Source organism: Stenella coeruleoalba (assembly GCF_951394435.1).
Source record: "Stenella coeruleoalba genome assembly, contig: scaffold_281, whole genome shotgun sequence".
Lineage (NCBI taxonomy): Eukaryota > Metazoa > Chordata > Mammalia > Artiodactyla > Delphinidae > Stenella > Stenella coeruleoalba.
Window position 1 is genome coordinate 134329 of NW_027646394.1, and position 144179 is coordinate 278507.

General features: G+C 43.7%; 1 long non-coding RNA gene across 2 annotated transcripts; it reads right to left on the bottom strand.

The window, feature by feature from the left end:
* Positions 1-6275: 6275 nt before the first annotated feature.
* LOC307181139 lies at positions 6276-99475 on the bottom strand. Of its 2 annotated transcripts, none has more exons than XR_013825997.1 (3): positions 99445-99475; positions 17330-17415; positions 6276-6356 (listed from the first exon to the last, which is right to left on the bottom strand). It is a non-coding gene; the product is annotated as an uncharacterized lncRNA (long non-coding RNA). The 2 variants fall into 2 exon arrangements; XR_013825998.1 differs by lacking the exon at positions 99445-99475 and adding an exon at positions 69435-69501.
* Positions 99476-144179: the final 44704 nt, after the last annotated feature.

The following is a 144179-nucleotide window of genomic DNA, read 5'->3' on the forward strand; positions in this document are numbered from 1 at the left end:
TTAGCAGCACAATGAGTGGATTCAGGTATGATGATTCTAACTGAAATAAGTCACACAAAAAAAGAAACATCATAAGATATCAGTAATACACGGAATGTAAACTTGGCTACACAGGAACTGAATTACAGAACAGAACAGGGTCTCAAATTTAGAAAACCAACTTATGCTTGCTTAAGGGGAAAGGTGAGTTGGGGTGCTGCATAAAACCAGAGATTGAAATGAGCACAGATAAAGTTCCTTAAGCCAAATATGGAATAGACAAGAGCTACTCCTTGCTCAACGAAATGGACTCAACACCCCATATTAAACGCCTAAGAATGTACCTGACTAGTAAGTATCTTAAAACCTATGGATTGCTATGTCTCCAAAAGAGAATCAAGCGTGTGTGCAGGGGCATAAACGCAGCAGTGATAGGATTGGAGAGGTTCGGTGAGCAAATGAAGACCCTTTGAAGTCATATTGCATGGTACCCATTCCACGGGTCTCAAATCTCCAGGTTTAAGGTATTCTTCCTTCAGCTAAAACATGCATGTGGAACCCAGAGTATGATCAACCATGTGAACGGGAGACGTGTTCAAATATGTCTCAGTTTTCCTCCCCTGGCACTCGGGTGCAACATTCCACATGCTTTACTAACACTCTCCCCACTTGGAGAGTCAGCACCTTTAACCTCCTGTTTGGCCCAGTTTGCAATTTCTGCGGAAGATGAACAGGAATAGGGAGAACCAATGAGAGACTAGCTGGAGGTGTCTGGACGGGCAAATATAACTCTCATTTCCCACCGGGAAGAGGAAATAACCAAAGGCTCAGCGTGCCGTGCCGGAACCAGATTAGGGCCTGAAGCCATCCTGCAGTGTTGCGGCCAGCTCAAAAGAAAGCGAGTTGAAGAAAGGAGCTCAGGGGCACTGTAATTCACAAAACTGCAGAGTTATAAATGACAGCTATCGTCCAAAAATATACTGAAGTAAGGCTGCCAAGAGGACTTGAAAGCGGGGCAGAATTGCAGGAAACCGATTTCAGGAGGTAGACTGGAATTGCATTGAAAGCATAGGAAAAGAGGCAGAACGTCCACAATGATGCACTTGGCCAAAAAGGGCGTATGCGTTTTTTCCTGAATATATTCAGGAAAAAACGCATACGCCCTTTTTGGCCAACCAAGCAAGCTTGCAAAGGAAATCTGCACTACAATGAAGTCTCACTTCTCCCCGGTCAAAAGGGCCATCTGAAAAAAGTGTAAAATCCAGAAAGGCAGGACAGGCCATGGAGAACTGGGAGCCTTGTTATGCTGATGGGCGGGATGTAAATTGCCAACAGACACTGGGGAGAAGTGTATGGTGTTTCCTGAAACATCTAAAAAACAAAGCAACAGAGCCTAGGGCACTTCCACTTATAGTCCTATAGCTTAGGGAAATTAAAATCAAAAAGACACAGCCACCCGAATGTTTGGGATGCCTCAGTTTACAAGAACCTCGTTTACCGTACAAGTTCAATATCACAGAAATTGAAAAATGGATAAAGAACTTGTGGTACTTACGTACAATGCAGTATCACTCAGCAATGAAATCTATGTCATCAGGCCCTTAGCAGCATAATGAGTAGATTCAGGTACGATGATTCTAACTGAAATAAGTCACACAGAAAAAGAAACATCATAAGATATCAGTAATACACGGAATGTAAACTTGGCTACACAGGAACTGAATTACAGAACAGAACAGGTTCTCAAATTTAGAAAACCAACTTATGCTTGCTTAAGGGGAAAGGTGAGTTGGGGTGCTGCATAAAACCAGAGATTGAAATGAGCACAGATAAAGTTCCTTAAGCCAAATATGGAATAGACAAGAGCTACTCCTTGCTCAATGAAATGGACTCAACACCGCATATTAAACGCCTAAGAATGTACCTGACTAGTAAGTATCTTAAAACCTATGGATTGCTATGTCTCCGAAAGAGAATCAAGCATGTGTACAGGGGCATAAACGCAGCAGTGATAGGATTGGAGATGTTCGGTGAGCAAATGAAGACCCTTTGAAGTCATATTGCATTGTACCCATTCCATGGGTTTCAACTACCCAGGTTTTAGGTATTCTTCCTTCAGCTAAAACATGCATGTGGAACCCAGAGTATGATCAACCATGTGATCGGGAGACGTGTTCAAATATGTCTCAGTTTTCGTACCCTGGTACTCGGGTGCAACATTCCAGACGCTTTACTAACACTCTCCCGACTTGGAGAGTCAGTCCCTTTAACCTCCTGTTTGGCCCAGTTTGCAATTTCTGTGGAAGATGAACAGGAATAGCGAGAACCAATGAGAGACTAGCTGGAGGTGTCTGGATGGGCAAATTTAACTCTCATTTCCCACCAGGAAGAGGAATTAACCAAAGGCTCAGCGTGCCGTGCCAGAACCAGATTAGGGCCTGAAGACATCCTGCGGTGTTGCGGCCAGCTCAAAAGAAAGCGAGTTGAAGAAAGGAGCTCAGGGGCACTGTAATTCACAAACCTGCAGAGTTATAAATGACAGCTATCGTCCAAAAATAGACTGAAGTAAGGCTGCCAAGAGGACTTGAAAGCGGGGCAGAATTACAGGAAACCGATTTCAGGAGGTAGACTGGAATTGCATTGAAAGCATAGGAAAAGAGGCAGAACGTCCACAATGATGCACTTGGCCAAAAAGGGCTTATGCGTTTTTTCCTGAATATATTCAGGAAAAAACGCATACGCCCTTTTTGGCCAACCAAGCAAGCTTGCAAAGGAAATCTGCACTACAATGAAGTCTCACTTCCCCCCGGTCAAAAGGGCCATCTGAAAAAAGTGTAAAATCCAGAAAGGCAGGACAGGCCATGGAGAACTGGGAGCCTTGTTATGCTGATGGGCGGGATGTAAATTGCCAACAGACACTCAGGAGAAGTGTATGGTGTTTCCTGAAACATCTAAAAAACAAAGCAACAGAGCCTAGGGCACTTCCACTTATGGTCCTATAGCTTAGGGAAATTAAAATCAAAAAGACACAGCCACCCCAAAGTTTGGAACGGCTCTGTTTACAAGAACCTCGTTTACAGTACAAGTTCAACATCGCAGAAAGTGAAAAATGGATAAAGAAGTTGTGGTATTCACTTACAATGCAGTATCACTCAGCAATGATATCTATGTCATCAGGCCCGTAGCAGCACAATGAGTGGATTCAGGTATGATGATTCTAACTGAAATAAGTCACACAGAAAAAGAAACATCATAAGATATCAGTAATACACGGAATGTAAACTTGGCTACACAGGAACTGAATTACAGAACAGAACAGGTTCTCAAATTTAGAAAACCAACTTATGCTTGCTTAAGGGGAAAGGTGAGTTGGGGTGCTGCATAAAACCAGAGACTGAAATGAGCACAGATAAAGTTCCTTAAGCCAAATATGGAATAGACAAGAGCTACTCCTTGCTCAACGAAAGGGACTCAAAACCCCATATTAAACGCCTAAGAATGTACCTGACTAGTAAGTATCTTAAAACCTATGGATTGCTATGTCTCCAAAAGAGAATCAAGCGTGTGTACAGGGGCATAAACGCAGCAGTGATAGGATTGGAGAGGTTCGGTGAGCAAATGAAGACCCTTTGAAGTCATATTGCATGGTACCCATTACACGGGTCTCAACTCTCCAGGTTTAAGGTATTCTTCCTTCAGCTAAAACATGCATGTGGAACCCAGAGTATGATCAACCATGTGAACGGGAGACGTGTTCAAATATGTCTCAGTTTTCGTACCCTGGTACTCGGGTGCAACATTCCAGACGCTTTACTAACACTCTCCCGACTTGGAGAGTCAGTCCCTTTAACCTCCTGTTTGGCCCAGTTTGCAATTTCTGCGGAAGATGAACAGGAACAGTGAGAACCAATGAGAGGCTAGCAGGAGGTGTCTGGACGGGCAAATTTAACTCTCATTTCCCACCAGGAAGAGGAATTAACCAAAGGCTCAGAATGCCGGGCCAGAACCAGATTAGGGCCTGAAGCCATCCTGCGGTGTTGCGGCCAGGTCACAAGAAAGCGAGTTGAAGAAAGGAGCTCAGGGGCACTGTAATTCACAAACCTGCAGAGTTATAAATGACAGCTATCATCCAAAAATAGACTGAAGTAAGGCTGCCAAGAGGACTTGAAAGTGGGGCAGAATTGCAGGAAACCGATTTCAGGAGGTAGACTGGAATTGCATTGAAAGCATAGGAAAAGAGGCAGAACGTCCACAATGATGCACTTGGCCAAAAAGGGCTTATGCGTTTTTTCCTGAATATATTCAGGAAAAAACGCATACGCCCTTTTTGGCCAACCAAGCAAGCTTGCAAAGGAAATCTGCACTACAATGAAGTCTCACTTCCCCCCGGTCAAAAGGGCCATCTGAAAAAAGTGTAAAATCCAGAAAGGCAGGACAGGCCATGGAGAACTGGGAGCCTTGTTATGCTGATGGGCGGGATGTAAATTGCCAACAGACACTCAGGAGAAGTGTATGGTGTTTCCTGAAACATCTAAAAAACAAAGCAACAGAGCCTAGGGCACTTCCACTTATGGTCCTATAGTTTAGGGAAATTAAAATCAAAAAGACACAGCCACCCCAAAGTTTGGAACGGCTCTGTTTACAAGAACCTCGTTTACAGTACAAGTTCAACATCGCAGAAAGTGAAAAATGGATAAAGAAGTTGTGGTATTCACTTACAAAGCAATATCACTCAGCAATGAAATCTATGTCATCAGGCCCTTAGCAGCACAATGAGTGGATTCAGGTACGATGATTCTAACTGAAATAAGTCACACAGAAAAAGAAACATCATAAGATATCACTAATACACGGAATGTAAACTTGGCTACACAGGAACTGCATTCCAAAACAGAACAGGGTCTCAAATTTAGAAAACCAACTTATGCTTGCTTAAGGGGAAAGGTGAGTTGGGGTGCTGCATAAAACCAGAGATTGAAATGAGCACAGATAAAGTTCCTTAAGCCAAATATGGAAGAGACAAGAGCTACTCCTTGCTCAACGAAATGGACTCAACACCGCATATTAAACGCCTAAGAATGTACCTGACTAGTAAGTATATTAAAACCTATGGATTGCTATGTCTCCGAAAGAGAATCAAGCATGTGTACAGGGGCATAAACGCAGCAGTGATAGGATTGGAGAGGTTCGGTGAGCAAATGAAGACCCTTTGAAGTCATATTGCATGGTACCCATTCCACGGGTTTCAACTACCCAGGTTTAAGGTATTCTTCCTTCAGCTAAAACATGCATGTGGAACCTAGAGTATGATCAACCATGTGATCGGGAGACATGTTCAAATATGTCTCAGTTTTCGTACCCTGGTACTCGGGTGCAATATTCCAGACGCTTTACTAACACTCTCCCGACTTGGAGAGTCAGTCCCTTTAACCTCCTGTTTGGCCCAGTTTGCAATTTCTGCGGAAGATGAACAGGAATAGCGAGAACCAATGAGAGACTAGCTGGAGGTGTCTGGACGGGCAAATTTAACTCTCATTTCCCACCAGGAAGAGGAATTAACCAAAGGCTCAGCGTGCCGTGCCGGAACCAGATTAGGGCCTGAAGCCATCATGCGGTGTTGCGGCCAGGTCACAAGAAAGCGAGTTGAAGAAAGGAGCTCAGGGGCACTGTAATTCACAAAGCTGCAGAGTTATAAATGACAGCTATCGTCCAAAAATAGACTGAAGTAAGGCTGCCAAGAGGACTTGAAAACGGGGCAGAATTGCAGGAAACCGATTTCAGGAGGTAGACTGGAATTGCATTGAAAGCATAGGAAAAGAGGCAGAACGTCCACAATGATGCACTTGGCCAAAAAGGGCGTATGCGTTTTTTCCTGAATATATTCAGGAAAAAACGCATACGCCCTTTTTGGCCATCCAAGCAAGCTTGCAAAGGAAATCTGCACTACAATGAAGTCTCACTTCCCCCCGGTCAAAAGGGCCATCTGAAAAAAGTGTAAAATCCAGAAAGGCAGGACAGGCCATGGAGAACTGGGAGCCTTGTTATGCTGATGGGCGGGATGTAAATTGCCAACAACCACTCGGGGGAAGTGTATGGTGTTTCCTGAAACATCTAAAAAACAAAGCAACAGAGCCTAGGGCACTTCCACTTATGGTCCTATAGCTTAGGGAATTTAAAATCAAAAAGACACAGCCACCCCAAAGTTTGGAACAGCTCTGTTTACAAGAACCTCGTTTACAGTACAAGTTCAACATCGCAGAAAGTGAAAAATGGATAAAGAAGTTGTGGTATTTACTTAAAAAGCAATATCACTCAGCAATGAAATCTGTGTCATCAGGCCCTTAGCAGCACAATGAGTGGATTCAGGTATGATGATTCTAACTGAAATAAGTCACACAGAAAAAGAAACATCATAAGATATCAGTAATACACGGAATGTAAACTTGGCTACACAGGAACTGAATTACAGAACAGAACAGGGTCTCAAATTTCGAAAACCAACTTATGCTTGCTTAAGGGGAAAGGTGAGTTGGGGTGCTGCATAAAACCAGAGATTGAAATGAGCACAGATAAAGTTCCTTAAGCCAAATATGGAATAGACAAGAGCTACTCCTTGCTCAACGAAATGGACTCAACACCGCATATTAAACGCCTAAGAATGTACCTGACTAGTAAGTATCTTAAAACCTATGGATTGCTATGTCTCCGAAAGAGAATCAAGCATGTGTACAGGGGCATAAACGCAGCAGTGATAGGATTGGAGAGGTTCGTTGAGCAAATGAAGACCCTTTGAAGTCATATTGCATGGTACCCATTCCACGGGTTTCAACTACCCAGGTTTTAGGTATTCTTCATTCAGCTAAAACATGCATGTGGAACCTAGAGTATGATCAACCATGTGATCGGGAGACATGTTCAAATATGTCTCAGTTTTCGTACCCTGGTACTCGGGTGCAATATTCCAGACGCTTTACTAACACTCTCCCGACTTGGAGAGTCAGTCCCTTTAACCTCCTGTTTGGCCCAGTTTGCAATTTCTGCGGAAGATGAACAGGAATAGCGAGAACCAATGATAGACTAGCTGGAGGTGTCTGGACGGGCAAATTTAACTCTCATTTCCCACCAGGAAGAGGAATTAACCAAAGGCTCAGCGTGCCGTGCCGGAACCAGATTAGGGCCTGAAGCCATCATGCGGTGTTGCGGCCAGGTCACAAGAAAGCGAATTGAAGAAAGGAGCTCAGGGGCACTGTAATTCACAAAGCTGCAGAGTTATAAATGACAGCTATCGTCCAAAAATAGACTGAAGTAAGGCTGCCAAGAGGACTTGAAAACGGGGCAGAATTGCAGGAAACCGATTTCAGGAGGTAGACTGGAATTGCATTGAAAGCATAGGAAAAGAGGCAGAACGTCCACAATGATGCACTTGGCCAAAAAGGGCGTATGCGTTTTTTCCTGAATATATTCAGGAAAAAACGCATACGCCCTTTTTGGCCATCCAAGCAAGCTTGCAAAGGAAATCTGCACTACAATGAAGTCTCACTTCCCCCCGGTCAAAAGGGCCATCTGAAAAAAGTGTAAAATCCAGAAAGGCAGGACAGGCCATGGAGAACTGGGAGCCTTGTTATGCTGATGGGCGGGATGTAAATTGCCAACAACCACTCGGGAGAAGTGTATGGTGTTTCCTGAAACATCTAAAAAACAAAGCAACAGAGCCTAGGGCACTTCCACTTATGGTCCTATAGCTTAGGGAATTTAAAATCAAAAAGACACAGCCACCCCAAAGTTTCGAACAGCTCTGTTTACAAGAACCTCGTTTACAGTACAAGTTCAACATCGCAGAAAGTGAAAAATGGATAAAGAAGTTGTGGTATTTACTTAAAAAGCAACATCACTCAGCAATGAAATCTGTGTCATCAGGCCCTTAGCAGCACAATGAGTGGATTCAGGTATGATGATTCTAACTGAAATAAGTCACACAGAAAAAGAAACATCATAAGATATCAGTAATACACAGAATGTAAACTTAGCTACACAGGAACTGAATTACAGAACAGAACAGGGTCTCAAATTTCGAAAACCAACTTATGCTTGCTTAAGGGGAAAGGTGAGTTGGGGTGCTGCATAAAACCAGAGATTGAAATGAGCACAGATAAAGTTCCTTAAGCCAAATATGGAATAGACAAGAGCTACTCCTTGCTCAACGAAATGGACTCAACACCGCATATTAAACGCCTAAGAATGTACCTGACTAGTAAGTATCTTAAAACCTATGGATTGCTATGTCTCCGAAAGAGAATCAAGCATGTGTACAGGGGCATAAACGCAGCAGTGATAGGATTGGAGAGGTTCGGTGAGCAAATGAAGACCCTTTGAAGTCATATTGCATGGTACCCATTCCACGGGTTTCAACTACCCAGGTTTTAGGTATTCTTCATTCAGCTAAAACATGCATGTGGAACCTAGAGTATGATCAACCATGTGAACGGGAGACGTGTTCAAATATGTCTCAGTTTTCCTCCCCTGGTACTCGGGTGCAACATTCCAGACGCTTTACTAACACTCTCCCCACTTGGAGAGTCAGCGCCTTTAACCTCCTGTTTGGCCCAGTTTGCAATTTCTGCGGAAGATGAACAGGAATAGCGAGAACCAATGAGAGGCTAGCTGGAGGTGTCTGGACGGGCAAATTTAACTCTCATTTCCCACCAGGAAGAGGAATTAACCAAAGGCTCAGCGTGCCGTGCCGGAACCAGATTAGGGCCTGAAGCCATCCTGCGGTGTTGCGGCCAGGTCACAAGAAAGCGAGTTGAAGAAAGGAGCTCAGGGGCACTGTAATTCACAAACCTGCAGAGTTATAAATGACAGCTATCGTCCAAAAATAGACTGAAGTAAGGCTGCCAAGAGGACTTGAAAGCGGGGCAGAATTGCAGGAAACCGATTTCAGGAGGTAGACTGGAATTGCATTGAAAGCATAGGAAAAGAGGCCGAACGTCCACAATGATGCACTTGGCCAAAAAGGGCGTATGCGTTTTTTCCTGAATATATTCAGGAAAAAACACATACGCCCTTTTTGGCCAACCAAGCAAGCTTGCAAAGGAAATCTGCACTACAATGAAGTCTCACTTCCCCCCGGTCAAAAGGGCCATCTGAAAAAAGTGTAAAATCCAGAAAGGCAGGACAGGCCATGGAGAACTGGGAACCTTGTTATGCTGATGGGCGGGATGTAAATTGCCAACAACCACTCGGGAGAAGTGTATGGTGTTTCCTGAAACATCTAAAATACAAAGCAACAGAACCTAGGGCACTTCCACTTATGGTCCTATAGCTTAGGGAAATTAAAATCAAAAAGACACAGCCACCCCAATGTTTGGAACGGCTCTGTTTACAAGAACATCGTTTACAGTACAAGTTCAACATCGCAGAAAGTGAAAAATGGATAAAGAATTTGTGGTATTTACTTACAAAGCAATATCACGCAGCAATGAAATCTGTGTCATCAGGCCCTTAGCAGCACAATGAGTGGATTCAGGTATGATGATTCTAACTGAAATAAGTCACACAGAAAAAGAAATATCATAAGATATCAGTAATACACGGAATGTAAACTTGGCTACACAGGAACTGAATTACAGAACAGAACAGGGTCTCAAATTTAGAAAACCAACTTATGCTTGCTTAAGGGGAAAGGTGAGTTGGGGTGCTGCATGAAACCAGAGATTGAAATGAGCACAGATAAAGTTCCTTAAGCCAAATATGGAATAGACAAGAGCTACTCCTTGCTCAACGAAATGGACTCAACACCGCATATTAAACGCCTAAGAATGTACCTGACCAGTAAGTATCTTAAAACCTATAGATTGCTATGTCTCCGAAAGAGAATCAAGCATGTGTACAGGGGCATAAATGCAGCAGTGATAGGATTGGAGAGGTTCAGTGAGCAAATGAAGACCCTTTGAAGTCATATTGCATGGTACCCATTCCACGGGTTTCAACTACCCAGATTTTAGGTATTCTTCCTTCAGCTAAAACATGCATGTGGAACCCAGAGTATGATCAACCATGTGATCGGGAGACGTGTTCAAATATGTCTCAGTTTTCCTCCCCTGGTACTCGGGTGCAACATTCCAGACGCTTTACTAACACTCTCCCCACTTGGAGAGTCAGCGCCTTTAAACTCCTGTTTGGCCCAGTTTGCAATTTCTGTGGAAGATGAACAGGAATAGCGAGAACAAATGAGAGGCTAGCTGGAAGTGTCTGGACGGGCAAATTTAACTCTCATTTCCCACCAGGAAGAGGAAATAACCAAAGGCTCTGCGTGCCGTACCGGAACCAGATTAGGGCCTGAAGCCATCCTGCGGTGTTGCGGCCAGCTCAAAAGAAAGCGAGTTGAAGAAAGGAGCTCAGGGGCACTGTAATTCACAAACCTGCAGAGTTATAAATGACAGCTATCGTCCAAAAATAGACTGAAGTAAGGCTGCCAAGAGGACTTGAAAGCGCGGCAGAATTGCAGGAAACCGATTTCAGGAGGTAGACTGGAATTGCATTGAAAGCATAGGAAAAGAGGCAGAACGTCCACAATGATGCACTTGGCCAAAAAGGGCATATGCGTTTTTTCCTGAATATATTCAGGAAAAAACGCATACGCCCTTTTTGGCCAACCAAGCAAGCTTGCAAAGGAAATCTGCACTACAATGAAGTCTCACTTCCCCCCGGTCAAAAGGGCCATCTGAAAAAAGTGTAAAATCCAGAAAGGCAGGACAGGCCATGGAGAACTGGGAGCCTTGTTATGCTGATGGGCGGGATGTCAATTGCCAACAACCACTCCGGAGAAGTGTATGGTGTTTCCTGAAACATCTAAAAAACAAAGCAACAGAGCCTAGGGCACTTCCACTTATGGTCCTATAGCTTAGGGAAATTAAAATCAAAAAGACACAGCCACCCCAAAGTTTGGAACGGCTCTGTTTACAAGAACCTCGTTTACAGTACAAGTTCAACATCGCAGAAAGTGAAAAATGGATAAAGAAGTTGTGGTATTCACTTACAAAGCAATATCACTCAGCAATGAAATCTATGTCATCAGGCCCTTAGCAGCACAATGAGTGGATTCAGGTATGATGATTCTAACTGAAATAAGTTAAACAGAAAAAGAAACATCATAAGATATCAGTAATACACGGAATGGAAACTTGGCTACACAGGAACTGAATTACAGAACAGAACAGGGTCTCAAATTTAGAAAACCAACTTATGCTTGCTTAAGGGGAAAGGTGAATTGGGGTGCTGCATAAAACCAGAGATTGAAATGAGCACAGATAAAGTTCCTTAAGCCAAATATGGAATAGACAAGAGCTACTCCTTGCTCAACGAAATGGACTCAACACCGCATATTAAACGCCTAAGAATGTACCTGACTAGTAAGTATCTTAAAACCTATGGATTGCCATGTCTCCGAAAGAGAATCAAGCATGTGTGCAGGTGCATAAAAGCAGCAGTGATAGGATTGGAGAGGTTCGGTGAGCAAATGAAGACCCTTTGAAATCATATTGCATGGTACCCTTTACACGGGTTTCAACTACCCAGGTTTTAGGTATTCTTCCTTCAACTAAAACATGCATGTGGAACCTAGAGTATGATCAACCATATGATCGGGAGACCTGTTCAAATATGTCTCAGTTTTCGTACCCTGGTACTCGGGTGCAACATTCCAGACGCTTTACTAACACTCTCCCCACTTGGAGAGTCAGCGCCTTTAACCTCCTGTTTGGCACAGTTTCCAATTTCTGCGGAAGATGAACAGGAATAGCGAGAACCAATGAGAGGCTAGCTGGAGATGTCTGGACGGGCAAATTTAACTCTCATTTCCCACCAGGAAGAGGAAATAACCAAAGGCTCAGCGTGCCGTACCGGAACCAGATTAGGGCCTGAAGCCATCCTGCGGTGTTGCGGCCAGCTCAAAAGAAAGCGAGTTGAAGAAAGGAGCTCAGGGGCACTGTAATTCACAAACCTGCAGAGTTATAAATGACAGCTATCGTCCAAAAATATACTGAAGTAAGGCTGCCAACAGGACTTGAAAGCGGGGCAGAATTGCAGGAAACTGATTTCAGGAGGTAGACTGGAATTGCATTGAAAGCATAGGAAAAGAGGCAGAACGTCCACAATGATGCACTTGGTCAAAAAGGGCGTATGCGTTTTTTCCTGAATATATTCAGGAAAAAACGCATACGGCCTTTTTGGCCAACCAAGCAAGCTTTCAAAGAAATCTGCACTATAATGAAGTCTCACTTCCCCCCGGTCAAAAGGGCCATCTGATAAAAGTGTAAAATCCAGAAAGGCAGGACAGGCCATGGAGAACTGGGAGCCTTGTTATGCTGATGGGCGGGATGTAAATTGCCAACAACCACTCGGGGGAAGTGTATGGTGTTTCCTGAAACATCTAAAAAACAAAGCAACAGAGCCTAGTGCACTTCCACTTATGGTCCTATAGCTTAGGGAAATTAAAATCAAAAAGACACAGCCACCCCAATGTTTGGAACGGCTCTGTTTACAAGAACCTCGTTTACAGTACAAGTTCAACATCGCAGAAAGTGAAAAATGGATAAAGAAGTTGTGGTATTCACTTACAAAGCAATATCACTCAGCAATGAAATCTATGTCATCAGGCCCTTAGCAGCACAATGAGTGGATTCAGGTATGATGATTCTAACTGAAATAAGTCACACAGAAAAAGAAACATCATAAGATATCAGTAATACACGGAATGGAAACTTGGCTACACAGGAACTGAATTACAGAACAGAACAGGGTCTCAAATTTAGAAAACGAACTTATGCTTGCTTAAGGGGAAAGGTGAGTTGGGGTGCTGCATAAAACCAGAGATTGAAATGAGCACAGATAAAGTTCCTTAAGCCAAATATGGAATAGACAAGAGCTACTCCTTGCTCAACGAAATGGACTCAAAACCGCATATTAAACGCCTAAGAATGTACCTGACTAGTAAGTATCTTAAAACCTATGGATTGCTATGTCTCCGAAAGAGAATCAAGCATGTGTGCAGGTGCATAAACGCAGCAGTGATAGGATTGGAGAGGTTCGGTGAGCAAATGAAAACCCTTTGAAATCATATTTCATGGTACCCATTCCACGGGTTTTAACTACCCAGGTTTTAGGTATTCTTCCTTCAGCTAAAACTTGCATGTGGAACCTAGAGTATGATCAACCATGTGATCGGGAGACCTGTTCAAATATGTCTCAGTTTTCGTACCCTGGTACTCGGGTGCAACATTCCAGACGCTTTACTAACACTCTCCCCACTTGGAGAGTCAGCGCCTTTAACCTCCTGTTTGGCCCAGTTTCCAATTTCTGCGGAAGATGAACAGGAATAGCGAGAACCAATGAGAGGCTAGCTGGAGATGTCTGCACGGGCAAATTTAACTCTCATTTCCCACCAGGAAGAGGAATTAACCAAAGGCTCAGCGTGCCGTGCCAGAACCAGATTAGGGCCTGAAGACATCCTGCGGTGTTGCGGCCAGGTCACAAGAAAGCGAGTTGAAGAAAGGAGCTCAGGGGCACTGTAATTCACAAACCTGCAGAGTTATAAATGACAGCTATCATCCAAAAATATACTGAAGTAAGGCTGCCAAGAGGACTTGAAAGCGGGGCAGAATTGCAGGAAACCGATTTCAGGAGGTAGACTGGAATTGCATTGAAAGCATAGGAAAAGAGGCAGAACGTCCACAATGATGCACTTGGCCAAAAAGGGCGTATGCGTTTTTTCCTGAATATATTCAGGAAAAAACGCATATGCCCTTTTTGGCCAACCAAGCAAACTTGCAAAGGAAATCTGCACTACAATGAAGTCTCACTTCCCCCCGGTCAAAAGGGCCATCTGAAAGAAGTGTAAAATCCAGAAAGGCTGGACAGGCCATGGAGAACTGGGAGCCTTGTTATGCTGATGGGCGGGATGTAAATTGCCAACAGACCCTCAGGAGAAGTGTATGCTGTTTCCTGAAACATCTAAAAAACAAAGCAACAGAGCCTAGGGCACTTGCGCTTATGGTCCTATAGCTTAGGGAAATTAAAATCAAAAAGACACAGCCACCCCAAAGTTTGGGACGCCTCCGTTTACAAGAACCTCGTTTACCGTACAAGTTCAATATCACAGAAAGTGAAAAATGGATAAAGAACTTGTGGTACTTACGTACAATGCAGTATCACTCAGCAATGAAATCTATGTCATCAGGCCCGTAGCAGCATAATGAGTGGATTCAGGTACGATGATTCTAACTGAAATAAGTCACACAGAAAAAGAAACATCATAAGATATCACTAATACACGGAATGTAAACTTGGCTACACAGGAACTGCATTCCAACACAGAACAGGGTCTCAAATTTAGAAAACCAACTTATGCTTGCTTAAGGTGAAAGGTGAGTTGGGGTGCTGCATAAAACCAGAGATTGAAATGAGTACAGATAAAGTTCCTTAAGCCAAATATGGAATAGACAAGAGCTACTCCTTGCTCAACGAAATGGACACAAAACCCCATATTAAACGCCTAAGAATGCACCTGACTAGTAAGTATCTTAAAACCTATGGATTGCTATGTCTCCGAAAGAGAATCAAGCATGTGTACAGGGGCATAAACGCAGCAGTGATAGGATTGGAGAGGTTCGTGAGCAAATGAAGACCCTTTGAAGTCATATTGCATGGTACCCATTCCACGGGTTTCAACTACCCAGGTTTAAGGTATTCTTCCTTCATCTAAAACATGCATGTGGAACCTAGAGTATGATCAACCATGTGATCGGGAGACGTGTTCAAATATGTCTCAGTTTTCGTACCCTGGTACTCGGGTGCAACATTCCAGACGCTTTACTAACACTCTCCCCACTTGGAGAGTCAGTCCCTTTAACTTCCTGTTTGGCCCAGTTTGCAATTTCTGTGGAAGATGAACAGGAATAGCGAGAACCAATGAAAGACTAGCTGGAGGTGTCTGGATGGGCAAATATAACTCTCATTTCCCACCAGGAAGAGGAATTAACCAAAGGCTCAGCGTGCCGTGCCAGAACCAGATTAGGGCCTGAAGCCATCATGCGGTGTTGCGGCCAGGTCACAAGAAAGCGAGTTGAAGAAAGGAGCTCAGGGACACTGTAATTCACAAACCTGCAGAGTTATAAATGACAGCTATCGTCCAAAAATAGACTGAAGTAAGGCTGCCAAGAGGACTTGAAAGCAGGGCAGAATTGCAGGAAACCGATTTCAGGAGGTAGACTGGAATTGCGTTGAAAGCATAGGAAAAGAGGCAGAAGGTCCACAATGATGCACTTGGCCAAAAAGGGCGTATGCGTTTTTTCCTGAATATATTCAGGAAAAAACGCATATGCCCTTTTTGGCCAACCAAGCAAGCTTGCAAAGGAAATCTGCACTACAATGAAGTCTCACTTCCCCCCGGTCAAAAGGGCCATCTGAAAAAAGTGTAAAATCCAGAAAGGCAGGACAGGCCATGGAGAACTGGGAGCCTTGTTATGTTGATGGGCGGGATGTAAATTGCCAACAACCACTCGGGAGAAGTGTATGGTGTTTCCTGAAACATCTAAAAAACAAAGCAACAGAGCCTAGGGCACTTCCACTTATGGTCCTATAGCTTAGGGAAATTAAAATCAAAAAGACACAGCCACCCCAAAGTTTTGATCGGCTCTGTTTACAAGAACCTCGTTTACAGTACAAGTTCAACATCGCAGAAAGTGAAAAATGGATAAAGAAGTTGTGGTATTTACTTACAAAGCAATATCACTCAGCAATGAAATCTGTGTCATCAGGCCCTTAGCAGCACAATGAGTGGATTCAGGTATGATGATTCTAACTGAAATAAGTCACACAGAAAAAGAAACATCATAAGATATCAGTAATACACGGAATGGAAACTTGGCTACACAGGAACTGAATTACAGAACAGAACAGGGTCTCAAATTTAGAAAACCAACTTATGCTTGCTTAAGGGGAAAGGTGAGTTGGGGTGCTGCATAAAACCAGAGATTGAAATGAGCACAGATAAAGTTCCTTAAGCAAAATATGGAATAGACAAGAGCTACTCCTTGCTCAACGAAATGGACTCAACACCCCATATTAAACGCCTAAGAATGTACCTGACTAGTAAGTATCTTAAAACCTATGGATTGCTATGTCTCCGAAAGAGAATCAAACATGTGTACAGGGGCATAAACGCAGCAGTGATAGGATTGGAGAGGTTCGGTGAGCATATGAAGACCCTTTGAAGTCATATTTCATGGTACCAATTCCACGGGTCTCAACTCTCCAGGTTTAAGGTATTCTTCCTTCAGCTAAAACATGCATGTGGAACCCAGAGTATGATCAACCATGTGAACGGGAGACGTGTTCAAATATGTCTCAGTTTTCCTCCCCTGGTACTCGGGTGCAACATTCCAGACGCTTTACTAACACTCTCCCGACTTGGAGAGTCAGTCCCTTTAACCTCCTGTTTGGCCCAGTTTGCAATTTCTGCGGAAGATGAACAGGAATAGCGAGAACCAATGAGAGGCTAGCTGGAGGTGTCTGGACGGGCAAATTTAACTCTCATTTCCCACCAGGAAGAGGAATTAACCAAAGGCTCAGCATGCCGGGCCGGAACCAGATTAGGGCCTGAAGCCATCCTGCGGTGTTGCGGCGAGGTCACAAGAAAGCGAGTTGAAGAAAGGAGCTCAGGGGCACTGTAATTCACAAACCTGCAGAGTTATAAATGACAGCTATCGTCCAAAAATAGACTGAAGTAAGGCTGCCAAGAGGACTTGAAAGCGGGGCAGAATTGCAGGAAACCGATTTCAGGAGGTAGACTGGAATTGCATTGAAAGCATAGGAAAAGAGGCAGAACGTCCACAATGATGCACTTGGCCAAAAAGGGCGTATGCGTTTTTTCCTGAATATATTCAGGAAAAAACGCATACGCCCTTTTTGGCCAACCAAGCAAGCTTCCAAAGGAAATCTGCACTACAATGAAGTCTCACTTCCCCCCGGTCAAAAGGCCATCTGAAAAAAGTGTAAAATCCAGAAAGGCAACAGGCCATTGAGAACTGGGAGCCTTGTTATGCTGATGGGCGGGATGTAATTTGCCAACCACCACTCGGGAGAAGTGTATGGTGTTTCCTGAAACATCTAAAAAACAAAGCAACAGAGCCTAGGGCACTTCCACTTATGGTCCTATAGCTTAGGGAATTTAAAATCAAAAAGACACAGCCACCCCAAAGTTTGGAACAGCTCTGTTTACAAGAACCTCGTTTACAGTACAAATTCAACATCGCAGAAAGTGAAAAATGGATAAAGAAGTTGTGGTATTTACTTAAAAAGCAATATCACTCAGCAATGAAATCTGTGTCATCAGGCCCTTAGCAGCACAATGAGTGGATTCAGGTATGATGATTCTAACTGAAATAAGTCACACAGAAAAAGAAACATCATAAGATATCAGTAATACACGGAATGTAAACTTGGCTACACAGGAACTGAATTACAGAACAGAACAGGGTCTCAAATTTCGAAAACCAACTTATGCTTGCTTAAGGGGAAAGGTGAGTTGGGGTGCTGCATAAAACCAGAGATTGAAATGAGCACAGATAAAGTTCCTTAAGCCAAATATGGAATAGACAAGAGCTACTCCTTGCTCAACGAAATGGACTCAACACCGCATATTAAACGCCTAAGAATGTACCTGACTAGTAAGTACCTTAAAACCTATGGATTGCTATGTCTCCGAAAGAGAATCAAGCATGTGTACAGGGGCATAAACGCAGCAGTGATAGGATTGGAGAGGTTCGGTGAGCAAATGAAGACCCTTTGAAGTCATATTGCATGGTACCCATTCCACGGGTTTCAACTACCCAGGTTTTAGGTATTCTTCATTCAGCTAAAACATGCATGTGGAACCCAAGTATTATCAACCATGTGAACGGGAGACGTGTTCAAATATGTCTCAGTTTTCCTCCCCTGGTACTCGGGTGCAACATTCCAGACGCTTTACTAACACTCTCCCCACTTGGAGAGTCAGCGCCTTTAACCTCTTGTTTGGCCCAGTTTGCAATTTCTGCGGAAGATGAACAGGAATAGCGAGAACCAATGAGAGGCTAGCTGGAGGTGTCTGGACGGGCAAATTCAACTCTCATTTCCCACCAGGAAGAGGAATTAACCAAAGGCTCAGCGTGCCGTGCCGGAACCAGATTAGGGCCTGAAGCCATCCTGCGGTGTTGCGGCCAGGTCACAAGAAAGCGAGTTGAAGAAAGGAGCTCAGGGGCACTGTAATTCACAAACCTGCAGAGTTATAAATGACAGCTATCGTCCAAAAATAGACTGAAGTAAGGCTGCCAAGAGGACTTGAAAGCAGGGCAGAATTGCAGGAAACCGATTTCAGGAGGTAGACTGGAATTGCATTGAAAGCATAGGAAAAGAGGCAGAACGTCCACAATGATGCACTTGGCCAAAAAGGGCGTATGCGTTTTTTCCTGAATATATTCAGGAAAAAACGCATACGCCCTTTTTGGCCAACCAAGCAAGCTTGCAAAGGAAATCTGCACTACAATGAAGTCTCACTTCCCCCCGGTCAAAAGGGCCATCTGAAAAAAGTGTAAAATCCAGAAAGGCAGGACAGGCCATGGAGAACTGGGAGCCTTGTTATGCTGATGGGCGGGATGTAAATTGTCAACAACCACTCGGGAGAAGTGTATGGTGTTTACTGAAACATCTAAAAAACAAAGCAACAGAGCCTAGGGCACTTCCACTTATGGTCCTATAGCTTAGGGAATTTAAAATCAAAAAGACACAGCCACCCCAAAGTTTGGAACGGCTCTCTTTACAAGAACCTCATTTACAGTACAAGTTCAACATCGCAGAAAGTGAAAAATGGATAAAGAAGTTGTGGTATTTACTTACAAAGCAATATCACTCAGCAATGAAATCTGTGTCATCAGGCCCTTAGCAGCACAATGAGTGGATTCAGGTATGATGATTCTAACTGAAATAAGTCACACAGAAAAAGAAACATCATAAGATATCAGTAATACACGGAATGTAAACTTGGCTACACAGGAACTGAATTACAGAACAGAACAGGGTCTCAAATTTAGAAAACCAACTTATGCTTGCTTAAGGGGAAAGGTGAGTTGGGGTGCTGCATAAAACCAGAGATTGAAATGAGCACAGATAAAGTTCCTTAAGCCAAATATGGAATAGACAAGAGCTACTCCTTGCTCAACGAAATGGACTCAACACCGCATATTAAACGCCTAAGAATGTACCTGACTAGTAAGTATCTTAAAACCTATGGATTGCTATGTCTCCAAAAGAGAATCAAGCATGTGTACAGGGGCATAAACGCAGCAGTGATAGGATTGGAGAGGTTCGGTGAGCAAATGAAGACCCTTTGAAGTCATATTGCATGGTACCCATTACACGGGTCTTAACTCTCCAGGTTTAAGGTATTCTTCCTTCAGCTTAAACATGCATGTGGAACCCAGAGTATGATCAACCATGTGAACGGGAGACGTGTTCAAATATGTCTCAGTTTTCCTCCCCTGGTACTCGGGTGCAACATTCCAGACGCTTTACTAACACTCTCCCGACTTGGAGAGTCAGTCCCTTTAACCTCCTGTTTGGCCCAGTTTGCAATTTCTGCGGAAGATGAACAGGAATAGCGAGAACATATGAGAGATTACCTGTAGGAGTCTGGACGGGCAAATTTAACTCTCATTTCCCACCAGGAAGAGGAATTAACCAAAGGCTCAGCGTGCCGTGCCAGAACCAGATTAGGGCCTGAAGCCATCCTGCGGTGTTGCGGCCAGGTCACAAGAAAGCGAGTTGAAGAAAGGAGCTCAGGGGCACTGTAATTCACAAACCTGCAGAGTTATAAATGACAGCTATCGTCCAAAAATAGACTGAAGTAAGGCTGCCAAGAGGACTTGAAAGCGGGGCAGAATTGCAGGAAACCGATTTCAGGAGGTAGACTGGAATTGCATTGAAAGCATAGGAAAAGAGGCAGAACGTCCACAATGATGCACTTGGCCAAAAAGGGCGTATGCGTTTTTTCCTGAATATATTCAGGAAAAAACGCATACGCACTTTTTGGCCAACCAAGCAAGCTTGCAAAGGAAATCTGCACTACAATGAAGTCTCACTTCCCCCCGGTCAAAAGGGCCATCTGAAAAAAGTGTAAAATCCAGAAAGGCAGGACAGGCCATGGAGAACTGGGAGCCTTGTTATGCTGATGGGCGGGATGTCAACTGCCAAGAACCACTTGGGAGAAGTGTATGGTGTTTCCTGAAACAACTAAAAAACACAGCAACAGAACCTAGGGCACTTCCACTTATGGTCCTATAGATTAGGGAAATTAAAATGAAAAAGAAACAGCCACCCCAAAGTTTCGAACGGCTCTGTTTACAAGAACCTCGTTTACAGTACAAGTTCAACATCGCAGAAAGTGAAAAATGGATAAAGAAGTTGTGGTATTTACTTACAAAGCAATATCACTCAGCAATGAAATCTGTGTCATCAGGCCCTTAGCAGCACAATGAGTGGATTCAGGTATGATGATTCTAACTGAAATAAGTCACACAGAAAAAGAAACATCATAAGATATCACTAATACACGGAATGTAAACTTGGCTACACAGGAACTGCATTCCAAAACAGAACAGGGTCTCAAATTTAGAAAACCAACTTATGCTTGCTTAAGGGGAAAGGTGAGTTGGGGTGCTGCATAAAACCAGAGATTGAAATGAGCACAGATAAAGTTCCTTAAGCCAAATATGGAATAGACAAGAGCTACTCCTTGCTCAACGAAATGGACTCAAAACCCCATATTAAACGCCTAAGAATGTACCTGACTAGTAAGTATCTTAAAACCTATGGATTGCTATGTCTCCAAAAGAGAATCAAGCGTGTGTACAGGGGCATAAACGCAGCAGTGATAGGATTGGAGAGGTTCGGTGAGCAAATGAAGACCCTTTGAAATCATATTGCATGGTACCCATTACACGGGTCTCAACTCTCCAGGTTTAAGGTATTCTTCCTTCAGCTAAAACATGCATGTGGAACCCAGAGTATGATCAACCATGTGAACGGGAGACGTGTTCAAATATGTCTCAGTTTTCCTCCCCTGGTACTCGGGTGCAACATTCCAGACGCTTTACTAACACTCTCCCGACTTGGAGAGTCAGTCCCTTTAACCTCCTGTTTGGCCCAGTTTGCAATTTCTGCGGAAGATGAACAGGAATAGCGAGAACCAATGAGAGGCTAGCTGGAGGTGTCTGGACGGGCAAATTCAACTCTCATATCCCACCAGGAAGAGGAATTAACCAAAGGCTCAGCATGCCGGGCCGGAACCAGATTAGGGCCTGAAGCCATCCTGCGGTGTTGCGGCCAGGTCACAAGAAAGCGAGTTGAAGAAAGAGCTCAGGGGCACTGTAATTCACAAACCTGCAGAGTTATAAATGACAGCTATCGTCCAAAAATATACTGAAGTAAGGCTGCCAAGAGGACTTGAAAGTGGGGCAGAATTGCAGGAAACCGATTTCAGGAGGTAGACTGGAATTGCATTGAAAGCATAGGAAAAGAGGCAGAACGTCCACAATGATGCACTTGGCCAAAAAGGGCGTATGCGTTTTTTCCTGAATATATTCAGGAATAAAACGCATACGCACTTTTTGGCCAACCAAGCAAACTTGCAAAGGAAATCTGCACTACAATGAAGTCTCACTTCTCCCCGGTCAAAAGGGCCATCTGAAAAAAGTGTAAAATCCAGAAAGGCAGGACAGGCCATGGAGAACTGGGAGCCTTGTTATGCTGATGGGCGGGATGTAAATTGCCAACAGACACTTGGGAGAAGTGTATGGTGTTTCCTGAAACATCTAAAAAACAAAGCAACAGAGCCTAGGGCACTTCCACTTATGGTCCTATAGCTTAGGGAAATTAAAATCAAAAAGACACAGCCACCCCAAAGTTTGGGACGCCTCTGTTTACAAGAACCTCGTTTACAGTACAAATTCAACATCGCAGAAAATGAAAAATGGATAAAGAAGCTGTGCTATTTACTTACAAAGCAATATCACTCAGCAATGAAATCTATGTCATCAGGCCCTTAGCAGCACAATGAGTGGATTCAGGTATGATGATTCTAACTGAAATAAGTCACACAGAAAAAGAAACATCATAAGATATCACTAATACACGGAATGGAAACTTGGCTACACAGGAACTGAATTACAGAACAGAACAGGGTCTCAAATTTAGAAAACCAACTTATGCTTGCTTAAGGGTAAAGGTGAGTTGGGGTGCTGCATAAAACCAGAGATTGAAATGAGCACAGATAAAGTTCCTTAAGCCAAATATGGAATAGACGAGCTACTCCTTGCTCAACGAAATGGACTCAACACCGCATATTAAACGCCTAAGAATGTACCTGACTAGTAAGTATCTTAAAACCTATGGATTGCTATGTCTCCGAAAGAGAATCAAGCATGTGTACAGGGGCATAAACGCAGCAGTGATAGGATTGGAGAGGTTCGGTGAGCAAATGAAGACCCTTTGAAGTCATATTGCATGGTACCCATTCCACGGGTCTCAACTACCCAGGTTTAAGGTATTCTTCCTTCAGCTAAAACATGCATGTGGAACCCAGAGTATGATCATCCGTGTGAACGGGAGACGTGTTCAAATATGTCTCAGTTTTCCTCCCGTGGTACTCAGATGCAACATTCCAGACGCTTAACTAACACTCTCCCGACTTGGAGAGTCAGCGTCTTTAACCTCCTGTTTGGCCCAGTTTGCAATTTCTGCGGAAGATGAACAGGAATAGCGAGAACCAATGAGAGACTACCTGGAGGTGTCTGGACGGACAAATTTAACTCTCATTTCCCAATAGGAAGAGGAAATAACCAAAGGCTCAGCGTGCCGTGCCGGAACCAGATTAGGGCCTGAAGCCATCATGCGGTGTTGCGGCCAGGTCACAAGAAAGCGAGTTGAAGAAAGAGCTCAGGGGCACTGTAATTCACAAACCTGCAGAGTTATAAATGACAGCTATCGTCCAAAAATAGACTGAAGTAAGGCTGCCAAGAGGACTTGAAAGCGGGGCAGAATTGCAGGAAACCGATTTCAGGAGGTAGACTGGAATTGCATTGAAAGCATAGGAAAAGAGGCAGAACGTCCACAATGATGCACTTGGCCAAAAAGGGCGTATGCGTTTTTTCCTGAATATATTCAGGAATAAAACGCATACGCACTTTTTGGCCAACCAAGCAAACTTGCAAAGGAAATCTGCACTACAATGAAGTCTCACTTCTCCCCGGTCAAAAGGGCCATCTGAAAAAAGTGTAAAATCCAGAAAGGCAGGACAGGCCATGGAGAACTGGGAGCCTTGTTATGCTGATGGGCAGGATGTAAATTGCCAACAGACACTTGGGAGAAGTGTATGGTGTTTCCTGAAACATCTAAAAAACAAAGCAACAGAGCCTAGGGCACTTCCACTTATGGTCCTATAGCTTAGGGAAATTAAAATCAAAAAGACACAGCCACCCCAAAGTTTGGGACGCCTCTGTTTACAAGAACCTCGTTTACAGTACAAATTCAACATCGCAGAAAATGAAAAATGGATAAAGAAGCTGTGGTATTTACTTACAAAGCAATATCACTCAGCAATGAAATCTATGTCATCAGGCCCTTAGCAGCACAATGAGTGGATTCAGGTATGATGATTCTAACTGAAATAAGTCACACAGAAAAAGAAACATCATAAGATATCACTAATACACGGAATGGAAACTTGGCTACACAGGAACTGAATTACAGAACAGAACAGGGTCTCAAATTTAGAAAACCAACTTATGCTTGCTTAAGGGGAAAGGTGAGTTGGGGTGCTGCATAAAACCAGAGATTGAAATGAGCACAGATAAAGTTCCTTAAGCCAAATATGGAATAGACGAGCTACTCCTTGCTCAACGAAATGGACTCAACACCGCATATTAAACGCCTAAGAATGTACCTGACTAGTAAGTATCTTAAAACCTATGGATTGCTATGTCTCCGAAAGAGAATCAAGCATGTGTACAGGGGCATAAACGCAGCAGTGATAGGATTGGAGAGGTTCGGTGAGCAAATGAAGACCCTTTGAAGTCATATTGCATGGTACCCATTCCACGGGTTTCAACTACCCAGGTTTAAGGTATTCTTCCTTCAGCTAAAACATGCATGTGGAACCTAGAGTATGATCAACCATGTGATCGGGAGACGTGTTCAAATATGTCTCAGTTTTTGAACCATGGTACTCGGGTGCAACATTCCAGATGCTTTACTAACACTCTCCCGACTTGGAGAGTCAGTCCCTTTAACCTCCTGTTTGGCCCAGTTTGCAATTTCTGCGGAAGATGAACAGGAATAGCGAGAACCAATGAGAGACTAGCTGGAGGTGTCTGGACGGGCAAATTTAACTCTCATTTCCAACCAGGAAGAGGAAATAACCAAAGGCTCAGCATGCCGTGCCGGAACCAGATTAGGGCCTGAAGCCATCCAGCGGTGTTGCAGCCAGCTCACAAGAAAACGAGTTGAAGAAAGGAGCTCAGGGGCACTGTAATTCACAAACCTGCAGAGTTATAAATGACAGCTATCGTCCAAAAATACACTGAAGTAAGGCTGCCAAGAGGACTTGAAAGCGGGGCAGAATTGCAGGAAACCGATTTCAGGAGGTAGACTGGAATTGCATTGAAAGCATAGGAAAAGAGGCAGAACGTCCACAATGATGCACTTGGCCAAAAAGTGCGTATGCGTTTTTTCCTGGGAAAAAACGCATACGCCCTTTTTGGCCAACCAAGCAAGCTTGCAAAGGAAATCTGCACTACAATGAAGTCTCACTTCCCCCCGGTCAAAAGGGCCATCTGAAAAAAGTGTAAAATCCAGAAAGGCAGGACAGGCCATGCAGAACTGGGAGCCTTGTTATGCTGATGGGCGGGATGTAAATTGCCAACAGACACTCGGGAGAAGTGTATGGTGTTTCCTGAAACATCTAAAAAACAAAGCAACAGAGCCTAGGGCACTTCCACTTATGGTCCTATAGCTTAGGGAAATTAAAATCAAAAAGACACAGCCACCCCAAAGTTTGGGACGCCTTTGTTTACAAGAACCTCGTTTACAGTACAAGTTCAACACCGCAGAAAGTAAAAAATGGATACAGAAGTTGTGGTATTTACTTACAAAGCAATATCACTCAGCAATGAAATCTGTGTCATCAGGCCCTTAGCAGCACAATGAGTGGATTCAGGTATGATGATTCTAACTGAAATAAGTCACACAGAAAAAGAAACATCATAAGATATCAGTAATACATGAAATGTAAACTTGGCTACACAGGAACTGAATTACAGAACAGAACAGGGTCTCAAATTTAGAAAACCAACTAATGCTTGCTTAAGGGGAAAGGTGAGTTGGGGTGCTGCATAAAACCAGAGATTGAAATGAGCACAGATAAAGTTCCTTAAGCCAAATATGGAATAGACAAGAGCTACTCCTTGCTCAACGAAATGGACTCAACACCGCATATTAAACGCCTAAGAATGTACCTGACTAGTAAGTATCTTAAAACCTATGGATTGCTATGTCTCCGAAAGGGAATCAAGCATGTGTGCAGGGGCATAAACGCAGCAGTGATAGGATTGGAGAGGTTCGGTGAGCAAATGAAGACCCTTTGAAGTCATATTGCATGGTACCCATTCCACGGGTTTCAACTACCCAGGTTTAAGGTATTCTTCCTTCAGCTAAAACATGCATGTGGAACGTAGAGTATGATCAACCATGTGATCGGGAGACGTGTTCAAATATATCTCAGTTTTCCTCCCCTGGTACTCGGGTGCAACATTCCAGACGCTTTACTAACACTCTCCCCACTTGGAGAGTCAGCGCCTTTAACCTCCTGTATGGCCCAGTTTGCAATTTCTGCGGAAGATGAACAGGAATAGCGAGAACCAATGAGAGGCTAGCTGGAGGTGTCTGGACGGGCAAATTTAACTCTCATTTCCCACCAGGAAGAGGAAATAACCAAAGGCTCAGTGTACCGTGCCGGAACCAGATTAGGGCCTGAAGCCATCCTGCGGTGTTGCGGCCAGGTCACAAGAAAGCGAGTTGAAGAAAGGAGCTCAGGGGCACTGTAATTCACAAACCTGCAGAGTTATAAATGACAGCTATCGTCCAAAAATAGACTGAAGTAAGGCTGCCAAGAGGACTTGAAAGCGGGGCAGAATTGCAGGAAACCGATTTCAGGAGGTAGACTGGAATTGCATTGAAAGCATAGGAAAAGAGGCAGAACGTCCACAATGATGCACTTGGCCAAAAAGGGCGTATGCGTTTTATCCTGAATATATTCAGGAAAAAACGCATACGCCCTTTTAGGCCAACCCAGCAAGCTTGCAAAGGAAACCTGCACTACAATGAAGTCTCACTTCCCCCCGGTCAAAAGGGCCATCTGAAAAAAGTGTAAAATCCAGAAAGGCAGGACAGGCCATGCAGAACTGGGAGCCTTGTTATGCTGATGGGCGGGATGTAAATTGCCAACAGACACTCGGGAGAAGTGTATGGTGTTTCCTGAAACATCTAAAAAACAAAGCAACAGAGCCTAGGGCACTTCCACTTATGGTCCTATAGCTTAGGGAAATTAAAATCAAAAAGACACAGCCACCCCAAAGTTTGGGACGCCTTTGTTTACAAGAACCTCGTTTACAGTACAAGTTCAACATCGCAGAAAGTGAAAAATGGATACAGAAGTTGTGGTATTTACTTACAAAGCAATATCACTCAGCAATGAAATCTATGTCATCAGGCCCTTAGCAGCATAATGAGTGGATTCAGGTATGATGATTCTAACTGAAATAAGTCACACAGAAAAAGAAACATCATAAGATATCAGTAATACACGGAATGGAAACTTGGCTACACAGGAACTGAATTACAGAACAGAACAGGGTCTCAAATTTAGAAAACCAACTTATGCTTGCTTAAGGGGAAAGGTGAGTTGGGGTGCTGCATAAAACCAGAGATTGAAATGAGCACAGATAAAGTTCCTTAAGCCAACTATGGAATAGACAAGAGCTACTCCTTGCTCAACGAAATGGACTCAACACCGCATATTAAACGCCTAAGAATGTACCTGACTAGTAAGTATCTTAAAACCTATGGATTGCTATGTCTCCGAAAGAGAATCAAGCATGTGTACAGGGGCATAAACGCAGCAGTGATAGGATTGGAGAGGTTCGGTGAGCAAATGAAGACCCTTTGAAGTCATATTGCATGGTATCCATTCCACGGGTTTCAACTACCCAGGTTTAAGGTATTCTTCCTTCAGCTAAAACATGCATGTGGAACCTAGAGTATGATCAACCATGTGATCGGGAGACGTGTTCAAATATGTCTCAGTTTTCCTCCCCTGGTACTCGGGTGCAACATTCCAGACGCTTTACTAACACTCTCCCGACTTGGAGAATCAGTCCCTTTAACCTCCTGTTTGGCCCAGTTTGCAATTTCTGCGGAAGATGAACAGGAATAGCGAGAACCAATGAGAGACTAGCTGGAGGTGTCTGGACGGGCAAATTTAACTCTCATTTCCCACCAGGAAGAGGAATTAACCAAAGGCTCAGCGTGCCGTGTCGGAACCAGATTAGGGCCTGAAGACATCCTGTGGTGTTGCGGCCAGGTCACAAGAAAGCGAGTTGAAGAAAGGAGCTCAGGGGCACTGTAATTCACAAACCTGCAGAGTTATAAATGACAGCTATCGTCCAAAAATAGACTGAAGTAAGGCTGCCAAGAGGACTTGAAAGCGGGGCAGAATTGCAGGAAACCGATTTCAGGAGGTAGACTGGAATTGCATTGAAAGCATAGGAAAAGAGGCAGAACGTCCACAATGATGCACTTGGCCAAAAAGGGCGTATGCGTTTTTTCCTGAATATATTCAGGAAAAAACGCATACGCCCTTTTTGGCCAACCAAGCAAGCTTGCAAAGGAAATCTGCACTACAATGAAGTCTCACTTCCCCCCGGTCAAAAGGGCCATCTGAAAAAAGTGTAAAATCCAGAAAGGCAGGACAGGCCATGGAGAACTGGGAGCCTTGTTATGCTGATGGGCGGGATGTAAATTGCCAACAGACACTCGGGAGAAGTGTATGGTGTTTCCTGAAACATCGAAAAAACAAAGCAACAGAGCCTAGGGCACTTCCACTTATGGTCCTATAGCTTAGGGAAATTAAAATCAAAAAGACACAGCCACCCCAAAGTTTGGGACGGCTCTGTTTACAAGAACCTCGTTTACAGTACAAGTTCAACATCGCAGAAAGTGAAAAATGGATAAAGAAGTTGTGGTAATCACTTACAAAGCAATATCACTCAGCAATGAAATCTATGTCATCAGGCCCGTAGCAGCATAATGAGTGGATTCAGGTACGATGAGTCTAACTGAAATAAGTCACACAGAAAAAGAAACATCATAAGATATCACTAATACACGGAATGGAAACTTGGCTACACAGGAACTGAATTACAGAACAGAACAGGGTCTCAAATTTAGAAAACCAACTTATGCTTGCTTAAGGGGAAAGGTGAGTTGGGGTGCTGCATAAAACCAGAGATTGAAATGAGCACAGATAAAGTTCCTTAAGCCAAATATGGAATAGACAAGAGCTACTCCTTGCTCAACGAAATGGACTCAACACCGCATATTAAACGCCTAAGAATGTACCTGACTAGTAAGTATCTTAAAACCTATAGATTGCTACGTCTCAGAAAGAGAATCAAGCATGTGTACAGGGGCATAAACGCAGCAGTGATAGGATTGGAGAGGTTCGGTGAGCAAATGAAGACCCTTTGAAGTCATATTGCACGGTACCCATTCCACGGGTCTCAACTCTCCAGGTTTAAGGTATTCTTCCTTCAGCTAAAACATGCATGTGGAACCCAGAGTATGATCAACCATGTGAACGGGAGACGTGTTCAAATATGTCTCAGTTTTCCTACCCTGGTACTCGGGTGCAACATTCCAGATGCTTTACTAACACTCTCCCGACTTGGAGAGTCAGTCCCTTTAACCTCCTGTTTGGCCCAGTTTGCAATTTCTGCGGAAGATGAACAGGAATAGCGAGAACCAATGAGAGGCTAGCTGGAGGTGTCTGGACGGGCAAATTTAACTCTCATTTCCCACCAGGAAGAGGAATTAACCAAAGGCTCAGCATGCCGGGCCGGAACCAGATTAGGGCCTGAAGCCATCCTGCGGTGTTGCGGCCAGCTCACAAGAAAGCGAGTTGAAGAAAGGAGCTCAGGGGCACTGTAATTCACAAACCTGCAGAGTTATAAATGACAGCTATCGTCCAAAAATAGACTGAAGTAAGGCTGCCAAGAGGACTTGAAAGCGGGGCAGAATTGCAGGAAACCGATTTCAGGAGGTAGACTGGAATTGTATTGAAAGCATAGGAAAAGAGGCAGAACGTCCACAATGATGCACTTGGCCAAAAAGGGTGTATGCGTTTTTTCCTGAATATATTCAGGAAAAAACGCATACGCCCTTTTTGGCCAACCAAGCAAGCTTGCAAAGGAAATCTGCACTACAATGAAGTCTCACTTCCCCCCGGTCAAAAGGGCCATCTGAAAAAAGTGTAAAATCCAGAAAGGCAGGACAGGCCATGGAGAACTGGGAGCCTTGTTATGCTGATGGGCGGGATGTAAATTGCCAACAACCACTCGGGAGAAGTGTATGGTGTTTCCTGAAACACCTAAAAAACAAAGCAACAGAGCCTAGGGCACTTCCACTTATGGTCCTATAGCTTAGGGAAATTAAAATCAAAAAGACACAGCCACCCCAATATTTGGGACGCCTCTGTTTACAAGAACCTCGTTTACCGTACAAGTTCAATATCACAGAAAGTGAAAAATGGATAAAGAACTTGTGGTACTTACGTACAATGCAGTATCACTCAGCAATGAAATCTATGTCATCAGGCCCGTAGCAGCATAATGAGTGGATTCAGGTACGATGATTCTAACTGAAATAAGTCACACAGAAAAAGAAACATCATAAGATATCACTAATACACGGAATGGAAACTTGGCTACACAGGAACTGAATTACAGAACAGAACAGGGTCTCAAATTTAGAAAACCAACTTATGCTTGCTTAAGGGGAAAGGTGAGTTGGGGTGCTGCATAAAACCAGAGATCGAAATGAGCACAGATAAAGTTCCTTAAGCCAAATATGGAATAGACAAGAGCTACTCCTTGCTCAACGAAATGGACTCAACACCGCATATTAAACGCCTAAGAATGTACCTGACTAGTAAGTATCTTAAAACCTATGGATTGCTATGTCTCCGAAAGAGAATCAAGCGTGTGTACAGGGGCATAAACGCAGCAGTGATAGGATTGGAGAGGTTCGGTGAGCAAATGAAGACCCTTTGAAGTCATATTGCATGGTACCCATTCCACGGGTTTCAACTACCCAGGTTTTAGGTATTCTTCCTTCAGCTAAAACATGCATGTGGAACCCAGAGTATGATCAACCATGTGATCGGGAGACGTGTTCAAATATGTCTCAGTTTTCCTCCCCTGGTACTCGGGTGCAACATTCCAGATGCTTTACTAACACTCTCCCCAGTTGGAGAGTCAGCGCCTTTAAACTCCTGTTTGGCCCAGTTTGCAATTTCTGCGGAAGATGAACAGGAATAGCGAGAACCAATGAGAGGCTAGCTGGAGGTGTCTGGACGGGCAAATTTAACTCTCATTTCCTACCAGGAAGAGGTATTAACCAAAGGCTCAGCGTGCCGTGCCGGAACCAGATTAGGGCCTGAAGCCATCCTGCGGTGTTGCGGCCAGCTCAAAAGAAAGCGAGTTGAAGAAAGGAGCTCAGGGGCACTGTAATTCACAAACCTGCAGAGTTATAAATGACAGCTATCGTCCAAAAATACACTGAAGTAAGGCTGCCAAGAGGACTTGAAAGCGGGGCAGAATTGCAGGAAACCGATTTCAGGAGGTAGACTGGAATGCATTGAAAGCATAGGAAAAGAGGCAGAACGTCCACAATGATGCACTTGGCCAAAAAGGGCGTATGCGTTTTTTCCTGAATATATTCAGGAAAAAACGCATACGCACTTCTTGGCCAACCAAGCAAGCTTGCAAAGGAAATCTGCACTACAATTAAGTCTCACTTCCCCCCGGTCAAAAGGGCCATCTGAAAAAAGTGTAAAATCCAGAAAGGCAGGACAGGCCATGGAGAACTGGGAGCCTTGTTATGCTGATGGGCGGGATGTAAATTGCCAACAACCACTCGGGAGAAGTGTATGGTGTTTCCTGAAACATCTAAAAAACAAAGCAACAGAACCTAGGGCACTTCCACTTATGGTCCTATAGCTTAGGGAAATTAAAATCAAAAAGACACAGCCACCCCAAAGTTTGGGACGCCTCTGTTTACAAGAACCTCGTTTACCGTACAAGTTCAACATCGCAGAAAGTGAAAAATGAATAAAGAAGTTGTGGTATTTACTTACAAAGCAATATCACTCAGCAATGAAATCTGTGTCATCAGGCCCTTAGCAGCACAATGAGTGGATTCAGGTATGATGATTCTAACTGAAATAAGTCACACAGAAAAAGAAACATCATAACATATCAGTAATACACGGAATGGAAACTTGGCTACACAGGAACTGAATTACAGAACAGAACAGGGTCTCAAATTTAGAAAACCAACTTATGCTTGCTTAAGGGGAAAGGTGAGTTGGGGTGCTGCATAAAACCAGAGATTGAAATGAGCACAGATAAAGTTCCTTAAGCCAAATATGGAATAGACAAGAGCTACTCCTTGCTCAACGAAATGGACTCAACACCCCATATTAAACGCCTAAGATTGTACCTGACTAGTAAGTATCTTAAAACCTATGGATTGCTATGTCTCCGAAAGAGAATCAAGCATGTGTACAGGGGCATAAACGTAGCAGTGATAGGATTGCAGATGTTCGGTGAGCAAATGAAGACCCTTTAAAGTCATATTGCATGGTACCCATTCCACGGGTTTCAACTACCCAGGTTTTTGGTATTCTTCCTTCAGCTAAAACATGCATGTGGAACCCAGAGTATGATCAACCATGTGATCGGGAGACGTGTTCAAATATGTCTCAGTTTTCGTACCCTGGTACTCGGGTGCAACATTCCAGATGCTTTACTAACACTCTCCCAACTTGGAGAGTCAGTCCCTTTAACCTCCTGTTTGGCCCAATTTGCAATTTCTGTGGAAGATGAACAGGAATAGCGAGAACCAATGAGAGACTAGCTGGAGGTGTCTGGATGGGCAAATTTAACTCTCATTTCCCACCAGGAAGAGGAATTAACCAAAGGCTCAGCGTGCCATGCCAGAACCAGATTAGGGCCTGAAGACATCCTGCGGTGTTGCGGCCAGCTCAAAAGAAAATGAGTTGAAGAAAGGAGCTCAGGGGCACTGTAATTCACAAACCTGCAGAGTTATAAATGACAGCTATCGTACAAAAATATACTGAAGTAAGGCTGCCAAGAGGACTTGAAAGCGGGGCAGAATTACAGGAAACCGATTTCAGGAGGTAGACTGGAATTGCATTGAAAGCATAGGAAAAGAGGCAGAACGTCCACAATGATGCACTTGGCCAAAAAGGGCGTATGCGTTTTTTCCTGAATATATTCAGGAAAAAACGCATACGCACTTTTTGGCCAACCAAGCAAACTTGCAAAGGAAATCTGCACTACAATGAAGTCTCACTTCCCCCCGGTCAAAAGGGCCATCTGAAAAAAGTGTAAAATCCAGAAAGGCAGGACAGGCCATGGAGAACTGGGAGCCTTGTTATGCTGATGGGCGGGATGTAAATTGCCAACAGACACTCAGGAGAAGTGTATGGTGTTTCCTGAAACATCTAGAAAACAAAGCAACAGAGCCTAGGGCACTTCCACTTATGGTCCTATAGCTTAGGGAAATTAAAATCAAAAAGACACAGCCACCCCAAAGTTTGGGACGCCTCTGTTTACAAGAACCTCGTTTACAGTACAAGTTCAACATCGCAGAAAGTGAAAAATGGATAAAGAAGTTGTGGTATTTACTTACAAAGCAATATCACTCAGCAATGAAATCTGTGTCATCAGGCCCTTAGCAGCACAATGAGTGGATTCAGGTATGATGATTCTAACTGAAATAAGTCACACAGAAAAAGAAACATCATAAGATATCAGTAATACATGGAATGGAAACTTGGCTACACAGGAACTGAATTACAGAACAGAACAGGGTCTCAAATTTAGAAAACCAACTTATGCTTGCTTAAGGGTAAAGGTGAGTTGGGGTGCTGCATAAAACCAGAGATTGAAATGAGCACAGATAAAGTTCCTTAAGCCAAATATGGAATAGACAAGAGCTACTCCTTGCTCAACGAAATGGACTCAACACCCCATATTAAACGCCTAAGAATGTACCTGACTAGTAAGTATCTTAAAACCTATGGATTGCTATGTCTCCGAAAGAGAATCAAGCATGTGTACAGGGGCATAAACGTAGCAGTGATAGGATTGCAGATGTTCGGTGAGCAAATGAAGACCCTTTAAAGTCATATTGCATGGTACCCATTCCACGGGTTTCAACTACCCAGGTTTTTGGTATTCTTCCTTCAGCTAAAACATGCATGTGGAACCCAGAGTATGATCAACCATGTGATCGGGAGACGTGTTCAAATATGTCTCAGTTTTCGTACCCTGGTACTCGGGTGCAACATTCCAGATGCTTTACTAACACTCTCCCGACTTGGAGAGTCAGTCCCTTTAACCTCCTGTTTGGCCCAGTTTGCAATTTCTGTGGAAGATGAACAGGAATAGCGAGAACCAATGAGAGACTAGCTGGAGGTGTCTGGATGGGCAAATTTAACTCTCATTTCCCACCAGGAAGAGGAATTAACCAAAGGCTCAGCGTGCCATGCCAGAACCAGATTAGGGCCTGAAGACATCCTGCGGTGTTGCGGCCAGCTCAAAAGAAAATGAGTTGAAGAAAGGAGCTCAGGGGCACTGTAATTCACAAACCTGCAGAGTTATAAATGACAGCTATCGTACAAAAATATACTGAAGTAAGGCTGCCAAGAGGACTTGAAAGCGGGGCAGAATTACAGGAAACCGATTTCAGGAGGTAGACTGGAATTGCATTGAAAGCATAGGAAAAGAGGCAGAACGTCCACAATGATGCACTTGGCCGAAAAGGGCGTATGCGTTTTTTCCTGAATATATTCAGGAAAAAACGCATACGCACTTTTTCGCCAACCAAGCAAACTTGCAAAGGAAATCTGCACTACAATGAAGTCTCACTTCCCCCCGGTCAAAAGGGCCATCTGAAAAAAGTGTAAAATCCAGAAAGGCAGGACAGGCCATGGAGAACTGGGAGCCTTGTTATGCTGATGGGCGGGATGTAAATTGCCAACAGACACTCAGGAGAAGTGTATGGTGTTTCCTGAAACATCTAGAAAACAAAGCAACAGAGCCTAGGGCACTTCCACTTATGGTCCTATAGCTTAGGGAAATTAAAATCAAAAAGACACAGCCACCCCAAAGTTTGGGACGCCTCCGTTTACAAGAACCTCGTTTACCGTACAAGTGCAATATCACAGAAAGTGAAAAATGGATAAAGAACTTGTGGTACTTACGTACAATGCAGTATCACTCAGCAATGAAATCTATGTCATCAGGCCCGTAGCAGCATAATGAGTGGATTCAGGTACGATGATTCTAACTGAAATAAGTCACACAGAAAAAGAAACATCATAAGATATCACTAATACACGGAATGTAAACTTGGCTACACAGGAACTGAATTGCAGAACAGAACAGGGTCTCAAATTTAGAAAACCAACTTATGCTTGCTTAAGGGGAAAGGTGAGTTGGGGTGCTGCATAAAACCAGAGATTGAAATGAGCACAGATAAAGTTCCTTAAGCCAAATATGGAATAGACAAGAGCTACTCCTTGCTCAATGAAATGGACTCAACACCGCATATTAAACGCCTAAGAGTGTAACTGACTAGTAAGTATCTTAAAACCTATGGATTGCTATGTCTCCGAAAGAGAATCAAGCATGTGTACAGGGGCATAAACGCAGCAGTGATAGGATTGGAGAGGTTCGGTGAGCAAATGAAGACCCTTTGAAGTCATATTGCATGGTACCCATTCCACGGGTTTCAAATACCCAGGTTTAAGATATTCTTCCTTCAGCTAAAACATGCATGTGGAACCTAGAGTATGATCAACCATGTGATCGGGAGACGTGTTCAAATATGTCTCAGTTTTCGTACCCTGGTACTCGGGTGCAATATTCCAGACGCTTTACTAACACTCTCCCTACTTGGAGAGTCAGTCCCTTTAACCTCCTGTTTGGCCCAGTTTGCAATTTCTGCGGAAGATGAACAGGAATAGCGAGAACCAATGAGAGACTAGCTGGAGGTGTCTGGACGGGCAAATTCAACTCTCATTTCCCACCAGGAAGAGGAATTAACCAAAGGCTCAGCATGCCGGGCCGGAACCAGATTAGGGCCTGAAGCCATCCTGCGGTGTTGGGGCCAGATCACAAGAAAGCGAGTTGAAGAAAGGAGCTCAGGGGCACTGTAATTCACAAACCTGCAGAGTTATAAATGACAGCTATCGTCCAAAAATAGACTGAAGTAAGGCTGCCAAGAGGACTTGAAAGCGGGGCAGAATTGCAGGAAACCGATTTCAGGAGGTAGACTGGAATTGCATTGAAAGCATAGGAAAAGAGGCAGAACGTCCACAATGATGCACTTGGCCAAAAAGGGCGTATGCGTTTTTTCCTGAATATATTCAGGAAAAAACGCATACGCCCTTTTTGGCCAACCAAGCAAGCTTGCAAAGGAAATCTGCACTACAATGAAGTCTCACTTCCCCCCGGTCAAAAGGGCCATCTGAAAAAAGTGTAAAATCCAGAAAGGCAGGACAGGCCATGGATAACTGGGAGCCTTGTTATGCTGATGGGCGGGATGTAAATTGCCAACAACCACTCGGGAGAAGTGTATGGTGTTTCCTGAAACATCTAAAAAACAAAGCATCAGAACCTAGGGCACTTCCACTTATGGTCCTATAGCTTAGGGAAATTAAAATGAAAAAGACACAGCCACCCCAAAGTTTGGAATGGCTCTGTTTACAAGAACCTCGTTTATAGTACAAGTTCAACTTCGCAGAAAGTGAAAAATGGATAAAGAAGTTGTGGTATTTACTTACAAAGCAATATCACTCAGCAATGAAATCTGTGTCATCAGGCCCTTAGCAGCACAATGAGTGGATTCAGGTATGATGATTCTAACTGAAATAAGTCACACAGAAAAAGAAACATCATAAGATATCACTAATACACGGAATGTAAACTTGGCTACACAGGAACTGCATTCCAAAACAGAACAGGGTCTCAAATTTAGAAAACCAACTTATGCTTGCTTAAGGGGAAAGGTGAGTTGGGGTGCTGCATAAAACCAGAGATTGAAATGAGCACAGATAAAGTTCCTTAAGCCAAATATGGAATAGACAAGAGCTACTCCTTGCTCAACGAAATGGACTCAACACCCCATATTAAACGCCTAAGAATGTACATGACTAGTAAGTATCTTAAAACCTATGGATTGCTATGTCTCCGAAAGAGAATCAAGCATGTGTACAGGGGCATAAACGCAGCAGTGATAGGATTGGAGAGGTTCTGTGAGCAAATGAAGACCCTTTGAAGTCATATTGCATGGTACCCATTCCACAGGTTTCACCTACCCAGGTTTAAGGTATTCTTCCTTCAGCTAAAACATGCATGTGGAACCTAGAGTATGATCAACCATGTGATCGGGAGACGTGTTCAAATATGTCTCAGTTTTCGTACCCTGGTACTCGGGTGCAACATTCCAGACGCTTTACTAACACTCTCCCCACTTGGAGAGTCAGCGCCTTTAACCTCCTGTTTGGCACAGTTTGCAATTTCTGTGGAAGATGAACAGGAATAGCGAGAACCAATGAGAGACTAGCTGGATGTGTCTGGACGGGCAAATTTAACTCTCATTTCCCACCAGGAAGAGGAAATAACCAGAGGCTCAGCGTGCCGTGTCGGAACCAGATTAGGGCCTGAAGCCATCCTGCGGTGTTGCGGCCAGGTCACAAGAAAGCGAGTTGAAGAAAGGAGCTCAGGGGCACTGTAATTCACAAACCTGCAGAGTTATAAATGACAGCTATCGTCCAAAAATAGACTGAAGTAACGCTGCCAAGAGGACTTGAAAGCGGGGCAGAATTGCAGGAAACCGATTTCAGGAGGTAGACTGGAATTGCATTGAAAGCATAGGAAAAGAGGCAGAACGTCCACAATGATGCACTTGGCCAAAAAGGGCGTATGCGTTTTTTCCTGAATATATTCAGGAAAAAACGCATACGCCCTTTTTGGCCAAGGAAGCAAACTTGCAAAGGAAATCTGCACTACAATGAAGTCTCACTTCTCCCCGGTCAAAAGGGCCATCTGAAAAAAGTGTAAAATCCAGAAAGGCAGGACAGGCCATGGAGAACTGGGAGCCTTGTTATGCTGATGGGCGGGATATAAATTGCCAACAGACACTCAGGAGAAGTGTATGGTGTTTCCTGAAACATCTAAAAAACAAAGCAACAGAGCCTAGGGCACTTCCACTTATGGTCCTATAGCTTAGGGAAATTAAAATCTAAAAGACACAGCCACCCCAAAGTTTGGGACGCCTCCGTTTACAACAACCTCGTTTACCGTACAAGTTCAATATCACAGAAAGTGAAAAATGGATAAAGAACTTGTGGTACTTACGTACAATGCAGTATCACTCAGCAATGAAATCTATGTCATCAGGCCCGTAGCAGCATAATGAGTGGATTCAGGTATGATGATTCTAACTGAAATAAGTCACACAGAAAAAGAAACATCATAAGATATCACTAATACACGGAATGTAAACTTGGCTACACAGGAACTGCATTCCAAAACAGAACAGGGTCTCAAATTTAGAAAACCAACTTATGCTTGCTTAAGGGGAAAGGTGAGTTGGGGTGCTGCATAAAACCAGAGATTGAAATGAGCACAGATAAAGTTCCTTAAGCCAAATATGGAATAGACAAGAGCTACTCCTTGCTCAACGAAATGGACTCAAAACCCCATATTAAACGCCTAAGAATGTACCTGACTAGTAAGTATCTTAAAACCTATGGATTGCTATGTCTCCAAAAGAGAATCAAGCGTGTGTACAGGGGCATAAACGCAGCAGTGATAGGATTGGAGAGGTTCGGTGAGCAAATGAAGACCCTTTGAAGTCATATTGCATGGTACCCATTACACGGGTCTCAACTCTCCAGGTTTAAGATATTCTTCCTTCAGCTAAAACATGCATGTGGAACCCAGAGTATGATCAACCATGTGAACGGGAGACGTGTTCAAATATGTCTCAGTTTTCCTCCCCTGGTACTCGGGTGCAACATTCCAGACGCTTTACTAACACTCTCCCGACTTGGAGAGTCAGTCCCTTTAACCTCCTGTTTGGCCCAGTTTGCAATTTCTGCGGAAGATGAACAGGAATAGCGAGAACCAATGAGAGGCTAGCTGGAGGTGTCTGGACGGGCAAATTTAACTCTCATTTCCCACCAGGAAGAGGAATTAACCAAAGGCTCAGCATGCCATGCCGGAACCAGATTAGGGCCTGAAGCCATCCTGCGGTGTTGCGGCCAGGTCACAAGAAAGCGAGTTGAAGAAAGGAGCTCAGGGGCACTGTAATTCACAAACCTGCAGAGTTATAAATGACAGCTATCGTCCAAAAATAGACTGAAGTAAGGCTGCCAAGAGGACTTGAAAGCGGGGCAGAATTGCAGGAAACCGATTTCAGGAGGTAGACTGGAATTGCATTGAAAGCATAGGAAAAGAGGCAGAACGTCCACAATGATGCACTTGGCCAAATAGGGCGTATGCGTTTTTTCCTGAATATATTCAGGAAAAAACGCATACGCACTTTTTGGCCAACCAAGCAAGCTTGCAAAGGAAATCTGCACTACAATGAAGTCTCACTTCCCCCCGGTCAAAAGGGCCATCTGAAAAAAGTGTAAAATCCAGAAAGGCAGGACAGGCCATTGAGAACTGGGAGTCTTGTTATGCTGATGGGCGGGATGTAAATTGCCAACAGACACTTGGGAGAAGTGTATGGTGTTTCCTGAAACATCTAAAACACAAAGCAACAGAGCCTAGGGCACTTCCACTTATGGTCCTATAGCTTAGGGAAATTAAAATCAAAAAGACACAGCCACCCCAAAGTTTGAAACGGCTCTGTTTACAAGAACCTCGTTTACAGTACAAGTTCAACATCGCAGAAAGTGAAAAATGGATAAAGAAGTTGTGGTATTTACTTACAAAGCAATATCACTCAGCAATGAAATCTGTGTCATCAGGCCCTTAGCAGCACAATGAGTGGATTCAGGTATGATGATTCTAACTGAAATAAGTCACACAGAAAAAGAAACATCATAAGATATCAATAATACACGGAATGTAAACTAGGCTACACAGGAACTGAATTACAGAACAGAACAGGGTCTCAAATTTAGAAAACTAACTTATGCTTGCTTAAGGGGAAAGGTGAGTTGGGGTGCTGCATAAAACCAGAGATTGAAATGAGCACAGATAAAGTTCCTTAAGCCAAATATGGAATAGACAAGAGCTACTCCTTGCTCAACGAAATGGACTCAACACCGCATATTAAACGCCTAAGAATGTACCTGACTAGTAAGTATCTTAAAACCTATGGATTGCTATGTCTCCGAAAGAGAATCAAGCATGTGTACAGGGGCATAAATGCAGCAGTGATAGGATTGGAGAGGTTCGTGAGCAAATGAAGACCCTTTGAAGTCATATTGCATGGTACCCATTCCACGGGTTTCAACTCTCCAGGTTTAAGGTATTCTACCTTCAGCTAAAACATGCATGTGGAACCTAGAGTATGATCAACCATGTGATCGGGAGACGTGTTCAAATATGTCTCAGTTTTCGTACCCTGGTACTCGGGTGCAACATTCCAGATGCTTTACTAACACTCTCCCGACTTGGAGAGTCAGTCCCTTTAACCTCCTGTTTGGCCCAGTTTGCAATTTCTGCGGAAGATGAACAGGAATAGCGAGAACCAATGAGAGGCTAGCTGGAGGTGTCTGGACGGGCAAATTAAGTCTCATTTCCCACCAGGAAGAGGAATTAACCAAAGGCTCAGCATGCCATGCCGGAACCAGATTAGGGCCTGAAGCCATCCTGCGGTGTTGCGGCCAGGTCACAAGAAAGCGAGTTGAAGAAAGGAGCTCAGGGGCACTGTAATTCACAAACCTGCAGAGTTATAAATGACAGCTATCGTCCAAAAATAGACTGAAGTAAGGCTGCCAAGAGGACTTGAAAGCGGGGCAGAATTGCAGGAAACCGATTTCAGGAGGTAGACTGGAATTGCATTGAAAGCATAGGAAAAGAGGCAGAACGTCCACAATGATGCACTTGGCCAAAAAGGGCGTATGCGTTTTTTCCTGAATATATTCAGGAAAAAACGCATACGCACTTTTTGGCCAACCAAGCAAGCTTGCAAAGGAAATCTGCACTACAATGAAGTCTCACTTCCCCCCGGTCAAAAGGGCCATCTGAAAAAAGTGTAAAATCCAGAAAGGCAGGACAGGCCATGGAGAACTGGGAGTCTTGTTATGCTGATGGGCGGGATGTAAATTGCCAACAGACACTTGGGAGAAGTGTATGGTGTTTCCTGAAACATCTAAAACACAAAGCAACAGAGCCTAGGGTACTTCCACTTATGGTCCTATAGCTTAGGGAAATTAAAATCAAAAAGACACAGCCACCCCAAAGTTTGAAACGGCTCTGTTTACAAGAACCTCGTTTACAGTACAAGTTCAACATCGCAGAAAGTGAAAAATGGATAAAGAAGTTGTGGTATTTACTTACAAAGCAATATCACTCAGCAATGAAATCTGTGTCACAAGGCCCTTAGCAGCACAATGAGTGGATTCAGGTATGATGATTCTAACTGAAATAAGTCACACAGAAAAAGAAACATCATAAGATATCACTAATACACGGAATGTAAACTTGGCTACACAGGAACTGAATTACAGAACAGAACAGGGTCTCAAATTTAGAAAACCAACTTATGCTTGCTTAAGGGTAAAGGTGAGTTGGGGTGCTGCATAAAACCAGAGATTGAAATGAGCACAGATAAAGTTCCTTAAGCCAAATATGGAATAGACAAGAGCTACTCCTTGCTCAACGAAATGGACTCAACACCGCATATTAAACGCCTAAGAATGTACCTGACTAGTAAGTATCTTAAAACCTATGGATTGCTATGTCTCCGAAAGAGAATCAAGCATGTGTACAGGGGCATAAACGCAGCAGTGATAGGATTGGAGAGGTTCGGTGAGCAAATGAAGACCCTTTGAAGTCATATTGCACGGTACCCATTACACCGGTCTCAACTCTCCAGGTTTAAGGTATTCTTCCTTCAGCTAAAACATGCATGTGGAATCCAGAGTATGATCAACCATGTGAACGGGAGACGTGTTCAAATATGTCTCAGTTTTCGTACCCTGGTACTCGGGTGCAACATTCCAGATGCTTTACTAACACTCTCCCCACTTGGAGAGTCAGTCCCTTTAACCTCCTGTTTGGCCCAGTTTGCAATTTCTGTGGAAGATGAACAGGAATAGCGAGAACCAATGAGAGACTAGCTGGAGGTGTCTGGATGGGCAAATTTAACTCTCATTTCCCACCAGGAAGAGGAATTAACCAAAGTCTCAGCGTGCCGTGCCAGAACCAGATTAAGGCCTGAAGCCATCCTGCGGTGTTGCGGCCAGCTCACAAGAAAGCGAGTTGAAGAAAGGAGCTCAGGGGCACTGTAATTCACAAACCTGCAGAGTTATAAATGACAGCTATCGTCCAAAAATAGACTGAAGTAAGGCTGCCAAGAGGACTTGAAAGAGGGACAGAATTGCAAGAAACCGATTTCAGGAGGTAGACTGGAATTGCATTGAAAGCATAGGAAAAGAGGTAGAACGTCCACAATGATGCACTTGGCCAAAAAGGGCGTATGCGTTTTTTCCTGAATATATTCAGGAAAAAACGCATACGCACTTTTTGGCCAACCAAGCAAACTTGCAAAGGAAATCTGCACTACAAAGAAGTCTCACTTCCCCCTGGTCAAAAGGGCCATCTGAAAAAAGTGTAAAATCCAGAAAGGCAGGACAGGCTATGGAGAACTGGGAGCCTTGTTATGCTGATGGGAGGGATGTAAATTGCCAACAGACACTCAGGAGAAGTGTATGGTGTTTCCTGAAACATCTAAAAAACAAAGCAACAGAGCCTAGGGCACTTCCACTTATGGTCCTATAGCTTAGGGAAATTAAAATCAAAAAGACACAGCCACCCCAAAGTTTGGGACGCCTCTGTTTACAAGAAGCTCGTTTACCGTTCAAGTTCAATATCACAGAAAGTGAAAAATGGATAAAGAACTTCTGGTACTTACGTACAATGCAGTATCACTCAGCAATGAAATCTATGTCATCAGGCCCGTAGCAGCATAATGAGTGGATTCAGGTACGATGATTCTAACTGAAATAAGTCACACAGAAAAAGAAACATCATAAGATATCACTAATACACGGAATGTAAACTTGGCTACACATGAACTGCATTCCAAAACAGAACAGGGTCTCAAATTTAGAAAACCAACTTATGCTTTCTTAAGGTGAAAGGTGAGTTGGGGTGCTGCATAAAACCAGAGATTGAAATGAGCACAGATAAAGTTCCTTAAGCCAAATATGGAATACACAAGAGCTACTCCTTGCTCAACGAAATGGACACAAAACCCCATATTAAACGCCTAAGAATGCACCTGACTAGTAAGTATCTTAAAACCTATGGATTGCTATGTCTCCGAAAGAGAATCAAGCATGTGTACAGGGGCATAAACGCAGCAGTGATAGGATTGGAGAGGTTCGTGAGCAAATGAAGACCCTTTGAAGTCATATTGCATGGTACCCATTCCACGGGTTTCAACTACCCAGGTTTAAGGTATTCTTCCTTCAGCTAAAACATGCATGTGGAACCCAGAGTATGATCAACCATGTGAATGGGAGACGTGTTCAAATATGTCTCAGTTTTCCTCCCCTGGTACTCGGGTGCAACTTTCCAGACGCTTTACTAACACTCTCCCCACTTGGAGAGTCAGTCCCTTTAATCTCCTGTTTGGCCCAGTTTGCAATTTCTGCGGAAGATGAACAGGAATAGCGAGAACCAATGAGAGGCTAGCTGGAGGTGTCTGGACGGGCAAATTTAACTCTCATTTCCCACCAGGAAGAGGAATTAACCAAAGGCTCAGCATGCCGGGCCGGAACCAGATTAGGGCCTGAAGCCATCCTGCGGTGTTGCGGCGAGGTCACAAGAAAGCGAGTTGAAGAAAGGAGCTCAGGGGCACTGTAATTCACAAACCTGCAGAGTTATAAATGACAGCTATCGTCCAAAAATAGACTGAAGTAAGGCTGCCAAGAGGACTTGAAAGCGGGGCAGAATTGCAGGAAACCGATCTCAGGAGGTAGACTGGAATTGCATTGAAAGCATAGGAAAAGAGGCAGAACGTCCACAATGATGCACTTGGCCAAAAAGGGCGTATGCGTTTTTTCCTGAATATATTCAGGAAAAAACGCATACGCCCTTTTTGGCCAACCAAGCAAGCTTCCAAAGGAAATCTGCACTACAATGAACTCTCACTTCTCCCCGGTCAAAAGGCCATCTGAAAAAAGTGTAAAATCCGGAAAGGCAACAGTCCATTGAGAACTGGGAGCCTTGTTATGCTGATGGGCGGGATGTAAATTGCCAACAGACACTCAGGAGAAGTGTATGGTGTTTCCTGAAACATCTAAAAAACAAAGCAACAGAACCTAGGGCACTTCCACTTATGGTCCTATAGCTTAGGGAAATTAAAATCAAAAAGACACAGCCACCCCAAAGTTTGGAACGGCTCTGTTTACAAGAACCTCGTTTACAGTACAAGTTCAACATCGCAGAAAGTGAAAAATGGATAAAGAAGTTGTGGTATTCACTTACAAAGCAATATCACTCAGCAATGAAATCTATGTCATCAGGCCCTTAGCAACACAATGAGTGGATTCAGGTACGATGATTCTAACTGAAATAAGTCACACAGAAAAAGAAACATCATAAGATATCACTAATACACGGAATGTAAACTTGGCTACACAGGAACTGCATTCCAAAACAGAACAGGCTCTCAAATTTAGAAAACCAACTTATGCTTGCTTAAGGGTAAAGGTGGGTTGGGGTGCTGCATAAAACCAGAGATTGAAATGAGCACAGATAAATTTCCTTAAGCCAAATATGGAATAGACAAGAGCTACTCCTTGCTCAACGAAATGGACTCAACACCGCATATTAAACGCCTAAGAATGTACCTGACCAGTAAGTATCTTAAAACCTATGGATTTCTATGTCTCCGAAAGAGAATCAAGCATGTGTACAGGGGCATAAACGCAGCAGTGATAGGATTGGAGAGGTTCTGTGAGCAAATGAAGACCCTTTGAAGTCATATTGCATGGTACCCATTCCACGGGTTTCAACTACCCAGGTTTAAGGTATTCTTCCTTCAGCTAAAACATGCATGTGGAACCTAGAGTATGATCAACCATGTGATCGGGAGACGTGTTCAAATATGTCTCAGTTTTCATACCCTGGTACTCGGGTGCAACATTCCAGACGCTTTACTAACACTCTCCCCACTTGGAAAGTCAGTGCCTTTAACCTCCTGTTTGGCCCAGTTTGCAATTTCTGCGGAAGATGAACAGGAATAGCGAGAACCAATGAGAGGCTAGCTGGAGGTGTCTGGACGGGCAAATTTAACTCTCATTTCCCACCAGGAAGAGGAAATAACCAAAGGCTCAGCGTGCCGTACTGGAACCAGATTAGGGCCTGAAGCCATCCTGCGGTGTTGCGGCCAGCTCAAAAGAAAGCGAGTTGAAGAAAGGAGCTCAGGGGCACTGTAATTCACAAACCTGCAGAGTTATAAATGACAGCTATCGTCCAAAAATAGACTGAAGTAAGGCTGCCAAGAGGACTTGAAAGCGGGGCAGAATTGCAGGAAACCGATTTCAGGAGGTAGACTGGAATTGCATTGAAAGCATAGGAAAAGAGGCAGAACGTCCACAATGATGCACTTGGCCAAAAAGGGCGTATGCATTTTTTCCTGAATATATTCAGGAAAAAACGCATACGCCCTTTTTGGCCAACCAAGCAAGCTTGCAAAGGAAATCTGCACTACAATGAAGTCTCACTTCCCCCCGGTCAAAAGGGCCATCTGAAAAAAGTGTAAAATCCAGAAAGGCAGGAAGGCCATGGAGAACTGGGAGCCTTGTTATGCTGATGGGCGGGATGTAAATTGCCAACAGACACTCGGGAGAAGTGTATGGTGTTTCCTGAAACATCTAAAAAACAAAGCAACAGAGCCTATGGCACTTCCACTTATGGTCCTATAGCTTAGGGAAATTAAAATCAAAAAGACACAGCCACCCCAAAGTTTGGGACGCCTCTGTTTACAAGAACCTCGTTTACAGTACAAGTTCAATATCACAGAAAGTGAAAAATGGATAAAGAACTTGTGGTACTTACGTACAATGCAGTATCACTCAGCAATGAAATCTATGTCATCAGGCCCGTAGCAGCATCATGAGTGGATTCAGGTACGATGATTCTAACTGAAATAAGTCACACAGAAAAAGAAACATCATAAGATATCACAAATACACGGAATGTAAACTTGGCTACACAGGAACTGAATTACAGAACAGAACAGGGTCTCAAATTTAGAAAACCAACTTATGCTTGCTTAAGGGGAAAGGTGAGTTGGGGTGCTGCATAAAACCAGAGATTGAAATGAGCACAGATAAAGTTCCTTAAGCCAAATATGGAATAGACAAGAGCTACTCCTTGCTCAACGAAATGGACTCAACACCCCATATTAAACGCCAAAGAGTGTACCTGACTAGTAAGTATCTTAAAACCTATGGATTGCTATGTCTCCGAAAGAGAATCAAGCATGTGTACAGGGGCATAAACGCAGCAGTGATAGGATTGGAGAGGTTCGGTGAGCAAATGAAGACCCTTTGAAGTCATATTGCATGGTACCCATTCCACGGGTTTCAACTACCCAGGTTTAAGGTATTCTTCCTTCAGCTAAAACATGCATGTGGAACCCAGAGTATGATCAACCATGTGATCGGGAGACGTGTTCAAATATGTCTCAGTTTTCGTACCCTGGTACTCGGGTGCAACATTCCAGACGCTTTACTAACACTCTCCCGACTTGGAGAGTCAGTCCCTTTAACCTCCTGTTTGGCCCCGTTTGCAATTTCTGCGGAAGATGAACAGGAATAGCGAGAACCAATGAGAGACTAGCTGGAGGTGTCTGGATGGGCAAATTTAACTCTCATTTCCCACCAGGAAGAGGAATTAACCAAAGGCTCAGCGTGCCGTGCCAGAACCAGATTAGGGCCTGAAGCCATCCTGCGGTGTTGCGGCCAGGTCACAAGAAAGCGAGTTGAAGAAAGGAGCTCAGGGGCACTGTATTTCACAAACCTGCAGAGTTATAAATGACAGCTATCGTCCAAAAATAGACTGAAGTAAGTCTGCCAAGAGGAATTGAAAGCGGGGCAGCATTGCAGTAAACCGATTTCAGGAGGTAGACTGGAATTGCATTGAAAGCATAGGAAAAGAGGCAGAACGTCCACAATGATGCACTTGGCCAAAAAGGGCGTATGCGTTTTTTCCTGAATATATTCAGGAAAAAACGCATACGCCCTTTTTGGCCAACCAAGCAAGCTTGCAAAGGAAATCTGCACTACAATGAAGTCTCACTTCCCCCCGGTCAAAAGGGCCATCTGAAAAAAGTGTCAAATCCAGAAAGACAGGACAGGCCTTGGAGAACTGGGAGCCTTGTTATGCTGATGGGCGGGATGTAAATTGCCAACAACCACTCGGGAGAAGTGTATGGTGTTTCCTGAAACATTTAAAAAACAAAGCAACAGAGCCTAGGGCACTTCCACTTATGGTCCTATAGCTTAGGGAATTTAAAATCAAAAAGACACAGCCACCCCAAAGTTTGGAACGGCTCTGTTTACAAGAACGTCGTTTACAGTACAAGTTCAACATCGCAGAAAATGAAAAATGGATAAAGAAGTTGTGGTATTTACTTACAAAGCAATATCACTCAGCAATGAAATCTGTGTCATCAGGCCCTCAGCAGCACAATGAGTGGATTCAGGTATGATGATTCTAACTGAAATAAGTCACACAGAAAAAGAAACATCATAAGATATCAATAATACACGGAATGTAAACTTGGCTACACAGGAACTGAATTACAGAACAGAACAGGGTCTCAAATTTAGAAAACCAACTTATGCTTGCTTAAGGGGAAAGGTGAGTTGGAGTGCTGCATAAAACCAGAGATTGAAATGAGCACAGATAATGTTCCTTAAGCCAAATATGGAATAGACAAGAGCTACTCCTTGCTCAACGAAATGGACTCAACACCGCATATTAAACGCCTAAGAATGTACCTGACTAGTAAGTATCTTAAAACCTATGGATTGCTATATCTCCGAAAGAGAACCAAGCATGTGTACAGGGGCATAAACGCAGCAGTGATAGGATTGGAGAGGTTCGGTGAGCAAATGAAGACCCTTTGAAGTCATATTGCATGGTACCCATTCCACGGGTTTCAACTACCCAGGTTTTAGGTATTCTTCCTTCAGCTAAAACATGCATGTGGAAACCAGAGTATGATTAACCATGTGATCGGGAGACGTGTTCAAATATGTCTCAGTTTTCGTACCCTGGTACTCGGGTGCAACATTCCAGACGCTTTACTAACACTCTCCCGACTTGGAGAGTCAATCCCTTTAACCTCCTGTTTGGCCCAGTTTGCAATTTCTGCGGAAGATGAACAGGAATAGTGAGAACCAATGAGAGACTAGCTGGAGGTGTCTGGACTGGCAAATTTAACTCTCATTTCCCACCAGGAAGAGGAATTAACCAAAGGCTCAGCGTGCCGTTCCGGAACCAGATTAGGGCCTGAAGCCATGCTGCGGTGTTGCGGCCAGCTCACAAGAAAGCGAGTTGAAGAAAGGAGCTCAGGGGCACTGTAATTCACAAACCTGCAGAGTTATAAATGACAGCTATCGTCCAAAAATAGACTGAAGTAAGGCTGCCAAGAGGACTTGAAAGCGGGGCAGAATTGCAGGAAACCGATTTCAGGAGGTAGACTGGAATTGCATTGAAAGCATAGGAAAAGAGGCAGAACGTCCACAATGATGCACTTGGCCAAAAAGGGCGTATGCGTTTTTTCCTGAATATATTCAGGAAAAAACGCATACGCCCTTTTTGGCCAACCAAGCAAGCTTGCAAAGGAAATCTGCACTACAATGAAGTCTCACTTCCCCCCGGTCAAAAGGGCCATCTGAAAAAAGTGTAAAATCCAGAAAGGCAGGACAGGCCATGGAGAACTGGGAGCCTTGTTATGCTGATGGGTGGGATGTAAATTGCAAACAGACACTTGGTAGAAGTGTATGGTGTTTCCTGAAACATCGAAAAAACAAAGCAACAGAACGTAGGGCACTTCCACTTATGGTCCTATAGCTTAGGGAAATTAAAATAAAAAAGACACAGCAACCCCAAAGTTTGGGACGGCTCTGTTTACAAGAACCTCGTTTACAGTACAAGTTCAACATCGCAGAAAATGAAAAATGGATAAAGAAGCTGTGGTATTTACTTACAAAGCAATAACACTCAGCAATGAAATCTATGTCATCAGGCCCTTAGCAGCACAATGAGTGGATTCAGGTATGATGATTCTAACTGAAATAAGTCACACAGAAAAAGAAACATCATAAGATATCAGTAATACACGGAATGGAAACTTGGCTACACAGGGACTGAATTACAGAACAGAACAGGGTCTCAAATTTAGAAAACCAACTTATTCTTGCTTAAGGGTAAAGGTGAGTTGGGGTGCTGCATAAAACCAGAGATTGAAATGAGCACAGATAAAGTTCCTTAAGCCAAATATGGAATAGACAAGAGCTACTCCTTGCTCAATGAAATGGACTCAACACCCCATATTAAACGCCTAAGAATGTACCTGACTAGTAAGTATCTTAAAACCTATGGATTGCTATGTCTCCGAAAGAGAATCAAGCATGTGTACAGGGGCATAAACGCAGCAGTGATAGGATTGGAGAGGTTCGGTGAGCAAATGAAGACCCTTTGAAGTCATATTGCATGGTACCCATTCCACAGGTTTCAACTACCCAGGTTTAAGGTATTCTTCCTTCTGCTAAAACATGCATGTGGAACCTAGAGTATGATCAACCATGTGATCGGGAGACGTGTTCAAATATGTCTCAGTTTTCCTCCCCTGGTACTCGGGTGCAACATTCCAGATGCTTTAATAACACTCTCCCCACTTGGAGAGTCAGCGCCTTTAACCTCCTGTTTGGCCCAGTTTGCAATTTTTGCGGAAGATGAACAGGAATAGCGAGAACCAATGAGAGACTAGCTGGAGGTGTCTGGACTGGCAAATTTAACTCTCATTTCCCACCAGGAAGAGGACATAACCAAAGGTTCAGCGTGCCGTGCCAGACCCAGATTAGGGCCTGAAGCAATCCTGCGGTGTTGCGGCCAGGTCACAAGAAAGCGAGTTGAAGAAAGGAGCTCAGGGGCACTGGAATTCACAAACCTGCAGAGTTATAAATGACAGCTATCGTCCAAAAATAGACTGAAGTAAGGCTGCCAAGAGGACTTGAAAGCGGGGCAGAATTACAGGAAACCGATTTCAGGAGGTAGACTGGAATTGCATTGAAAGCGTAGGAAAAGAGGCAGAACGTCCACAATGATGCACTTGGCCAAAAAGGGCGTATGCGTTTTTTCCTGAATATATTCAGGAAAAAACGCATACGCCCTTTTTGGCCAACCAAGCAAGCTTGCAAAGGAAATCTGCACTACAATGAAGTCTCACTTCCCCCCGGTCAAAAGGGCCATCTGAAAATAGTGTAAAATCCAGAAAGGCAGGACAGGCCATGGAGAACTGGGAGCCTTGTTATGCTGATGGGCGGGATGTAAATTGCCAACAACCACTCGGGAGAAGTGTATGGTGTTTCCTGAAACATCTAAAAAACAAAGCAACAGAACCTAGGGCACTTCCACTTATGGTCCTATAGCTTAGGGAAATTAAAATCAAAAAGACACAGCCACCCCAAAGTTTGGAACGGCTCTGTTTACAAGAACCTCGTTTACAGTACAAGTTCAACATCGCAGAAAGTGAAAAATGGATAAAGAAGTTGTGGTATTTACTTACAAAGCAATATCACTCAGCAATGAAATCTGTGTCATCAGGCCCTTAGCAGCACAATGAGTGGATTCAGGTATGATGATTCTAACTGAAATAAGTCACACAGAAAAAGAAACATCATAAGATATGAGTAATACACAGAATGTAAACTTGGCTACACAGGTACAGAATTACAGAACAGAACAGGGTCTCAAATTTAGAAAACCAACTTATTCTTGCTTAAGGGTAAAGGTGAGTTGGGGTGCTGCATAAAACCAGAGATTGAAATGAGCACAGATAAAGTTCCTTTAGCCAAATATGGAATAGACAAGAGCTACTCCTTGCTCAACGAAATGGACTCAACACCCAATATTAAACGCCTAAGAATGTACCTGACTAGTAAGTATCTTAAAACCTATGGATTGCTATGTCTCCGAAAGAGAATCAAGCATGTGTACAGGGGCATAAACGCAGCAGTGATAGGATTGGAGAGGTTCGGTGAGCAAATGAAGACCCTTTGAAGTCATATTGCATGGTACCCATTCCACGGGTTTCAACTACCCAGGTTTAAGGTATTCTTCCTTCAGCTAAAACATGCATGTGGAACGTAGAGTATGATCAACCATGTGATCGGGAGACGTGTTCAAATATGTCTCAGTTTTCGTACCCTGGTACTCGGGTGCAACATTCCAGACGCTTTACTAACACTCTCCCGACTTGGAGAGTCAATCCCTTTAACCTCCTGTTTGGCCCAGTTTGCAATTTCTGCGGAAGATGAACAGGAATAGCGAGAACCAATGAGGCTAGTTGGAGGTGTCTGGACGGGCAAATTTAACTCTCATTTCCCACCAGGAAGAGGAATTAACCAAAGGCTCAGCGTGCCGTGCCGGAACCAGATTAGGGCTTTAAGCCATCCTGCGGTGTTGCGGCCAGCTCAAAAGAAAGCGAGTTGAAGAAAGGAGCTCAGGGGCACTGTAATTCACAAACCTGCAGAGTTATAAATGACAGCTATCGTCCAAAAATATACTGAAGTAAGGCTGCCAAGAGGACTTGAAAGCGGGGCAGAATTGCAGGAAACCGATTTCAGGAGGTAGACTGGAATTGCATTGAAGCATAGGAAAAGAGGCAGAACGTCCACAATGATGCACTTGGCCATAAAGGGCGTATGCGTTTTTTCCTGAATATATTCAGGAAAAAACGCATACGCCCTTTTTGGCCAACCAAGCAAGCTTGCAAAGGAAATCTGCACTACAATGAAGTCTCACTTCCCCCCGGTCAAAAGGGCCATCTGAAAAAAGTGTAAAATCCAGAAAGGCAGGACAGGCCATGGATAACTGGGAGCCTTGTTATGCTGATGGGCGGGATGTAAATTGCCAACAACCACTCGGGAGAAGTGTATGGTGTTTCCTGAAACATCTAAAAAACAAAGCAACAGAACCTAGGGCACTTCCACTTATGGTCCTAGGCTTAGGGAAATTAAAATCAAAAAGACACAGCCACCCCAAAGTTTGGAAAGGCTCTGTTTACAAGAACCTCGTTTACAGTACAAGTTCAACATCGCAGAAAGTGAAAAATGGATAAAGAAGTTGTGGTATTTACTTACAAAGCAATATCACTCAGCAATGAAATCTGTGTCATCAGGCCCTTAGCAGCACAATGAGTGGATTCAGGTATGATGATACTAACTGAAATAAGTCACACAGAAAAAGAAACATCATAAGATATCAGTAATACACGGAATGTAAACTTGGCTACACAGGAACTGAATTACAGAACAGAACAGGGTCTCAAATTTAGAAAACCAACATATTCTTGCTTAAGGGGAAAGGTGAGTTGGGGTGCTGCATAAAACCAGAGATTGAAATGAGCACAGATAAAGTTCCTTAAGCCAAATATGGAATAGACAAGAGCTACTCCTTGCTCAATGAAATGGACTCAACACCCCATATTAGACGCCTAAGAATGTACCTGACTAGTAAGTATCTTAAAACCTATAGATTGCTATGTCTCCGAAAGAGAATCAAGCATGTGTACAGGGGCATAAACGCAGCAGTGATAGGATTGGAGAGGTTCGGTGAGCAAATGAAGACCCTTTGAAGTCATATTGCATGGTACCCATTCCACGGGTTTCAACTACCCAGGTTTAAGGTATTCTTCCTTCAGCTAAAACATGCATGTGGAACCTAGAGTATGATCAACCATGTGATCGGGAGACGTGTTCAAATATGTCTCAGTTTTCGTACCCTGGTACTCGGGTGCAACATTCCAGACGCTTTACTAACACTCTCCCGACTTGGAGAGTCAGTCCCTTTAACCTCCTGTTTGGCCCAGTTTGCAATTTCTGCGAAAGATGAACAGGAATAGCGAGAACCAATGAGAGGCTAGCTGGAGGTGTCTGGACGGGCAAATTTAACTCTCATTTCCCACCAGGAAGAGGAATTAACCAAAGGCTCAGCGTGCCGTGCCAGAACCAGATTAGGGCCTGAAGCCATCCTGCGGTGTTGCGGCCAGCTGAAAAGAAAGCGAGTTGAAGAAAGGAGCTCAGGGGCACTGTAATTCACAAACCTGCAGAGTTATAAATGACAGCTATCGTCCAAAAATATACTGAAGTAAGGCTGCCAAGAGGACTTGAAAGCGGGGCAGAATTGCAGGAAACCGATTTCAGGAGGTAGACTGGAATTGCATTGAAAGCATAGGAAAAGAGGCAGAACGTCCACAATGATGCACTTGGCCAAAAAGGGCGTATGCGTTTTTTCCTGAATATGTTCAGGAAAAAACGCATACGCCCTTTTTGGCCAACCCAGCAAGCTTGCAAAGGAAATCTGCACTACAATGAAGTTTCACTTCTCCCCGGTCAAGAGGGCCATCTGAAGAAAGTGTAAAATCCAGAAAGGCAGGACAGGCCATGGAGAACTGGGAGCCTTGTTATGCTGATGGGCGGGATGTAAATTGCCAACAGACACTCAGGAGAAGTGTATGGTGTTTCCTGAATCATCTAAAAAACAAAGCAACAGAGCCTAGGGCACTTCCACTTATGGTCCTATAGCTTAGGGAAATTAAAATCAAAAAGACACAGCCACCCCAAAGTTTGGGACGCCTCCGTTTACAAGAACCTCGTTTACCATACAAGTTCAATATCACAGAAAGTGAAAAATGGATAAAGAACTTGTGGTACTTACGTACAATGCAGTATCACTCAGCAACGAAATCTATGTCATCAGGCCCGTAGCAGCATAATGAGTGGATTCAGGTACGATGATTCTAACTGAAATAAGTCACACAGAAAAAGAAACATCATAAGATATCACTTATACACGGAATGTAAACTTGGCTACACAGGAACTGCATTCCAAAACAGAACAGGGTCTCAAATTTAGAAAACCAACTTGTGCTTGCTTAAGGGGAAAGGTGAGTTGGGGTGCTGTATAAAACCAGAGATTGAAATGAGCACAGATAAAGTTCCTTAAGCCAAATATGGAATAGACAAGAGCTACTCCTTGCTCAACGAAATGGACTCAACACCCAATATTAAACGCCTAAGAATGTACCTGACTAGTAAGTATCTTATAACCTATGGATTGCTATGTCTCCGAAAGAGAATCAAGCATGTGTACAGGGGCATAAACGCAGCAGTGATAGGATTGGAGAGGTTCGGTGAGCAAATGAAGACCCTTTGAAGTCATATTGCATGGTACCCATTCCATGGGTTTCAACTACCCAGGTTTTAGGTATTCTTCCTTCAGCTAAAACATGCATGTGGAACCCAGAGTATGATTAACCATGTGATCGGGAGACGTGTTCAAATATGTCTCAGTTTTCGTACCCTGGTACTCGGGTGCAACATTCCAGACGCTTTACTAACACTCTCCCGACTTGGAGAGTCAATCCCTTTAACCTCCTGTTTGGCCCAGTTTGCAATTTCTGCGGAAGATGAACAGGAATAGCGAGAACCAATGAGAGACTAGCTGGAGGTGTCTGGACGGGCAAATTTAACTCTCATTTCCCACCAGGAAGAGGAATTAACCAAAGGCTCAGCGTGCCGTGCCGGAACCAGATTAGGGCCTGAAGCCATGCTGCGGTGTTGCGGCCAGCTCACAAGAAAGCGAGTTGAAGAAAGGAGCTCAGGGGCACTGTAATTCACAAACCTGCAGAGTTATAAATGACAGCTATCGTCCAAAAATATACTGAAGTAAGGCTGCCAAGAGGACTTGAAAGCGGGGCAGAATTGCAGGAAACCGATTTCAAGAGGTAGACTGGAATTGCATTGAAAGCATAGGAAAAGAGGCAGAACGTCCACAATGATGCACTTGGCCAAAAAGGGCGTATGCGTTTTTTCCTGAATATATTCAGGAAAAAACGCATACGCCCTTTTTGGCCAACCAAGCAAGCTTGCAAAGGAAATCTGCACTACAATGAAGTCTCACTTCCCCCCGGTCAAAAGGGCCATCTGAAAAAAGTGTAAAATCCAGAAAGGCAGGACAGGCCATGGAGAACTGGGAGCCTTGTTATGCTGATGGGTGGGATGTAAATTGCCAACAGACACTTGGTAGAAGTGTATGGTGTTTCCTGAAACATCTAAAAAACAAAGCAACAGAACCTAGGGCACTTCCACTTATGGTCCTATAGCTTAGGGAAATTAAAATAAAAAAGACACAGCAACCCCAAAGTTTGGAAAGGCTCTGTTTACAAGAACCTCGTTTACAGTACAAGTTCAACATCGCAGAAAGTGAAAAATGGATAAAGAAGTTGTGGTATTTACTTACAAAGCAATATCACTCAGCAATGAAATCTGTGTCATCAGGCCCTTAGCAGCACAATGAGTGGATTCAGGTATGATGATACTAACTGAAATAAGTCACACAGAAAAAGAAACATCATAAGATATCAGTAATACACGGAATGTAAACTTGGCTACACAGGAACTGAATTACAGAACAGAACAGGGTCTCAAATTTAGAAAACCAACATATTCTTGCTTAAGGGGAAAGGTGAGTTGGGGTGCTGCATAAAACCAGAGATTGAAATGAGCACAGATAAAGTTCCTTAAGCCAAATATGGAATAGACAAGAGCTACTCCTTGCTCAATGAAATGGACTCAACACCCCATATTAGACGCCTAAGAATGTACCTGACTAGTAAGTATCTTAAAACCTATAGATTGCTATGTCTCCGAAAGAGAATCAAGCATGTGTACAGGGGCATAAACGCAGCAGTGATAGGATTGGAGAGGTTCGGTGAGCAAATGAAGACCCTTTGAAGTCATATTGCATGGTACCCATTCCACGGGTTTCAACTACCCAGGTTTAAGGTATTCTTCCTTCAGCTAAAACATGCATGTGGAACCTAGAGTATGATCAACCATGTGATCGGGAGACGTGTTCAAATATGTCTCAGTTTTCGTACCCTGGTACTCGGGTGCAACATTCCAGACGCTTTACTAACACTCTCCCGACTTGGAGAGTCAGTCCCTTTAACCTCCTGTTTGGCCCAGTTTGCAATTTCTGCGAAAGATGAACAGGAATAGCGAGAACCAATGAGAGGCTAGCTGGAGGTGTCTGGACGGGCAAATTTAACTCTCATTTCCCACCAGGAAGAGGAATTAACCAAAGGCTCAGCGTGCCGTGCCAGAACCAGATTAGGGCCTGAAGCCATCCTGCGGTGTTGCGGCCAGCTGAAAAGAAAGCGAGTTGAAGAAAGGAGCTCAGGGGCACTGTAATTCACAAACCTGCAGAGTTATAAATGACAGCTATCGTCCAAAAATATACTGAAGTAAGGCTGCCAAGAGGACTTGAAAGCGGGGCAGAATTGCAGGAAACCGATTTCAGGAGGTAGACTGGAATTGCATTGAAAGCATAGGAAAAGAGGCAGAACGTCCACAATGATGCACTTGGCCAAAAAGGGCGTATGCGTTTTTTCCTGAATATGTTCAGGAAAAAACGCATACGCCCTTTTTGGCCAACCCAGCAAGCTTGCAAAGGAAATCTGCACTACAATGAAGTTTCACTTCTCCCCGGTCAAGAGGGCCATCTGAAGAAAGTGTAAAATCCAGAAAGGCAGGACAGGCCATGGAGAACTGGGAGCCTTGTTATGCTGATGGGCGGGATGTAAATTGCCAACAGACACTCAGGAGAAGTGTATGGTGTTTCCTGAATCATCTAAAAAACAAAGCAACAGAGCCTAGGGCACTTCCACTTATGGTCCTATAGCTTAGGGAAATTAAAATCAAAAAGACACAGCCACCCCAAAGTTTGGGACGCCTCCGTTTACAAGAACCTCGTTTACCATACAAGTTCAATATCACAGAAAGTGAAAAATGGATAAAGAACTTGTGGTACTTACGTACAATGCAGTATCACTCAGCAACGAAATCTATGTCATCAGGCCCGTAGCAGCATAATGAGTGGATTCAGGTACGATGATTCTAACTGAAATAAGTCACACAGAAAAAGAAACATCATAAGATATCACTTATACACGGAATGTAAACTTGGCTACACAGGAACTGCATTCCAAAACAGAACAGGGTCTCAAATTTAGAAAACCAACTTGTGCTTGCTTAAGGGGAAAGGTGAGTTGGGGTGCTGTATAAAACCAGAGATTGAAATGAGCACAGATAAAGTTCCTTAAGCCAAATATGGAATAGACAAGAGCTACTCCTTGCTCAACGAAATGGACTCAACACCCAATATTAAACGCCTAAGAATGTACCTGACTAGTAAGTATCTTATAACCTATGGATTGCTATGTCTCCGAAAGAGAATCAAGCATGTGTACAGGGGCATAAACGCAGCAGTGATAGGATTGGAGAGGTTCGGTGAGCAAATGAAGACCCTTTGAAGTCATATTGCATGGTACCCATTCCACAGGTTTCAACTACCCAGGTTTTAGGTATTCTTCCTTCAGCTAAAACATGCATGTGGAACCCAGAGTATGATTAACCATGTGATCGGGAGACGTGTTCAAATATGTCTCAGTTTTCGTACCCTGGTACTCGGGTGCAACATTCCAGACGCTTTACTAACACTCTCCCGACTTGGAGAGTCAATCCCTTTAACCTCCTGTTTGGCCCAGTTTGCAATTTCTGCGGAAGATGAACAGGAATAGCGAGAACCAATGAGAGACTAGCTGGAGGTGTCTGGACGGGCAAATTTAACTCTCATTTCCCACCAGGAAGAGGAATTAACCAAAGGCTCAGCGTGCCGTGCCGGAACCAGATTAGGGCCTGAAGCCATGCTGCGGTGTTGCGGCCAGCTCACAAGAAAGCGAGTTGAAGAAAGGAGCTCAGGGGCACTGTAATTCACAAACCTGCAGAGTTATAAATGACAGCTATCGTCCAAAAATATACTGAAGTAAGGCTGCCAAGAGGACTTGAAAGCGGGGCAGAATTGCAGGAAACCGATTTCAAGAGGTAGACTGGAATTGCATTGAAAGCATAGGAAAAGAGGCAGAACGTCCACAATGATGCACTTGGCCAAAAAGGGCGTATGCGTTTTTTCCTGAATATATTCAGGAAAAAACGCATACGCCCTTTTTGGCCAACCAAGCAAGCTTGCAAAGGAAATCTGCACTACAATGAAGTCTCACTTCCCCCCGGTCAAAAGGGCCATCTGAAAAAAGTGTAAAATCCAGAAAGGCAGGACAGGCCATGGAGAACTGGGAGCCTTGTTATGCTGATGGGTGGGATGTAAATTGCCAACAGACACTTGGTAGAAGTGTATGGTGTTTCCTGAAACATCTAAAAAACAAAGCAACAGAACCTAGGGCACTTCCACTTATGGTCCTATAGCTTAGGGAAATTAAAATAAAAAAGACACAGCAACCCCAAAGTTTGGGACGGCTCTGTTTACAAGAACCTCGTTTACAGTACAAGTTCAACATCGCAGAAAATGAAAAATGGATAAAGAAGCTGTGGTATTTACTTACAAAGCAATAACACTCAGCAATGAAATCTATGTCATCAGGCCCTTAACAGCACAATGAGTGGATTCAGGTATGATGATTCTAACTGAAATAAGTCACACAGAAAAAGAAACATCATAAGATATCAGTAATACACGGAATGGAAACTTGGCTACACAGGGACTGAATTACAGAACAGAACAGGGTCTCAAATTTAGAAAACCAACTTATTCTTGCTTAAGGGTAAAGGTGAGTTGGGGTGCTGCATAAAACCAGAGATTGAAATGAGCACAGATAAAGTTCCTTAAGCCAAATATGGAATAGACAAGAGCTACTCCTTGCTCAATGAAATGGACTCAACACCCCATATTAAACGCCTAAGAATGTACCTGACTAGTAAGTATCTTAAAACCTATGGATTGCTATGTCTCCGAAAGAGAATCAAGCATGTGTACAGGGGCATAAACGCAGCAGTGATAGGATTGGAGAGGTTCGGTGAGCAAATGAAGACCCTTTGAAGTCATATTGCATGGTACCCATTCCACGGGTTTCAACTACCCAGGTTTAAGGTATTCTTCCTTCTGCTAAAACATGCATGTGGAACCTAGAGTATGATCAACCATGTGCTCGGGAGACGTGTTCAAATATGTCTCAGTTTTCCTCCCCTGGTACTCGGGTGCAACATTCCAGATGCTTTAATAACACTCTCCCCACTTGGAGAGTCAGCGCCTTTAACCTCCTGTTGGCCCAGTTTGCAATTTTTGCGGAAGATGAACAGGAATAGCGAGAACCAATGAGAGACTAGCTGGAGGTGTCTGGACTGGCAAATTTAACTCTCATTTCCCACCAGGAAGAGGAAATAACCAAAGGTTCAGCATGCCGTGCCAGACCCAGATTAGGGCCTGAAGCAATCCTGCGGTGTTGCGGCCAGGTCACAAGAAAGCGAGTTGAAGAAAGGAGCTCAGGGGCACTGGAATTCACAAACCTGCAGAGTTATAAATGACAGCTATCGTCCAAAAATAGACTGAAGTAAGGCTGCCAAGAGGACTTGAAAGCGGGGCAGAATTACAGGAAACCGATTTCAGGAGGTAGACTGGAATTGCATTGAAAGCATAGGAAAAGAGGCAGAACGTCCACAATGATGCACTTGGCCAAAAAGGGCGTATGCGTTTTTTCCTGAATATATTCAGGAAAAAACGCATACGCCCTTTTTGGCCAACCAAGCAAGCTTGCAAAGGAAATCTGCACTACAATGAAGTCTCACTTCCCCCCGGTCAAAAGGGCCATCTGAAAAAAGTGTAAAATCCAGAAAGGCAGGACAGGCCATGGAGAACTGGGAGCCTTGTTATGCTGATGGGCGGGATGTAAATTGCCAACAACCACTCGGGAGAAGTGTATGGTGTTTCCTGAAACATCTAAAAAACAAAGCAACAGAACCTAGGGCACTTCCACTTATGGTCCTATAGCTTAGGGAAATTAAAATCAAAAAGACACAGCCACACCAAAGTTTGGAACGGCTCTGTTTACAAGAACCTCGTTTACAGTACAAGTTCAACATCGCAGAAAGTGAAAAATGGATAAAGAAGTTGTGGTATTTACTTACAAAGCAATATCACTCAGCAATGAAATCTGTGTCATCAGGCCCTTAGCAGCACAATGAGTGGATTCAGGTATGATGATTCTAACTGAAATAAGTCACACAGAAAAAGAAACATCATAAGATATCAGTAATACACGGAATGGAAACTTGGCTACACAGGTACAGAATTACAGAACAGAAGAGGGTCTCAAATTTAGAAAACCAACTTATTCTTGCTTAAGGGTAAAGGTGAGTTGGGGTGCTGCATAAAACCAGAGATTGAAATGAGCACAGATAAAGTTCCTTTAGCCAAATATGGAATAGACAAGAGCTACTCCTTGCTCAACGAAATGGACTCAACACCGCATATTAAACGCCTAAGAATGTACCTGACTAGTAAGTATCTTAAAACCTATGGATTGCTATGTCTCCGAAAGAGAATCAAGCATGTGTACAGGGGCATAAACGCAGCAGTGATAGGATTGGAGAGGTTCGGTGAGCAAATGAAGACCCTTTGAAGTCATATTGCATGGTACCCATTCCACGGGTTTCAACTACCCAGTTTTAAGGTATTCTTCCTTCAGCTAAAACATGCATGTGGAACGTAGAGTATGATCAACCATGTGATCGGGAGACGTGTTCAAATATGTCTCAGTTTTCGTACCCTGGTACTCGGGTGCAACATTCCAGACGCTTTACTAACACTCTCCCGACTTGGAGAGTCAATCCCTTTAACCTCCTGTTTGGCCCAGTTTGCAATTTCTGCGGAAGATGAACAGGAATAGCGAGAACCAATGAGGCTAGTTGGAGGTGTCTGGACGGGCAAATTTAACTCTCATTTCCCACCAGGAAGAGGAATTAACCAAAGGCTCAGCGTGCCGTACCGGAACCAGATTAGGGCTTTAAGCCATCCTGCGGTGTTGCGGCCAGCTCAAAAGAAAGCGAGTTGAAGAAAGGAGCTCAGGGGCACTGTAATTCACAAACCTGCAGAGTTATAAATGACAGCTATCGTCCAAAAATATACTGAAGTAAGGCTGCCAAGAGGACTTGAAAGCGGGGCAGAATTGCAGGAAACCGATTTCAGGAGGTAGACTGGAATTGCATTGAAAGCATAGGAAAAGAGGCAGAACGTCCACAATGATGCACTTGGCCATAAAGGGCATATGCGTTTTTTCCTGAATATATTCAGGAAAAAACGCATACGCCCTTTTTGGCCAACCAAGCAAGCTTGCAAAGGAAATCTGCACTACAATGAAGTCTCACTTCCCCCCGGTCAAAAGGGCCATCTGAAAAAAGTGTAAAATCCAGAAAGGCAGGACAGGCCATGGATAACTGGGAGCCTTGTTATGCTGATGGGCGGGATGTAAATTGCCAACAACCACTCGGGAGAAGTGTATGGTGTTTCCTGAAACATCTAAAAAACAAAGCAACAGAACCTAGGGCACTTCCACTTATGGTCCTAGGCTTAGGGAAATTAAAATCAAAAAGACACAGCCACCCCAAAGTTTGGAAAGGCTCTGTTTACAAGAACCTCGTTTACAGTACAAGTTCAACATCGCAGAAAGTGAAAAATGGATAAAGAAGTTGTGGTATTTACTTACAAAGCAATATCACTCAGCAATGAAATCTGTGTCATCAGGCCCTTAGCAGCACAATGAGTGGATTCAGGTATGATGATTCTAACTGAAATAAGTCACACAGAAAAAGAAACATCATAAGATATCAGTAATACACGGAATGTAAACTTGGCTACACAGGAACTGAATTACAGAACAGAACAGGGTCTCAAATTTAGAAAACCAACATATTCTTGCTTAAGGGGAAAGGTGAGTTGGGGTGCTGCATAAAACCAGAGATTGAAATGAGCACAGATAAAGTTCCTTAAGCCAAATATGGAATAGACAAGAGCTACTCCTTGCTCAATGAAATGGACTCAACACCCCATATTAAACGCCTAAGAATGTACCTGACTAGTAAGTATCTTAAAACCTATAGATTGCTATGTCTCCGAAAGAGAATCAAGCATGTGTACAGGGGCATAAACGCAGCAGTGATAGGATTGGAGAGGTTCGGTGAGCAAATGAAGACCCTTTGAAGTCATATTGCATGGTACCCATTCCACGGGTTTCAACTACCCAGGTTTAAGGTATTCTTCCTTCAGCTAAAACATGCATGTGGAACCTAGAGTATGATCAACCATGTGATCGGGAGACGTGTTCAAATATGTCTCAGTTTTCGTACCCTGGTACTCGGGTGCGACATTCCAGACGCTTTACTAACACTCTCCCGACTTGGAGAGTCAGTCCCTTTAACCTCCTGTTTGGCCCAGTTTGCAATTTCTGCGAAAGATGAACAGGAATAGCGAGAACCAATGAGAGGCTAGCTGGAGGTGTCTGGACGGGCAAATTTAACTCTCATTTCCCACCAGGAAGAGGAATTAACCAAAGGCTCAGTGTGCCGTGCCAGAACCAGATTAGGGCCTGAAGCCATCCTGCGGTGTTGCGGCCAGCTCAAAAGAAAGCGAGTTGAAGAAAGGAGCTCAGGGGCACTGTAATTCACAAACCTGCAGAGTTATAAATGACAGCTATCGTCCAAAAATAGACTGAAGTAAGGCTGCCAAGAGGACTTGAAAGCGGGGCAGAATGGCAGGAAACCGATTTCAGGAGGTAGACTGGAATTGCATTGAAAGCATAGGAAAAGAGGCAGAACGTCCACAATGATGCACTTGGCCAAAAAGGGCGTATGCGTTTTTTCCTGAATATGTTCAGGAAAAAACGCATACGCCCTTTTTGGCCAACCCAGCAAGCTTGCAAAGGAAATCTGCACTACAATGAAGTCTCACTTCTCCCCAGTCAAGAGGGCCATCTGAAGAAAGTGTAAAATCCAGAAAGGCAGGACAGGCCATGGAGAACTGGGAGCCTTGTTATGCTGATGGGCGGGATGTAAATGGCCAACAGACACTCAGGAGAAGTGTATGGTGTTTCCTGAAACATCTAAAAAACAAAGCAACAGAGCTTAGGGCACTTCCACTTATGGTCCTATAGCTTAGGGAAATTAAAATCAAAAAGACACAGCCACCCCAAAGTTTGGGACGCCTCCGTATACAAGAACCTCGTTTACCGTACAAGTTCAATATCACAGAAAGTGAAAAATGGATAAAGAACTTGTGGTACTTACGTACAATGCAGTATCACTCAGCAACGAAATCTATGTCATCAGGCCCGTAGCAGCATAATGAGTGGATTCAGGTACGATGATTCTAACTGAAATAAGTCACAAAGAAAAAGAAACATCATAAGATATCACTAATACACGGAATGTAAACTTGGCTACACAGGAACTGCATTCCAAAACAGAACAGGGTCTCAAATTTAGAAAACCAACTTGTGCTTGCTTAAGGGGAAAGGTGAGTTGGGGTGCTGCATAAAACCAGAGATTGAAATGAGCACAGATAAAGTTCCTTAAGCCAAATATGGAATAGACAAGAGCTACTCCTTGCTCAACGAAATGGACTCAACACCCAATATTAAACGCCTAAGAATGTACCTGACTAGTAAGTATATTAAAACCTATGGATTGCTATGTCTCCGAAAGAGAATCAAGCATGTGTACAGGGGCATAAACGCAGCAGTGATAGGATTGGAGAGGTTCGGTGAGCAAATGAAGACCCTTTGAAGTCATATTGCATGGTACCCATTCCACGGGTTTCAACTACCCAGGTTTAAGGTATTCTTCCTTCAGCTAAAACATGCATGTGTAACCTAGAGTATGATCAACCATGTGATCGGGAGACGTGTTCAAATATGTCTCAGTTTTCGTACCCTGGTACTCGGGTGCAACATTCCAGACGCTTTACTAACACTCTCCCGACTTGGAGAGTCAATCCCTTTAACCTCCTGTTTGGCCCAGTTTGCAATTTCTGCGGAAGATGAACAGGAATAGTGAGAACCAATGAGGCTAGTTGGAGGTGTCTGGACGGGCAAATTTAACTCTCATTTCCCACCAGGAAGAGGAATTAACCAAAGGCTCAGCGTGCCGTGCCGGAACCAGATTAGGGCCTGAAGCCATCCTGCGGTGTTGCGGCCAGGTCACAAGAAAGCGAGTTGAAGAAAGGAGCTCAGGGGCACTGTAATTCACAAACCTGCAGAGTTATAAATGACAGCTATCGTCCAAAAATAGACTGAAGTAAGGCTGCCAAGAGGACTTGAAAGCGGGGCAGAATTGCAGGAAACCGATTTCAGGAGGTAGACTGGAATTGCATTGAAAGCATAGGAAAAGAGGCAGAACGTCCACAATGATGCACTTGGCCAAAAAGGGCGTATGCGTTTTTTCCTGAATATATTCAGGAAAAAACGCATACGCCCTTTTTGGCCAACCAAGCAAGCTTGCAAAGGAAATCTGCACTACAATGAAGTCTCACTTCCCCCCGGTCAAAAGGGCCATCTGAAAAATGTGTAAAATCCAGAAAGGCAGGACAGGCCATGGAGAACTGGGAGCCTTGTTATGCTGATGGGTGGGATGTAAATTGCCAACAGACACTTGGTAGAAGTGTATGGTGTTTCCTGAAACATCTAAAAAACAAAGCAACAGAACCTAGGGCACTTCCACTTATGGTCCTATAGCTTAGGGAAATTAAAATAAAAAAGACACAGCAACCCCAAAGTTTGGGACGGCTCTGTTTACAAGAACCTCGTTTACAGTACAAGTTCAACATCGCAGAAAATGAAAAATGGATAAAGAAGCTGTGGTATTTACTTACAAAGCAATAACACTCAGCAATGAAATCTATGTCATCAGGCCCTTAGCAGCACAATGAGTGGATTCAGGTATGATGATTCTAACTGAAATAAGTCACACAGAAAAAGAAACATCATAAGATATCAGTAATACACGGAATGGAAACTTGGCTACACAGGGACTGAATTACAGAACAGAACAGGGTCTCAAATTTAGAAAACCAACTTATTCTTGCTTAAGGGTAAAGGTGAGTTGGGGTGCTGCATAAAACCAGAGATTGAAATGAGCACAGATAAAGTTCCTTAAGCCAAATATGGAATAGACAAGAGCTACTCCTTGCTCAATGAAATGGACTCAACACCCCATATTAAACGCCTAAGAATGTACCTGACTAGTAAGTATCTTAAAACCTATGGATTACTATGTCTCCGAAAGAGAATCAAGCATGTGTACAGGGGCATAAACGCAGCAGTGATAGGATTGGAGAGGTTCGGTGAGCAAATGAAGACCCTTTGAAGTCATATTGCATGGTACCCATTCCACGGGTTTCAACTACCCAGGTTTAAGGTATTCTTCCTTCTGCTAAAACATGCATGTGGAACCTAGAGTATGATCAACCATGTGATCGGGAGACGTGTTCAAATATGTCTCAGTTTTCCTCCCCTGGTACTCGGGTGCAACATTCCAGATGCTTTAATAACACTCTCCCCACTTGGAGAGTCAGCGCCTTTAACCTCCTGTTTGGCCCAGTTTGCAATTTTTGCGGAAGATGAACAGGAATAGCGAGAACCAATGAGAGACTAGCTGGAGGTGTCTGGACTGGCAAATTTAACTCTCATTTCCCACCAGGAAGAGGAAATAACCAAAGGTTCAGCGTGCCGTGCCAGACCCAGATTAGGGCCTGAAGCAATCCTGCGGTGTTGCGGCCAGGTCACAAGAAAGCGAGTTGAAGAAAGGAGCTCAGGGGCACTGTAATTCACAAACCTGCAGAGTTATAAATGACAGCTATCGTCCAAAAATAGACTGAAGTAAGGCTGCCAAGAGGACTTGAAAGCGGGGCAGAATTACAGGAAACCGATTTCAGGAGGTAGACTGGAATTGCATTGAAAGCATAGGAAAAGAGGCAGAACGTCCACAATGATGCACTTGGCCAAAAAGGGCGTATGCGTTTTTTCCTGAATATATTCAGGAAAAAACGCATACGCCCTTTTTGGCCAACCAAGCAAGCTTGCAAAGGAAATCTGCACTACAATGAAGTCTCACTTCCCCCCGGTCAAAAGGGCCATCTGAAAAAAGTGTAAAATCCAGAAAGGCAGGACAGGCCATGGAGAACTGGGAGCCTTGTTATGCTGATGGGCGGGATGTAAATTGCCAACAACCACTCGGGAGAAGTGTATGGTGTTTCCTGAAACATCTAAAAAACAAAGCAACAGAACCTAGGGCACTTCCACTTATGGTCCTATAGCTTAGGGAAATTAAAATCAAAAAGACACAGCCACCCCAAAGTTTGGAACGGCTCTGTTTACAAGAACCTCGTTTACAGTACAAGTTCAACGTCGCAGAAAGTGAAAAATGGATAAAGAAGTTGTGGTATTTACTTACAAAGCAATATCACTCAGCAATGAAATCTGTGTCATCAGGCCCTTAGCAGCACAATGAGTGGATTCAGGTATGATGATTCTAACTGAAATAAGTCACACAGAAAAAGAAACATCATAAGATATCAGTAATACACGGAATGTAAACTTGGCTACACAGGTACAGAATTACAGAACAGAAGAGGGTCTCAAATTTAGAAAACCAACTTATTCTTGCTTAAGGGTAAAGGTGAGTTGGGGTGCTGCATAAAACCAGAGATTGAAATGAGCACAGATAAAGTTCCTTTAGCCAAATATGGAATAGACAAGAGCTACTCCTTGCTCAACGAAATGGACTCAACACCCAATATTAAACGCCTAAGAATGTACCTGACTAGTAAGTATCTTAAAACCTATGGATTGCTATGTCTCCGAAAGAGAATCAAGCATGTGTACAGGGGCATAAACGCAGCAGTGATAGGATTGGAGAGGTTCGGTGAGCAAATGAAGACCCTTTGAAGTCATATTGCATGGTACCCATTCCACGGGTTTCAACTACCCAGGTTTAAGGTATTCTTCCTTCAGCTAAAACATGCATGTGTAACCTAGAGTATGATCAACCATGTGATCGGGAGACGTGTTCAAATATGTCTCAGTTTTCGTACCCTGGTACTCGGGTGCAACATTCCAGACGCTTTACTAACACTCTCCCGACTTGGAGAGTCAATCCCTTTAACCTCCTGTTTGGCCCAGTTTGCAATTTCTGCGGAAGATGAACAGGAATAGCGAGAACCAATGAGGCTAGTTGGAGGTGTCTGGACGGGCAAATTTAACTCTCATTTCCCACCAGTAAGAGGAATTAACCAAAGGCTCAGCGTGCCGTGCCGGAACCAGATTAGGGCTTGAAGCCATCCTGCGGTGTTGCGGCCAGCTGAAAAGAAAGCGAGTTGAAGAAAGGAGCTCAGGGGCACTGTAATTCACAAACCTGCAGAGTTATAAATGACAGCTATCGTCCAAAAATAGACTGAAGGAAGGCTGCCAAGAGGACTTGAAAGCGGGGCAGAATTGCACGAAAACCGATTTCAGGAGGTAGACTGGAATTGCATTGAAAGCATAGGAAAAGAGGCAGAACGTCCACAATGATGCACTTGGCCAAAAAGGGCGTATGCGTTTTTTCCTGAATATATTCAGGAAAAAACGCATACGCCCTTTTTGGCCAACCAAGCAAGCTTGCAAAGGAAATCTGCACTACAATGAAGTCTCACTTCCCCCCGGTCAAAAGGGCCATCTGAAAAAAGTGTAAAATCCAGAAAGGCAGGACAGGCCATGGAGAACTGGGAGCCTTGTTATGCTGATGGGCGGGATGTAAATTGCCAACAGACACTCGGGAGAAGTGTATGGTGTTTCCTGAAACATCTAAAAAACAAAGCAACAGAGCCTAGGGCACTTCCACTTATGGTCCTATAGCTTAGGGAAATTAAAATCAAAACGACAAGTCACCCCAAAGTTTGGAACGGCTGTGTTTACAAGAACCTCGTGTACAGTACAAGTTCAACATCGCAGAAAGTGAAAAATGGATAAAGAAGTTGTGGTATTCACTTACAAAGCAATATCACTCAGCAATGAAATCTGTGTCATCAGGCCCTTAGCAGCACAATGAGTGGATTCAGGTATGATGATTCTAACTGAAATAAGTCACACAGAAAAAGAAACATCATAAGATATCAGTAATACACGGAATGGAAACTTGGCTACACAGGAACTGAATTACAGAACAGAACAGGGTCTCAAATTTAGAATACCAACTTATGCTTGCTTAAGGGTAAAGGTGAGTTGGGGTGCTGCATAAAGCCAGAGATTGAAATGAGCACAGATAAAGTTCCTTAAGCCAAATATGGAATAGACAAGAGCTACTCCTTGCTCAACGAAATGGACTCAACACCGCATATTAAACGCCTAAGAATGTACCTGACTAGTAAGTATCTTAAAACCTATGGATTGCTATGTCTCCGAAAGAGAATCAAGCATGTGTACAGGGGCATAAAGGCAGCAGTGATAGGATTGGAGAGGTTCGGTGAGCAAATGAAGACCCTTTGAAGTAATATTGCATGGTACCCATTCCACGGGTTTCAACTACCCAGGTTTAAGGTATTCTTCCCTCAGCTAAAACATGCATGTGGAACCTAGAGTATGATCAACCATGTGATCGGGAGACGTGTTCAAATATGTCTCACTTTTCGTACCCTGGTACTCGGGTGCAACATTCCAGACGCTTTACTAACACTCTCCCGACTTGGAGAGTCAGTCCCTTTAACCTCCTGTTTGGCTCAGTTTGCAATTTCTGCGGAAGATGAACAGGAATATCGAGAACCAATGAGAGACTAGCTGGAGGTGTCTGGACGGGCAAATTTAACTGTCATTTCCCAACAGGAAGAGGAAATAACCAAAGGCTCAGTGTGCCGTGCCAGAACCAGATTAGGGCCTGAAGCCATCCTGCGGTGTTGCGGCCAGGTCACAAGAAAGCGAGTTGAAGAAAGGAGCTCAGGGGCACTGTAATTCACAAACCTGCAGAGTTATAAATGACAGCTATCGTCCAAAAATAGACTGAAGTAAGGCTGCCAAGAGGACTTGAAAGCGCGGCAGAATTGCAGGAAACCGATTTCAGGAGGTAGACTGGAATTGCATTGAAAGCATAGGAAAAGAGGCAGAACGTCCACAATGATGCACTTGGCCAAAAAGGGCGTATGCGTTTTTTCCTGAATATATTCAGGAAAAAACGCATACGCCCTTTTTGGCCAACCAAGCAAACTTGCAAAGGAAATCTGCACTACAATGAAGTCTCACTTCCCCACGGTCAAAAGGGCCATCTGAAAAAAGTGTAAAATCCAGAAAGGCAGGACAGGCCATGGAGAACTGGGAGCCTTGTTATGCTGATGGGCGGGATGTAAATTGCCAACAGACACTCAGGAGAAGTGTATGGTGTTTCCTGAAACATCTAAAAAACAAAGCAACAGAGCCTAGGGCACTTCCACTTATGGTCCTATAGCTTAGGGAAATTAAAATCAAAAAGACACAGCCACCCCAAAGTTTGGGACGCCTCTGTTTACAAGAAGCTCGTTTACCGTACAAGTTCAATATCATAGAAAGTGAAAAATGGATAAAGAACTTGTGGTACTTACGTACAATGCAGTATCACTCAGCAATGAAATATATGTCATCAGGCCCGAAGCAGCATAATGAGTAGATTCAGGTACGATGATTCTAACTGAAATAAGTCACACAGAAAAAGAAACATCATAAGATATCAGTAAAACACGGAATGTAAACTTGGCTACACAGGAACTGAATTCCAAAACAGAACAGGTTCTCAAATTTCGAAAACCAACTTATGCTTGCTTAAGGGGAAAGGTGAGTTGGGGTGCTGCATAAAACCAGAGATTGAAATGAGCACAGATAAAGTTCCTTAAGCCAAATATGGAATAGACAAGAGCTACTCCTTGCTCAACGAAATGGACTCAACACCGCATATTAAACGCCTAAGAATGTACCTGACTAGTAAGTATCTTAAAACCTATGGATTGCTATGTCTCCGAAAGAGAATCAAGCATGTGTACAGGGGCATAAACGCAGCAGTGATAGGACTGGAGAGGTTCGGTGAGCAAATGAAGACCCTTTGAAGTCATATTGCATGGTACCCATTACACGGGTCTCAACTCTCCAGGTTTAAGGTATTCTTCCTTCAGCTAAAACATGCATGTGGAACCCAGAGTATGATCAACCATGTGATCGGGAGATGTGTTCAAATATGTTTCACTTTTCCTCCCCTGGTACTCGGGTGCAACATTCCAGACGCTTTACTAACACTCTCCCCACTTGGAGAGTCAGCGCCTTTAATCTCCTGTTTGGCCCAGTTTGCAATTTCTGCAGTAGATGAACAGGAATAGGGAGAACCAATGAGAGACTAGCTGGAGGTGTCTGGACGGGCAAATTTAACTCTCATTTCCCACCAGGAAGAGGAAATAACCAAAGGCTCAGCGTGCCGTGCCGGAACCAGATTAGGGCCTGAAGCCATCCTGCGGTGTTGCGGCCAGGTCACAAGAAAGCAAGTTGAAGAAAGGAGCTCAGGGGCACTGTAATTCACAAACCTGCAGAGTTATAAATGACAGCTATCGTCCAAAAATAGATTGAAGTAAGGCTGCCAAGAGGACTTGAAAGCGGGGCAGAATTGCAGGAAACCGATTTCAGGAGGTAGACTGGAATTGCATTGAAAGCATAGGAAAAGAGGCAGAACGTCCACAATGATGCACTTGGCCAAAAAGGGCGTATGCGTTTTTTCCTGAATATATTCAGGAAAAAACGCATACGCCCTTTTTGGCCAACCAAGCAAGCTTGCAAAGGAAATCTGCACTACAATGAAGTCTCACTTACCCCCAGTCAAAAGGGCCATCTGAAAAAAGTGTAAAATCCAGAAAGGCAGGACAGGCCATGGAGAACTGGGAGCCTTGTTATGCTGATGGGCGGGATGTAAATTGCCAACAGACACTCGGGAGAAGTGTATGGTGTTTCCTGAAACATCTAAAAAACAAAGCAACAGAGCCTAGGGCACTGCCACTTATGGTCCTATAGCTTAGGGAAATTAAAATCAAAAAGACACAGCCACCCCAAAGTTTGGGACGCCTCTGTTTACAAGAACCTCGTTTACAGTACAAGTTCAACATCGCAGAAAGTGAAAAATGGATAAAGAAGTTGTGGTATTTACTTACAAAGCAATATCACTCAGCAATGAAATCTATGTCATCAGGCCCTTAGCATCACAATGAGTGGATTCAGGTATGATGATTCTAACTGAAATAAGTCACACAGAAAAAGAAACATCGTAAGATATCAGTAATATACGGAATGTAAACTTGGCTACACAGGAACTGAATTACAGAACAGAACAGGGTCTCAAATTTAGAAAACCAACTTATGCTTGCTTAAGGGGAAAGGTGAGTTGGGGTGCTGCATAAAACCAGAGATTGAAATGAGCACAGATAAAGTTCCTTAAGTCAAATATGGAATAGACAAGAGCTACTCCTTGCTCAACGAAATGGACTCAACACCGCATATTAAACGCCTAAGAATGTACCTGACTAGTAAGTATCGTAAAACCTATGGATTGCTATGTCTCCAAAAGAGAATCAAGCATGTGTACAGGGGCATAAACGCAGCAGTGATAGGATTGGAGAGGTTCGGTGAGCAAATGAAGACCCTTTGAAGTCATATTGCATGGTACCCATTACACGGGTCTCAACTCTCCAGGTTTAAGGTATTCTTCCTTCAGCTAAAACATGCATGTGGAACCCAAGTATGATCAACCATGTGAACGGGAGACGTGTTCAAATATGTCTCAGTTTTCCTTCCCTGGTACTCGGGTGCAACATTCCAGACGCTTTACTAACAGTCTCCCCACTTGGAGAGTCAGCGCCTTTAACCTCCTGTTTGGCCCAGTTTGCAATTTCTGCGGAAGATGAACAGGAATAGCGAGAACCAATGAGAGGCTAGCTGGAGGTGTCTGGACGGGCAAATTTAACTCTCATTTCCCACCAGGAAGAGGAAATAACCAAAGGCTCAGCGTGCCGTACCGGAACCAGATTAGGGCCTGAAGCCATCCTGCGGTGTTGCGGCCAGCTCAAAAGAAAGCGAGTTGAAGAAAGGAGCTCAGGGGCACTGTAATTCACAAACCTGCAGAGTTATAAATGACAGCTATCGTCCAAAAATAGACTGAAGTAAGGCTGCCAAGAGGACTTGAAAGCGGGGCAGAATTGCAGGAAACCGATTTCAGGAGGTAGACTGGAATTGCATTGAAAGCATAGGAAAAGAGGCAGAACGTCCACAATGATGCACTTGGCCAAAAAGGGCGTATGCGTTTTTTCCTGAATATATTCAGGAAAAAACGCATACGCCCTTTTTGGCCAACCAAGCAAGCTTGCAAAGGAAATCTGCACTACAATGAAGTCTCACTTCCCCCCGGTCAAAAGGGCCATCTGAAAAAAGTGTAAAATCCAGAAAGGCAGGACAGGCCATGGAGAACTGGGAACCTTGTTATGCTGATGGGCGGGCTGTAAATTGCCAACAGACACTAGGGAGAAGTGTATGGCGTTTCCTGAAACATCTAAAAAACAAAGCAACAGAGCCTAGGGCACTGCCACTTATGGTCCTATAGCTTAGGGAAATTAAAATCAAAAAGACACAGCCACCCCAAAGTTTGGGACGCCTCTGTTTACAAGAACCTCGTTTACCGTACTAGTTCAATATCACAGAAAGTGAAAAATGGATAAAGAACTTGTGGTACTTACGTACAATGCAGTATCACTCAGCAATGAAATCTATGTCATCAGGCCCGTAGCAGGATAATGAGTGGATTCAGGTACGATGATTCTAACTGAAATAAGTCACACAGAAAAAGAAACATCATAAGATATCACTAATACACGGAATTAAACTTGGCTACACAGGAACTGCATTCCAAAACAGAACAGGGTCTCAAATTTAGAAAACCAACTTATGCTTGCTTAAGGGGAAAGGTGAGTTGGGGTGCTGCATAAAACCAGTGATTGAAATGAGCACAGATAAAGTTCCTTAAGCCAAATATGGAATAGACAAGAGCTACTCGTTGCTCAACGAAATGGACTCAACACCGCATATTAAACGCCTAAGAATGTACCTGACTAGTAAGTATCTTAAAACCTATGGATTGCTATGTCTCCGAAAGAGAATCAAGCATGTGTACAGGGGCATAAACGCAGAAGTGATAGGATTGGATATGTTCGGTGAGCAAATGAAGACCCTTTGAAGTCATATTGCATGGTACCCATTCCACGGGTTTCAACTACCCAGGTTTTAGGTATTCTTCCTTCAGCTAAAACATGCATGTGGAACCCAGAGTATGATCAACCATGTGATCGGGAGACGTGTTCAAATATGTCTCAGTTTTCCTCCCCTGGTACTCGGGTGCAACATTCCAGACGCTTTACTAACACTCTCCCCACTTGGAGAGTCAGCGCCTTTAACCTCCTGTTTGGAACAGTTTGCAATTTCTGCGGAAGATGAACAGGAATAGCGAGAACCAATGAGAGGCTAGCTGGAGGTGTCTGGACGGGCAAATTTAACTCTCATTTCCCACCAGGAAGAGGAAATAACCAAAGGCTCAGCGTGCCGTACCGGAACCAGATTAGGGCCTGAAGCCATCCTGCGGTGTTGCGGCCAGCTCAAAAGAAAGCGAGTTGAAGAAAGGAGCTCAGGGGCACTGTAATTCACAAACCTGCAGAGTTATAAATGACAGCTATCGTCCAAAAATAGACTGAAGTAAGGCTGCCAAGAGGACTTCAAAGCGGGGCAGAATTGCAGGAAACCGATTTCAGGAGGTAGACTGGAATTGCATTGAAAGCATAGGAAAAGAGGCAGAACGTCCACAATGATGCACTTGGCCAAAAAGGGCGTATGCGTTTTTTCCTGAATATATTCAGGAAAAAACGCATACGCCCTTTTTGGCCAACCAAGCAAGCTTGCAAAGGAAATCTGCACTACAATGAAGTCTCACTTCCCCCCGGTCAAAAGGGCCATCTGAAACAAGTGTAAAATCCAGAAAGGCAGGACAGGCCATGGAGAACTGGGAGCCTTGTTATGCTGATGGGCGGGATGTAAATTGCCAACAACCACTCGGGAGAAGTGTATGGTGTTTCCTGAAACATCTAAAAAACAAAGCAACAGAACCTAGGGCACATCCACTTATGGTCCTATAGCTTAGGGAAATTAAAATCAAAAAGACACAGCCACCCCAAAGTTTGGAACGGCTCTGTTTACAAGAACCTCGTTTACAGTACAAGTTCAACATCGCAGAAAGTTAAAAATGGATAAAGAAGTTGTGGTATTTACTTACAAAGCAATATCACTCAGCAATGAAATCTGTGTCATCAGGCCCTTAGCAGCACAATGAGTGGATTCAGGTATGATGATTCTAACTGAAATAAGTCACACAGAAAAAGAAACATCATAAGATATCAGTAATACACGGAATGTAAACTTGGCTACACAGGAACTGAATTACAGAACAGAACAGGGTCTCAAATTTAGAAAACCAACTTATACTTGCTTAAGGGTAAAGGTGAGTTGGGGTGCTGCATAAAACCAGAGATTGAAATGAGCACAGATAAAGTTCCTTAAGCCAAATATGGAATAGACAAGAGCTACTCCTTGCTCAACGAAATGGACTCAACACCGCATATTAAACGCCTAAGAATGTACCTGACTAGTAAGTATCTTAAAACCTATGGATTGCTATGTCTCCGAAAGAGAATCAAGCATGTGTACAGGGGCATAAACGCAGCAGTGATAGGATTGGATATGTTCGGTGAGCAAATGAAGACCCTTTGAAGTCATATTGCATGGTACCCATTCCACGGGTTTCAACTACCCAGTTTTTAGGTATTCTTCCTTCAGCTAAAACATGCATGTGGAACCCAGAGTATGATCAACCATGTGATCGGGAGACGTGTTCAAATATGTCTCAGTTTTCCTCCCCTGGTACTCGGGTGCAACATTCCAGACGCTTTACTAACACTCTCCCCACTTGGAGAGTCAGCGCCTTTAACCTCCTGTTTGGAACAGTTTGCAATTTCTGCGGAAGATGAACAGGAATAGCGAGAACCAATGAGAGGCTAGCTGGAGGTGTCTGGACGGGCAAATTTAACTCTCATTTCCCACCAGGAAGAGGAAATAACCAAAGGCTCAGCGTGCCGTACCGGAACCAGATTAGGGCCTGAAGCCATCCTGCGGTGTTGCGGCCAGCTCAAAAGAAAGCGAGTTGAAGAAAGGAGCTCAGGGGCACTGTAATTCACAAACCTGCAGAGTTATAAATGACAGCTATCGTCCAAAAATAGACTGAAGTAAGGCTGCCAAGAGGACTTGAAAGCGGGGCAGAATTGCAGGAAACCGATTTCAGGAGGTAGACTGGAATTGCATTGAAAGCATAGGAAAAGAGGCAGAACGTCCACAATGATGCACTTGGCCAAAAAGGGCGTATGCGTTTTTTCCTGAATATATTCAGGAAAAAACGCATATGCCCTTTTTGGCCAACCAAGCAAGCTTGCAAAGGAAATCTGCACTACAATGAAGTCTCACTTCCCCCCGGTCAAAAGGGCCATCTGAAACAAGTGTAAAATCCAGAAAGGCAGGACAGGCCATGGAGAACTGGGAGCCTTGTTATGCTGATGGGCGGGATGTAAATTGCCAACAACCACTCGGGAGAAGTGTATGGTGTTTCCTGAAACATCTAAAAAACAAAGCAACAGAACCTAGGGCACATCCACTTATGGTCCTATAGCATAGGGAAATTAAAATCAAAAAGACACAGCCACCCCAAAGTTTGGAACGGCTCTGTTTACAAGAACCTCGTTTACAGTACAAGTTCAACATCGCAGAAAGTTAAAAATGGATAAAGAAGTTGTGGTATTTACTTACAAAGCAATATCACTCAGCAATGAAATCTGTGTCATCAGGCCCTTAGCAGCACAATGAGTGGATTCAGGTATGATGATTCTAACTGAAATAAGTCACACAGAAAAAGAAACATCATAAGATATCAGTAATACACGGAATGTAAACTTGGCTACACAGGAACTGAATTACAGAACAGAACAGGGTCTCAAATTTAGAAAACCAACTTATACTTGCTTAAGGGTAAAGGTGAGTTGGGGTGCTGCATAAAACCAGAAATTGAAATGAGCACAGATAAAGTTCCTTAAGCCAAATATGGAATAGACAAGAGCTACTCCTTGCTCAACGAAATGGACTCAACACCCCATATTAAACGCCTAAGAATGTACCTGACTAGTAAGTATCTTAAAACCTATGGATTGCTATGTCTCCGAAAGAGAATCAAGCATGTGTACAGGGGCATAAACGCAGCAGTGATAGGATTGGAGAGGTTTGGTGAGCAAATGAAGACCCTTTGAAGTCATATTGCATGGTACCCATTCCACAGGTTTCAACTACCCAGGTTTAAGGTATTCTTCCTTCAGCTATAACATGCATGTGGAACCTAGAGTATGATCAACCATGTGATCGGGAGACGTGTTCAAATATGTCTCAGTTTTCCTCCCCTGGTACTCGGGTGCAACATTCCAGACGCTTTACTAACACTCTCCCCACTTGGAGAGTCAGTCCCTTTAACCTCCTGTTTGGCCCAGTTTGCAATTTCTGCGGAAGATGAACAGGAATAGCGAGAACCAATGAGAGGCTAGCTGGAGGTGTCTGGACGGGCAAATTTAACTCTCATTTCCCACCAGGAAGAGGAAATAACCAAAGGCTTAGCGTGCCGTACCGGAACCAGATTAGGGCCTGAAGCCATCCTGCGGTGTTGCGGCCAGGTCACAAGAAAACGAGTTGAAGAAAGGAGCTCAGGGGCACTGTAATTCACAAACCTGCAGAGTTATAAATGACAGCTATCGTCCAAAAATAGACTGAAGTAAGGCTGCCAAGAGGACTTGAAAGCGGGGCAGAATTGCAGGAAACCGATTTCAGGAGGTAGACCGGAATTGCATTGAAAGCATAGGAAAAGAGGCAGAACGTCCACAATGATGCACTTGGCCAAAAAGAGCGTATGCGTTTTTTCCTGAATATAATCAGGAAAAAACGCATACGCCCTTTTTGGTCAACCAAGCAAGCTTGCAAAGGAAATCTGCACTACAATGAAGTCTCACTTCCCCCTGGTCAAAAGGGCCATCTGAAAAAAGTGTAAAATCCAGAAAGGCAACAGGCCATTGAGAACTGGGAGCCTTGTTATGCTGATGGGCGGGATGTAAATTGCCAACAGACACTCGGGAGAAGTGTATGGTGTTTCCTGAAACATCTAAAAAACAAAGCAACAGAGCCTAGGGCACTTCCACTTATGGTCCTATAGCTTAGGGAAATTAAAATCAAAAAGACACAGCCTCCCCAAAGTTTGGAACGGCTCTGTTTACAAGAACCTCGTTTACAGTACAAGTTCAACATCGCAGAAAGTGAAAAATGGATAAAGAACTTGTGGTACTTACGTACAATGCAGTATCACTCAGCAATGAAATCTATGTCATCAGGCCCGTAGCAGCATAATGAGTAGATTCAGGTACGATGATTCTAACTGAAATAAGTCACACAGAAAAAGAAACATCATAAGATATCAGTAATACACGGAATGTAAACTTGGCTACACAGGAACTGAATTCCAAAACAGAACAGGTTCTCAAATTTAGAAAACCAACTTATGCTTGCTTAAGGGGAAAGGTGAGTTGGGTTGCTGCATAAAACCAGAGATTGAAATGAGCACAGATAAAGTTCCTTAAGCCAAATATGGAATAGACAAGAGCTACTCCTTGCTCAATGAAATGGACTCAACACCGCATATTAAACGCCTAAGAATGTACCTGACTAGTAAGTATCTTAAAACCTATGGATTGCTATGTCTCCGAAAGAGAATCAAGCATGTGTACAGGGGCATAAACGCAGCAGTGATAGGATTGGAGAGGTTCGGTGAGCAAATGAAGACCCTTTGAAGTCATATTGCATGGTACCCATTCCACGGGTTTCAACTACCCAGGTTTTAGGTATTCTTCCTTCAGCTAAAACATGCATGTGGAACCCAGAGTATGATCAACCATGTGATCGGGAGACGTGTTCAAATATGTCTCAGTTTTCCTCCCCTGGTACTCGGGTGCAACATTCCAGACGCTTTACTAACACTCTCCCCACTTGGAGAGTCAGCGCCTTTAACCTCCTGTTTGGCCCAGTTTGCAATTTCTGCGGAAGATGAACAGGAATAGCGAGAACCAATGAGAGGCTAGCTGGAGGTGTCTGGACGGGCAAATTTAACTCTCATTTCCCACCAGGAGGAGGAAATAACCAAAGGCTCAGCGTGCCGTGCCAGAACCAGATTAGGGCCTGAAGCCATCCTGCGGTGTTGCGGCCAGCTCAAAAGAAAGCGAGTTGACGAAAGGAGCTCAGGGGCACTGTAATTCACAAACCTGCAGAGTTATAAATGACAGCTATCGTCCAAAAATAGACTGAAGTAAGGCTGCCAAGAGGACTTGAAAGCGGGGCAGAATTGCAGGAAACCGATTTCAGGAGGTAGACTGGAATTGCATTGAAAGCATAGGAAAAGAGGCAGAACGTCCACAATGATGCACTTGGCCAAAAAGGGCGTATGCGTTTTTTCCTGAATATATTCAGGAAAAAATGCATACGCCCTTTTTGGCCAACCAAGCAAGCTTGCAAAGGAAATCTGCACTACAATGAAGTCTCACTTCCCCCCGGTCAAAAGGGCCATCTGAAACAAGTGTAAAATCCAGAAAGGCAGGACAGGCCATGGAGAACTGGGAGCCTTGTTATGCTGATGGGCGGGATGTAAATTGCCAACAACCACTCGGGAGAAGTGTATGGTGTTTCCTGAAACATCTAAAAAACAAAGCAACAGAACCTAGGGCACTTCCACTTATGGTCCTATAGCTTAGGGAAATTAAAATCAAAAAGACACAGCCACCCCAAAGTTTGGAACGGCTCTGTTTACAAGAACCTCGTTTACAGTACAAGTTCAACATCGCAGAAAGTTAAAAATGGATAAAGAAGTTGTGGTATTTACTTACAAAGCAATATCACTCAGCAATGAAATCTGTGTCATCAGGCCCTTAGCAGCACAATGAGTGGATTCAGGTATGATGATTCTAACTGAAATAAGTCACACAGAAAAAGAAACATCATAAGATATCAGTAATACACGGAATGTAAACTTGGCTACACAGGAACTGAATTACAGAACAGAACAGGGTCTCAAATTTAGATAACCAACTTATACTTGCTTAAGGGTAAAGGTGAGTTGGGGTGCTGCATAAAACCAGAGATTGAAATGAGCACAGATAAAGTTCCTTAAGCCAAATATGGAATAGACAAGAGCTACTCCTTGCTCAACGAAACGGACTCAACACCCCATATTAAACGCCTAAGAATGTACCTGACTAGTAAGTATCTTAAAACCTATGGATTGCTATGTCTCCGAAAGAGAATCAAGCATGTGTACAGGGGCATAAACGCAGCAGTGATAGGATTGGAGAGGTTCGGTGAGCAAATGAAGACCCTTTGAAGTCATGTTGCATGGTACCCATTCCACAGGTTTCAACTACCCAGGTTTAAGGTATTCTTCCTTCAGCTATAACATGCATGTGGAACCTAGAGTATGATCAACCATGTGATCGGGAGACGTGTTCAAATATGTCTCAGTTTTCCTCCCCTGGTACTCGGGTGCAACATTCCAGACGCTTTACTAACACTCTCCCCACTTGGAGAGTCAGTCCCTTTAACCTCCTGTTTGGCCCAGTTTGCAATTTCTGCGGAAGATGAACAGGAATAGCGAGAACCAATGAGAGGCTAGCTGGGGGTGTCTGGACGGGCAAATTTAACTCTCATTTCCCACCAGGAAGAGGAATTAACCAAAGGCTCAGCATGCCAGCCCGGAACAAGATTAGGGCCTGAAGCCATCCTGCGGTGTTGCGGCCAGGTCACAAGAAAACGAGTTGAAGAAAGGAGCTCAGGGGCACTGTAATTCACAAACCTGCAGAGTTATAAATGACAGCTATCGTCCAAAAATAGACTGAAGTAAGGCTGCCAAGAGGACTTGAAAGCGGGGCAGAATTGCAGGAAACCGATTTCAGGAGGTAGACCGGAATTGCATTGAAAGCATAGGAAAAGAGGCAGAACGTCCACAATGATGCACTTGGCCAAAAAGAGCGTATGCGTTTTTTCCTGAATATAATCAGGAAAAAACGCATACGCCCTTTTTGGTCAACCAAGCAAGCTTGCAAAGGAAATCTGCACTACAATGAAGTCTCACTTCCCCCTGGTCAAAAGGGCCATCTGAAAAAAGTGTAAAATCCAGAAAGGCAACAGGCCATTGAGAACTGGGATCCTTGTTATGCTGATGGGCGGGATGTAAATTGCCAACAGACACTCGGGAGAAGTGTATGGTGTTTCCTGAAACATCTAAAAAACAAAGCAACAGAGCCTAGGGCACTTCCACTTATGGTCCTATAGCTTAGGGAAATTAAAATCAAAAAGACACAGCCACCCCAAAGTTTGGAACGGCTCTGTTTACAAGAACCTCGTTTACAGTACAAGTTCAACATCGCAGAAAGTGAAAAATGGATAAAGAACTTGTGGTACTTACGTACAATGCAGTATCACTCAGCAATGAAATCTATGTCATCAGGCCCGTAGCAGCATAATGAGTAGATTCAGGTACGATGATTCTAACTGAAATAAGTCACACAGAAAAAGAAACATCATAAGATATCAGTAATACACGGAATGTAAACTTGGCTACACAGGAACTGAATTCCAAAACAGAACAGGTTCTCAAATTTAGAAAACCAACTTATGCTTGCTTAAGGGGAAAGGTGAGTTGGGTTGCTGCATAAAACCAGAGATTGAAATGAGCACAGATAAAGTTCCTTAAGCCAAATATGGAATAGACAAGAGCTACTCCTTGCTCAATGAAATGGACTCAACACCGCATATTAAACGCCTAAGAATGTACCTGACTAGTAAGTATCTTAAAACCTATGGATTGCTATGTCTCCGAAAGAGAATCAAGCATGTGTACAGGGGCTTAAACGCAGCAGTGATAGGATTGGAGAGGTTCGGTGAGCAAATGAAGACCCTTTGAAGTCATATTGCATGGTACCCATTCCACGGGTTTCAACTACCCAGGTTTTAGGTATTCTTCCTTTAGCTAAAACATGCATGTGGAACCCAGAGTATGATCAACCATGTGATCGGGAGACGTGTTCAAATATGTCTCAGTTTTCCTCCCCTGGTACTCGGGTACAACATTCCAGACGCTTTACTAACACTCTCCCCACTTGGAGAGTCAGCGCCTTTAACCTCCTGTTTGGCCCAGTTTGCAATTTCTGCGGAAGATGAACAGGAATAGCGAGAACCAATGAGAGGCTAGCTGGAGGTGTCTGGACGGGCAAATTTAACTCTCATTTCCCACCAGGAGGAGGAAATAACCAAAGGCTCAGCGTGCCGTGCCAGAACCAGATTAGGGCCTGAAGCCATCCTGCGGTGTTGCGGCCAGGTCACAAGAAAGCGAGTTGAAGAAAGGAGCTCAGGGGCACTGTAATTCACAAACCTGCAGAGTTATAAATGACAGCTATCGTCCAAAAATAGACTGAAATAAGGCTGCCAAGAGGACTTGAAAGCGGGGCAGAATTGCAGGAAACCGATTTCAGGAGGTAGACTGAAATTGCATTGAAAGCATAGGAAAAGAGGCAGAACGTCCACAATGATGCACTTGGCCAAAAAGGGCGTATGCGTTTTTTCCTGAATATATTCAGGAAAAAACGCATACGCCCTTTTTGGCCAACCAAGCAAGCTTGCAAAGGAAATCTGCACTACAATGAAGTCTCACTTCCCCCCGGTCAAAAGGGCCATCTGAAAAAAGTGTAAAATCCAGAAAGGCAGGACAGGCCATGGAGAACTGGGAGCCTTGTTATGCTGATGGGCGGGATGTAAATTGCCAACAGACACTCCGGAGAAGTGTACGGTGTTTCCTGAAACATCTAAAACACAAAGCAACAGAGCCTAGGGCACTGCCACTTATGGTCCTATAGCTTAGGGAAATTAAAATCAAAAAGACACAGCCACCCCAAAGTTTGGGACGCCTCTGTTTACAAGAACCTCGTTTACACTACAAGTTCAACATCGCAGAAAGTGAAAAATGGATAAAGAAGTTGTGGTATTTACTTACAAAGCAATATCACTCAGCAATGAAATCTATGTCATCAGGCCCTTAACAGAACAATGAGTGGATTCAGGTATGATGATTCTAACTGAAATAAGTCACACAGAAAAAGAAACATCATAAGATATCAGTAATACACGGAATGTAAACTTGGCTACACAGGAACTGAATTACAGAACAGAACAGGGTCTCAAATTTAGAAAACCAACTTATTCTTGCTTAAGGGTAAAGGTGAGTTGGGGTGCTGCATAAAACCAGAGATTGAAATGAGCACAGATAAAGTTCCTTAAGCCAAATATGGAATAGACAAGAGCTACTCCTTGCTCAACGAAATGGACTCAACACCGCATATTAAACGCCTAAGAATGTACCTGACTAGTAAGTATCTTAAAACCTATGGATTGCTATGTCTCCGAAAGAGAATCAAGCATGTGTACAGGGGCATAAACGCAGCAGTGCTAGGATTGGAGAGGTTCGGTGAGCAAATGAAGACCCTTTGAAGTCATATTGCATGGAACCCATTCCACAGGTTTCAACTACCCAGGTTTAAGGTATTCTTCCTTCAGCTAAAACATGCATGTGGAACCTAGAGTATGATCAACCATGTGATCGGGAGACGTGTTCAAATATGTCTCAGTTTTCCTCCCCTGGTACTCGGGTGCAACATTCCAGACGCTTTACTAACACTCTCCCCACTTGGAGAGTCAGTCCCTTTAACCTCCTGTTTGGCCCAGTTTGCAATTTCTGCGGAAGATGAACAGGAATAGCGAGAACCAATGAGAGGCTGGCTGGAGGTGTCTGGATGGGCAAATTTAACTCTCATTTCCCAACAGGAAGAGGAATTAACCAAAGGCTCAGCATGCCGTGCCAGAACCAGATTAGGGCCTGAAGCCATCCTGCGGTGTTGCGGCCAGGTCACAAGAAAGCGAGTTGAAGAAAGGAGCTCAGGGGCACTGTAATTCACAAACCTGCAGAGTTATAAATGACAGCTATCGTCCAAAAATAGACTGAAGTAAGGCTGCCAAGAGGACTTGAAAGCGGGGCAGAATTGCAGGAAACCGATTTCAGGAGGTAGACTGGAATTGCATTGAAAGCATCGGAAAAGAGGCAGAACGTCCACAATGATGCACTTGGCCAAAAAGGGCGTATGCGTTTTTTCCTGAATATAATCAGGAAAAAAGCCATACGCCCTTTTTGGCCAACCAAGCAAGCTTGCAAAGGAAATCTGCACTACAATGAAGTCTCACTTCCCCCCGGTCAAAAGGGCCATCTGAAAAAAGTGTAAAATCCAGAAAGGCAGGACAGGCCATGGAGAACTGGGAGCCTTGTTATGCTGATGGGCGGGATGTAAATTGCCAACAACCACTCCGGAGAAGTGTATGGTGTTTCCTGAAACATCAAAAAAACAAAGCAACAGAACCTAGGGCACTTCCACTTATGGTCCTATAGCTTAGGGAAATTAAAATCAAAAAGACACAGCCACCCCAAAGTTTGGAATGGCTCTGTTTACAAGAACCTCATTTACAGTACAAGTTCAACATCGCAGAAAGTGAAAAATGGATAAAGAAGTTGTGGTATTTACTTACAAAGCAATATCACTCAGCAATGAAATCTGTGTCATCAGGCCCTTAGCAGCACAATGAGTGGATTCAGGTATGATAATTCTAACTGAAATAAGTCACACAGAAAAAGAAACATCATAAGATATCAGTAATACACGGAATGTAAACTTGGCTACACAGGAACTGAATTACAGAACAGAACAGGGTCTCAAATTTAGAAAACCAACTTATGCGTGCTTAAGGTTAAAGGTGAGTTGGGGTGCTGCATAAAACCAGAGATTGAAATGAGCACAGATAAAGTTCCTTAAGCCAAATATGGAATAGACAAGAGCTACTCCTTGCTCAACGAAATGGACTCAACACCGCATATTAAACGCCTAAGAATGTACCTGACTAGTAAGTATCGTAAAACCTATGGATTGCTATGTCTCCAAAAGAGAATCAAGCATGTGTACAGGGGCATAAACGCAGCAGTGATAGGATTGGAGAGGTTCGGTGAGCAAATGAAGACCCTTTGAAGTCATATTGCATGGTACCCATTACACGGGTCTCAACTCTCCAGGTTTAAGGTATTCTTCCTTCAGCTAAAACATGCATGTGGAACCCAAGTATGATCAACCATGTGAACGGGAGACGTGTTCAAATATGTCTCAGTTTTCATACCCTGGTACTCGGGTGCAACATTCCAGACGCTTTACTAACACTCTCCCCACTTGGAGAGTCAGCGCCTTTAACCTCCTGTTTGGCCCAGTTTGCAACTTCTGAGGAAGATGAACAGGAATAGCGAGAACCAATGAGAGGCTAGCTGGAGGTGTCTGGACGGGCAAATTTAACTCTCATTTCCCACCAGGAAGAGGAAATAACCAAAGGCTCAGCGTGCCGTACCGGAACCAGATTAGGGCCTGAAGCCATCCTGCGGTGTTGCGGCCAGCTCAAAAGAAAGCGAGTTGAAGAAAGGAGCTCAGGGGCACTGTAATTCACAAACCTGCAGAGTTATAAATGACAGCTATCGTCCAAAAATAGACTGAAGTAAGGCTGCCAAGAGGACTTGAAAGCGGGGCAGAATTGAAGGAAACCGATTGCAGGAGGTAGACTGGAATTGCATTGAAAGCATAGGAAAAGAGGCAGAACGTCCACAATGATGCACTTGGCCAAAAAGGGCGTATGCGTTTTTTCCTGAATATATTCAGGAAAAACCGCATACGCCCTTTTTGGCCAACCAAGCAAGCTTGCAAAGGAAATCTGCACTACAATGAAGTCTCACTTCCCCCCGGTCAAAAGGGCCATCTGAAAAAAGTGTAAAATCCAGAAAGGCAGGACAGGCCATGGAGAACTGGGAGCCTTGTTATGCTGATGGGCGGGATGTAAATTGCCAACAGACACACGGGAGAAGTGTATGGTGTTTCCTGAAACATCTAAAAAACAAAGCAACAGAGCCTAGGGCACTGCCACTTATGGTCCTATAGCTTAGGGAAATTAAAATCAAAAAGACACAGCCACCCCAAAGTTTGGGCCGCCTCTGTTTACAACAACCTCGTTTACAGTACAAGTTCAACATCGCAGAAAGTGAAAAATGGATAAAGAAGTTGTGGTATTTACTTACAAAACAATATCACTCAGCAATGAAATCTATGTCATCAGGCCCTTAGCATCACAATGAGTGGATTCAGGTATGATGATTCTAACTGAAATAAGTCACACAGAAAAAGAAACATCATAAGATATCTGTAATACACGGAATGTAAACTTGGCTACACAGGAACTGAATTACAGAACAGAACAGGGTCTCAAATTTAGAAAACCAACTTATGCTTGCTTAAGGGTAAAGGTGAGTTGGGGTGCTGCATAAAACCAGAGATTGAAATGAGCACAGATAAAGTTCCTTAAGTCAAATATGGAATAGACAAGAGCTACTCCTTGCTCAACGAAATGGACTCAACACCGCATATTAAACGCCTAAGAATGTACCTGACTAGTAAGTATCGTAAAACCTATGGATTGCTATGTCTCCAAAAGAGAATCAAGCATGTGTACAGGGGCATAAACGCAGCAGTGATAGGATTGGAGAGGTTCGGTGAGCAAATGAAGACCCTTTGAAGTCATATTGCATGGTACCCATTACACGGGTCTCAACTCTCCAGGTTTAAGGTATTCTTCCTTCAGCTAAAACATGCATGTGGAACCCAAGTATGATCAACCATGTGAATAGGAGACGTGTTCAAATATGTCTCAGTTTTCCTCCCCTGGTACTCGGGTGCAACATTCCAGACGCTTTACTAACACTCTCCCCACTTGGAGAGTCAGCGCCTTTAACCTCCTGTTTGGCCCAGTTTGCAATTTCTGAGGAAGATGAACAGGAATAGCGAGAACCAATGAGAGGCTAGCTGGAGGTGTCTGGACGGGCAAATTTAACTCTCATTTCCCACCAGGAAGAGGAAATAACCAAAGGCTCAGCGTGCCGTACCGGAACCAGATTAGGGCCTGAAGCCATCCTGCGGTGTTGCGGCCAGGTCACAAGAAAGCGAGTTGAAGAAAGGAGCTCAGGGGCACTGTAATTCACAAACCTGCAGAGTTATAAATGACAACTATCGTCCAAAAATAGACTGAAGTAAGGCTGCCAAGAGGACTTGAAAGTGGGGCAGAATTGCAGGAAACCGATTTCAGGAGGTTGACTGGAATTGCATTGAAAGCATAGGAAAAGAGGCAGAACGTCCACAATGATGCACTTGGCCAAAAAGGGCGTATGCGTTTTTTCCTGAATATATTCAGGAAAAACCGCATACGCCCTTTTTGGCCAACCAAGCAAGCTTGCAAAGGAAATCTGCACTACAATGAAGTCTCACTTCCCCCTGGTCAAAAGGACCATCTGAAAAAATTGTAAAATCCAGAAAGGCAGGACAGGCCATGGAGAACTGGGAGCCTTGTTATGCTGATGGGCGGGATGTAAATTGCCAACAGACACTCGGGAGAAGTGTATGGTGTTTCCTGAAACATCTAAAAAACAAAGCAACAGAGCCTAGGGCACTGCCACTTATGGTCCTATAGCTTAGGGAAATTAAAATCAAAAAGACACAGCCACCCCAAAGTTTGGGACGCCTCTGTTTACAAGAACCTCGTTTACAGTACAAGTTCAACATCGCAGAAAGTGAAAAATGGATAAAGAAGTTGTGGTATTTACTTACAAAGCAATATCACTCAGCAATGAAATCTATGTCATCAGGCCCTTAGCATCACAATGAGTGGATTCAGGTATGATGATTCTAACTGAAATAAGTCACACAGAAAAAGAAACATCATAAGTTATCAGTAATACACGGAATGTAAACTTGGCTACACAGGAACTGAATTACAGAACAGAACAGGGTCTCAAATTTAGAAAACCAACTTATGCTTGCTTAAGGGTAAAGGTGAGTTGGGGTGCTGTATAAAACCAGAGATTGAAATGAGCACAGATAAAGTTCCTTAAGTCAAATATGGAATAGACAAGAGCTACTCCTTGCTCAACGAAATGGACTCAACACCGCATATTAAACGCCTAAGAATGTACCTGACTAGTAAGTATCTTAAAACCTATAGATTGCTATGTCTCCGAAAGAGAATCAAGCATGTGTACAGGGGCATAAACGCAGCAGTGATAGGATTGGAGAGGTTCGGTTAGCAAATGAAGACCCTTTGAAGTCATATTGCATGGTACCCATTCCACGGGTTTCAACTACCCAGGTTTTAGGTATTCTTCCTTCAGCTAAAACATGCATGTGGAACCCAGAGTACAATCAACCATGTGATCGGGAGACGTGTTCAAATATGTCTCAGTTTTCCTCCCCTGGTACTCGGGTGCAACATTCCAGACGCTTCACTTACACTCTCCCCACTTGGAGGGTCAGCGCCTTTAACCTCCTGTTTGGCACAGTTTGCAATTTCTGCGGAAGATGAACAGGAATAGCGAGAACCAATGAGAGGCTAGCTGGAGGTGTCTGGACGGGCAAATTTAACTCTCATTTCCCACCAGGAGGAGGAAATAACCAAAGGCTCAGCGTGCCGTGCCAGAACCAGATTAGGGCCTGAAGCCATCCTGCGGTGTTGCGGCCAGGTCACAAGAAAGCGAGTTGAAGAAAGGAGCTCAGGGGCACTGTAATTCACAAACCTGCAGAGTTATAAATGACAGCTATCGTCCAAAAATACACTGAAGTAAGGCTGCCAAGAGGACTTGAATGCGGGGCAGAATTGCAGGAAACCGATTTCAGGAGGTAGACTGAAATTGCATTGAAAGCATAGGAAAAGAGGCAGAACGTCCACAATGATGCACTTGGCCAAAAAGGGCGTATGCGTTTTTTCCTGAATATATTCAGGAAAAAACGCATACGCCCTTTTTGGCCAACCAAGCAAGCTTGCAAAGGAAATCTGCACTACAATGAAGTCTCACTTCCCCCCGGTCAAAAGGGCAATCTGAAAAAAGTGTAAAATCCAGAAAGGCAGGACAGGCCATGGAGAACTGGGAGCCTTGTTATGCTGATGGGCGGGATGTAAATTGCCAACAGACACTCGGAAGAAGTGTATGGTGTTTCCTGAAACATCTAAAACACAAAGCAACAGAGCCTAGGGCACTGCCACTTATGGTCCTATAGCTTAGGGAAATTAAAATCAAAAAGACACAGCCACCCCAAAGTTTGGTACGCCTCTGTTTACAAGAACCTCGTTTACAGTACAAGTTCAACATCGCAGAAAGTGAAAAATGGATAAAGAAGTTGTGGTATTTACTTACAAAGCAATATCACTCAGCAATGAAATCTATGTCATCAGGCCCTTAGCAGAACAATGAGTGGATTCAGGTATGATGATTCTAACTGAAATAAGTCACACAGAAAAAGAAACATCATAAGTTATCAGTAATACACGGAATGTAAACTTGGCTACACAGGAACTGAATTACAGAACAGAACAGGGTCTCAAATTTAGAAAACCAACTTATGCTTGCTTAAAGGGAAAGGTGAGGTGGGGTGCTGCATAAAACCAGAGATTGAAATGAGCACAGATAAAGTTCCTTAAGTCAAATATGGAATAGACAAGAGCTACTCCTTGCTCAACGAAATGGACTCAACACCACATATTAAACGCCTAAGAATGTACCTGACTAGTAAGTATCGTAAAACCTATGGATTGCTATGTCTCCAAAAGAGAATCAAGCATGTGTACAGGGGCATAAACGCAGCAGTGATAGGATTGGAGAGGTTCGGTGAGCAAATGAAGACCCTTTGAAGTCATATTGCATGGTACCCATTACACGGGTCTCAACTCTCCAGGTTTAAGGTATTCTTCCTTCAGCTAAAACATGCATGTGGAACCCAAGTATGATCAACCATGTGAACGGGAGACGTGTTCAAATACGTCTCAGTTTTCCTCCCCTGGTACTCGGGTGCAACATTCCAGACGCTTTACTAACACTCTCCCCACTTGGAGAGTCAGCGCCTTTAACCTCCTGTTTGGCCCAGTTTGCAATTTCTGCGGAAGATGAACAGGAATAGCGAGAACCAATGAGAGACTAGCTGGAGGTGTATGGACGGGCAAATTTAACTCTCATTTCCCACCAGGAAGAGGAATTAACCAAAGGCTCAGCGTGCCATGCCGGAACCAGATTAGGGCCTGAAGCCATCCTGCGGTGTTGCGGCCAGCTCACAAGAAAGCGAGTTGAAGAAAGGAGCTCAGGGTCACTGTAATTCACAAACCTGCAGAGTTATAAATGACAGCTATCGTCCAAAAATAGACTGAAGTAAGGCTGCCAAGAGGACTTGAAAGCGGGGCAGAATTGCAGGAAACCGATTTCAGGAGGTAGACTGGAATTGCATTGAAAGCATAGGAAAAGAGGCAGAACGTCCACAATGATGCACTTGGCCAAAAAGGGCGTATGCGTTTTTTCCTGAATATATTCAGGAAAAAACGCATACGCCCTTTTTGGCCAACCAAGCAAGCTTGCAAAGGAAATCTGCACTACAATGAAGTCTCACTTCCCCCCGGTCAAAAGGGGCATCTGAAAAAAGTGTAAAATCCAGAAAGGCAGGACAGGCCATGGAGAACTGGGAGCCTTGTTATGGTGATGCGTGGGATGTAAATTGCCAACAGACACTCGGGAGAAGTGTATGGTGTTTCCTGAAACATCTAAAAAACAAAGCAACAGAGCCTAGGGCACTTCCACTTATGGTCCTATAGCTTAGGGAAATTAAAATCAAAAAGACACAGCCACCCCAAAGTTTGGGACGCCTCTGTTTACAAGAACCTCATTTACAGTACAAGTTCAACATCGCAGAAAGTGAAAAATGGATAAAGAAGTTGTGGTATTTACTTACAAAGCAATATCACTCAGCAATGAAATCTGTGTCATCAGGCCCTTAGCAGCACAATGAGTGGATTCAGGTATGATGATTCTAACTGAAATAAGTCACACAGAAATAGAAACATCATAAGATATCAGTAATACACGGAATGTAAACTTGGCTACACAGGAACTGAATTACAGAACAGAACAGGGTCTCAAATTTCGAAAACCAACTTATGCTTGCTTAAGGGGAAAGGTGAGTTGGGGTGCTGCATAAAACCAGAGATTGAAATGAGCACAGATAAAGTTCCTTAAGCCAAATATGGAATAGACAAGAGCTACTCCTTGCTCAACGAAATGGACTCAACACCGCATATTAAACGCCTAAGAATGTACCTGACTAGTAAGTATCTTAAAACCTATGGATTGCTATGTCTCCGAAAGAGAATCAAGCATGTGTACAGGGGCATAAACGCAGCAGTGATAGGATTGGAGAGGTTCGGTGAGCAAATGAAGACCCTTTGAAGTCATATTGCATGGTACCCATTCCACGGGTTTCAACTACCCAGGTTTTAGGTATTCTTCCTTCAGCTAAAACATGCATATGGAACCCAAGTATGATCAACCATGTGAACGGGAGACGTGTTCAAATATGTCTCAGTTTTCCTGCCCTGGTACTCGGGTGCAACATTCCAGACGCTTTACTAACACTCTCCCCACTTGGAGAGTCAGTCCCTTTAACCTCCTGTTTGGCCCAGTTTGCAATTTCTGCGGAAGATGAACAGGAATAGCGAGAACCAATGAGAGACTAGCTGGAGGTGTCTGGACGGGCAAATTTAACTCTCATTTCCCACCAGGAAGAGGAAATAACCAAAGGCTCAGCGTGCCGTGCCGGAACCAGATTAGGGCCTGAAGCCATCCTGCGGTGTTGCGGCCAGGTCACAAGAAAGCGAGTTGAAGAAAGGAGCTCAGGGGCACTGTAATTCACAAACCTGCAGAGTTATAAATGACAGCTATCGTCCAAAAATAGACTGAAGTAAGGCTGCCAAGAGGACTTCAAAGCGGGGCAGAATTGCAGGAAACCGATTTCAGGAGGTAGACTGGAATTGCATTGAATGCATAGGAAAAGAGGCAGAACGTCCACAATGATGCACTTGGCCAAAAAGGGCGTATGCGTTTTTTCCTGAATATATTCAGGAAAAAACGCATACGCCCTTTTTGGCCAACCAAGCAAGCTTGCAAAGGAAATCTGCACTACAATGAAGTCTCACTTCCCCCCGGTCAAAAGGGCCATCTGAAAAAAGTGTAAAATCCAGAAAGGCAGGACAGGCCATGGAGAACTGGGAGCCTTGTTATGCTGATGGGCGGGATGTAAATTGCCAACAGACACTTGGGAGAAGTGTATGGTGTTTCCTGAAACATCTAAAAAACAAAGCAACAGAGCCTAGGGCACTTCCACTTATGGTCCTATAGCTTAGGGAAATTAAAATCAAAAAGACACAGCCACCCCAAAGTTTGGGACGCCTCTGTTTACAAGAACCTCATTTACAGTACAAGTTCAACATCGCAGAAAGTGAAAAATGGATAAAGAAGTTGTGGTATTTACTTACAAAGCAATATCACTCAGCAATGAAATCTGTGTCATCAGGCCCTTAGCAGCACAATGAGTGGATTCAGGTATGATGATTCTAACTGAAATAAGTCACACAGAAATAGAAACATCATAAGATATCAGTAATACACGGAATGTAAACTTGGCTACACAGGAACTGAATTACAGAACAGAACAGGGTCTCAAATTTCGAAAACCAACTTATGCTTGCTTAAGGGGAAAGGTGAGTTGGGGTGCTGCATAAAACCAGAGATTGAAATGAGCACAGATAAAGTTCCTTAAGCCAAATATGGAATAGACAAGAGCTACTCCTTGCTCAACGAAATGGACTCAACACCGCATATTAAACGCCTAAGAATGTACCTGACTAGTAAGTATCTTAAAACCTATGGATTGCTATGTCTCCGAAAGAGAATCAAGCATGTGTACAGGGGCATAAACGCAGCAGTGATAGGATTGGAGAGGTTCGGTGAGCAAATGAAGACCCTTTGAAGTCATATTGCATGGTACCCATTCCACGGGTTTCAACTACCCAGGTTTTAGGTATTCTTCCTTCAGCTAAAACATGCATATGGAACCCAAGTATGATCAACCATGTGAACGGGAGACGTGTTCAAATATGTCTCAGTTTTCCTGCCCTGGTACTCGGGTGCAACATTCCAGACGCTTTACTAACACTCTCCCCACTTGGAGAGTCAGTCCCTTTAACCTCCTGTTTGGCCCAGTTTGCAATTTCTGCGGAAGATGAACAGGAATAGCGAGAACCAATGAGAGACTAGCTGGAGGTGTCTGGACGGGCAAATTTAACTCTCATTTCCCACCAGGAAGAGGAAATAACCAAAGGCTCAGCGTGCCGTGCCGGAACCAGATTAGGGCCTGAAGCCATCCTGCGGTGTTGCGGCCAGGTCACAAGAAAGCGAGTTGAAGAAAGGAGCTCAGGGGCACTGTAATTCACAAACCTGCAGAGTTATAAATGACAGCTATCGTCCAAAAATAGACTGAAGTAAGGCTGCCAAGAGGACTTCAAAGCGGGGCAGAATTGCAGGAAACCGATTTCAGGAGGTAGACTGGAATTGCATTGAATGCATAGGAAAAGAGGCAGAACGTCCACAATGATGCACTTGGCCAAAAAGGGCGTATGCGTTTTTTCCTGAATATATTCAGGAAAAACCGCATACGCCCTTTTTGGCCAACCAAGCAAGCTTGCAAAGGAAATCTGCACTACAATGAAGTCTCACTTCCCCCCGGTCAAAAGGGCCAACTGAAAAAAGTGTAAAATCCAGAAAGGCAGGACAGGCCATGGAGAACTGGGAGCCTTGTTATGCTGATGGGCGGGATGTAAATTGCCAACAGACACTTGGGAGAAGTGTATGGTGTTTCCTGAAACATCTAAAAAACAAAGCAACAGAGCCTAGGGCACTTCCACTTATGGTCCTATAGCTTAGGGAATTCAAAATCAAAAAGACACAGCCACCCCAAAGTTTGGAACGGCTCTGTTTACAAGAACCTCGTTTACAGTACAAGTTCAACATCGCAGAAAGTGAAAAATGGATAAAGAAGTTGTGGTATTTACTTACAAAGCAATATCACTCAGCAATGAAATCTGTGTCATCAGGTCCTTAGCAGCACAATGAGTGGATTCAGGTATGATGATTCTAACTGAAATAAGTCACACAGAGAAAGAAACATCATAAGATATCAGTAATACACGGAATGTAAACTTGGCTACACAGGAACTGAATTACAGAACAGAACAGGGTCTCAAATTTAGAAAACGAACTTATGCTTGCTTAAGGGGAAAGGTGAGTTGGGGTGCTGCATAAAACCAGAGATTGAAATGAGCACAGATAAAGTTCCTTAAGCCAAATATGGAATAGACAAGAGCTACTACTTGCTCAATGAAATGGACTCAACACCGCATATTAAACGCCTAAGAATGTACCTGACTAGTAAGTATCTTAAAACCTATGGATTGCTATGTCTCCGAAAGAGAATCAAGCATGTGTACAGGGGCATAAACGCAGCAGTGATAGGATTGGAGAGGTTCGGTGAGCAAATGAAGACCCTTTGAAGTCATATTGCATGGTACCCATTCCACGGGTTTCAACTACCCAGGTTTTCGGTATTCTTCCTTCAGCTAAAACATGCATATGGAACCCAAGTATGATCAACCATGTGAACGGGAGACGTGTTCAAATATGTCTCAGTTTTCCTGCCCTGGTACTCGGGTGCAACATTCCAGACGCTTTACTAACACTCTCCCCACTTGGAGAGTCAGTCCCTTTAACCTCCTGTTTGGCCCAGTTTGCAATTTCTGCGGAAGATGAACAGGAATAGCGAGAACCAATGAGAGGCTAGCTGGAGGTGTCTGGACGGGCAAATTTAACTCTCATTTCCCACCAGGAAGAGGAATTAACCAAAGGCTCAGCATGCCGTGCTGGAACCAGATTAGGGCCTGAAGCCATCCTGCGGTGTTGCGGCCAGGTCACAAGAAAGCGAGTTGAAGAAAGGAGCTCAGGGGCACTGTAATTCACAAACCTGCAGAGTTATAAATGACAGCTATCGTCCAAAAATAGACTGAAGAAAGGCTGCCAAGAGGACTTGAAAGCGGGGCAGAATTGCAGGAAACCGATTTCAGGAGGTAGACTGGAATTGCATTGAAAGCATAGGAAAAGAGGCAGAACGTCCACAATGATGCACTTGGCCAAAAAGGGCGTATGCGTTTTTTCCTGAATATATTCAGGAAAAAACGCATACGCCCTTTTTGGCCAACCAAGCAAACTTGCAAAGGAAATCTGCACTACAATGAAATCTCACTACCCCAGGTTAAAAGGGCCATCTGAAAAAAGTGTAAAATCCAGAAAGGCAGGACAGGCCATGGAGAACTGGGAGCCTTGTTATGCTGATGGGCGGGATGTAAATTGCCAACAACCACTCGGGAGAAGTGTATGGTGTTTCCTGAAACATCTAAAAAACAAAGCAACAGAACCTAGGGCACTTCCACTTATGGTCCTATAGCTTAGGGAAATTAAAATCAAAAAGACACAGCCACCCCAAAGTTTGGAACGGCTCTGTTTACAAGAACCTCGTTTACAGTACAAGTTCAACATCGCAGAAAGTGAGAAATGGATAAAGAAGTTGTGGTATTTACTTACAAAGCAATATCACTCAGCAATGAAATCTGTGTCATCAGGCCCTTAGCAGCACAATGAGTGGATTCAGGTATGATGATTCTAACTGAAATAAGTCACACAGAAAAAGAAACATCATAAGATATCTGTAATACACGGAATGTAAACTTGGCTACACAGGAACTGAATTACAGAACAGAACAGGGTCTCAAATTTAGAAAACGAACTTATGCTTGCTTAAGGGGAAAGGTGAGTTGGGGTGCTGCATAAAACCAGAGATTGAAATGAGCACAGATAAAGTTCCTTAAGCCAAATATGGAATAGACAAGAGCTACTCCTTGCTCAACGAAATGGACTCAACACCGCATATTAAACGCCTAAGAATGTACCTGACTAGTAAGTATCTTAAAACCTATGGATTGCTATGTCTCCGAAAGAGAATCAAGCATGTGTACAGGGGCATAAACGCAGCAGTGATAGGATTGGGGAGGTTCGGTGAGCAAATGAAGACCCTTTGAAGACATATTGCATGGTACCCATTCCACGGGTCTCAACTCTCCAGGTTTAAGGTATTCTTCCTTCAGCTAAAACATGCATGTGGAACCCAGAGTATGATCAACCGTGTGAACGGGAGACGTGTTCAAATATGTCTCAGTTTTCCTCCCCTGGTACTCGGGTGCAACATTCCAGAAGCTTTACTAACACTCTCCCGACTTGGAGAGTCAGCGCCTTTAACCTCCTGTTTGGCCCAGTTTGCAATTTCTGCGGAAGATGAACAGGAATAGCGAGAACCAATGAGAGACTAGCTAGAGGTGTCTGGACGGGCAAATTTAACTCTCATTTCCCACCAGGAAGAGGAATTAACCAAAGGCTCAGCGTGCCGTGCCGGAACCAGATTAGGGCCTGAAGCCATCCTGCGGTGTTGCGGCCAGGTCACAAGAAAGCGAGTTGAAGAAAGGAGCTCAGGGGCACTGTAATTCACAAGCCTGCAGAGTTATAAATGACAGCTATCGTCCAAAAATAGACTGAAGTAAGGCTGCCAAGAGGACTTGAAAGCGGGGCAGAATTGCAGGAAACCGATTTCAGGAGGTAGACTGGAATTGCATTGAAAGCATAGGAAAAGAGGCAGAACGTCCACAATGATGCACTTGGCCAAAAAGGGCGTATGCGTTTTTTCCTGAATATATTCAGGAAAAAACGCATACGCCCTTTTTGGCCAACCAAGCAAGCTTGCAAAGGAAATCTGCACTACAATGAAGTCTCACTTCCCCCCGGTCAAAAGGGCCATCTGAAAAAAGTGTAAAATCCAGAAAGGCAGGACAGGCCATGGAGAACTGGGAGCCTTGTTATGCTGATGGGCGGGATGTAAATTGCCAACAGACACTCGGGAGAAGTGTATGGTGTCTCCTGAAACATCTAAAAAACAAATCAACAGAGCCTAGGGCACTTCCACTTATGGTCCTATAGCTTAGGAAAATTAAAATAAAATAGACACAGCCACCCCAAAGTTTGGAATGGCTCTGTTTACAAGAACCTCGTTTACAGTACAAGTTCAACATCGCAGAAAGTGAAAAATGGATAAAGAAGTTGTGGTATTTACTTACAAAGCAATATCACTCAGCAATGAAATCTATGTCATCAGGCCCTTAGCAGCACAATGAGTGGATTCAGGTATGATGATTCTAACTGAAATAAGTCACACAGAAAAGGAAACATCATAATATATCAGTAATACACGGAATGTAAACTTGGCTACACAGGAACTGAATTACAGAACAGAACAGGGTCTCAAATTTAGAAAACGAACTTATGCTTGCTTAAGGGGAAAGGTGAGTTGGGGTGCTGCATAAAACCAGAGATTGAAATGAGCACAGATAAAGTTCCTTAAGCCAAATATGGAATAGACAAGAGCTACTACTTGCTCAATGAAATGGACTCAACACCGCATATTAAACGCCTAAGAATGTACCTGACTAGTAAGTATCTTAAAACCTATGGATTGCTATGTCTCTGAAAGAGAATCAAGCATGTGTACAGGGGCATAAACGCAGCAGTGATAGGATTGGAGAGGTTCGGTGAGCAAATGAAGACCCTTTGAAGTCATATTGCATGGTACCCATTCCACGGGTTTCAACTACCCAGGTTTTCGGTATTCTTCCTTCAGCTAAAACATGCATGTGGAACCCAAGTATGATCAACCATGTGAACGGGAGACGTGTTCAAATATGTCTCAGTTTTCCTCCCCTGGTACTCGGGTGCAACATTCCAGACGCTTTACTAACACTCTCCCCACTTGGAGAGTCAGTCCCTTTAACCTCCTGTTTGGCCCAGTTTGCAATTTCTGCGGAAGATGAACAGGAATAGCGAGAACCAATGAGAGGCTAGCTGGAGGTGTCTGGACGGGCAAATTTAACTCTCATTTCCCACCAGGAAGAGGAATTAACCAAAGGCTCAGCGTGCCGTGCCGGAACCAGATTAGGGCCTGAAGCCATCCTGCGGTGTTGCGGCCAGGTCACAAGAAAGCGAGTTGAAGAAAGGAGCTCAGGGGCACTGTAATTCACAAACCTGCAGAGTTATAAATGACAGCTATCGTCCAAAAATAGACTGAAGTAAGGCTGCCAAGAGGACTTGAAAGCGGGGCAGAATTGCAGGAAACCGATTTCAGGAGGTAGACTGGAATTGCATTGAAAGCATAGGAAAAGAGGCAGAACGTCCACAATGATGCACTTGGCCAAAAAGGGCGTATGCGTTTTTTCCTGAATATATTCAGGAAAAAACGCATACGCCCTTTTTGGCCAACCAAGCAAGCTTGCGAAGGAAATCTGCACTACAATGAAGTCTCACTTCCCCCCGGTCAAAAGGGCCATCTGAAAAAAGTGTAAAATCCAGAAAGGCAGGACAGGCCATGGAGAACTGGGAGCCTTGTTATGCTGATGGGCGGGATGTAAATTGCCAACAGACACTCAGGAGAAGTGTATGGTGTTTCCTGAAACATCTAAAAAACAAAGCAACAGAACCTAGGGCACTTCCACTTATGGTCCTATAGCTTAGGGAAATTAAAATCAAAAAGACACAGCCACCCCAAAGTTTGGAACGGCTCTGTTTACAAGAACCTCGTTTACAGTACAAGTTCAACATCGCAGAAAGTGAACAATGGATAAAGAAGTTGTGGTATTTAGTTACAAAGCAATATCACTCAGCAATGAAATCTATGTCATCAGGCCCTTAGCAGCACAATGAGTGGATTCAGGTATGATGATTCTAACTGAAATAAGTCACACAGAAAAAGAAACATCATAAGATATCAGTAATACACGGAATGTAAACTTGGCTACACAGGAACTGAATTACAGAACAGAACAGGGTCTCAAATTTAGAAAACCAACTTATGCTTGCTTAAGGGTAAAGGTGAGTTGGGGTGCTGCATAAAACCAGAGATTGAAATGAGCACAGATAAAGTTCCTTACGCCAAATATGGAATAGACAAGAGCTACTCCTTGCTCAACGAAATGGACTCAACACCGCATATTAAACACCTAAGAATGTACCTGACTAGAAAGTATCTTAAAACCTATGGATTGCTATGTCTCCGAAAGAGAATCAAGCATGTGTACAGGGCCATAAACGCAGCAGTGATAGGATTGGAGAGGTTCGGTGAGCAAATGAAGACCCTTTGAAGTCATATTGCATGGTACCCATTCCACGGGTTTCAACTACCCAGGTTTAAGGTATTCTTCCTTCAGCTAAAACATGCATGTGGAACCTAGAGTATGATCAACCATGTGATCGGGAGACGTGTTCAAATATGTCTCAGTTTTCTTACCCTGGTACTCGGGTGCAACATTCCAGACGCATTACTAACACTCTCCCGATTTGGAGAGTCAGTCCCTTTAACCTCCTGTTTGGCCCAGTTTGCAATTTCTTCGGAAGATGAACAGGAATAGCGAGAACCAATGAGAGACTAGCTGGAGGTGTCTGAACGGGCAAATTTAACTCTCATTTCCCACCAGGAAGAGGAATTAACCAAAGGCTCAGCGTGCCGTGCCGGAACCAGATTAGGGCCTGAAGCCATCCTGCGGTGTTGCGGCCAGCTCACAAGAAAGCGAGTTGAAGAAAGGAGCTCAGGGGCACTGTAATTCACAAACCTGCAGAGTTATAAATGACAGCTATCGTCCAAAAATAGACTGAAGTAAGGCTGCCAAGAGGACTTGAAAGCAGGGCAGAATTGCAGGAAACCGATTTCAGGAGGTAGACTGGAATTGCATTGAAAGCATAGGAAAAGAGGCAGAACGTCCACAATGATGCAGTTAGCCAAAAAGGGCGTATGCGTTTTTTCCTGAATATATTCAGGAAAAAACGCATATGCCCTTTTTGGCCAACCAAGCAAGCTTGCAAAGGAAATCTGCACTACAATGAAGTCTCACTTCCCCCCGGTCAAAAGGGCCATCTGAAAAAAGTGTAAAATCCAGAAAGGCAGGACAGGCCATGGAGAACTGGGAGCCTTGTTATGCTGATGGGCGGGATGTAAATTGCCAACAACCACTCGGGAGAAGTGTATGGTGTTTCCTGAAACATCTAAAAAACAAAGCAACAGAACCTAGGGCACTTCCACTTATGGTCCTATAGCTTAGGGAAATTAAAATCAAAAAGACACAGCCACCCCAAAGTTTGGAACGGCTCTGTTTACAAGAAACTCATTTATAGTACAAGTTCAACATCGCAGAAAGTGAACAATGGATAAAGAAGTTGTGGTATTTACTTACAAAGCAACATCACTCAGCAATGAAATCTGTGTCACAAGGCCCGTAGCAGCACAATGAGTGGATTCAGGTATGATGATTCTACCTGAAATAAGTCACACAGAAAAAGAAACATCATAAGATATCAGTAATACACGGAATGTAAACTTGGCTACACAGGAACGGAATTACAGAACAGAACAGGGTCTCAAATATAGAAAACCAACTTATGCTTGCTTAAGGGGAAAGGTGAGTTGGGGTGCTGCATAAAATCAGAGATTGAAATGAGCACAGATAAAGTTCCTTAAGCCAAATATGGAATAGACAAGAGCTACTCCTTGCTCAACGAAATGGACTCAACACCGCATATTAAACGCCTAAGAATGTACCTGACTAGTAAGTATCTTAAAACCTATGGATTGCTATGTCTCTGAAAGAGAATCAAGCATTTGTACAGGGGCATAAACGTAGCAGTGATAGGATTGGAGAGGTTCGGTGAGCAAATGAAGACCCTTTGAAGTCATATTGCATGGTACCCATTACACGGGTCTCAACTCTCCAGGTTTAAGGTATTCTTCCTTCAGCTAAAACATGCATGTGGAACCCAGAGTATGATCAACCGTGTGAACGGGAGACGTGTTCAAATATGTCTCAGTTTTCCTCCCCTGGTACTCGGGTGCAACATTCCAGATGCTTTACTAACACTCTCCCGACTTGGAGAGTCAGTCCCTTTAACCTCCTGTTTGGCCCAGTTTGCAATTTCTGTGGAAGATGAACAGGAATAGCGAGAACCAATGAGAGGCTAGGTGGAGGTGTCTGGATGGGCAAATTTAACTCTCATTTCCCACCAGGAAGAGGAATTAACCAAAGGCTCAGCGTGCCGTGCCAGAACCAGATTAGGGCCTGAAGCCATCCTGCGGTGTTGCGGCCAGGTCACAAGAAAGCGAGTTGAAGAAAGGAGCTCAGGGGCACTGTAATTCACAAACCTGCAGAGTTATAAATGACAGCTATCGTCCAAAAATAGACTGAAGTAAGGCTGCCAAGAGGACTTGAAAGCGGGGCAGAATTGCAGGAAACCGATTTCAGGAGGTAGACTGGAATTGTATTGAAAGCATAGGAAAAGAGGCAGAACGTCCACAATGATGCACTTGGCCAAAAAGGGCGTATGCGTTTTTTCCTGAATATATTCAGGAAAAAACGCATACGCCCTTTTTGGCCAACCAAGCAAGCTTGCAAAGGAAATCTGCACTACAATGAAGTCTCACTTCCCCCCGGTCAAAAGGGCCATCTGAAAAAAGTGTAAAATCCAGAAAGGCAGGACAGGCCATGGAGAACTGGGAGCCTTGTTATGCTGAAGGGCGGGATGTAAATTGCCAAGAACCACTCGGGAGAAGTGTATGGTGTTAACTGAAACATCTAAAAAACAAAGCAACAGAGCCTAGGGCACTTCCACTTATGGTCCTATAGCTTAGGGAATTTAAAATCTAAAAGACACAGCCACCCCAAAGTTTGGAACGGCTCTGTTTACAAGAACCTCGTTTACAGTACAAGTTCAACATCGCAGAAAGTGAAAAATGGATAAAGAAGTTGTGGTATTTATTTACAAAGCAATATCACTCAGCAATGAAATCTATGTCATCAGGCCCTTAGCAGCACAATGAGTGGATTCAGGTCTGATGATTCTAACTGAAATAAGTCACACAGAAAAAGAAACATCATAAGATATCACTAATACACGGAATGGAAACTTGGCTACACAGGAACTGTATTACAGAACAGAACAGGGTCTCAAATTTAGAAAACCAACGTATTCTTGCTTAAAGGTAAAGGTGAGGTGGGGTGCTGCATAAAACCAGAGATTGAAATGAGCACAGATAAAGTTCCTTAAGTCAAATATGGAATAGACAAGAGCTACTCCTTGCTCAACGAAATGGACTCAACACCGCATATTAAACGCCTAAGAATGTACCTGACTAGTAAGTATCTTAAAACCTATGGATTTCTATGTCTCCGAAAGAGAATCAAGCATGTGTACAGGGGCATAAACGCAGCAGTGATAGGATTGGAGAGGTTCGGTGAGCAAATGAAGACCGTTTGAAGTCATATTGCATGCTACCCATTCCACGGGTTTCAACTACCCAGGTTTAAGGTATTCTTCCTTCAGCTAAAACATGCATGTGGAACCTAGAGTATGATCAACCATGTGATCGGGAGACGTGTTCAAATATGTCTCAGTTTTCGTACCCTGGTACTCGGGTGCAACATTCCAGACGCTTTACTAACACTCTCCCGACTTGGAGAGTCAGTCCCTTTAACCTCCTGTTTGGCCCAGTTTGCAATTTCTGCGGAAGATGAACAGGAATAGCGAGAACCAATGAGAGACTAGCTGGAGGTGTCTGGACGGGCAAATTTAACTCTCATTTCCCACCAGGAAGAGGAATTAACCAAAGGCTCAGCGTGCCGTGCCAGAACCAGATTAGGGCCTGAAGCCATCCTGCGGTGTTGCGGCCAGCTCAAAAGAAAGCGAGTTGAAGAAAGGAGCTCAGGGGCACTGTAATTCACAAACCTGCAGAGTTATAAATGACAGCTATCGTCCAAAAATAGACTGAAGTAAGGCTGCCAAGAGGACTTGAAAGCGGGGCAGAATTGCAGGAAACCGATTTCAGGAGGTAGACTGGAATTGCATTGAAAGCATAGGAAAAGAGGCAGAACGTCCACAATGATGCACTTGGCCAAAAAGGGCGTATGCGTTTTTTCCTGAATATATTCAGGAAAAAACGCATACGCCCTTTTTGGCCAACCAAGCAAGCTTGCGAAGGAAATCTGCACTACAATGAAGTCTCACTTCCCCCCGGTCAAAAGGGCCATCTGAAAAAAGTGTAAAATCCAGAAAGGCAGGACAGGCCATGGAGAACTGGGAGCCTTGTTATGCTGATGGGCGGGATGTAAATTGCCAACAGACACTCGGGAGAAGTGTATGGTGTTTACTGAAACATCTAAAAAACAAAGCAACAGAGCCTAGGGCACTTCCACTTATGGTCCTATAGCTTAGGGAAATTAAAATAAAAAAGACACAGACACCCCAAAGTTTGGGACGCCTCTGTTTACAAGAACCTCGTTTACAGTACAAGTTCAACATCGCAGAAAGTGAAAAATGGATAAAGAAGTTGTGGTATTTACTTACAAAGCAATATCACTCAGCAATGAAATCTGTGTCATCAGGCCCTTAGCAGCACAATGAGTGGATTCAGGTATGATGATTCTAACTGAAATAAGTCACACAGAAAAAGAAACATCATAAGATATCAGTAATACACGGAATGTAAACTTGGCTACACAGGAACTGAATTACAGAACAGAACAGGGTCTCAAATTTAGAAAACCAACTTATGCTTGCTTAAGGGGAAAGGTGAGTTGGGGTGCTGCATAAAACCAGAGATTGAAATGAGCACAGATAAAGTTCCTTAAGCCAAATATGGAATAGACAAGAGCTACTCCTTGCTCAACGAAATGGACTCAACACCCCATATTAAACGCCTAAGAATGTACCTGACTAGTAAGTATCTTAAAACCTATGGATTGCTATGTCTCTGAAAGAGAACCAAGCATGTGTACAGGGGCATAAACGCAGCAGTGATAGGATTGGAGAGGTTCGGTGAGCATATGAATACCCTTTGAAGTCATATTGCATGGTACCCATTACACGGGTCTCAACGCTCCAGGTTTAAGGTATTCTTCCTTCAGCTAAAACATGCATGTGGAACCCAAGTATGATCAACCATGTGAACGGGAGACGTGTTCAAATATGTCTCAGTTTTCGTCCCCTGGTACTCGGGTGCAACATTCCAGACACTTTACTAACACTCTCCCCACTTGGAGAGTCAGCGCCTTTAACCTCCTGTTTGGCCCAGTTTGCAATTTCTGTGGAAGATGAACAGGAATAGCGAGAAAAAATGAGAGGCTAGCTGGAGGTGTCTGGACGGGCAAATTTAACTCTCATTTCCCACCAGGAAGAGGAATTAACCAAAGGCTCAGCGTGCCGTGCCGGAACCAGATTAGGGCCTGTAGACATCCTGCGGTGTTGCGGCCAGGTCACAAGAAAGCGAGTTGAAGAAAGGAGCTCAGGGGCACTGTAATTCACAAACCTGCAGAGTTATAAATGACAGCTATCGTCCAAAAATAGACTGAAGTAAGGCTGCCAAGAGGACTTGAAAGCGGGGCAGAATTGCAGGAAACCGATTTCAGGAGGTAGACTGGAATTGCATTGAAAGCATAGGAAAAGAGGCAGAACGTCCACAATGATGCACTTGGCCAAAAAGGGCGTATGCGTTTTTTCCTGAATATATTCAGGAAAAAATGCATACGCCCTTTTTGGCCAACCAAGCAAACTTGCAAAGGAAATCTGCACTACAATGAAGTCTCACTTCTCCCCGGTCAAAAGGGCCATCTGAAAAAAGTGTAAACTCCAGAAAGGCAGGACAGGCCATGGAGAACTGGGAGCCTTGTTATGCTGATGGGCGGGATGTAAATTGCCAACAACCACTTGGGAGAAGTGTATGGTGTTTCCTGAAACATCTAAAAAACAAAGCATCAGAGCCTAGGGCACTTCCACTTATGGTCCTATAGCTTAGGGAAATTAAAATCAAAAAGACACAGCCACCCCAAAGTTTGGGACACCTCCGTTTACAAGAACCTCGTTTACCGTACAAGTTCAATATCACAGAAAGTGAAAAATGGATAAAGAACTTGTGGTACTTACGTACAATGCAGTATCACTCAGCAATGAAATCTATGTCATCAGGCCCGTAGCAGCATAATGAGTGGATTCAGGTATGATGATTCTAACTGAAATAAGTCACACAGAAAAAGAAACATCATAAGATATCACTAATACACGGAATGTAAACTTGGCTACACAGGAACTGCATTCCAAAACAGAACAGGTTCTCAAATTTAGAAAACCAACTTATGCTTGCTTAAGGGGAAAGGTGAGTTGGGGTGCTGCATAAAACCAGAGATTGAAATGAGCACAGATAAAGTTCCTTAAGCCAAATATGGAATAGACAAGAGCTACTCCTTGCTCAACGAAATGGACTCAACACCGCATATTAAACGCCTAAGAATGTACCTGACTAGTAAGTATCTTAAAACCTATGGATTGCTATGTCTCCGAAAGAGAATCAAGCATGTGTACATGGGCATAAATGCAGCAGTGATAGGATTGGAGGGGTTCGTGAGCAAATGAAGTCCCTTTGAAGTCATATTGCATGGTACCCATTACACGGGTCTCAACTCTCCAGGTTTAAGGTATTGTTCCTTCAGCTAAAACATGCATGTGGAACCTAGATTATGATCAACCATGTGATCCGGAGACGTGTTCAAATATGTCTCAGTTTTCGTACCCTGGTACTCGGGTTCAACATTCCAGACGCTTTACTAACACTCTCCCCACTTGGAGAGTCAGTCCCTTTAACCTCCTGTTTGGCCCAGTTTGCAATTTCTGTGGAAGATGAACAGGAATAGCGAGAACCAATGAGAGACTAGCTGGAGGTGTCTGGATGGGCAAATTTAACTCTCATTTCCCACCAGGAAGAGGAATTAACCAAAGGCTCAGCGTGCCGTGCCGGAACCAGATTAGGGCCTGTAGACATCCTGCGGTGTTGCGGCCAGGTCACAAGAAAGCGAGTTGAAGAAAGGAGCTCAGGGGCACTGTAATTCACAAACCTGCAGAGTTATAAATGACAGCTATCGTCCAAAAATAGACTGAAGTAAGGCTGCCAAGAGGACTTGAAAGCGGGGCAGAATTGCAGGAAACCGATTTCAGGAGGTAGACTGGAATTGCATTGAAGGCATAGGAAAAGAGGCAGAACGTCCACAATGATGCACTTGGCCAAAAAGGGCGTATGCGTTTTTTCCTGAATATATTCAGGAAAAAACGCATACGCCCTTTTTGGCCAACCAAGCAAACTTGCAAAGGAAATCTGCACTACAATGAAGTCTCACTTCTCCCCGGTCAAAAGGGCCATCTGAAAAAAGTGTAAACTCCAGAAAGGCAGGACAGGCCATGGAGAACTGGGAGCCTTGTTATGCTGATGGGCGGGATGTAAATTGCCAACAACCACTTGGGAGAAGTGTATGGTGTTTCCTGAAACATCTAAAAAACAAAGCATCAGAGCCTAGGGCACTTCCACTTATGGTCCTATAGCTTAGGGAAATTAAAATCAAAAAGACACAGCCACCCCAAAGTTTGGGACACCTCCGTTTACAAGAACCTCGTTTACCGTACAAGTTCAATATCACAGAAAGTGAAAAATGGATAAAGAACTTGTGGTACTTACGTACAATGCAGTATCACTCAGCAATGAAATCTATGTCATCAGGCCCGTAGCAGCATAATGAGTGGATTCAGGTATGATGATTCTAACTGAAATAAGTCACACAGAAAAAGAAACATCATAAGATATCACTAATACACGGAATGTAAACTTGGCTACACAGGAACTGCATTCCAAAACAGAACAGGGTCTCAAATTTAGAAAACCAACTTATGCTTGCTTAAGGGGAAAGGTGAGTTGGGGTGCTGCATAAAACCAGAGATTGAAATGAGCACAGATAAAGTTCCTTAAGCCAAATATGGAATAGACAAGAGCTACTCCTTGCTCAACGAAATGGACTCAAAACCCCATATTAAACGCCTAAGAATGTACCTGACTAGTAAGTATCTTAAAACCTATGGATTGCTATGTCTCCGAAAGAGAATCAAGCATGTGTACAGGGGCATAAACGCAGCAGTGATAGGATTGGAGAGGTTCGGTGAGCAAATGAAGACCCTTTGAAGTCATATTGCATGGTACCCATTACACGGTTCTCAACTCTCCAGGTTTAAGGTATTCTTCCTTCAGCTAAAACATGCATGTGGAACCCAAGTATGATCAACCATGTGAACGGGAGACGTGTTCAAATATGTCTCAGTTTTCCTCCCCTGGTACTCGGGTGCAACATTCCAGACGCTTTACTAACACTCTCCCCACTTGGAGAGTCAGCGCCTTTAACCTCCTGTTTGGCACAGTTTGCAATTTCTGCAGAAGATGAACAGGAATAGCGAGAACCAATGAGAGGCTAGCTGGAGGTGTCTGGATGGGCAAATTTAACTCTCATTTCCCACCAGGAAGAGGAAATAACCAAAGGCTCAGTGTGCCGTACCGGAACCAGATTAGGGCCTGAAGCCATCCTGCGGTGTTGCGGCCAGCTCAAAAGAAAGCGAGTTGAAGAAAGGAGCTCAGGGGCACTGTAATTCACAAACCTGCAGAGTTATAAATGACAGCTATCGTCCAAAAATAGACTGAAGTAAGGCTGCCAAGAGGACTTGAAAGTGGGGCAGAATTGCAGGAAACCGATTTCAGGAGGTAGACTGGAATTGCATTGAAAGCATAGGAAAAGAGGCAGAACGTCCACAATGATGCACTTGGCCAAAAAGGGCGTATGCGTTTTTTCCTGAATATATTCAGGAAAAAACGCATACGCCCTTTTTGGCCAACCAAGCAAACTTGCAAAGGAAATCTGCACTACAATGAAGTCTCACTTCCCCCCGGTCAAAAGGGCCATCTGAAAAAAGTGTATAATCCAGAAAGGCAGGACAGGCCATGGAGAACTGGGAGCCTTGTTATGCTGATGGGCGGGATGTAAATTGCCAACAGACACTCGGGAGAAGTGTATGGTGTTTCCTGAAACATCTAAAATACAAAGCAAGAGAGCCTAGGGCACTTCCACTTATGGTCCTATAGCTTAGGGAAATTAAAATCAAAAAGACACAGCCACCCCAAAGTTTGGGACGCCTCCGTTTACAAGAACCTCGTATACCGTACAAGTTCAATATCACAGAAAGTGAAAAATGGATAAAGAACTTGTGGTACTTACGTACAATGCAGTATCACTCAGCAATGAAATCTATGTCATCAGGCCCGTAGCAGCATAATGAGTGGATTCAGGTACGATGATTCTAACTGAAATAAGTCACACAGAAAAAGAAACATCATAAGATATCACTAATACACGGAATGTAAACTTGGCTACACAGGAACTGCATTCCAAAACAGAACAGGGTCTCAAATTTAGAAAACCAACTTATGCTTGCTTAAGGGGAAAGGTGAGTTGGGGTGCTGCATAAAACCAGAGATTGAAATGAGCACAGATAAAGTTCCTTAAGCCAAATATGGAATAGACAAGAGCTACTCCTTGCTCAACGAAATGGACTCAACACCGCATATTAAACGCCTAAGAATGTACCTGACTAGTAAGTATCTTAAAACCTATGGATTGCTATGTCTCCAAAAGAGAATCAAGCGTGTGTACAGGGGCATAAACGCAGTAGTGATAGGATTGGAGAGGTTCGGTGAGCAAATGAAGACCTTTTGAAGTCATATTGCATGGTACCCATTCCACGGGTCTCAACTCTCCAGGTTTAAGGTATTCTTCCTTCAGCTAAAACATGCATGTGGAACCCAGAGTATGATCAACCATGTGAACGGGAGACGTATTCAAATATGTCTCAGTTTTCCTACCCTGGTACTCGGGTGCAACATTCCAGACGCTTTACTAACACTCTCCCAACTTGGAGAGTCAGTCCCTTTAACCTCCTGTTTGGCCCAGTTTGCAATTTCTGCGGAAGATGAACAGGAATAGCGAGAACCAATGAGAGGCTAGCTGGAGGTGTCTGGACGGGCAAATTTAACTCTCATTTCCCACCAGGAAGAGGAATTAACCAAAGGCTCAGCATGCCGGGCCGGAACCAGATTAGGACCTGAAGCCATCCTGCGGTGTTGCGGCCAGGTCACAAGAAAGCGAGTTGAAGAAAGGAGCTCAGGGGCACTGTAATTCACAAACCTGCAGAGTTATAAATGACAGCTATCGTCCAAAAATAGACTGAAGTAAGGCTGCCAAGAGGAGTTGAAAGCGGGGCAGAATTGCAGGAAACCGATTTCAGGAGGTAGACTGGAATTGCATTGAAAGCATAGGAAAAGAGGCAGAACGTCCACAATGATGCACTTGGCCAAAAAGGGCGTATGCGTTTTTTCCTGAATATATTCAGGAAAAAACGCATACGCCCTTTTTGGCCAACCAAGCAAGCTTGCAAAGGAAATCTGCACTACAATGAAGTCTCACTTCCCCCCGGTCAAAAGGGCCATCTGAAAAAAGTGTAAAATCCAGAAAGGCAGGACAGGCCATGGAGAACTGGGAGCCTTGTTATGCTGATGGGCGGGATGTAAATTGCCAACAACCACTCGGGAGAAGTGTATGGTGTTTCCTGAAACATCTAAAAAACAAAGCAACAGAGCCTAGGGCACTTCCACTTATGGTCCTATAGCTTAGGGAAATTAAAATCAAAAAGACACAGCCACCCCAAAGTTTGGAATGGCTCTGTTTACAAGAACCTCGTTTACAGTACAAGTTCAACATCGCAGAAAGTGAAAAATGGATAAAGAAGTTGTGGTATTCACTAACAAAGCAATATCACTCAGCAATGAAATCTATGTCATCAGGCCCTTAGCAGCACAATGAGTGGATTCAGGTATGATGATTCTAACTGAAATAAGTCACACAGAAAAAGAAACATCATAAGATATCAGTAATACACGGAATGTAAACTTGGCTACACAGGAACTGAATTACAGAACAGAACAGGGTCTCAAATTTAGAAAACCAACTTATGCTTGCTTAAGGGGAAAGGTGAGTTGGGGTGCTGCATAAAACCAGAGATTGAAATGAGCACAGATAAAGTTCCTTAAGCCAAATATGGAATAGACAAGAGCTACTCCTTGCTCAACGAAATGGACTCAACACCGCATATTAAACGCCTAAGAATGTACCTGACTAGTAAGTATCTTAAAACCTATGGATTGCTATGTCTCCGAAAGAGAATCAAGCATGTGTACAGGGGCATAAACGCAGCAGTGATAGGATTGGAGAGGTTCGTGAGCAAATGAAGACCCTTTGAAGTCATATTGCATGGTACCCATTCCACGGGTTTCAACTACCCAGGTTTAAGGTATTCTTCCTTCAGCTAAAACATGCATATGGAACCTACAGTATGATCAACCATGTGATCGGGAGACGTGTTCAAATATGTCTCAGTTTTCGTACCCTGGTACTCGGGTGCAACATTCCAGACGCTTTACTAACACTCTCCCCACTTGGAGAGTTAGTCCCTTTAACCTCCTGTTTGGCCCAGTTTGCAATTTCTGTGGAAGATGAACAGGAATAGCGAGAACCAATGAGAGACTAGCTGGAGGTGTCTGGATGGGCAAATTTAACTCTCATTTCCCACCAGGAAGAGGAATTAACCAAAGGCTCAGCGTGCCATGCCAGAACCAGATTAGGGCCTGAAGACATCCTGCGGTGTTGCGGCCAGGTCACAAGAAAGCGAGTTGAAGAAAGGAGCTCAGGGGCACTGTAATTCACAAACCTGCAGAGTTATAAATGACAGCTATCGTCCAAAAATAGACTGAAGTAAGGCTGCCAAGAGGACTTGAAAGCGGGGCAGAATTGCAGGATACCAATTTCAGGAGGTAGACTGGAATTGCATTGAAAGCATAGGAAAAGAGGCAGAACGTCCACAATGATGCACTTGGCCAAAAAGGGCGTATGCGTTTTTTCCTGAATATATTCAGGAAAAAACGCATACGCCCTTTTTGGCCAACCAAGCAAGCTTGCAAAGGAAATCTGCACTACAATGAAGTCTCACTTCCCCCGGTCAAAAGGGCCATCTGAAAAAAGTGTAAAATCCAGAAAGGCAGGACAGGCCATGGAGAACTGGGAGCCTTGTTATGCTGATGGGCGGGATGTAAATTGCCAACAGACACTCGGGAGAAGTGTATGGTGTTTCCTGAAACATCTAAAAAACAAAGCAACAGAACCTAGGGCACTTCCACTTATGGTCCTATAACTTAGGGAAATTAAAATCAAAAAGACACAGCCACCCCAAAGTTTGCAACGGCTCTGTTTACAAGAACCTCGTTTACAGTACAAGTTCAACGTCGCAGAAAGTGAAAAATGGATAAAGAAGTTGTGGTATTTACTTACAAAGCAATATCACTCAGCAATGAAATCTGTGTCATCAGGCCCTTAGCAGCCCAATGAGTGGATTCAGGTATGATGATTCTAACTGAAATAAGTCACACAGAAAAAGAAACATCATAAGATATCAGTAATACACGGAATGTAAACTTGGCTACACAGGAACTGAATTACAGAACAGAACAGGGTCTCAAATTTAGAAAACCAACTTATGCTTGCTTAAGGGTAAAGGTGAGTTGGGGTGCTGCATAAAACCAGAGATTGAAATGAGCACAGATAAAGTTCCTTAAGCCAAATATGGAATAGACAAGAGCTACTCCTTGCTCAACGAAATGGACTCAACACCCCATATTAAACGCCTAAGAATGTACCTGACTAGTAAGTATCTTAAAACCTATGGATTGCTATGTCTCCGAAAGAGAATCAAGCATGTGTACAGGGGCATAAAGGCAGCAGTGATAGGATTGGAGAGGTTCGGTGAGCAAATGAAGACCCTTTGAAGTCATATTGCATGGTACCCATTACACGGGTCTTAACTCTCCAGGTTTAAGGTATTCTTCCTTCAGCTAAAACATGCATGTGGAACCCAAGTATGATCAACCATGTGAACGGGAGATGTGTTCAAATATGTCTCAGTTTTCCTCCCCTGGTACTCGGGTGCAACATTCCAGACGCTTTACTAACACTCTCCCCACTTGGAGAGTCAACGCCTTTAACCTCCTGTTTGGCCCAGTTTGCAATTCCTGCGGAAGATGAACAGGAATAGCGAGAACCAATGAGAGACTAGCTGGAGGTGTCTGGACGGGCAAATTTAACTCTCATTTCCCACCAGGAAGAGGAAATAACCAAAGGCTCAGCGTGCCGTGCCGGAACCAGATTAGGGCCTGAAGCCATCCTGCGGTGTTGCAGCCAGGTCAAAAAAAAGCGAGTTGAAAAAAGGAGCTCAGGGACACTGTAATTCACAAACCTGCAGAGTTATAAATGACAGCTATCGTCCAAAAATAGACTGAAGTAAGGCTGCCAAGAGGACTTGAAAGCGGGGCAGAATTGCAGGGAACCGATTTCAGGAGGTAGACTGGAATTGCATTGAAAGCATAGGAAAAGAGGCAGAACGTCCACAATGATGCACTTGGCCAAAAAGGGCGTATGCGTTTTTTCCTGAATATATTCAGGAAAAAATGCATACGCCCTTTTTGGCCAACTAAGAAAGCTTGCAAAGGAAATCTGCACTACAATGAAGTCTCACTTCCCCCAGGTCAAAAGGGCCATCTGAAAAAAGTGTAAAATCCAGAAAGTCAGGACAGGCCATGGAGAACTGGGAGCCTTGTTATGCTGATGGGCGGGATGTAAATTGCCAACAGACACTCGGGAGAAGTGTATGGTGTTTCCTGAAACATCTAAAAAACAAAGCAACAGAGCCTAGGGCACTGCCACTTATGGTCCTATAGCTTAGGGAAATTAAAATCAAAAAGACACAGCCACCCCAAAGTTTGGGACGCCTCCGTTTACAAGAACCTCGTTTACCGTACAAGTTCAATATCACAGAAAGTGAAAAATGGATAAAGAACTTGTGGTACTTACGTACAATGCAGTATCACTCAGCAATGAAATCTATGTCATCAGGCCCGTAGCAGCATAATGAGTGGATTCAGGTATGATGATTCTAACTGAAATAAGTCACACAGAAAAAGAAACATCATAAGATATCACTAATACACGGAATGTAAACTTGGCTACACAGGAACTGAATTACAGAAGAGAACAGGGTCTCAAATTTAGAAAACCAACTTATGCTTGCTTAAGGGGAAAGGTGAGTTGGGGTGCTGCATAAAACCAGAGATTGAAATGAGCACAGATAAAGTTCCTTAAGCCAAATATGGAATAGACAAGAGCTACTCCTTGCTCAACGAAATGGACTCAACACCCCATATTAAACGCCTAAGAATGTACCTGACTAGTAAGTATCTTAAAACCTATGGATTGCTATGTCTCCGAAAGAGAGTCAAGCATGTGTACAGGGGCATAAACGCAGCAGTGATAGGATTGGAGATGTTCAGTGAGCAAATGAAGACCCTTTGAAGTCATATTGCAGGGTACCCATTCCACGGGTTTCAACTACCCAGGTTTAAGGTATTCTTCCTTCAGCTAAAACATGCATGTGGAACCTAGAGTATGATCAACCATGTGATCGGGAGACGTGTTCAAATATGTCTCAGTTTTCGTACCCTGGTACTCGGGTGCAATATTCCAGACGCTTTACTAACACTCTCCCCACTTGGAGAGTCAGTCCCTTTAACCTCCTGTTTGGCCCAGTTTGCAATTTCTGCGGAAGATGAACAGGAATAGCGAGAACCAATGAGAGGCTAGCTGGAGGTGTCTGGACGGGCAAATTTATCTCTCATTTCCCACCAGGAAGAGGAATTAACCAAAGGCTCAGCATGCCGGGGCGGAACCAGATTAGGGCCTGAAGCCATCCTGCGGTGTTGTGGCCAGGTCACAAGAAAGCGAGTTGAAGAAAGGAGCTCAGGGGCACTGTAATTCACAAACCTGCAGAGTTATAAATGACAGCTATCGTCCAAAAATAGACTGAAGTAAGGCTGCCAAGAGGACTTGAAAGCGGGGCAGAATTGCAGGAAACCGATTTCAGGAGGTAGACTGGAATTGCATTGAAAGCATAGGAAAAGAGGCAGAACGTCCACAATGATGCACTTGGCCAAAAAGGGCGTATGCGTTTTTTCCTGAATATATTCAGGAAAAAACGCATACGCCCTTTTTGGCCAACCAAGCAAGCTTGCAAAGGAAATCTGCACTACAATGAAGTCTCACTTCCCCCCGGTCAAAAGGGCCATCTGAAAAAAGTGTAAAATCCAGAAAGTCAGGACAGGCCATGGAGAACTGGGAGCCTTGTTATGCTGATGGGCGGGATGTAAATTGCCAACAGACACTCGGGAGAAGTGTATGGTGTTTCCTGAAACATCTAAAAAACAAAGCAACAGAGCCTAGGGCACTGCCACTTATGGTCCTATAGCTTAGGGAAATTAAAATCAAAAAGACACAGCCACCCCAAAGTTTGGGACGCCTCCGTTTACAAGAACCTCGTTTACCGTACAAGTTCAATATCACAGAAAGTGAAAAATGGATAAAGAACTTGTGGTACTTACGTACAATGCAGTATCACTCAGCAATGAAATCTATGTCATCAGGCCCGTAGCAGCATAATGAGTGGATTCAGGTATGATGATTCTAACTGAAATAAGTCACACAGAAAAAGAAACATCATAAGATATCACTAATACACGGAATGTAAACTTGGCTACACAGGAACTGAATTACAGAAGAGAACAGGGTCTCAAATTTAGAAAACCAACTTATGCTTGCTTAAGGGGAAAGGTGAGTTGGGGTGCTGCATAAAACCAGAGATTGAAATGAGCACAGATAAAGTTCCTTAAGCCAAATATGGAATAGACAAGAGCTACTCCTTGCTCAACGAAATGGACTCAACACCCCATATTAAACGCCTAAGAATGTACCTGACTAGTAAGTATCTTAAAACCTATGGATTGCTATGTCTCCAAAAGAGAATCAAGCGTGTGTACAGGGGCATAAACGCAGCAGTGATAGGATTGGAGAAGTTCGGTGAGCAAATGAAGACCCTTTGAAGTCATATTGCATGGTACCCATTACACGGGTTTCAACTACCCAGGTTTAAGGTATTCTTCCTTCAGCTAAAACATGCATGTGGAACCTAGAATATGATCAACCATGTGATCGGGAGACGTGTTCAAATATGTCTCAGTTTTCGTACCCTGGTACTCGGGTGCAATATTCCAGACGCTTTACTAACACTCTCCCGACTTGGAGAGCCAGTCCCTTTAACCTCCTGTTTGGCCCAGTTTGCAATTACTGCGGAAGATGAACAGGAATAGCGAGAACCAATGAGAGACTAGCTGGAGGTGTCTGGACGGGCAAATTTAACTCTCATTTCCCACCAGGAAGAGGAATTAACCAAAGGCTCAGGGTGCCGTGCCGGAACCAGATTAGGGCCTGAAGCCATCCTGCGGTGTTGCGGCCAGCTCACAAGAAAGCGAGTTGAAGAAAGGAGCTCAGGGGCACTGTAATTCACAAACCTGCAGAGTTATAAATGACAACTATCGTCCAAAAATAGACTGAAGTAAGGCTGCCAAGAGGACTTGAAAGCAGAGCACAATTGCAGGAAACTGATTTCAGGAGGTAGACTGGAATTGCATTGAAAGCATAGGAAAAGAGGCCTAAGGTCCACAATGATGCACTTGTCCAAAAAGGGCGTATGCGTTTTTTCCTGAATATATTCAGGAAAAAACGCATACGCCCTTTTTGGACAACAAAGCAAGCTTGCAAAGGAAATCTGCACTACAATGAAGTCTCATTTCCCCCTGGTCAAAAGGGCCATCTGAAAAAAGTGTAAAATCCAGAAAGTCAGGACAGGCCATGGAGAACTGGGAGCCTTGTTATGCTGATGGGCGGGATGTAAATTGCCAACAACCACTGGGTAGAAGTGTATGGTGTTTCCTGAAACATCTAAAAAACAAAGCAACAGAACCTAGGGCACTTCCACTTATGGTCCTATAGCTTAGGGAAATTAAAATCAAAAAGACACAGCCACCCCAAAGTTTGGAACGGCTCTGTTTACAAGAACCTCGTTTACAGTACAAGTTCAACATCGCAGAAAGTGAAAAATGGATAAAGAAGTTGTGGTATTTACTTACAAAGCAATATCACTCAGCAATGAAATCTGTGTCATCAGGCCCTTAGCAGCACAATGAGTGGATTCAGGTATGATGATTCTAACTGAAATAAGTCACACAGAAAAAGAAACATCATAAGATATCAGTAATACACGGAATGGAAACTTGGCTACACAGGAACTGAATTACAGAACAGAACAGGGTCTCAAATTTAGAAAACCAACTTATGCTTGCTTAAGGGGAAAGGTGAGTTGGGGTGCTGCATAAAACCAGAGATTGAAATGAGCACAGATAAAGTTCCTTAAGCCAAATATGGAATAGACAAGAGCTACTCCTTGCTCAACGAAATGGACTCAACACCGCATATTAAACGCCTAAGAATGTACCTGACTAGTAAGTATCTTAAAACCTATGGATTGCTATGTCTCCGAAAGAGAATCAAGCATGTGTACAGGGGCATAAACGCAGCAGTGATAGGATTGGAGAGGTTCGGTGAGCAAATGAAGAGCCTTTGAAGTCATATTGCATGGTACCCATTCCACGGGTTTCAACTACCCAGGTTTTAGGTATTCTTCCTTCAGCTAAAACATGCATGTGGAACCCAAGTATGATCAACCATGTGAACGGCAGACGTGTTCAAATATGTCTCAGTTTTCCTCCCCTGGTACTCGGGTGCAACATTCCAGACGCTTTACTAACACTCTCCCCACTTGGAGAGTCAGCGCCTTTAACCTCCTGTTTGGCCCAGTTTGCAATTTCTGCGGAAGCTGAACAGGAATAGCGAGAACCAATGAGAGGCTAGCTGGAGGTGTCTGGACGGGCAAATTTAACTCTCATTTCCCACCAGGAAGAGGAAATAACCAAAGGCTCAGTGTGCCGTGCCGGAACCAGATTAGGGCCTGAAGCCATCCTGCGGTGTTGCGGCCAGCTCACAAGAAAGCGAGTTGAAGAAAGGAGCTCAGGGACACTGTAAATCACAAACCTGCAGAGTTATAAATGACAGCTATCGTCCAAAAATAGACTGAAGTAAGGCTGCCAAGAGGACTTGAAAGCAGGGCAGAATTGCAGGAAACCGATTTCAGGAGGTAGACTGGAATTGCATTGAAAGCATAGGAAAAGAGGCAGAACGTCCACAATGATGCACTTGGCCAAAAAGGGCGTATGCGTTTTTTCCTGAATATATTCAGGAAAAAACGCATACGCCCTTTTTGGCCAACCAAGCAAGCTTGCAAAGGAAATCTGCACTACAATGAAGTCTCACTTCCCCCCTGTCAAAAGGGCCATCTGAAAAACTGTAAAATCCAGAAAGGCAGGACAGGCCATGGAGAACTGGGAGCCTTGTTATGCTGATGGGCGGGATGGAAATTGCCAACAACCACTCGGGAGAAGTGTATGGTGTTTCCTGAAACATCTAAAAAACAAAGCAACAGAGCCTAGGTCACTTCCACTTATGGTCCTATAGCTTAGGGAATTTAAAATCAAAAAGACACAGCCACCCCAAAGTTTGGAATGGCTCTGTTTACAAGAACCTCGTTTACAGTACAAGTTCAACATCGCAAAAAGTGAAAAATGGATTAAAAAGTTGTGGTATTTACTTACAAAGCAATATCACTCAGCAATGAAATCTGTGTCATCAGGCCCTTAGCAGCACAATGAGTGGATTCAGGTATGATGATTATAACTGAAATAAGTCACACAGAAAAAGAAACATCATAAGATATCAGTAATACATGGAATGGAAACTTGGCTACACAGGAACTGAATTACAGAACAGAACAGGGCCTCAAATTTAGAAAACCAACTTATGCTTGCTTAAGGGTAAAGGTGAGTTGGGGTGCTGCATAAAACCAGAGATTGAAATGAGCACAGATAAAGTTACTTAAGCCAAATATGGAATAGACAAGAGCTACTCCTTGCTCAACGAAATGGACTCAACACCGCATATTAAACGCCTAAGAATGTACCTGACTAGTAAGTATCTTAAAACCTATGGATTGCTATGTCTCCGAAAGAGAATCAAGCATGTGTACAGGGGCATAAACGCAGCAGTGATAGGATTGGAGAGGTTCGGTGAGCAAATGAAGACCCTTTGAAGTCATATTGCATGGTACCCATTCCACAGGTTTCAACTACCCAGGTTTAAGGTATTCTTCCTTCAGCTAAAACATGCATGTGGAACCCAAGTATGATCAACCATGTGAACGGGAGACGTGTTCAAATATGTCTCAGTTTTCCTCCCCTGGTACTCGGGTGCAACATTCCAGACGCTTTACTAACACTCTCCCCACTTGGAGAGTCAGCGCCTTTAACCTCCTGTTTGGCCCAGTTTGCAATTTCTGCGGAAGATGAACAGGAATAGCTAAAACCAATGAGAGACTACCTGGAGGTGTCTGGACGGGCAAATTTAACTCTCATTTCCCACCAGGAAGAGGAAATAACCAAAGGCTCAGCGTGCCGTGCCGGAACCAGATTAGGGCCTGAAGCCATCCTGCGGTGTTGCGGCCAGGTCACAAGAAAGCGAGTTGAAGAAACGAGCTCAGGGGCACTGAAATTCACAAACCTGCAGAGTTATAAATGACAGCTATCGTCCAAAAATAGACTGAAGTAAGGCTGCCAAGAGGACTTGAAAGCGGGGCAGAATTGCAGGAAACTGATTTCAGGAGGTAGACTGGAATTGCATTGAAAGCATAGGAAAAGAGGCAGAATGTCCACAATGATGCACTTGGCCAAAAAGGGCGTATGCGTTTTTTCCTGAATATATTCAGGAAAAAACGCATACGCCCTTTTTGGCCAACCAAGCAAGCTTGCAAAGGAAATCTGCACTACAATGAAGTCTCACTTCCCCTCGGTCAAAAGGGCCATCTGAAAAAAGTGTAAAATCCAGAAAGGCAGGACAGGCCATGGAGAACTGGGAGCCTTGTTATGCTGACGGGCGGGATGTAAATTGCCAACAACCACTCGGGAGAAGTGTATGGTGTTTCCTGAAACATCTAAAAAACAAAGCAACAGAGCCTAGGGCACTTCCACTTATGGTCCTATAGCTTAGGGAAATTAAAATCAAAAAGACACAGCCATCCCAATGTTTGGAACGCCTCTGTTTACAAGAACCTCGTTTACAGTACAAGTTCAACATCGCAGAAAGTGAAAAATGGATAAAGAAGTTGTGGTATTCACTTACAAAGCAATATCACTCAGCAGTGAAATCTATGGCATCAGGCCCTTAGCAGCACAATGAGTGGATTCAGGTATGATGATTCTAACTGAAATAAGTCACACAGAAAAAGAAACATCATAAGATATCAGTAATACACGGAATGGAAACTTGGCTACACAGGAACTGAATTACAGAACAGAACAGGGTCTCAAATTTAGAAAACCAACTTATGCTTGCTTAAGGGTAAAGGTGAGTTGGGGTGCTGCATAAAACCAGAGATTGAAATGAGCACAGATAAAGTTCCTTAAGCCAAATATGGAATAGACAAGAGCTACTCCTTGCTCAACGAAATGGACTCAACACCGCATATTAAATGCCTAAGAATGTACCTGACTAGTAAGTATCTTAAAACCTATGGATTGCTATGTCTCCGAAAGAGAATCAAGCATGTGTACAGCGGCATAAACGCAGCAGTGATAGGATTGGAGAGGTTCGGTGAGCAAATGAAGACCCTTTGAAATCATATTGCATGGTACCCATTACACGGGTTTCAACTACCCAGGTTTTCGGTATTCTTCCTTCAGCTAAAACATGCATGTGGAACCTAGAGTATGATCAACCATGTGATCGGGAGACGTGTTCAAATATGTCTCAGTTTTCCTCCCCTGGTACTCGGGTGCAACATTCCAGACGCTTTACTAACACTCTCCCCACTTGGAGAGTCAGCGCCTTTAACCTCCTGTTTGGCACAGTTTGCAATTTCTGCGGAAGATGAACAGGAATAGCGAGAACCAATGAGAGGCTAGCTGGAGGTGTCTTGACGGGCAAATTTAACTCTCATTTCCCACCAGGAAGAGGAGATAAGCAAAGGCTCAGCGTGCCGTGCCGGAACCTGATTAGCGCCTGAAGCCATCCTGCGGTGTTGCGGCAGGTCACAAGAAAGCGAGTTGAAGAAACGAGCTCAGGGGCACTGTAATTCACAAACCTGCAGAGTTATAAATGACAGCTATCGTCCAAAAATAGACTGAAATAAGGCTGCCAAGAGGACTTGAAAGCGGGGCAGAATTGCAGGAAACCGATTTCAGGAGGTAGACTGGAATTGCATTGAAAGCATAGGAAAAGAGGCAGAACGTCCACAATGATGCACTTGGCCAAAAAGGGCATATGCGTTTTTTCCTGAATATATTCAGGAAAAAACGCATACGCACTTTTTGGCCAACCAAGCAAGCTTGCAAAGGAAATCTGCACTACAATGAAGTCTCACTTCCCCCTGGTCAAAAGGGCCATCTGAAAAAAGTGTAAAATCCAGAAAGGCAGGACAGGCCATGGAGAACTGGGAGCCTTGTTATGCTGATGGGCGGGATGTAAATTGCCAACAACCACTCGGGAGAAGTGTATGGTGTTTCCTGAAACATCTAAAAAACAAAGCAACAGAGCCTAGGGCACTTCCACTTATGGTCCTATAGCATAGGGAAATTAAAATCAAAAAGACACATCCACCCCAAAGTTTGGCACGCCTCCGTTTACAAGAACCTCGTTTACAGTACAAGTTCAACATCGCAGAAAGTGAAAAATGGATAAAGAACTTGTGGTACTTACGTACAATGCAGTATCACTCAGCAATGAAATCTGTGTCATCAGGCCCTTAGCAGCACAATGAGTGGATTCAGGTATGATGATTCTAACTGAAATAAGTCACACAGAAAAAGAAACATCATAAGATATCACTAATACACGGAATGTAAACTTGGCTACACAGGAACTGAATTACAGAACAGAACAGGGTCTCAAATTTAGAAAACCAACTTATGCTTGCTTAAGGGGAAAGGTGAGTTGGGGTGCTGCATAAAACCAGAGATTGAAATGAGCACAGATAAAGTTCCTTAAGCCAAATATGGAATAGACAAGAGCTACTCCTTGCTCAACAAAATGGACTCAACACACCATATTAAACGCCTAAGAATGTACCTGACTAGTAAGTATCTTAAAACCTATGGATTGCTATGTCTCCGAAAGAGAATCAAGCATGTGTACAGGGGCATAAACGCAGCAGTGATAGGATTGGAGAGGTTCGGTGAGCAAATGAAGACCCTTTGAAGTCATATTGCATGGTACCCATTCCACGGGTTTCAACTACCCAGGTTTAAGGTATTCTTCCTTCATCTAAAACATGCATGTGGAACCTAGAGTATGATCAACCATGTGATCGGGAGACGTGTTCAAATATGTCTCAGTTTTCGTACCCTGGTACTCGGGTGCAACATTCCAGATGCTTTACTAACACTCTCCTGACTTGGAGAGTCAGTCCCTTTAACCTCCTGTTTGGCCCAGTTTGCAATTTCTGTGGAAGATGAACAGGAATAGCGAGAACCAATGAGAGACTAGCTGGAGGTGTCTGGATGGGCAAATTTAACTCTCATTTCCCACCAGGAAGAGGAATTAACCAAAGGCTCAGCGTGCCGTGCCAGAACCAGATTAGGGCCTGAAGCCATCCTGCGGTGTTGCGGCCAGGTCACAAGAAAGCGAGTTGAAGAAAGGAGCTCAGGGGCACTGTAATTCACAAACCTGCAGAGTTATAAATGACAGCTATCGTCCAAAAATAGACTGAAGTAAGGCTGCCAAGAGGACTTGAAAGCGGGGCAGAATTGCAGGAAACCGATTTCAGGAGGTAGACTGGAATTGCATTGAAAGCATAGGAAAAGAGGCAGAACGTCCACAATGATGCACTTGGCCAAAAAGGGCGTATGCGTTTTTTCCTGAATATATTCAGGAAAAAACGCATACGCCCTTTTTGGCCAACCAAGCAAGCTTGCAAAGGAAATCTGCACTACAATGAAGTCTCACTTCCCCCCGGTCAAAAGGGCCATCTGAAAAAAGTGTAAAATCCAGAAAGGCAGGATAGGCCATGGAGAACTGGGAGCCTTGTTATGCTGATGGGCGGGATGTAAATTGCCAACAGACACTCAGGAGAAGTGTATGGTGTTTCCTGAAACATCTAAAAAACAAAGCAACAGAGCCTAGGGCACTTCCACTTATGGTCCTATAGCTTAGGGAAATTAAAATCAAAAAGACACAGCCACCCCAAAGTTTGGGACGCCTCCATTTACAAGAACCTCGGTTACTGTACAAGTTCAATATCACAGAAAGTGAAAAATGGATAAAGAACTTTTGGTACTTACGTACAATGCAGTATCACTCAGCAATGAAATCTATGTCATCAGGCCCGTAGCAGCATAATGAGTGGATTCAGGTACGATGATTCTAACTGAAATAAGTCACACTGAAAAAGAAACATCATAAGATATCAGTAATACACGGAATGTAAACTTGGCTACACAGGAACTGCATTCCAAAACAGAACAGGGTCTCAAATTTAGAAAACCAACTTATGCTTGCTTAAGGGGAAAGGTGAGTTGGGGTGCTGCATAAAACCAGAGATTGAAATGAGCACAGATAAAGTTCCTTAAGCCAAATATGGAATAGACAAGAGCTAGTCCTGCTCAACGTAATGGACTCAACACCCCATATTAAACGCCTAAGAATGTACCTGACTAGTAAGTATCTTAAAACCTATGGATTGCTATGTCTCCAAAAGAGAATCAAGCGTGTGTACAGGGGCATAAACGCAGCAGTGATAGGATTGGAGAGGTTCGGTGAGCAAATGAAGACCCTTTGAAGTCATATTGCATGGTACCCATTACACGGGTCTCAACTCTCCAGGTTTAAGGTATTCTTCCTTCAGCTAAAACATGCATGTGGAACCCAGAGTATGATCAACCATGTGAACGGGAGACGTGTTCAAATATGTCTCAGTTTTCCTCCCCTGGTGTTCGGGTGCAACATTCCAGACGCTTTACTAACACTCTCCCGACTTGGAGAGTCAGTCCCTTTAACCCCCGGTTTGGCCCAGTTTGCAATTTCTGTGGAAGATGAACAGGAATAGCGAGAACCAATGAGAGACTAGCTGGAGGTGTCTGGACGGGCAAATTTAACTCTCATTTCCCACCAGGAAGAGGAAATAACCAAAGGCTCAGCGTGCCGTGCCGGAACCAGATTAGGGCCTGAAGCCATCCTGCGGTGTTGCGGCCAGCTCAAAAGAAAGCGAGTTGAAGAAAGGAGCTCAGGGGCACTGTAATTCACAAACCTGCAGAGTTATAAATGACAGCTATCGTCCAAAAATAGACTGAAGTAAGGCTGCCAAGAGGACTTGAAAGCGGGGCAGAATTGCAGGAAACCGATTTCAGGAGGTAGACTGGAATTGCATTGAAAGCATAGGAAAAGAGGCAGAACGTCCACAATGATGCACTTGGCCAAAAAGGGCGTATGCGTTTTTTCCTGAATATATTCAGGAAAAAACGCATACGCCCTTTTTGGCCAACCAAGCAAGCTTGCAAAGGAAATCTGCACTACAATGAAGTCTCACTTCCCCCCGGTCAAAAGGGCCATCTGAAAAAAGTGTAAAATCCAGAAAGGCAGGACAGGCCATAGAGAACTGGGAGCCTTGTTATGCTGAAGGGCGGGATGTAAATTGCCAACAAACACTCGGGAGAAGTGTATGGTGTTTCCTGAAACATCTAAAAAACAAAGCAACAGAGCCTAGGGCACTTCCACTTATGGTCCTATAGCTTAGGGAATTTAAAATCAAAAAGACACAGCCACCCCAAAGTTTGGAACGGCTCTGTTTACAAGAACCTCGTTTACAGTACAAGTTCAACATTGCAGAAATTGAAAAATGGATAAAGAAGTTGTGGTATTTACTTACAAAGCAATATCACTCAGCAAGGAAATCTGTGTCATCAGGCCCTTAGCAGCACAATGAGTGGATTCAGGTATGATGATTCTAACTGAAATAAGTCACACAGAAAAAGAAACATCATAAGATATCACTAATACACGGAATGTAAACTTGGCTACACAGGAACTGAATTACAGAACAGAACAGGGTCTCAAATTTAGAAAACCAACTTATGCTTGCTTAAGGGGAAAGGTGAGTTGGGGTGCTGCATAAAACCAGAGATTGAAATGAGCACAGATAAAGTTCCTTAAGCCAAATATGGAATAGACAAGAGCTACTCCTTGCTCAACAAAATGGACTCAACACACCATATTAAACGCCTAAGAATGTACCTGACTAGTAAGTATCTTAAAACCTATGGATTGCTATGTCTCTGAAAGAGAATCAAGCATGTGTACAGGGGCATAAACGCAGCAGTGATAGGATTGGAGAGGTTCGGTGAGCAAATGAAGACCCTTTGAAGTCATATTGCATGGTACCCATTCCACGGGTTTCAAATACCCAGGTTTAAGGTATTCTTCCTTCAGCTAAAAGATGCATGTGGAAACCAAGTATGATCAACCATGTGAACGGGAGACGTGTTCAAATATTTCTCAGTTTTCCTCCCCTGGTACTCGGGTGCAACATTCCAGACGCTTTACTAACACTCTCCCCACTTGGAGAGTCAGCGCCTTTAACCTCCTGTTTGGCCCAGTTTGCAATTTCTGCGGAAGATGAACAGGAATAGCGAGAACCAATGAGAGACTAGCTGGAGGTGTCTGGACGGGCAAATTTAACTCTCATTTCCCACCAGGAAGAGGAAATAACCAAAGGCTCAGCGTGCCGTGCCGGAACCAGATTAGGGCCTGAAGCCATCCTGCGGTGTTGCGGCCAGGTCACAAGAAAGCGAGTTGAAGAAAGGAGCTCAGGGGCACTGTAATTCACAAACCTGCAGAGTTATAAATGACAGCTATCGTCCAAAAATAGACTGAAGTAAGGCTGCCAAGAGGACTTGAAAGCGGGGCAGAATTGCAGGAAACCGATTTCAGGAGGTAGACTGGAATTGCACTGAAAGCATAGGAAAAGAGGCAGAACGTCCACAATGATGCACTTGGCCAAAAAGGGCGTATGCGTTTTTTCCTGAATATATTCAGGAAAAAACGCATACGCCCTTTTTGGCCAACCAAGCAAACTTGCAAAGGAAATCTGCACGACAAAGAAGTCTCACTTCCCCCCGGTCAAAAGGGCCATCTGAAAAAAGTGTAAAATCCAGAAAGGCAGGACAGGCCATGGAGAACTGGGAGCCTTGTTATGCTGATGGGCGGGATGTAAATTGCCAACAACCACTCGGGAGAATTGTATGGTGTTTCCTGAAACATCTAAAAAACAAAGCAACAGAACCTCGGGCACTTCCACTTATGGTCCTATAGCTTAGGGAAATTAAAATCAAAAAGACACAGCCACCCCAAAGTTTGGAACGGCTCTGTTTACAAGAACCTCGTTTACAGTTCAAGTTCAACATCGCAGAAAGTGAAAAATGGATAAAGAAGTTGTGGTATTTACTTACAAAGCAATATCACTCAGCAATGAAATCTGTGTCATCAGGCCCTTAGCAGCACAATGAGTGGATTCAGGTATGATGATTCTAACTGAAATAAGTCACACAGAAAAAGAAACATCATAAGATATCAGTAATACACGGAATGGAAACTTGGCTACACAGGAACTGAATTACAGAACAGAACAGGGTCTCAAATTTAGAAAACCAACTTATGCTTGCTTAAGGGGAAAGGTGAGTTGGGGTGCTGCATAAAACCAGAGATTGAAATGAGCACAGATAAAGTTCCTTAAGCCAAATATGGAATAGACAAGAGCTACTCCTTGCTCAATGAAATGGACTCAACACCCCATATTAAACGCCTAAGAATGTACCTGACTAGTAAGTATCTTAAAACCTATGGATTGCTATGTCTCCGAAAGAGAATCAAGCATGTGTACAGGGGCATAAATGCAGCAGTGATAGGATTGGAGATTTTCGGTGAGCCAATGAAGACCCTTTGAAGTCATATTGCATGGTACCCATTCCACGGGTTTCAACTACCCAGGTTTTAGGTATTCTTCCTTCAGCTAAAACATGCATGTGGAACCTAGAGTATGATCAACCATGAGATCAGGAGACGTGTTCAAATATGTCCCAGTTTTCGTACCCTGGTACTCGGGTGCAACATTCCAGACGCTTTACTAACACTCTCCCGACTTGGAGAGTCAGTCCCTTTAACCTCCTGTTTGGCCCAGTTTGCAATTTCTGCGGAAGATGAACAGGAATAGCGAGAACCAATGAGAGGCTAGCTGGAGGTGTCTGGACGGGCAAATTTAACTCTCATTTCCCACCAGGAAGAGGAATTAACCAAAGGCTCAGCGTGCCGTGCCGGAACCAGATTAGGGCCTGAAGCCATCCTGCGGTGTTGCGGCCAGCTCAAAAGAAAGCAAGTTGAAGAAAGGAGCTCAGGGGCACTGTAATTCACAAACCTGCAGAGTTATAAATGACAGCTATCGTCCAAAAAGAGACTGAAGTAAGGCTGCCAAGAGGACTTGAAAGCGGGGCAGAATTGCAGGAAACCGATTTCAGGAGGTAGACTGGAATTGCATTGAAAGCATAGGAAAAGAGGCAGAACGTCCACAATGATGCACTTGGCCAAAAAGGGCGTATGCGTTTTTTCCTGAATATATTCAGGAAAAAACGCATACGCCCTTTTTGGCCAACCAAGCAAGCTTGCAAAGGAAATCTGCACTACAATGAAGTCTCACTTCCCCCAGGTCAAAAGGGCCATCTGAAAAAAGTGTAAAATCCAGAAAGGCAGGACAGGCCATGGAGAACTGGGAGCCTTGTTATGCTGAAGTGCGGGATGTAAATTGCCAACAAACACTCGGGAGAAGTGTATGGTGTTTCCTGAAACATCTAAAAGACAAAGCAACAGAGCCTAGGGCACTTCCACTTATGGTCCTATAGCTTAGGGAATTTAAAATCAAAAAGACACAGCCACCCCAAAGTTTGGAACGGCTCTGTTTACAAGAACCTCGTTTACAGTACAAGTTCAACATCGCAGAAAGTGAAAAATGGATAAAGAACTTGTGGTACTTACGTACAATGCAGTATCACTCAGCAATGAAATCTATGTCATCAGGCCCGTAGCAGCATAATGAGTGGATTCAGGTACGATGATTCTAACTGAAATAAGTCACACAGAAAAAGAAACATCATAAGATATCACTAATACACGGAATGTAAACTTGGCTACACAGGAACTGAATTACAGAACAGAACAGGGTCTCAAATTTAGAAAACCAACTTATGCTTGCTTAAGGGGAAAGGTGAGTTGGGGTGCTGCATAAAACCAGAGATTGAAATGAGCACAGATAAAGTTCCTTAAGCCAAATATGGAATAGACAAGAGCTACTCCTTGCTCAACGAAATGGACTCAAAGCCCCATATTAAATGCCTAAGAATGTACCTGACTAGTAAGTATCTTAAAACCTATGGATTGCTATGCCTCCAAAAGAGAATAAAGCATGTGTACAGGGGCATAAACGCAGCAGTGATAGGATTGGAGAGGTTCGGTGAGCAAATGAAGACCCTTTGAAGTCATATTGCATGGTACCCATTCCACGGGTCTCAACTCTCCAGGTTTAAGGTATTCTTCCTTCAGCTAAAACATGCATGTGGAACCCAGAGTATGATCAACCATGTGAACGGGAGACGTGTTCAAATATGTCTCAGTTTTCCTCCCCTGGTACTCGGGTGCAACATTCCAGATGCTTTACTAACACTCTCCCCACTTGGAGAGTCAGCGCCTTTAACCTCCTGTTTGGCACAGTTTGCAATTTCTGCGGAAGATGAACAGGAATAGCTAGAACCAATGAGAGGCTAGCTGGAGGTGTCTGGACGGGCAAATTTAACTCTCATTTCCCACCAGGAAGAGGAAATAACCAAAGGCTCAGCGTGCCGTACCGGAACCAGATTAGGGCCTGAAGCCATCCTGCGGTGTTGCGGCCAGCTCAAAAGAAAGCGAGTTGAAGAAAGGAGCTCAGGGGCACTGTAATTCACAAACCTGCAGAGTTATAAATGACAGCTATCGTCCCAAAATATACTGAAGTAAGGCTGCCAAGAGGACTTGAAAGCGGAGCAGAATTGTAGGAAACCGATTTCAGGAGGTAGACTGGAATTGCATTGAAAGCATAGGAAAAGAGGCAGAACGTCCACAATGATGCACTTGGCCAAAAAGGGCGTATGCGTTTTTTCCTGAATATATTCAGGAAAAAACGCATACGCCCTTTTTGGCCAACCAAGCAAGCTTGCAAAGGAAATCTGCACGACAAAGAAGTCTCACTTCCCCCCGGTCAAAAGGGCCATCTGAAAAAAGTGTAAAATCCAGAAAGGCAGGACAGGCCATGGAGAACTGGGAGCCTTGTTATGCTGATGGGCGGGATGTAAATTGCCAACAACCACTCGGGAGAATTGTATGGTGTTTCCTGAAACATCTAAAAAACAAAGCAACAGAACCTCGGGCACTTCCACTTATGGTCCTATAGCTTAGGGAAATTAAAATCAAAAAGACACAGCCACCCCAAAGTTTGGAATGGCTCTGTTTACAAGAACCTCGTTTACAGTACAAGTTCAACATCGCAGAAAGTGAAAAATGGATAAAGAAGTTGTGGTATTTACTTACAAAGCAATATCACGCAGCAATGAAATCTGTGTCATCAGGCCCTTAGCAGCACAATGAGTGGATTCAGGTATGATGATTCTAACTGAAATAAGTCACACAGAAAAAGAAACATCATAAGATATCAGTAATACACGGAATGGAAACTTGGCTACACAGGAACTGAATTACAGAACAGAACAGGGTCTCAAATTTAGAAAACCAACTTATGCTTGCTTAAGGGGAAAGGTGAGTTGGGGTGCTGCATAAAACCAGAGATTGAAATGAGCACAGATAAAGTTCCTTAAGCCAAATATGGAATAGACAAGAGCTACTCCTTGCTCAACGAAATGGACTCAACACCCCATATTAAACGCCTAAGAATGTACCTGACTAGTAAGTATCCTAAAACCTATGGATTGCTATGTCTCCGAAAGAGAATCAAGCATGTGTACAGGGGCATAAACACAGCAGTGATAGGATTGGAGAGGTTCGGTGAGCCAATGAAGACCTTTTGAAGTCATATTGCATGGTACCCATTCCACGGGTTTCAACTACCCAGGTTTTTGGTATTCTTCCTTCAGCTAAAACATGCATGTGGAACCTAGAGTATGATCAACCATGAGATCGGGAGACGTGTTCAAATATGTCCCAGTTTTCGTACCCTGGTACTCAGGTGCAACATTCCAGACGCTTTACTAACACTCTCCCGACTTGGAGAGTCAGTCCCTTTAACCTCCTGTTTGGCCCAGTTTGCAATTTCTGCGGAAGATAAACAGGAATAGCGAGAACCAATGAGAGGCTAGCTGGAGGTGTCTGGACGGGCAAATTTAACTCTCATTTCCCACCAGGAAGTGGAATTAACCAAAGGCTCAGCGTGCCGTGCCGTAACCAGATTAGGGCCTGAAGCCATCCTGCGGTGTTGCGGCCAGCTCAAAAGAAAGCGAGTTGAAGAAAGGAGCTCAGGGGCACTGTAATTCACAAACCTGCAGAGTTATAAATGACAGCTATCGTCCAAAAAGAGACTGAAGTAAGGCTGCCAAGAGGACTTGAAAGCGGGGCAGAATTGCAGGAAACCGATTTCAGGAGGTAGACTGGAATTGCATTGAAAGCATAGGAAAAGAGGCAGAACGTCCACAATGATGCACTTGGCCAAAAAGGGCGTATGCGTTTTTTCCTGAATATATTCAGGAAAAAACGCATACGCCCTTTTTGGCCAACCAAGCAAGCTTGCAAAGGAAATCTGCACTACAATGAAGTCTCACTTCCCCCAGGTCAAAAGGGCCATCTGAAAAAAGTGTAAAATCCAGAAAGGCAGGACAGGCCATGGAGAACTGGGAGCCTTGTTATGCTGATGGGCGGGATGTAAATTGCCAACAGACACTGGGGAGAAGTGTATGGTGTTTCCTGAAACATCTAAAAAACAAAGCAACAGAACCTAGGGCACTTCCACTTATGGTCCTATAGCTTAGGGAATTTAAAATCAAAAAGACACAGCCACCCCAAAGTTTGGAACGGCTCTGTTTACAAGAACCTCGTTTACAGTACAAGTTCAACATTGCAGAAATTGAAAAATGGATAAAGAAGTTGTGGTATTTACTTACAAAGCAATATCACTCAGCAATGAAATCTGTGTCATCAGGCCCTTAGCAGCACAATGAGTGGATTCAGGTATGATGATTCTAACTGAAATAAGTCACACAGAAAAAGAAACATCATAAGATATCACTAATACACGGAATGTAAACTTGGCTACACAGGAACTGAATTACAGAACAGAACAGGGTCTCAAATTTAGAAAACCAACTTATGCTTGCTTAAGGGGAAAGGTGAGTTGGGGTGCTGCATAAAACCAGAGATTGAAATGAGCACAGATAAAGTTCCTTAAGCCAAATATGGAATAGACAAGAGCTACTCCTTGCTCAACGAAATGGACTCAACACACCATATTAAACGCCTAAGAATGTACCTGACTAGTAAGTATCTTAAAACCTATGGATTGCTATGTCTCCGAAAGAGAATCAAGCATGTGTACAGGGGCATAAACGCAGCAGTGATAGGATTGGAGAGGTTCGGTGAGCAAATGAAGACCCTTTGAAGTCATATTGCATGGTACCCATTCCACGGGTTTCAAATACCCAGGTTTAAGGTATTCTTCCTTCAGCTAAAAGATGCATGTGGAAACCAAGTATGATCAACCATGTGAACGGGAGACGTGTTCAAATATTTCTCAGTTTTCCTCCCCTGGTACTCGGGTGCAACATTCCAGACGCTTTACTAACACTCTCCCCACTTGGAGAGTCAGCGCCTTTAACCTCCTGTTTGGCCCAGTTTGCAATTTCTGCGGAAGATGAACAGGAATAGCGAGAACCAATGAGAGACTAGCTGGAGGTGTCTGGACGGGCAAATTTAACTCTCATTTCCCACCAGGAAGAGGAAATAACCAAAGGCTCAGCGTGCCGTGCCGGAACCAGATTAGGGCCTGAAGCCATCCTGCGGTGTTGCGGCCAGGTCACAAGAAAGCCAGTTGAAGAAAGGAGCTCAGGGGCACTGTAATTCACAAACCTGCAGAGTTATAAATGACAGCTATCGTCCAAAAATAGACTGAAGTAAGGCTGCCAAGAGGACTTGAAAGCGGGGCAGAATTGCAGGAAACCGATTTCAGGAGGTAGACTGGAATTGCACTGAAAGCATAGGAAAAGAGGCAGAACGTCCACAATGATGCACTTGGCCAAAAAGGGCGTATGCGTTTTTTCCTGAATATATTCAGGAAAAAACGCATACGCCCTTTTTGGCCAACCAAGCAAACTTGCAAAGGAAATCTGCACGACAAAGAAGTCTCACTTCCCCTCGGTCAAAAGGGCCATCTGAAAAAAGTGTAAAATCCAGAAAGGCAGGACAGGCCATGGAGAACTGGGAGCCTTGTTATGCTGATGGGCGGGATGTAAATTGCCAACAACCACTCGGGAGAATTGTATGGTGTTTCCTGAAACATCTAAAAAACAAAGCAACAGAACCTCGGGCACTTCCACTTATGGTCCTATAGCTTAGGGAAATTAAAATCAAAAAGACACAGCCACCCCAAAGTTTGGAACGGCTCTGTTTACAAGAACCTCGTTTACAGTTCAAGTTCAACATCGCAGAAAGTGAAAAATGGATAAAGAAGTTGTGGTATTTACTTACAAAGCAATATCACTCAGCAATGAAATCTGTGTCATCAGGCCCTTAGCAGCACAATGAGTGGATTCAGGTATGATGATTCTAACTGAAATAAGTCACACAGAAAAAGAAACATCATAAGATATCAGTAATACACGGAATGGAAACTTGGCTACACAGGAACTGAATTACAGAACAGAACAGGGTCTCAAATTTAGAAAACCAACTTATGCTTGCTTAAGGGGAAAGGTGAGTTGGGGTGCTGCATAAAACCAGAGATTGAAATGAGCACAGATAAAGTTCCTTAAGCCAAATATGGAATAGACAAGAGCTACTCCTTGCTCAACGAAATGGACTCAACACCCCATATTAAACGCCTAAGAATGTACCTGACTAGTAAGTATCTTAAAACCTATGGATTGCTATGTCTCCGAAAGAGAATCAAGCATGTGTACAGGGGCATAAATGCAGCAGTGATAGGATTGGAGAGGTTCGGTGAGCCAATGAAGACCCTTTGAAGTCATATTGCATGGTACCCATTCCACGGGTTTCAACTACCCAGGTTTTAGGTATTCTTCCTTCAGCTAAAACATGCATGTGGAACCTAGAGTATGATCAACCATGAGATCGGGAGACGTGTTCAAATATGTCCCAGTTTTCGTACCCTGGTACTCGGGTGCAACATTCCAGACGCTTTACTAACACTCTCCCGACTTGGAGAGTCAGTCCCTTTAACCTCCTGTTTGGCCCAGTTTGCAATTTCTGCGGAAGATGAACAGGAATAGCGAGAACCAATGAGAGGCTAGCTGGAGGTGTCTGGACGGGCAAATTTAACTCTCATTTCCCACCAGGAAGAGGAATTACCCAAAGGCTCAGCGTGCCGTGCCGGAACCAGATTAGGGCCTGAAGCCATCCTGCGGTGTTGCGGCCAGCTCAAAAGAAAGCAAGTTGAAGAAAGGAGCTCAGGGGCACTGTAATTCACAAACCTGCAGAGTTATAAATGACAGCTATCGTCCAAAAAGAGACTGAAGTAAGGCTGCCAAGAGGACTTGAAAGCGGGGCAGAATTGCAGGAAACCGATTTCAGGAGGTAGACTGGAATTGCATTGAAAGCATAGGAAAAGAGGCAGAACGTCCACAATGATGCACTTGGCCAAAAAGGGCGTATGCGTTTTTTCCTGAATATATTCAGGAAAAAACGCATACGCCCTTTTTGGCCAACCAAGCAAGCTTGCAAAGGAAATCTGCACTACAATGAAGTCTCACTTCCCCCAGGTCAAAAGGGCCATCTGAAAAAAGTGTAAAATCCAGAAAGGCAGGACAGGCCATGGAGAACTGGGAGCCTTGTTATGCTGAAGTGCGGGATGTAAATTGCCAACAAACACTCGGGAGAAGTGTATGGTGTTTCCTGAAACATCTAAAAGACAAAGCAACAGAGCCTAGGGCACTTCCACTTATGGTCCTATAGCTTAGGGAATTTAAAATCAAAAAGACACAGCCACCCCAAAGTTTGGAACGGCTCTGTTTACAAGAACCTCGTTTACAGTACAAGTTCAACATCGCAGAAAGTGAAAAATGGATAAAGAACTTGTGGTACTTACGTACAATGCAGTATCACTCAGCAATGAAATCTATGTCATCAGGCCCGTAGCAGCATAATGAGTGGATTCAGGTACGATGATTCTAACTGAAATAAGTCACACAGAAAAAGAAACATCATAAGATATCACTAATACACGGAATGTAAACTTGGCTACACAGGAACTGAATTACAGAACAGAACAGGGTCTCAAATTTAGAAAACCAACTTATGCTTGCTTAAGGGGAAAGGTGAGTTGGGGTGCTGCATAAAACCAGAGATTGAAATGAGCACAGATAAAGTTCCTTAAGCCAAATATGGAATAGACAAGAGCTACTCCTTGCTCAACGAAATGGACTCAAAGCCCCATATTAAATGCCTAAGAATGTACCTGACTAGTAAGTATCTTAAAACCTATGGATTGCTATGCCTCCAAAAGAGAATAAAGCATGTGTACAGGGGCATAAACGCAGCAGTGATAGGATTGGAGAGGTTCGGTGAGCAAATGAAGACCCTTTGAAGTCATATTGCATGGTACCCATTCCACGGGTCTCAACTCTCCAGGTTTAAGGTATTCTTCCTTCAGCTAAAACATGCATGTGGAACCCAGAGTATGATCAACCATGTGAACGGGAGACGTGTTCAAATATGTCTCAGTTTTCCTCCCCTGGTACTCGGGTGCAACATTCCAGACGCTTTACTAACACTCTCCCCACTTGGAGAGTCAGCGCCTTTAACCTCCTGTTTGGCACAGTTTGCAATTTCTGCGGAAGATGAACAGGAATAGCTAGAACCAATGAGAGGCTAGCTGGAGGTGTCTGGACGGGCAAATTTAACTCTCATTTCCCACCAGGAAGAGGAAATAACCAAAGGCTCAGCGTGCCGTACCGGAACCAGATTAGGGCCTGAAGCCATCCTGCGGTGTTGCGGCCAGGTCACAAGAAAGCGAGTTGAAGAAAGGAGCTCAGGGGCACTGTAATTCACAAACCTGCAGAGTTATAAATGACAGCTATCGTCCAAAAATAGACTGAAGTAAGGCTGCCAAGAGGACTTGAAAGCGGGGCAGAATTGCAGGAAACCGATTTCAGGAGGTAGACTGGAATTGCATTGAAAGCATAGGAAAAGAGGCAGAACGTCCACAATGATGCACTTGGCCAAAAAGGGCGTATGCGTTTTTTCCTGAATATATTCAGGAAAAAACGCATACGCCCTTTTTGGCCAACCAAGCAAGCTTGCAAAGGAAATCTGCACGACAAAGAAGTCTCACTTCCCCCCGGTCAAAAGGGCCATCTGAAAAAAGTGTAAAATCCAGAAAGGCAGGACAGGCCATGGAGAACTGGGAGCCTTGTTATGCTGATGGGCGGGATGTAAATTGCCAACAACCACTCGGGAGAATTGTATGGTGTTTCCTGAAACATCTAAAAAACAAAGCAACAGAACCTCGGGCACTTCCACTTATGGTCCTATAGCTTAGGGAAATTAAAATCAAAAAGACACAGCCACCCCAAAGTTTGGAATGGCTCTGTTTACAAGAACCTCGTTTACAGTACAAGTTCAACATCGCAGAAAGTGAAAAATGGATAAAGAAGTTGTGGTATTTACTTACAAAGCAATATCACGCAGCAATGAAATCTGTGTCATCAGGCCCTTAGCAGCACAATGAGTGGATTCAGGTATGATGATTCTAACTGAAATAAGTCACACAGAAAAAGAAACATCATAAGATATCAGTAATACACGGAATGGAAACTTGGCTACACAGGAACTGAATTACAGAACAGAACAGGGTCTCAAATTTAGAAAACCAACTTATGCTTGCTTAAGGGGAAAGGTGAGTTGGGGTGCTGCATAAAACCAGAGATTGAAATGAGCACAGATAAAGTTCCTTAAGCCAAATATGGAATAGACAAGAGCTACTCCTTGCTCAACGAAATGGACTCAACACCCCATATTAAACGCCTAAGAATGTACCTGACTAGTAAGTATCTTAAAACCTATGGATTGCTATGTCTCCGAAAGAGAATCAAGCATGTGTACAGGGGCATAAACGCAGCAGTGATAGGATTGGAGAGGTTCGGTGAGCAAATGAAGACCCTTTGAAGTCATATTGCATGGTACCCATTCCACGGGTTTCAACTACCCAGGTTTTAGGTATTCTTCCTTCAGCTAAAACATGCATGTGGAACCCAGAGTATGATCAACCATGTGATCGGGAGACGTGTTCAAATATGTCTCAGTTTTCCTCCCCTGGTACTCGGGTGCAACATTCCAGACGCTTTACTAACACTCTCCCCACTTGGAGAGTCAGCGCCTTTAACCTCCTGTTTGGCCCAGTTTGCAATTTCTGCGGAAGATGAACAGGAATAGCGAGAACCAATGAGAGGCTAGCTGGAGGTGTCTGGACGGGCAAATTTAACTCTCATTTCTCACCAGGAAGAGGAAATAACCAAAGGCTCAGTGTGCCGTGCCGGAACCAGATTAGGGCCTGAAGCCATCCTGCAGTGTTGCGGCCAGCTCAAAAGAAAGCGAGTTGAAGAAAGGAGCTCAGGGGCACTGTAATTCACAAACCTGCAGAGTTATAAATGACAGCTATCGTCCAAAATATACTGAAGTAAGGCTGCCAAGAGGACTTGAAAGCGGGGCAGAATTGCAGGAAACCGATTTCAGGAGGTAGACTGGAATTGCATTGAAAGCATAGGAAAAGAGGCAGAACGTCCACAATGATGCATTTGGCCAAAAAGGGCGTATGCGTTTTTTCCTGAATATATTCAGGAAAAAACGCATACGCCCTTTTTGGCCAACCAAGCAAGCTTGCAAAGGAAATCTGCACTACAATGAAGTCTCACTTCCCCCCGGTCAAAAGGGCCATCTGAAAAAAGTGTAAAATCCAGAAAGGCAGGACAGGCCATGGAGAACTGGGAGCCTTGTTATGCTGATGGGCGGGATGTAAATTGCCAACAGACACTGGGGAGAAGTGTATGGTGTTTCCTGAAACATCTAAAAAACAAAGCAACAGAACCTAGGGCACTTCCACTTATGGTCCTATAGCTTAGGGAAATTAAAATCAAAAAGACACAGCCACCCCAAAGTTTGGAATGGCTCTGTTTACAAGAACCTCGTTTACAGTACAAGTTCAACATCGCAGAAAGTGAAAAATGGATAAAGAAGTTGTGGTATTTACTTACAAAGCAATATCACTCAGCAATGAAATCTGTGTCATCAGGCCCTTAGCAGCACAATGAGTGGATTCAGGTATGATGATTCTAACTGAAATAAGTCACACAGAAAAAGAAACATCATAAGATATCAGTAATACATGGAATGTAAACTTGGCTACACAGGAACTTAATTACAGAACAGAACAGGGTCTCAAATTTAGAAAACCAACTTATGCTTGCTTAAGGGTAAAGGTGAGTTGGGGTGCTGCATAAAACCAGAGACTGAAATGAGCACAGATAAAGTTCCTTAAGTCAAATATGGAATAAACAAGAGCTACTCCTTGCTCAACGAAATGGACTCAACACCGCATATTAAACGCCTAAGAATGTACCTGACTAGTAAGTATCTTAAAACCTATGGATTGCTATGTCTCCGAAAGAGAATCAAGCATGTGTACAGGGGCATAAACGCAGCAGTGATAGGATTGGAGAGGTTCGGTGAGCAAATGAAGACCCTTTGAAGTCATATTGCATGGTACCCATTCCACGGGTCTTAACTCTCCAGGTTTAAGGTATTCTTCCTTCAGCTAAAACATGCATGTGGAACCCAAGTATGATCAACCATGTGAATGGGAGACGTGTTCAAATATGGCTCAGCTTTCCTCCACTGGTACTCGCGTGCAACATTCCAGACGCTTTACTAACACTCTCCCTTCTTGGAGAGTCAGCGCCTTTAACCTCCTGTTTGGCACAGTTTGCAATTTCTGCGGAAGATGAACAGGAATAGCGAGAACCAATGAGAGACTAGCTGGAGGTGTCTGGACGGGCAAATTTAACTCTCATTTCCCACCAGGAAGAGGAAATAACCAAAGGCTCAGCATGCCGTGCCGGAACCAGATTAGGGCCTGAAGCCATCCTGTGGTGTTGCGGCCAGGTCACAAGAAAGCGAGTTGAAGAAAGGAGCTCAGGGGCACTGTAATTCACAAACCTGCAGAGTTACAAATGACAGCTATCGTCCAAAAATAGACTGAAGTAAGGCTGCCAAGAGGACTTGAAAGCGGGGCAGAATTGCAGGAAACCGATTTCAGGAGGTAGACTGGAATTGCATTGAAAGCATAGGAAAAGAGGCAGAACGTCCACAATGATGCACTTGGCCAAAAAGGGCGTATGCATTTTTTCCTGAATATATTCAGGAAAAAACGCATACGCCCTTTTTGGCCAACCAAGCAAGCTTGCAAAGGAAATCTGCACTACAATGAAGTCTCACTTCCCCCCGGTCAAAAGGGCCATCTGAAAAAAGGGTAAAATCCAGAAAAGCAGGACAGGCCATGGAAAACTGGGAGCCTTGTTATGCTGATGGGCGGGATGTAAATTGTCAACAACCACTCAGGAGAAGTGTATGGTGTTTCCTGAAACATCTAAAAAACAAAGCAACAGAACCTAGGGCACTTCCACTTATGGTCCTATAGCTTAGGGAAATTAAAATCAAAAAGACACAGCCACCCCAAAGTTTGGAACGGCTCTGTTTACAAGAACCTCGTTTACAGTACAAGTTCAACATTGCAGAAAGTGAAAAATGGATAAAGAAGTTGTGGTATTTACTTACAAAGCAATATCACCAATCAATGAAATCTGTGTCACCAGGCCCTTAGCAGCACAATGAGTGGATTCAGGTATGATGATTCTAACTGAAATAAGTCACACAGAAAAAGAAACATCATAAGATATCAGTAATACACGGAATGTAAACTTGGCTACACAGGAACTGAATTACAGAACAGAACAGGGTCTCAAATTTAGAAAACCAACTTATGCTTGCTTAAGGGTAAAGGTGAGTTGGGGTGCTGCATAAAACCAGAGATTGAAATGAGCACAGATAAAGTTCCTTAAGCCAAATATGGAATAGACAAGAGCTACTCCTTGCTCAACGAAATGGACTCAACACCGCATATTAAACGCCTAAGAATGTACCTGACTAGTAAGTATCTTAAAACCTATGGATTGCTATGTCTCCGAAAGAGAATCAAGCATGTGTACAGGGGCATAAACGCAGCAGTGATAGGATTGGAGAGGTTCGGTGAGCAAATGAAGACCCTTTGAAGTCATATTGCATGGTAACCATTCCACGGGTTTCAACTACCCAGGTTTAAGGTATTCTTCCTTCAGCTAAAACATGCATGTGGAACCTAGAGTATGATCAACCATGTGATCGGGAGACGTGTTCAAATATGTCTCAGTTTTCCTCCCCTGGTACTCGGGTGCAACATTCCAGACGCTTTACTAACACTCTCCCGACTTGGAGAGTCAGTCCCTTTAACCTCCTGTTTGGCCCAGTTTGCAATTTCTGCAGAAGATGAACAGGAATAGCGAGAACCAATGAGAGGCTAGCTGCAGGTGTCTGGACGGGCAAATTTAACTCTCATTTCCCACCAGGAAGAGGAATTAACCAAAGGCTCAGCATGCCGGGCCGGAACCAGATTAGGGCCTGAAGCCATCCTGCGGTGTTGCGGCCAGGTCACAAGAAAGCGAGTTGAAGAAAGGAGCTCAGGGGCACTGTAATTCACAAACCTGCAGACTTATAAATGACAGCTATCGTCCAAAAATAGACTGAAGTAAGGCTGCCAAGAGGACTTGAAAGCGGGGCAGAATTGCAGGAAACCGATTTCAGGAGGTAGACTGGAATTGCATTGAAAGCATAGGAAAAGAGGCAGAACGTCCACAATGATGCACTTGGCCAAAAAGGGCGTATGCGTTTTTTCCTGAATATATTCAGGAAAAAACGCATACGCCCTTTTTGGCCAACCAAGCAAGCTTGCAAAGGAAATCTGCACTACAATGAAGTCTCACTTCCCCCCGGTCAAAAGGGCCATCTGAAAAAAGTGTAAAATCCAGAAAGGCAGGACAGGCCATGGAGAACTGGGAGCCTTGTTATGCTGAAGGGCGGGATGTAAATTGCCAATAAACACTTGGGAGAAGTGTATGGTGTTTCCTGAAACATCTAAAAAACAAAGCAACACAGCCTAGGGCACTTCCACTTATGGTCCTATAGCTTAGGGAATTTAAAATCAAAAAGACACAGCCACCCCAAAGTTTCGAACGGCTCTGTTTACAAGAACCTCGTTTACAGTACAAGTTCAACATCGAAGAAAGTGAAAAATGGATAAAGAAGTTGTGGTATTTACTTACAAAGCAATATCACGCAGCAATGAAATCTGTGTCATCAGGCCCTTAGCAGCACAATGAGTGGATTCAGGTATGATGATTCTAACTGAAATAAGTCACACAGAAAAAGAAACATCATAAGATATCAGTAATACACGGAATGGAAACTTGGCTACACAGGAACTGAATTACAGAACAGAACAGGGTCTCAAATTTAGAAAACCAACTTATGCTTGCTTAAGGGGAAAGGTGAGTTGGGGTGCTGCATAAAACCAGAGATTGAAATGAGCACAGATAAAGTTCCTTAAGCCAAATATGGAATAGACAAGAGCTACTCCTTGCTCAACGAAATGGACTCAACACCCCATATTAAACGCCTAAGAATGTACCTGACTAGTAAGTATCTTAAAACCTATGGATTGCTATGTCTCCGAAAGAGAATCAAGCATGTGTACAGGGGCATAAACGCAGCAGTGATAGGATTGGAGAGGTTCGGTGAGCAAATGAAGACCCTTTGAAGTCATATTGCATGGTACCCATTCCACGGGTTTCAACTACCCAGGTTTTAGGTATTCTTCCTTCAGCTAAAACATGCATGTGGAACCCAGAGTATGATCAACCATGTGATCGGGAGACGTGTTCAAATATGTCTCAGTTTTCCTCCCCTGGTACTCGGGTGCAACATTCCAGACGCTTTACTAACACTCTCCCCACTTGGAGAGTCAGCGCCTTTAACCTCCTGTTTGGCCCAGTTTGCAATTTCTGCGGAAGATGAACAGGAATAGCGAGAACCAATGAGAGGCTAGCTGGAGGTGTCTGGACGGGCAAATTTAACTCTCATTTCTCACCAGGAAGAGGAAATAACCAAAGGCTCAGTGTGCCGTGCCGGAACCAGATTAGGGCCTGAAGCCATCCTGCAGTGTTGCGGCCAGCTCAAAAGAAAGCGAGTTGAAGAAAGGAGCTCAGGGGCACTGTAATTCACAAACCTGCAGAGTTATAAATGACAGCTATCGTCCAAAATATACTGAAGTAAGGCTGCCAAGAGGACTTGAAAGCGGGGCAGAATTGCAGGAAACCAATTTCAGGAGGTAGACTGGAATTGCATTGAAAGCATAGGAAAAGAGGCAGAACGTCCACAATGATGCATTTGGCCAAAAAGGGCGTATGCGTTTTTTCCTGAATATATTCAGGAAAAAACGCATACGCCCTTTTTGGCCAACCAAGCAAGCTTGCAAAGGAAATCTGCACTACAATGAAGTCTCACTTCCCCCCGGTCAAAAGGGCCATCTGAAAAAAGTGTAAAATCCAGAAAGGCAGGACAGGCCATGGAGAACTGGGAGCCTTGTTATGCTGATGGGCGGGATGTAAATTGCCAACAGACACTGGGGAGAAGTGTATGGTGTTTCCTGAAACATCTAAAAAACAAAGCAACAGAACCTAGGGCACTTCCACTTATGGTCCTATAGCTTAGGGAAATTAAAATCAAAAAGACACAGCCACCCCAAAGTTTGGAATGGCTCTGTTTACAAGAACCTCGTTTACAGTACAAGTTCAACATCGCAGAAAGTGAAAAATGGATAAAGAAGTTGTGGTATTTACTTACAAAGCAATATCACTCAGCAATGAAATCTGTGTCATCAGGCCCTTAGCAGCACAATGAGTGGATTCAGGTATGATGATTCTAACTGAAATAAGTCACACAGAAAAAGAAACATCATAAGATATCAGTAATACATGGAATGTAAACTTGGCTACACAGGAACTTAATTACAGAACAGAACAGGGTCTCAAATTTAGAAAACCAACTTATGCTTGCTTAAGGGTAAAGGTGAGTTGGGGTGCTGCATAAAACCAGAGACTGAAATGAGCACAGATAAAGTTCCTTAAGTCAAATATGGAATAAACAAGAGCTACTCCTTGCTCAACGAAATGGACTCAACACCGCATATTAAACGCCTAAGAATGTACCTGACTAGTAAGTATCTTAAAACCTATGGATTGCTATGTCTCCGAAAGAGAATCAAGCATGTGTACAGGGGCATAAACGCAGCAGTGATAGGATTGGAGAGGTTCGGTGAGCAAATGAAGACCCTTTGAAGTCATATTGCATGGTACCCATTCCACGGGTCTTAACTCTCCAGGTTTAAGGTATTCTTCCTTCAGCTAAAACATGCATGTGGAACCCAAGTATGATCAACCATGTGAACGGGAGACGTGTTCAAATATGGCTCAGCTTTCCTCCACTGGTACTCGCGTGCAACATTCCAGACGCTTTACTAACACTCTCCCCACTTGGAGAGTCAGCGCCTTTAACCTCCTGTTTGGCACAGTTTGCAATTTCTGCGGAAGATGAACAGGAATAGCGAGAACCAATGAGAGACTAGCTGGAGGTGTCTGGACGGGCAAATTTAACTCTCATTTCCCACCAGGAAGAGGAAATAACCAAAGGCTCAGCGTGCCGTGCCGGAACCAGATTAGGGCCTGAAGCCATCCTGTGGTGTTGCGGCCAGGTCACAAGAAAGCGAGTTGAAGAAAGGAGCTCAGGGGCACTGTAATTCACAAACCTGCAGAGTTACAAATGACAGCTATCGTCCAAAAATAGACTGAAGTAAGGCTGCCAAGAGGACTTGAAAGCGGGGCAGAATTGCAGGAAACCAATTTCAGGAGGTAGACTGGAATTGCATTGAAAGCATAGGAAAAGAGGCAGAACGTCCACAATGATGCATTTGGCCAAAAAGGGCGTATGCGTTTTTTCCTGAATATATTCAGGAAAAAACGCATACGCCCTTTTTGGCCAACCAAGCAAGCTTGCAAAGGAAATCTGCACTACAATGAAGTCTCACTTCCCCCCGGTCAAAAGGGCCATCTGAAAAAAGTGTAAAATCCAGAAAGGCAGGACAGGCCATGGAGAACTGGGAGCCTTGTTATGCTGATGGGCGGGATGTAAATTGCCAACAGACACTGGGGAGAAGTGTATGGTGTTTCCTGAAACATCTAAAAAACAAAGCAACAGAACCTAGGGCACTTCCACTTATGGTCCTATAGCTTAGGGAAATTAAAATCAAAAAGACACAGCCACCCCAAAGTTTGGAATGGCTCTGTTTACAAGAACCTCGTTTACAGTACAAGTTCAACATCGCAGAAAGTGAAAAATGGATAAAGAAGTTGTGGTATTTACTTACAAAGCAATATCACTCAGCAATGAAATCTGTGTCATCAGGCCCTTAGCAGCACAATGAGTGGATTCAGGTATGATGATTCTAACTGAAATAAGTCACACAGAAAAAGAAACATCATAAGATATCAGTAATACATGGAATGTAAACTTGGCTACACAGGAACTTAATTACAGAACAGAACAGGGTCTCAAATTTAGAAAACCAACTTATGCTTGCTTAAGGGTAAAGGTGAGTTGGGGTGCTGCATAAAACCAGAGACTGAAATGAGCACAGATAAAGTTCCTTAAGTCAAATATGGAATAAACAAGAGCTACTCCTTGCTCAACGAAATGGACTCAACACCGCATATTAAACGCCTAAGAATGTACCTGACTAGTAAGTATCTTAAAACCTATGGATTGCTATGTCTCCGAAAGAGAATCAAGCATGTGTACAGGGGCATAAACGCAGCAGTGATAGGATTGGAGAGGTTCGGTGAGCAAATGAAGACCCTTTGAAGTCATATTGCATGGTACCCATTCCACGGGTCTTAACTCTCCAGGTTTAAGGTATTCTTCCTTCAGCTAAAACATGCATGTGGAACCCAAGTATGATCAACCATGTGAACGGGAGACGTGTTCAAATATGGCTCAGCTTTCCTCCACTGGTACTCGCGTGCAACATTCCAGACGCTTTACTAACACTCTCCCCACTTGGAGAGTCAGCGCCTTTAACCTCCTGTTTGGCACAGTTTGCAATTTCTGCGGAAGATGAACAGGAATAGCGAGAACCAATGAGAGACTAGCTGGAGGTGTCTGGACGGGCAAATTTAACTCTCATTTCCCACCAGGAAGAGGAAATAACCAAAGGCTCAGCGTGCCGTGCCGGAACCAGATTAGGGCCTGAAGCCATCCTGTGGTGTTGCGGCCAGGTCACAAGAAAGCGAGTTGAAGAAAGGAGCTCAGGGGCACTGTAATTCACAAACCTGCAGAGTTACAAATGACAGCTATCGTCCAAAAATAGACTGAAGTAAGGCTGCCAAGAGGACTTGAAAGCGGGGCAGAATTGCAGGAAACCGATTTCAGGAGGTAGACTGGAATTGCATTGAAAGCATAGGAAAAGAGGCAGAACGTCCACAATGATGCACTTGGCCAAAAAGGGCGTATTCGTTTTTTCCTGAATATATTCAGGAAAAAACGCATACGCCCTTTTTGGCCAACCAAGCAAGCTTGCAAAGGAAATCTGCACTACAATGAAGTCTCACTTCCCCCCGGTCAAAAGGGCCATCTGAAAAAAGGGTAAAATCCAGAAAGGCAGGACAGGCCATGGAGAACTGGGATCCTTGTTATGCTGATGGGCGGGATGTAAATTGTCAACAACCACTCAGGAGAAGTGTATGGTGTTTCCTGAAACATCTAAAAAACAAAGCAACAGAACCTAGGGCACTTCCACTTATGGTCCTATAGCTTAGGGAAATTAAAATCAAAAAGACACAGCCACCCCAAAGTTTGGAACGGCTCTGTTTACAAGAACCTCGTTTACAGTACAAGTTCAACATCGCAGAAAGTGAAAAATGGATAAAGAAGTTGTGGTATTTACTTACAAAGCAATATCACCAATCAATGAAATCTGTGTCATCAGGCCCTTAGCAGCACAATGAGTGGATTCAGGTATGATGATTCTAACTGAAATAAGTCACACAGAAAAAGAAACATCATAAGATATCAGTAATACACGGAATGTAAACTTGGCTACACAGGAACTGAATTACAGAACAGAACAGGGTCTCAAATTTAGAAAACCAACTTATGCTTGCTTAAGGGTAAAGGTGAGTTGGGGTGCTGCATAAAACCAGAGATTGAAATGAGCACTGATAAAGTTCCTTAAGCCAAATATGGAATAGACAAGAGCTACTCCTTGCTCAACGAAATGGACTCAACACCGCATATTAAACGTCTAAGAATGTACCTGACTAGTAAGTATCTTAAAACCTATGGATTGCTATGTCTCCGAAAGAGAATCAAGCATGTGTACAGGGGCATAAACGCAGCAGTGATAGGATTGGAGAGGTTCGGTGAGCAAATGAAGACCCTTTGAAGTCATATTGCATGGTACC